General features: G+C 44.0%; 3 protein-coding genes across 11 annotated transcripts; all 3 read left to right on the top strand.

Annotated features, from left to right (window-relative positions):
• Positions 1-23,498: 23,498 nt before the first annotated feature.
• On the top strand, positions 23,499-68,659 carry INF2 (inverted formin 2). Of its 5 annotated transcripts, XM_074583835.1 has the most exons (24): positions 23,563-23,606; positions 35,337-35,747; positions 43,090-43,498; positions 44,875-44,990; positions 45,563-45,722; positions 46,538-46,571; positions 47,634-47,775; positions 47,879-48,020; positions 48,534-49,430; positions 50,721-50,866; positions 50,953-51,014; positions 51,633-51,735; positions 51,820-51,905; positions 52,452-52,552; positions 53,872-53,942; positions 54,053-54,160; positions 55,149-55,219; positions 55,854-55,974; positions 56,769-56,933; positions 57,642-57,744; positions 58,587-58,745; positions 60,163-60,924; positions 62,443-62,502; positions 66,002-68,659. In XM_074583835.1, the coding sequence occupies exons 3-23, from the start codon at positions 43,105-43,107 to the stop codon at positions 62,499-62,501; spliced, it is 4,002 nt and encodes a 1,333-aa protein (XP_074439936.1). In that variant the 5' UTR covers positions 23,563-23,606; positions 35,337-35,747; positions 43,090-43,104; the 3' UTR covers position 62,502; positions 66,002-68,659. The 5 variants fall into 5 exon arrangements, with proteins under 5 accessions (XP_074439937.1, XP_074439935.1, XP_074439938.1 ...); XM_074583836.1 differs by lacking the exon at positions 35,337-35,747 and having other exon boundaries at positions 23,499-23,606; positions 62,446-62,502; XM_074583834.1 differs by lacking the exon at positions 35,337-35,747 and having other exon boundaries at positions 23,499-23,606.
• Positions 68,660-72,731: 4,072 nt separating this feature from the next.
• Positions 72,732-90,975, top strand: LOC141742189 (inverted formin-2-like). Of its 5 annotated transcripts, none has more exons than XM_074583840.1 (13): positions 72,732-74,932; positions 75,233-75,740; positions 77,141-77,283; positions 77,758-77,819; positions 79,277-79,379; positions 79,996-80,081; positions 81,114-81,214; positions 82,489-82,559; positions 82,664-82,771; positions 83,367-83,437; positions 85,024-85,144; positions 85,862-86,026; positions 90,372-90,975. In XM_074583840.1, the coding sequence occupies exons 1-13, from the start codon at positions 74,900-74,902 to the stop codon at positions 90,492-90,494; spliced, it is 1,695 nt and encodes a 564-aa protein (XP_074439941.1). In that variant the 5' UTR covers positions 72,732-74,899; the 3' UTR covers positions 90,495-90,975. The 5 variants fall into 5 exon arrangements, with proteins under 5 accessions (XP_074439941.1, XP_074439940.1, XP_074439942.1 ...); XM_074583839.1 differs by lacking the exon at positions 90,372-90,975 and adding an exon at positions 86,725-86,935; XM_074583841.1 differs by lacking the exon at positions 85,024-85,144 and having other exon boundaries at positions 90,372-90,501.
• Positions 90,976-101,536: 10,561 nt separating this feature from the next.
• Positions 101,537-132,525, top strand: ADSS1 (adenylosuccinate synthase 1). Its single transcript, XM_074583831.1, has 13 exons — positions 101,537-101,851; positions 115,912-116,014; positions 117,438-117,500; positions 118,277-118,327; positions 118,670-118,736; positions 120,142-120,249; positions 120,605-120,686; positions 121,678-121,804; positions 123,015-123,169; positions 124,354-124,478; positions 126,461-126,558; positions 127,696-127,845; positions 129,193-132,525. The coding sequence occupies exons 1-13, from the start codon at positions 101,666-101,668 to the stop codon at positions 129,243-129,245; spliced, it is 1,368 nt and encodes a 455-aa protein (XP_074439932.1). The 5' UTR covers positions 101,537-101,665; the 3' UTR covers positions 129,246-132,525.
• The last annotated feature ends 10,260 nt before the right edge of the window (positions 132,526-142,785 follow it).

Raw genomic sequence — 142,785 nt, 5'->3', positions numbered from 1 at the left:
ACCTATAAATCAGGTATCTACCACGGGGGTGTTGAAAAATACTCCAGAAGTCAGGCCCTACATTTTTTCTCTTTGCCTATCTGCATTTACATGCCATCAGCCAGGTCTGATGGACCCTTCTAGACACCTCTGGCTGCAGGGGCTCAGCACCACCCAGCATCATGCTCATTTGGCTCTTTGAATATATTCCTCAGCTATGAAAATGCTCTTTCCTGGTGTCAGATACACACTGTATGGCATTTGGAGTAAACACCTGCAGCTCCCTTTTTTATTTTTTTTTTTCTCCTCTCCTTTCCCTGGTAACATTATGTTCTCCTAGGGAGGAAAAACATTAGCTTAGTGCTTGGGATGATTCAATTACTCAGCAGCAGGTCAGAGAAAAAACAAACATTGGATGCTGCTTCCTGCATCCTCTAAGCAAAAGCCTTGCTGGAGCACAGATGAACTGGCATTTCAGACAGCATCTTAGCACCAGTAGTCCTAAACTACTGAAATAGTTTCTACTCTTCTCTTGGACCCTTTGTTAAAAAAGGGGGATTGATTTACAACCTGTGCTATGCATTTGTCTTCTTTAAACCCAGCTGGATTCATTACCCTTATTATCAGGCGTAATTATTTTTCCCCCACTACTTGGAGGGAGGTGTGAAATTCAGCTAACACATAGAAATCCCGACTTTCATTAATAATGACGTCTGCTTTTGGAGAGTCCCATTCTCCTAGCAGATGTTTGGAAAAACTAGAGGCATATACAGACGTCTCCCACAGCCTTCTTCACGAGATTTTGTTCAAAGGAAGCCCATGTGGCAGCACTTGCTACCTCAGCTTTACACTTTCCCTGGATGTTGGCACACATGAAGCATTGCAAAAGCTGATGAGAATTCGTTTTCGCAGAAAGATTCATGCCGGACATATTCATGCTGTCACCACACTATAATAGGAGAGGAGAAAGGGGGAGGTCCCAAACAAGGAACAGAAATAATGCCTGGGGAATTAGACTAGATAAATAATGAAGGAAAAATAATGCACCTCTAAGAAGCGTGAAAACATTAACGTGTAGCAAGGACAAAGAGCTGAGCTGTGACCAAGAATGAGGCATTGATGCAACAAAGAATTTAAGCTGAATTTTGGTGCAAAGCCAAGGCTTCAGCTCGGCAAAGCCTTCATTCACTTATTACCTGACCACAGAAACACCCAAGCTTTCTACTTTCGCACTTCTAAGGCACCAGCGCCTCAGTGCCCGGGCTTGCCAGTATTGAGCAACCCAGCGTTTCACTCAGCTCTGCCAGAGCAGGATCAGCAGCACAGCCCTTGGCTCATGTGCCCAACCAGGCACAGCACCCATCGTCCCAGCCTGCGGGCACAGCTGCCCGAGCGTGGCCACGGAGGAGGTTTGGGTATTTACATCAGCCTAACACTCACAGCGTGCAGCTGAGGAAGCAAAGGGAACCTCCTCCTCACATCTTTTTGCCAGCATGGCCGGCCACTGCCCTGGTCCAGTCCAGCTCCCTGCCCTGAAATGCTTCTCTGCTGGAGAAGCCAAGAAGGAGGTCCACTCGACAAGACATGGCAAGTGGAGACATAAAAGCAGGGCACTGCTCTGCTGCTTCTGGCAGGGCATCCCCCTGCCACGTTCCCCTGAGAGTCTCTCTCCCCCTTGTATTAGCTCCTCGGCTCCTGGCAGCTGTGACACAGCCAGGCTTGGGTCTTGGTTGAGGCATGAGCACATCACAGGGAAGGATGCAGTCCCCAAAAAATCCTTTTGCTCAGCTGTGCCTCCAAAATGCGCTTTGGTAACAGTCTGAACACCACCATGCCTGCCTGAAGTTCCTTCAGAGAAGATGAGTTAATTATTGTAATAAACTTCTGGACTGTTACAAATAGCATCACCTCAAAATATCTCTCGCTGCTGTCTGAGCTGTAGCAGGTCTTCCCCAAAATGCTCTTCCCATGGTTTAAGGAGCCCAAGGGATGGTGAATCTGCCACAGCTCCAAGTTAAGATTTTCTCCTGTTTTGGCAGTATCAAGTGTAAGAACCTGTCCCTTTCCAGAGCTACTGCAAGGCAGGTTTCTGGTTGAGTTCTCTGTTTGCGTTCCCTGTTTTTTAAGGTGCACAAATCAGCATGGCTGCATTGGCTTACTTCCCGGGCAGGAGCAATAGTGCAGTCCCCTAACTGACTTGCATATGTACTTTAATGATAAATCTAAGCTGAGATATCTGGGAGCTCCCAAATTGCTGCCACTTCCCAGTTTTCTATCTGGGCATGTGCCAACTCTTCCCTCCCTTTACCAACATGCTCTGCTTCCACAAGAAAAATACACCAGTGCGTAGGCCAGAACAAGAGGGGGAAAGTGTGGACAAGCGGACCAAGACCCTGGAGCAAGGAAACAGTCACAGTATGTGCAGCCTTAGACGCCTTAGCCACAAAATACTGTGTGACAAACTGACTCTTGGGACTATTTTGCTTGATTTTCTGTGTGGGGCCTGGCTCAAATCCCCCTCAGGTCAACAGAAATCTTTTTGGAGATTTCAGTGGGAACTGAATCAACTTCAGTAAACTCTGTCAACAACAGAAATACTGAGATCATCAGAGAGATGGTATATTTTATGAAAATCCTAATTTCTACTTCCCTAGTTTTAATTTTTAAGGAAGCATTTTCTTGGGCACATACCCATCTTTTCCAGTTTCCTCTACTCAAGAATCACAACAGAGAAGTGCTACTTAACATTTAAATTTAATGACTCTGGTGGCTTACTTTCCTGCTGTCACATCTTAAAACGAAGAGGATAAGAACCCAGAGAAAGAGGTTGCCTGAGAACTGAGATAGAGCTCCTCCTCTTAAGATACATGCTGTTTCACTGTGTGCTTAGTAGGATTTGCAGATACAGACTATCTAATCACATAAGAGGAGTGGTGCCTACCCGCAAGAACACCGGACAGAAGAACATTGAGCAATGCTTCGCTGTGGACTGACCAGCTTGGTAGGACTGGTTCGAGGAAGATTACTCTATGCTTACCTTGGTTTTGTTCCTTCTAACTGTTCAAATGTCTGTTGTTTGGGCTGAAGTTTTACCCACTGTGTACACATTGCAGGCTGAACATCTGGAGAGTCAGTCTGGCTTTCAGAAACGCCTCTGAAAGGAATTTATCTCTTTCCAACAACAAGGCTAAGGTGGAGGAAATGTTGCTTTACCCATGCAAAAAACCCCAAAATTTCCTTTCTCACCTGCTTTTGGGACAGGATGTGGAACTAAGCAATGAGGTAACTTCTGGGTCATGGACATGGGTTTTCCTAGGGCCATGAAAACCTGTCCAGATTAGCCAGTTCACAAGTTACCTCCTGACTTTGCTGCTGCTTGCAGAGGGACAAACAGACTGAGGGAGGAGAGAGGACCTTCTCTCATTAGGCATTTGAACACTGTCCCCAGGAACTAGCTTTTCTCCCTGCCTCAGCCATACTGGACCATTTAAGCAAAGCTTTCAATGAGTAGTCGCTTCTTCTCCAGGTGCACCTGGAGAAGTCACTTCTTCTCCAGAAGCACATCCCTTCTTCTCCAGGTGCTGCCCAGGGACCCTGGAGCCCGATGGGCAGAAGAGCTGAACGCTCCCAGTGGTGCCAAACAGCCCGGCCAGCAGCTGGGCACAGACACGGAGCACAGACACGCTTTCAACAGCAGATGCCTCGCAAACAGCTGCCTCTGAGCATCTTATACTGGAAACCCCAAAGTGACAGGCTTTAATCTCCAAGCCTCCCAACCCGCACAGCCTTTTTTTTTACTCATCATTGCACTCCCTCACTCTAAGCAACCTGCTTCCCAGGTGGAATTTCAGCCTAAATTAAGTTTCCAGGCTCACAAGTTGACCACAGAGTGGCCTAGGTTATTAAGGGAAAAACCAGCAAGAAAAGGAGCGCTAGGCTGACCTTGCAGTGTAATGCCGGTGAAGTCTTGCCCTGCCTCTCAATGGGTTTCTTGCTTCCCTGGGGAAAGCCTCAAGGTCACTGGCCTTATCCCAGCACTGTTCTTTGCTTACCCTTAGAGCTTCTTAAACACTAATTGAAGCTGCAGACACTGCTGGTTGGATGAAACCTAAGTATCTGGCAAAAAAAGACACAAATTGGCAGGAGGCTCTGCGGGCATCTGGAAGAAAGGAAGGAGATTAAAGACCTGAAACTTCTGCAAGCTCCGTACATTTAGGAGGTATTTCTGTTCAAAGAGGAGACATGGCAGAAAGCTGGGGAAATGTTATTACTGCAGGCGGAGGGGAGAATCTGAATTGATCGCCCAAACGTTTGTGGCGAGCTGTCACCCTCACCTAATGCAGCTCTGGGAGGTTTGGGGTGCCAAAGAAGCAGAGACAGGGAAGTCTGCGAAGTGGGGGCCATCAGCAAGAACAGATTTTTTTCTTTTCTCCCTTCAGCAAAATACAGTTTATTTACCCAACCAACCCACATTTCTGAGTAGAAAAATATCTCCCCGAGCAACTGAAAGCTTAGTTTTCCCAAGCTGGCACCCAATGTTTGTTTTATTAGGAGTCTAACCTAAGCGTAACAGGAATCTAATCTAATCGAAGCATAAAGAGATAGACACGTATAAAATACCTCCTTACTAAGTATATATATTTGTTGCACTAAGGGTACATGCACCTAAAAGGGGGAGAGGACTGCATTTCTCTGCCTGACTCACCAGCAGTAGCCATGGTAAGCAGCATATGCCGAGGTGCCAGAAGTTTGGAGGATGTGTGTGGGTAACGTAGGGAGGACTGAGCCATCTCAGATGGCTTTGCTTCCTCTTTCTAAGTTCACAGGAGTGCAGAGCAGATCTGATTCATACCTATTTCAAGTTAATACCCATCGTCCCCAGTGCTGCCTGCACAGGAAGAACATTCAACTTGAAGGTATCACTTCTCTAAAAACCACAGAACTAGATAAGTGATTCTCAAAAAAATAAACAAAACCAAACCCGTGAAACCAGAACCATGCAATAGGAAGGTGGCATGTTGTCACCAGGCTGACTCACAGCAAAGGCTGGCCACCAGACCCACCCATGCATGGCCCAGAGCAGACACCGACACAGATCTACAGGCTTTTTGTTCACCCTCGTCAAAGACATTTGCACCATCAATGCCCAAACACAAAAAAGTCTGAAGCTTGAGCAGTGACAAGTGAGGACTGTTTAAAAATAAACTGGAATACGCCCATCCTCATATTCCAGGAGGGAAACACTATTTTGCAAAGGCCCAGGTTTCAGTGCATGTTCATTTAGTATTTCTGGATAAATGCAAAATGACAAATGTGTTACTCACAGCTCCTGCTCTGGTTGTCTGCAAAAGGCACATCCCTTGCGTCCGATAGACACTGCCTGTTCTGTAGACCTCCCTTGGAAGGCTCTTACAAAGCATCCTCCACTGAAACCTTGGTCTTCTGCCAGGGCAAACATTCTTCAGCGTAGCCTGATTTGTCTCCCTTCAGGTCTGGTGAAATCAAGCAACAGGATGAAGTGAAGAAAAGGTAAACACAGGCAGCAGTGGCTGGACAAAGTAGTGTAAAGGAGCACTGCCCTGGTCATTATAAGGAGTCTACAGTGTTGCATGGTCATGGTGAATTCATTGGCACCCAAACAGCCTGACGAGAGGCAGAATAAGAGTTACAAGCCTCGCTTAAAAGGGATCTCAGTCTCAGCTGGGCATGCAGGCACTGAGCCTTGCAGACCACCTGACGGAATGCAACACAGGCAGGCAAAGCTCATCCAAAACTAACAAATCAACCCCTGCAAACCAGGCTAGCAAGGACTAGAGCCTCATAGCTGCACCTCCTTGGGATTCAAAGGAAGCCACAAAGATGTTGTCACAGCAGGACAATGCAGGGTCCCATGGGGACATTTCACAGGCAGGGTGATCTGGGATGGAGCTGTGCCCTCATGGCTTCACTGGGTCATTTCCCTGTGAAGCGCAAAGAGCACATGGCAACTAGGAAATGCAAGTCAATTATAAAGCAGAAAATCAAACAGCAGTGCCATCTGGTGTGACCAGTGTCATTCACTCGCCGTGCACGATCTAAGTGCAAAGGATATAGATAGTAAAGAGTTGTTACAAGATATCCCCATTTTGAAACTGTCAAGTTATGATTTTGGAAGGGAAGAGATCATCCTCACGTGCTCTCCAGTACCCTGGGAAAGGCAGGGGGTTTAGAGATGGGGGACACACTTGGTTCTTCTTTCTTTTTTTTTCTGCAGTGGCTTGAACGCTCAGCCCACCAAATGTGGGAAGTTTTAGGATGTTAATACAGCCCAAAAACCTAAGAAAGCACTTTGTTGTCTAAAATCAGAGCTCTTGCTCCTTCTAAGAGCAGCCTGGCTAACTACCTAGACCTCCATTCATCGCTTTAACAGAGCTGATTTTAATAGAGCTGTGCCAATTCTGGGGGGCTCCACCCTTCCACGGAGCAAGTACATTGCAAGCAAAACCTGAATGAGCCTCTATCTATTTGACAGATCACGCACTTACTGTTTAATTATACAGATGAGTAACACCAATGAACGGGTGCTTATTCTTTGCGAGTTTGCTACGGGGGAATGAATGCGAATTAGGCTGTAAAACAAAACAGCTATGGTGTAAATAGTGTAATTGCTGTCTTCTCATCTGTGGCACTCAATGATCTGTAAGCCATTTTACATGGTTGCCCCGAGCCGCTTCACCGTTTTGCAGTCTGGGGGGCAATAAATAACTCCTTTGCAAATGAGAGAGAGGAAGATGCACTCCAGTGTGGTACCCAGAGAGCTGCACCACATCAACAGGGATACCCGCAGCGAGGAAAATGATGTGGGCGCTCACTTGTTGACACAGAGAAGGGATGGACAAGTTGAGGCACACTTAATATAGGCAGGTCCTCATTTGACAGCTCTCCTTAGTGAAGCCCCTGAAGGGGGTGTTTACCAGAGGTCACAACTGGTGCCAAACTGCCATATTTTAGAAGGCGGCTTAACCAGTTGCCACTTATCTTCAGCAAAACACTCCAACTCGCGGCTATGTCAATTAGGCATGAGGTTGAAGTTAAGCTGTTGTATTGACTCGGGGGCCAGAATGGGACTTAGGTGATTGGCAGGATTGGGATGAATATTTTGGAAGTGGGGCTGTTTCTTGATGACAGAAAATCAGCTGAAGGTGCAACCCTGAACCCCCCCCCCCCCAAGTGCCGTATCTCTCCACGCAGCACACAATGTCCTGGCCCCGGCTTCCTCATGGAGCCCTATATGTGCCCTAAATGGAAAGTGGAAGGATTTAGATAGTGATTTCATGACCCTTTTAGTCCAGCATTCACCCTGACCGCTGCCATCGCCCTCCTCCCTCGGTGCAGGCAGCTCGATGGTGAGTGGGGTTGGGGGTCCCATCCTTCTGGGCACTGCTCCCATCTCCCCACACCTGCGCAGCCAAATCACTACAGACATTAGGGAAGACAGTCAAACTGAAACCCAGCCTGCCCCAGAGAGGGCTGCCCCAGCAAGCCAGAGGCAGAGAAAAGGAGTGCTTTTTTCGGCTGTTGCCCCAGGGTTAGGGACCTCGCTCGGTCCTTTCTCAGAAAATGGAGAAATGAAATAGGGCTGTGGCTGGTTTGTCCCGTATTGCTCCGGGGTGACAGTGCTGACCCAGGGCACAGAGCAGCACTGAGGGCTCCACGGGCCCAAGTTTTATTCTTACTCAGCTGAATGTCTGAGCCTCTCCCTCTCCATCCAATTTAATTGCCCCATGCAATGTAAATTTGATGAGAAAGCCAATGCACAGTTCTACCCAGGCCAAGGAGAAGCGGCTGTCACGCTGCTAGCATCACAGCCAAATAATTCCCATTCATAAACCGTCCTTCATCCCCATCCTCGGGGGAGGAAGAGCTTTCACCCAAGCATGAGAGACAGGGCTCAAACCCCTTCTCGCCAACTACATAAACACGGCCTCCTCCTGCAGCTCTGGCTCCAGGTCCCCTTCCTAAACATCAGCTGAAGCTTGTCATGGTGGCTGTAGCCCCCAGCAAGGTCAGCCCTGCATGAAAAATTAAACCACAGTTGCAAAAATGGGAAGTAGAAAGAAAGCGCTCGGTCTGTGGTCACTACAGTGCAGATGGGTATGAGAGTGGGGAAAGAGCACCTGCATGTCTCTGCCTGGAGGTTTCTGAGCCTGAAACTGGGTTTACTTGTGCTGAACAAGAACGCTGACTGCACCGTGCCGGCCTACACACGTCCTGCGGGGACCTCACCTCCAGCTCAGCCCCACACGCACTGGATCTGGCCTCAGGAGAGCCATAACCCCGAACCGTGCGCACAGTTTGGTGTGAACCACTCAGCCATGGTCCCTTCCAGCAAAGCACCCAAGCCTGCACATGAATAGTGTGCCTCAAAGTAAAGTTGCTCCGCCTCTGCCATCACTGGTTGCACACACACACACACACACACACACAAGGTAGGTGTGGACAGGAGCTACTTGGCTTCACGGTATGAGTCAGTAGCTGAGGCAGGTTACTGATCCCCGGGTCTCTCCTTTAGCCTCTTTGCTCTGGCACAGCAACGTCCTGCAGGGTTTGACTAAACCTGTTCCTTGCACACATGGACACACTCACCGCAGACCAGGTCTCACCACGTCAATGCCCATTTGCAGCATGACGGGCTCCTGCACCGCGACCACAATGAGTAGGAAGGAGCCTGGCGGCCAGTCACGCCGCTCTCCTGACAAGCCTGGCACAAGCGTTCTCTCCCAATTTTAGGGCTATTGATTTTCCTCCTGCCTGCCTCTCCAGCAGGCACGATGCTGGGCTCCGTTCCCCAGCCCCTGAGGCTGCCCTGTGGTCCCCCTGGCTCCCCAGCTGCCCGCGGTACACACAGGGCTTCACAGATCAGCATTGAGACCTGGAAGCAGAGGGGACACAGCTGCCTGCTCACCTCCAACCCCATGCAAGAGCTAAATCAGCTGGCAAGACATGTTTTCATCTTGTTCATCAAGATCAGCTAGGAGAGGAGCTTTTTTTCCTCTAAATCAAGACAAATTCAACACCGGAGTTCACATCCAGTTACAGGCACAATAACTGTGTGTGCTTACATCTTGGCTAGAAATGATGGCCCACCTCTTCCCAAGCTCACTTTTCCATCCGTGGCAAGAAATTCCCGCCTGGCCCGCAGCTAACCAGCATGGCTGGAGTTACTGTTGCTTTCAGATCGATCCTCAGAGAGGAATTTAGTGGATTCCCTGCTGATTCCACCAACCCCATATCTGACCTGCACAGCGCAGAGGCTGAAGGTGTTGCTTAAGCTCTCCCTAGCTAGTATTTACTAAACATGAGCAGGGGGAAAAAAAAAGAAAGAGAGAAAAAAATTGTGCAGGCATCCTGTCAGGCCTCCTGATACCACAATTCATAGCTGTTTATGCCAGCAACCCTTGTATATCTTCCTGGAAACAACAGTAAGTGATTTGTTCAGACAAAGTGCATTACCCTCCGTGATCTTTACATCAGTGCCTGGTGCCTGATTTGGCAGGTACAGATGCCCCGACCCTCCCAGGGCTGGTAATGGCTTGAGCAGAGATCACACAGTCTGTGAACAAGCCCCTTTCACATCCCACAGAGAAGCTGGCAGGGATCGTAACCCAGAGCTTAACAGCCCAGCAGATCTCAAAGCACTTAATGCAAGCAAATAGGATGTCTCTGTTTAATGGAAGGGCATGGGGGCAAAGATACATATCTCCAAAGGCCTTCAGGCACCTAACGGGCTCTGAAACCAGAGTCACACCACCATCCAGGTACAGAAACATGGCCAGATATTGGCTCTCCTGGTTATCTGCTGGCTGTCCCCATCGTTTCCCCAGTGGCTGTACCACACTAATACCTACTACAGGAGGGAGCGTGATAGCGCTTCCTCCATGCAAGGTGAACACACTGAAAACCTTCTTAGACTTCTCTTCTTTTGATCACTATCAGCATCTTCCTGCATCCTCTCGGAAAGCACCGCAGCTTGCTGGTAGTGCTCCCATTTCAACAGCATCCTGTCATATCCACAGCACATTGTGTAGCTCGGTGTTGCGTTGCACGAGTCCCCGCTCCCAAAGGTTCTGTGATGTTCTCTTTTAAATTGGAGCCCAAATTTCCTCCCCTCTATACCAACTTGTGATTCTAAAAGTGGCCAAGATTCACAGCTTCCTTTTTGGCTTCTCGGGGGTGTAATCGCATCCACAGCAGAGAAATCTAATAAACCTCATCAACCTCAGTGCAATGACACTGCCTTAACCAGCTGTAACTCCAAACAGCAACTGGCTGTTCCTTTCATACCATGTTTCAGACACTTCAGCATACATCTTTGCTTCTGCTTCCTTTTTTTTCATTTGACACAAATTAATCTTTTCCCTATGTCCTGTTCAAACTAAAATGTGGGTTCCAGAAAAAAAAAAATAAATAAAAAGAAACTTTTTTGGGGTTGAAGAAGGCAAAAAGCTTGAGGTTCGCAATCCCACCTCCAAGCCGAAAACTGTAATCCTCCACAATTCCCCCACCCCTGACATGGCAGTGAAGCCTCCCACGCTGCCTCCCGCTCCTCCTGGGCAGTCCCGCAGGCTTTATCTGTCCCCTCCCATTCCAAGTGCCTGACTCCTCCGGCATTTCTGACTACCTCCCACATTACAGGCAACCCAGATCTTTCCACGCTGTCCTCATCTGCTCCCAAGGGGAAGGCGAGACTGTCTTTTTCCCTTCAGAAAGCACAGCCTCCACCTCTGGTCCAGAGGCTTTGCAAATGTCCAAGCTGTGGAGCTCCGGGTCACACATAATGCCCCATCCCTGGAAGTGTTCAAGGCCAGGCTGGATGGGGCTTTGAGCAGCCTGGTCTAGTGGGAGGTGTCCCTGCCCATGGCAGTGGGGTTGGAACTAGATGATCTTTAAGGTCCCTTCCAACCCAAACCATTCTACGATTCCATAACACTGCCGGGTTGAAAGCCCACTGCCCCCGCACTGGGTACTCAGAGCAGCCAGAGCACACACAGCCCCACTGAGCTCCTCTAATTGAAAAGCATTTGCCTTACCTCCCTTCTTCCTCCTCTGAGCATCAGAAGATCCCAAAAAAACCCCTCCAAGACCAACCAAGGGTCCCAATTTGGATATCATCCTTGTAAAATAGAGGTGAGACATCAATCCAGGGACCTGCACCAGCTTTAATTCAGCTATCTGAGGAAGCAGCTCTCCCCACACTTCACACACTTCATCCTGGCTTGTGCTCTGTGGACGGTGCCTCACTGTGTCTTCACAACTCACTTGACCACTGCTAAATGATAAAAGCTGGCCGGTGTTGACAGGCCCATTAGCACACTGCTGCACGTGTGTGGTGGCTCTCCAAGGGTCCAAGGTCCCCACCTTGCTGGGGGAAGGCTCCCGCTGCCTCGTTTGAGCAGGGCATCAGGCTACGCCCCCAGTGAACTGCAAACCTGCCCAGCTGCAAAGGGCTTCTCCGCGCTCAAACCCAGAGGTTTGTGCACGGAGCGTCTTTGCAAACCTGCAGAACAAAAGCCAGCACCCCATTAATGAGCTTTGCGTGGGTGTCTCCAGCAGTGGCTATCCGGGAAATATCAGCTACTTCCAGCCAGAGGACTGAAGGCAGCTATCCCTGTCCTGCTTGTTATCAAGCTCCTTCAGTGCAAAGAGACTGGAGTAGCTGCATGTTCCTAATGGGTTTAATTTTGATGAGGTAAAAGAAAATTGATCTTTCTCTTCCTTCTCGCAGGCCCACAGGAAGCTGAGCTCAGTGCAGGAGCAGCTTTTGCTTCTTTACTTATGAGTAACGCCAGTTTGAACTCCATTCGCAGAACACTTCTCACCAGCTAGGAGCTGCTAGACTCTAGTTATTCTTAGCCCCTAAGTCACTGTGATAAAAAGCTAAATGAAAGTGATTTCCAACAAAAAGAAACCCTACTGAAATGAAAATATTTATCATACTGCTTCTGGAAATGAGAAAAGGCTCTTCATTTTCAGGACAAACAACATGCTGTTTCTATAAGAAACCACTTCAAAGCTGCTGTTTACTCATCTGGGCTTTCTGGAGTGAAAGATGAGTGTGAAGTTTTTATAAGGGACCCTGCCTCCATCCTCCCATCTGGGAGCTCCTCTACACATTTGATGGGAAATTCAGACCAAGCTGCACCAGACACGTGTGATCCCAACGCAGAGGAGCTCCCGTGGTACAATACTGCTGTCCTGGGCTGAGCAACACCGGACTACCTTCTCTTCTTATGCTGGGGAAAACTCCACTTTTGGAAGACTCTAGTGTCTGAATTTATGAAAACATTTACTTTATAGCCAGCTAGGCTATGTGGGCTTCAAGGTCTCAGTGTTTTCAAGCCTTGCCAGGCGCAGGGATGAGGAGGAGCAAGGCCTGGGCATTTGACCCAGGCTGGCCAACAGGATTATTTCATACCATGAACGCCACATTCTATATAAATTAGAAAGTTTGCTGCGTAGTTTCTCTTTCCCTGAGCCCTTCCCTTCCTCCCGAAGTGGTTACGCTCACAGTGTCCAGCATTTACTGTCCACTGCTGGGAGTGCACACCTTCCTACTGACAGAATTGGCTGAGTATAATTCTGGTATATCTTATATTAATATCAGGATTAATACTGGTTCTTTAGCGTTATTGTTAATTATTTAGTATTATCCTATTAAATCTATTTATATTTCAACCCTTGTGTTTCCTTGCTTTCCCTGATCCCCCTTTCCGGGTGGGGAGGGGTCATCGGGTGATAGAATAATTGTCTAAACGACAATAAATTGTTACGGGTTTTCTCAAACCATAACAACTGCCCATGAACACACTGCACCTGCAGGGGGAGAATGCAAAGAAGTCGTCAAATGAGTAAATCCAGTGCCCAGCACGTGACACGGGACAAATCTGCTGTTCTGACTTGGTAGTGTCTTACACCGGCATAACTACCGGTGTAGTTACGCAGTCATGTAGTTATGTAGGGGGAGCTCAGTGGAGAAACAGGCCCTTTTCTGGCAGAGCTGTTGATGTGGGCAGGAGATGTGAGCCACACATTCCCCATTCATTTACAGCTCCATTCATGGCGTTGAAAAATAGAGCTCAGCACCTACACAACTCCCCAGCTTTTGTCTTACAAATTTGTCAGATAATGCCAAGCTGAAGCTTTCGGGCTCGTCTTTTAAAAAGCTGATGACAGATTTAAAGACCAGTTTTCCTAAGCCCTGCGCAGATTTCTTAATAAATAACAGAAAACTGAAGTGAGTATAACAAAAGATCTGTCTCCCTGCGTGTCTCACACTGCTTACATCCTTAGAGCATCACAGCTACATCAATACTCGGCTACATGAATATTCAGGGACTCCACGGCAGCTTTCAGCAGCATGGGCAGGATCTGGTCTGACTTCCTACAGGATGGCCCTTGGGATTCAGGTCTTCCTCTGCTCTGGGGAAGAGTCATGGGTCTGCAGCCAAGAACAGCCAGCACTGCTGTGGTTTGTAGGATCTGTGCTCTGCCACTTGGGAGACATTCCAGCTTTCCCTCTCGGGCCAGCTCCTGCTGCCGATGAGGCAAAGGGCAAAGCTCCCCCGACCTCTGCAGCCACACTTCTCCCTCCTGTTTTCACCAGCTTCGGGTCCCCCCTGTCCTTGTCTGCTGGACACTCGGGAGACAGAGAGCACTTAAAATTTTACGAAGAGGCGATCAGGAAGGCCAGACCCATGGATCTTCATTGCATCTGCGATGAGTTTCTCTGGGCACACGGGCGCCAGCGCTGCTTTGGCTTTGCCAGTGCTGACAAAAGCCCCCCGCGATGACCCACCCTTCATTCCGAGCCTGGCCTTGCGGGGAGAGGACTGATTTGTCCGGCGTGAAGCAATTCACTGCACAACACCAAGGCCATGAACGTGATGTTCACTCTTTATCAAAACAGTCGGGTGAAGGGCAAAGCGATGTACTATGAATGAAACAAGCACAAGGCAGCACAGACTGATAATAGCAGGGAAACAAGAGCTAGGGAGAGACTCGAAGGCCTGCCATCAAGCAAGGGGTAGGGTATATCCTGCCCTACCCTAATACAACCCTTGCAAGCCTTATGACTCACAGGCTCACCCTGAACCACCACTCCCTTTCTGGTTTCCTCCTGCAACAGAAAGAAGCATTTACTGCTGGCCCACGGCAACGTTAAATAACAGCCTTTCTCATGCCTGGTCCCATAAACACGGGGCGGAGACGTGGCATATTCCCCACGCAGCCCATCTTGCTGCAGGGGGGGACATGCCGGTCCACACACGGCCGAGAACACAGGCAGGCAGCTCCCTTGAGCAGGCTCCAGGGCTAAATATGCTGCTTTCTCAGGTTAACGCAAACCCCTGGGGCTCAGCGCAGCTGTTGTGCTGCTGGAAGAAGGGAAGGGTTTATTATGAAAGCAGACACTCACATCAGTGAGAAGCGGAAAGCTGTCGGTCCTCCTTACCCCATCCTACCGCTAACCCCAGCTCCGAGCCTCTGCCCCAGCTCCACCGTTCAGATCTTTATCAAATTCAACTCAAAATTAGTCTTTTCTTCAAGCAGTTTTCTGATGAGTAACCAAGTCACATCAGTGGCTGAGTCATAAGGAGCAAACCTTTATGTGGCGAGAGCAAGCTATGGAAACTCCCTGTCACATCAGCTTTGTGACTGCTGTCTTCAGATGTTTCCAAAAAAGCAGCTTCTCTGTACCACAATTAGCTCAAAACCTGTCAGCGGCAGGGGATAAATGTTTTGAAAATGTTAGCAAATGATTAAATGGAACCTTAATTGCAAAGAACAGAGGCAGAACTGCACATGGGGAGGTGGACTGGTTTGCCTCGTCCCATGGTACCTAATCCCATGGGGAAGGAGGAGATCTGAGCACTCTGGCAGACTCTGTTGCCATCTTCCTCCATAACCTTGGAAAAGTTAGAGTTTCAAGGTCTAGCACCAATCTGAAGGTCAGTTTTTAAAAGAAGCTTGGCACCCAGTTTACTGAGCTCTTTACAGCTGAGAGGGAAAAGGCAAGAACGCTTACTGTGGGACCACGCATGCCCCACGTACGGCATGGGACCATATCTTGACTTTGATAGCAGTGAACACTTAGGCAATAAGGACATTGCATTCTAATCCCAATACTTCACTAATCCACGTGCAGCTTATGTGCTTTCTGATCCACAGTTTGTATTGGATCTTTATGATTAATAGCCTCAATGGACTTTTCTCCCTTGTATTTCTCTAAGCACTTTTTGAAGCCCTTTATTCTTCAGCACCAACACCAGAACTTTGAGCTCTAGAGTTCAATGCCAGACTGTAAAGCAGTACTATCCCTTTTTGTTTAAAAACTATGTTACTGAAAAGATTAGTTCATTTTATGACCCCAGGTTCTCATTTGGAGAAAAAAAAAATTTAATAATTTTGTTCTCTATTCACCTTCTCCATTGCACTCATGACATTGCAGCCTCAACCACAGACTCCTTCAAGCATCCCTCTTCCGAGTCAGTAAGAAGTCTTCTCATGAGAAGTGGTCCTATTCCTTTTACCTTTCCTGTTGCCTCTCTCCACATCCTTTCTACTTCAGCTTATTTTTGTTTTCAGCAAGGGAGTTAAGAACTGCATGCACTGCTCTGGGCGTGCAGCATCCCACCTGTGAGTGCAAAACATTTCTGGAGTAGCTTGTTATGTTTTCGCTTTTGTCCTCTTTTCCTGTTTGAACAATACCTAACATCTGATATGCCATTTTCTCTCTGCTGAGCATTGAGTTGACATTTTCAGAGGGTTATACATGATGAGTCTAAGCTCTTCTTTCTGAGTGGCAATAGCTAATTTTAGACCTCATCACTGTGCACGGTTAGGATTGTTTTGTTTTCCTTAAGTACATGAATTGCATCTGCTATTCTACCATTCAGCCAATAACCATTATGAGATCCTTCTGTTAATCTTTACAGTCAGTTTTAATTTTTATTATTCTCAGTAAACTCTGTATCATCAGGAACTGCTGTCACCTCCTTATTCACTCCTTTCCCAGATCACTTACAATACACAGAAAAGCAACCCCAGATAAACCACCATAGCAGTCTATTAGTCCATTCCTTCTCAGTTGTGAAAACTTTTTGCTTCATATGCTTTAATCAGTCATTAACCCATGGAAGCGGCTTCCTTTTACAGGCTGATTGGTCATTCCTTTTATATTCACCCCTTTGACCACTAATTTAATCCTCTGTTATTCTTTTCTACCAGTTTTCCAAGGACACTCTGAAGTTTCCCATATATTTTTCCTGTACTTTTCTAGACCATGCATCCTACAGGACCTGGCTGTTGAGGTCTCAAAAACATCTGCCCCTTCAACACCTTCTCAATATTTGAAGAATGCAAATAGTAAATACTGAAAAAAAAAAAAAGGTTGATTTATAGGAATATGACAAAGCCTCAGAGTAAATGCTGATAGTAGTCAAGTGTTTATGTACTTAGCGGCAATGCCATTTACTGAGTCATACATGTCATCAGCTCTTCTGCCGGAACAGATCCCCGTGTTCTTGTCCTGAATACTGAAACATACACAAAGATTTTGACGTTATTAGAAAATGTGTATGCATTGTTATGCCATGTGACTTCATGTCATGGGAGACAAGTCATTCATGCCAAGCTCTGTCAACTGTCACTGCAAAAACTCTTGCCTAGTGCTAATCAATGAACTGAATGTGATCAAAATGTCCAAGTAAAAATTGTTTCACTCAGTAAAACTGATGATTTTGCAAGAGTCTCACTCTGGTCGCTTTGTTCTCCAGTTACAGCCAATTATATTAACAAAGGCTCAAGTGTTTACATTGCAAACACACTGTGTCTTAAGCCAGTGATTTTCTATGTTTCCATTAGAGCAACCCAAATTTTCCTTGCGTTATGAACATAACCACAAAATGAACTGAGCAAATATGTTACAGCCCCATGGAACTTTGCGGACAACTTATAAAAACTATCACTAATCTGCATACCACCACTGCTTTACATACTTGAGCAAGCGCCACTATTCTATTTTGGACTATCTCAGGCATCTAAGGAGCAGGTTTTAGAAGTTGTATCTTTCTCCTTTTACACACAAGGAACAGAAGTGAAGAGAGTTACTCTCTATATTTACCACAGCATGGGCCTCGAGTTACCTGTAAGGCTCAAGTTCTCTTGGGCTACTTGTTTGTTGTCCATGAATCCAGCCAAGAAAAGGTCCTTAAGGGAAACAGAAGTTACAGGGATAGGAGAGAGAGAGGTGATGAACCAGTTTGGTATCAATAAAGATTTTTTCTCTAAATGGTGGCAAAATCTTGTGTGCCTTTCCTATTGGGCTTGAAATTGAGACCCTTTTTGCCTCAGTGGCAAGATGGACTTAGCTTGGCCAGAAGAAGGCAGAGACACAAAAATAAATGTTTCCTTGAAACCAGAATGGTAATGGGAAACAGGCAGACTATATCTTCACAGTGGATCCAACCACAGCCCAATTTATTTACAGCCAAGCATGATGTATGCATGTACAATAGCCAAACTGTCAAATATTCCAAGCTATTGTTGAGTACAGATTACGGGGTCAGCCTTTGTTCTGCTGCATGCACCAGCTTTGAAAGAGAGCCTTTGTAAAGGAAAATGGCCTGCTGTTTGTATCAGTTTCCCTCCCCAAAATGAATTCTGCATTTCTCCCAGAGACACACACTAGGTCTAAGTCTCCTCTCACAAAGGGGCTCTGTCTGGGTGCCTTCGCTTAGAACACAGATTTTATTTATCAAAACTGCACATGAAATTTGGTGCCATGTTGATGCTTAACATGCAGAACATGCTGCTTCTCTGGAAGCTAGGGCAGAGGAAACTGTGATCCTAAAGGAGAAGGAACCATGCCTTGCCCTGCTGTGGTACTTCCATCCTTCCACCAGCTCAGGCAACCTGGCTAAGTCAGTGCCAGCTTAGCACCAAGCTGTCTCTGGAAACAAAAAAAATCACATGCCTTGCTCAAAACCAGAACAAAGACCTTTTTGGGAAGAAGTGAGACAGCCTTTTGCAGACATTGCAGACACTAAAAAGATTATCTTTTTAATCAGTCTTTTGCTAAGTCACTTAGCTAAGACTTTTGCAAATGTTGTTTCAAAGAATAGATGGTGAACCAGGCTCTGCAGATGGTAGAGGGCTACCTCCACATATGAGGAGCACACTGGAAAAAAGGCCAAAAACATAAGACCAGCTGCACTGGGCCACACCAAAGTCTCCATCCAACTAGCCCTACATGTAGGCTCTGTAAGTAGCCAAACCAGATGCCTCGCAGATGACTCCCATAACACCTCCTCAGCCTCCAGCATTTTGCACCTTAGGGACTTCCAGAGTCAGCAGTATTCTCTTAATAGCCCTTCAGTCTATTTTTCTTCCATGAATTGGTCTTCAATGATTTTTAACATCCACAACATCCTGCAGCAGGAAGTTTCACAACTTATGCCATGCTGTCTGAGGAACCATCTCTTGTCATTTGCCTTGAACTTTTCTTCTACTAGTAAAAAACTGAGGTTCTAATTCTTTTGCTAAATAGCTGTATTGTGTTGTGCTGGATCCAATCACAGTGCCCAACAATTTGTAGAGCCCAAGCTTTTGTAAAAATCCTTTCCTAGAAATGTAACATTATTTTTGCCATATCTGACCTCCAGTGTTCTGGGAAGGGCAAAGAGGTTGGAGTTGTGTCATTAATGTAGTAATTTGGCTGTTAAAACTGTAACACACATCTTAAGCTGGTTGGTCTTTCTTTCTGTGGTCGTGATTGGTCATACAAAGGTTAATGGAGGGAGTTTCCATTACAAGAGACAAACCTACAATGCCCGCTGACCTTCACCTTCTGTCTCAAAGTGTATGAAACATACCAGGCCTATAGGATGTAAAGGAAGAAAGGAAGCCACCAGCGAACCACAACCAAGCCATGAGATGTAGGCTGAGCCTGACATGAGTATCTGAGGAACAAGGAGAGAACCAAAGGGGGGGAGATCTATGCAAAAGCACCCCATCCCACGTTGCAAGAGCAGCTGTCCATGTTCACTACCCAAACTGGGAGGCCAAAACTGTATATCACAGCCTTTCTTCGTTCCTTCAGGTTACAGAAAGATTTTTAAGTAAAAGGAAAGGAGAATTTAAGACCAAACCCTTTTGTAGCCGCTGAAACTGGCTTCTGCTATTGCAGACAAACCCCTCCTCAATCGCTTTTCATAAAGCAATGAAGCTCCCTTTTAACTCAGCCTAGGATTTTCGGCCTTTCATCTCCTGACAGAGATATCACTTTTCTGACCATTAAAAAGCCCGTTCTCATCGCCAGTGTAAACGTGTTCATTTCTCATTAACACCCATTTGTCCTTGTGCCAGTACAGTTCACACACTAGAACAGCTGGGGGGATTTTGGCCCTGCGTGGCACTGACACCTTTCCTGAATTACTCAGAGATGATCACATCCCCTCTCAACCCTCATTTTGCTACGCTACATCAGCCAAAGTCTTTTAATCTCACGCTGTAAACCACCACTAGCATTCCCCTTCTCAGCATCTGTTCCACTTTAAATTCACCATTCTGGGAATTAGCGAGAATTACACACAGCTTTTCAAAGGATGCTCCTAGCTGAGTTATTAACAGTGGGGACCTGAACTCCAGCAAGCCGGACATAAAAGCAGACAGCTTTCCTGCCAGAGCTGGAAACATTTCCAAGCTCTGGCAGACTGAGAAATCTTTATGCTGTCTGGATAAGAGACAAGGGCAGGGAGCCACGCATCACCTGTACCCCCAGTTCGGCTGACAGATGCGAATCCTACCAGTGAATGGGATACCTGGATGGACATTCTCTCTCCAGTTTGTAACCGGTTCACTTATCCATGGCAAGCGACAGCAAGCGTGGCTTTGCTGTGTACCTGGAAGCGCACCAGGCAGACCCAGGAGGAAGAGATTTATAGGAAAGCCAGAGCACTGAATCGGTACAAAATTATGTCCCGTTAGCCCATGCTTTGAGTGTGCCTGCATACATCAGCGCCAGAACTACAGTGCTTTAAAAATCCGTTACAAGGGAAACACAGCCATTAATCCTAAATTGCGACCAGGTAGAAATCTGGGGGTGAGGGGAAGGAGACTTTAGCCTCTTCTTTAACTGCAGTGGACGTTTGTTCTGGAAGCTTTTAACCTCTTTGAAATGACGTTTGAGACACAGTCGCTGTTGGTGGGGAAATAAACATGATGGCACACAAAGAAAAAAACTGCTCTCAAGTGGGGAGTAGGCAAGAGGAGCAGATGAGCCCTTATGAAACAAAGGGCTCTCTCCCTCTCCGAGTGTCATCTCTAACAAAACAAAATAAGAGGCAGAGTGACTGAAAACACCTTAGAAAAATTGACTGTGCTTAGCTGCATTATATAATAGGACATCAGCGAGTCTTTATCTAAATTACGCAATCTGAGGCATTTCACCCATTCTGTGTCTCTAGGCTTCAGAAGTGTTTGGTTTTTTTTTTATCTTCCTCCCATTACAACAATTGAAAATGTGTGTCTAAATCCTCGTGTACGTACACACCATTATTGACTTACAAATACTAGATTGCTTCCCAGTCTTCTTACTTAATCTCCCGCGGTTCAGGGAACACTAAAACACGAAGATTATTGCGCGCTTGATATTGCAGATAATATCTTTGTCTTTGAGGCTTTTAACTCTCCTGGGGCCCCTCCCTCAGGAAAATTCAACCGCTGCCATCGCTTTGTGACTCCAAACCAAAAAGCACTTTTCTTCTGTGTTCTGACCTTCGCTGTAAGCATTGCAAAGGGCTGAAGCGAAGAAACAAAAGATCAGGAATCTTTCTGTGCGGTACATGCTCTTAACCTCCACCACTGCTGGCAACGAGTCCCGCTCTAATCCGAGCAGGGACAAACACAAAACCAGCTCTCGTCATCAGACCTTGGGACAACAATTCCTGCAGCTGTGCGGTAATGACATTCTCGGCATGGCAGATCTCTATCTAAAACTCAGCTAATTGGTAGGAATAGGAATGTCTGCACAAACATTTGTGTGTCTCAGACATTCCTGAGCTCTGCTGCAGCCCTGCCTTCATGTCATGAGCCCCAGATAAACGTTTCGGTCCTCCTGAGGGGCAGGGCACAACTGCAGGTAAAATATCAGGAACCCGACATGGAGCTCAGGGCAGCAAGAAAAAGAGAGATCATCAGAAAAAAAAAATTTGATCCAAATATTTGGCATTTGGACTAGACGATCATTGCAGGTCCCTTCCAACTGAAATATCCTATCATATCCTACCCTATCCTATCCTACCCTATCCTATCCTACCCTAGGTAGTGAGAACACAGAGCAATACACGCTAAGAGTGATTTGGAAGTAGCTTTTTCCACTGGAAAAGTTGCCTTTTAAGAGCTCAATCCAGCCAGGACAACAATGTCCCCCAGCTTCAAAGCTCCATCTTCCAGCCGCAGTGGTGTCTCTTTCAATACCTTTTACTGTGGGACCGAACAACCAAGGACCAGCAGGAGGGTGCTGTTGAACAAAAGTAGACTTGACATCAGCTCTTTTGCCTGAACCAAAGCAAAAATGTGGCCAGCTGGGGATCAGAAGGGAAAAAGTGGCTCATGGTGTAACCAAAGAAGAATTTGGTCCACGTGGTGGACTTTTATTTACACATTTCTGATATAATTGCCAGTGACGGCACGAAACAGACATGGCAATGCAGATAGACATTCAACAGCAGCTTCAGTGATCCCCTCCAGGCAGGCAGATGAAGAACCCAGGGAGAGTTCATCCTGCTTTTCGAGGATGCGAGGTTTCAAGGCACAAAGCATACAGGTCTGGAAAGGCAAATCAGCTCCTACATCCCCTCGGCCACATCACGTGTGCATCCAGCTCTGGACACGCATGCACAATGTGTCTTTATCCCAACAAAGGAGCATTTGTGTGTTCACTGTTCACCCCCACGCTCATATCTGCTTCGGTCAAAAGGGATTTTGGTGAAAATGAGGGGCATTTACACAGAATTTCATTTTCTGACCTTACTTTGTTGCTGCTGAGGTTTGCTCCTCACTCCTACATGATGGTGAGAGCCCTCATAGCCCAGCAGTTGTAATTTATCTTCCATAAGCCAACCCTGCCCATGTGTCAGTGCTGCCCCAGGATGAAAAGGGAACAGACAAATGTAAAGGAGAAGAAAAGTGGACTTGAGTAAGGAAGATTTCAGTTCCCTGTTCCTCTTCAAGCACCAAAGTAGCAAAAACACGCAGAAAAGGGAAAAAGGCTACAGCAAAACCACCAGCAGCAGCAAGAGATGATTACTATTTCCTAAATAACAAATAACTCTTTCAAAATCAGGTTTGTACCCTCAGGGAAAGATTCCAGGGGACACAGGCATTTTTCCTGCTGTGTAGATTTGTAAAACAAATTATGTACCCACATGAGTATTGCATAAGATACCAATTAAAAACATTTATTTTGAGTAAAGGAATAACTGATGAGCCACACTGCTTAACTGCCACCCCTGAGAGATGCAGTTGTCTTCCATTTCTCTCCTCTTCCACTAAAAATAGAGGAGTGTTCTGTGAGCAAACAGTAAAAGCTCAGATCTCATTTTCCAATTGGAAGTCTCAGAGACGCTCGGCACGGCGTTCTTACCCTGTAACTATCCTCCAGTCTCCAGTAATCACACCGAGTGGTCTAAGCTCGGCTCTCACCGCCTTGCAGCAGCCCTTTGCAAAACACTTCCATCATGATTTTTATGTCAGCTATGCCCCTCTCCCCCACCCATGATTTTCCCTGCCAGCTTCGCTCTCTGGATGACAAAGCTGAGTGGCTTGGCCTGAAACCAGAACCAGTCCAGCCCCTAATACCTACAGGAGACAGCACTCCTCACCCACGAAGGGAAACACACTTTTCCACCAAAGTCTCCCCACTCGGCTGATAATATTTAGCTTAACTCGACTGTCTCAGTGCTCATCTATAGAGCTGACTTGCTTTCCTAAAGGTGAAGGCATCCCTCCTCTCTATTCATAGATGCTGAAAGCAAACCATTTAAATTGCAGGGGCCGGGGCGCGGGGTCCATCGGGTCTCTGACCGCCCGGGTCGCCTGTCCCCGGCTTTCGAGATTCCCCGCTCATCCCCCAGCCGCGGATTCACGCCCCCTCCCGGGATGCCCACGGGCGACAGGAGAAAGGGGGGACCCCTCCCGGGGCGGGCGGGGATGGGGGCCAGGACCCCCCTGCGGCGAGGGGGAAGCAGCACCTTGGCTGAGGGAGGACGCTACCTCCGGGGAGGCTCTGCCAGGGCGAGCCCGCGGGAGGGGCCCGGGGCTGCCGTCGGGAATACCCCCGCGGTGGGGCGCCGGGGAGGCGGCGGCGGCAGGACCCCTTGCTGGACGGGGAGAAACTTCCTCGGCGGGGCCGGTCCGCACCCCCCCTTTCCCACCCCCGCCGCCCCCCGCCCCGCCCGCGCTCCGCCCCGGAACCGGGCGCGGCTGCGGCGGGCGGGCAGAGCCCGGCGGCTGCGGGCGGCGGCGGAGGGTCGCTGCCCGCCGATCCGCGCCGCGCCTGGCCGCCCCCCCGCCCGCAGGAACCCGCCGCGGTAAGGCCGAGCCCCGCCGGGGGCGATCGCGGGAAGGCGGAGGGGGGCTCGTCTCGGTCGGGAGAAGTTGGGTTGAATCCTCCCTCTCCCGGGGCTGCAGCGCGGCTGGGCATCCTCTCCCCGGTCCCGACCGGTGAGACGGGGTTGGTGTCAAGGGAGGAAAGACACCCCCCGCCCCCCCCCCGCCGCCGGACCCCAGCCCGCAGCTCCGCAGGCTGCTGGGAGGTGGTGCTCGGCGCTGCAGAGACGCGCTGGCGGAGCGGCAAGGGGGGGATTGCAGGTGCGTCGGTAGGGAGGCGTAGGTGGGACCTGGGCTGGGCTGCAGGTGTGACAGTAGATCGCATCGCTGGGACGTGGGGTGCCCCGCTGCCAGTTGGAAGTCAGTTCCCCATCAAATAGGTGGGGAGTCGGTCTGGGTGGCAGGTGCAACAGCGCGGTGTATAGGTGGGACGAGGTCCAGATTGCGAGCGCGGCGCTGCGAGGTACAGGTGGGAGCTGGTCCGGGTTGCGGGTGCGAAGATGCCGCGTACGGGCTGGATGTGGTTTGGATCGCAGGCGCAACTGCGCGGTGTATGGGTGCAACGTGGTCCGGGTTGCAGTGCAACAGTACGACATGTAGGTGCAATGTGGTCCAGATTGCAGGTGTGACAGTGTGATGTGCGGGCGGCATGTGGTCCTGCTGTGCCCTGGATGTGACAGGGCATCTGCTAGCATATAGCGTGCGGCTGCTCTGTCTGCTCCCGGGGCTGGGCCCGTTTCAGGCTTTTATTTTGAAAGATATCTGTTTTCGGACAAGTTCTCCCAAGTCCTGCCAGGGTTTACTTAAATATTTCTCTCATGCCTAATCCTCCCTTTTGCTCAATAGCTCTGCAGTGATGAAGTGGCTTCTTGCAACATCAGCACCCGGAGCTGAATTCCAGACCTTGGGGGCGGGGAAGTAGTGCTCGGATTCACTGATCTTAGGAGAAATACCCCAAAACGGTGTTCATGGTCTGCTGTCCCTGTATCAGATCAGCATTGTGAACTGTACATGGTTTTTCTCAGATTCCTAAGACTGGGGAATTTCTCTAAATAAACGAGCTGCAGGCTGCGAAACCCATCAGGCGCTCTGGTAGACTGCGAGGAAACTTCTGGCCTAAGTCAGTTTAAAAGAAAAGTTGGAGTCAGCAGAGTTACAGAAAGGTTGCAATCGTCCTACTGAACTTGCTTAGAATTTGAGCTGTCTGGCTCCTCATCTCATTTCTCTTCCATCCTCTTAAGCCAGTTTTTCACACAGAGGAGCAGTGGCTTCCAAAATTGTAGGCAGGGGGGCAGGGGGGGATTGCAGGAACCTATGATCATACGTGATTTTTTTTGTTCTGTTATAAGTTAATAATACCATTCTAGGCTGTTGTCCAAGAATTTTGCTTCAAAAAATGCAAGCAGTGTACAAGACCCATTGTGTAAAAGATAATCTAAATGTAGGACAGGAAAGGACCTAGCAGGTCAGCAAATCTAAGCACCGAATGATAGTACGCCTTATTGCACACCACTGTAATTCATTTTGTTCCCCGTCTTCTGGGAAGGGGAAGTTTCAGAACTTTGCTGAACTGATACTATAATTCTTTTTCCCAATGTACAGCTTTCTCTTACTTTGTATTTGCACAATGATCGTTTTGTTCTCCCAGTCTGATGCTTTTCTCTCTTATCAGTGTAGAAATAGGAGTTGCGTGCTTTTCGCTGTGCAATGCCAAACAAGCTAGAACTTGCCATCTGCTTTGGTGAAGCAGACTCCGGCTTCTGCTGATCCCCGGCAGTCCTGCGCTGGGCTTCTGGCTCGCCGACTTCCCCGTGGATGAGCAGAGCTGCGAGGCTCAGAGGTCCGTCCGATGCCTCTCGTGCTTTTGACACCTCACCTAGAAATAAATACCTCACCTGGTAGGTACTGCTCTTAACCTCCTCCTCGGCCTCCTCCTGCCCTGTGGTGGGGGTGGGAAGCTGGGATTTTCATCTCCAGGTGTCAGACGTCTGACTTTCATTTTCTGCTGTCGGATCTGATCTTATTCCAGCCCTCTTATCAATCCCGGTTTTATCGCACATCCCCATGCTCTGTGCTGGTGCAGCATTCTCCCAGCTTTCTCCCACTCACTCCGTCATGAAGGGAGATGTGATGGTCTCCCTGGCTTTCAGTAGTGACCCCTGCCAAACTCAGACTGACCCCTTCTGTGGGACTGGCTGTCCGATCCTTTTAGGTCTGTACCCTATTTATTACAAATTTTCGTCTTTTGTACCTTAACTCCCAGGTTCAGCCAGCTGCCCAGCAAGTGGCTGCGCTTCTAATGTGTTAGAAGCTGAACTCTACCCCTTTCTTGTGCGCCAGGTATGCCGGATAGGTTTCCCAGAGCAGCTGAGTAGAAAATTGTTCTTATCAAAGCAAACTAAGTTGCATTTTGTCCCTCTTTCCCCCCCATTTACTTCCATGTCTTCAATTATTATTTTTTTTTCTGCAACGATTATTCTGTTGACGAGGGATTTTTAATCCCGCCATTGTACCGTAACCAGCCATGAGTAGAAGATGGGAGTAATTCGGTGGCGGGCAGCAACACAATGCCATAGATTAGGCAGTGAACAATATTCGTGGAGCTGAAACAGTTGGGGGAACTTCAGACAAACTCAGTGCTTGTACCTCAGCTCAGGTTTAACTCCCAGTTCAATATCCTTGCTCTTAATATTTGCAATTTTATATCAATAATGATTCAGAGGAAATACCACCCGCTGAATCAACAAAGTCAACTCATAGGATCACACAGTGGCGCTGAACAAATCCAGCTCTTCTCAGTGCAGAAGGCTGCGGTCGGTAGGTGCAAACACACCACAAGGAGTTATCCCTGTTCCATTCGTTAACATTGTACGTGGCTTTTTATCTAACTAGGTGAAAAATAGCTATGTATTTTGCAGAAGCTCGATGCGGCCCTGCAGCGTGGTGCCCCTGGCGCTCAGCGCAGGAGGGAGGCTCGAGAATGACTACGTGCTTCTGACCTAATATTTTATAATCCCTTTGGCGTTATCCGCCAAACCCAAGTTTATTCCAGTGTTTCTCAGCCCTGCATGTGCAGCAGTTTATCACAGAGTGCTTGTGAGCGCTGTGCTGCAGAGGCCGCCTTCATCTCCCTGCGGGCAGAAAAAGCTCTGAGAGCACCAAGTGCTGCAACAGAGCGGGCAAACAATCTGTATTTTAATTATACAGAGGGCTCTTGGGTCCCATGCTGTCAACCGAGATGCTAAGACCCATTTGGGAGAAGTAAAAAAAGTTACATCCAATTCTGAGCCTCGGCTTTCTCTTACTGACGGAGATTGGAGGACGGAATTTGCTGGTAGGTCTGGTGTGGGGTTGTCACAGCATTCCAGTTGTTCCAGTTCTGCAGGCATGCAGTCCAAACTGGAACGAAGCACAAGATGGGAATGCTTCAAAAAAGGGTTGGCTATGTTTCTGCAGCTTCTCAGTGCCGCTCAGGATCCTCGTCAAGGGCAAGTATCGTCTGGTTCCTTTTTCCTATGAAAAAATATCTAGTGAGCAATGACCAAGCCTTATAATTGCTACCAGATGTCGTCAGTGGTAGACGAGGAGCTGATTTTGTGGAACTGAGTGTGGAAACAAATAGGAAGAGTGGAGCTCATGAGCCCCTGAGTCATAGCCTGGCGCCTACGAGAGCGGCTGCAGTTAAAAGTAAGTGGTTGTACAACGTGCCAGCTGAACATTCGTTGCCGTTTTGTCAACCTAGCCTTTCACATCTGCGGAAGGCATCAGGAGAGGGTCTGACAGCGTGATAGTTTTTCTATCGTGATGTAATGGACAGGTATTGTTCACGGATTCAGCTGTTTCTACTGGTTTAATACCTGAGCTGACCTTTCAAAGTGCTGGGAATGCTGAAGGCACAGATCAGTGAAAATCTTAAGCCAGCAAAAGTGTTTGCAAAAAGCTCTGTAGCATTTGGTGGTGTACTTCGAGGTGCTCTGGGAAACCGACTGAGCTGATAAAGGAGGCTGGGCAGAGGCAGGAGGAGGACTGAGAGCCAGTGCATGAAGCCCTCATCCCGGCGTTGGAGTCACTCAGCCAATTCCAAAATGTTGTAGCATCCTAAAAGTAACAGCTCACTTCAGAAGAGCCGTTGCTCCAGCACCGTGTCCCATAAAATAAAAAAGTAAAGGGAAATGAAGAGTTGCCAAATTTTGTAGTTGGTAGGGCGCAGTGGTGCATGATAGTAGGTGTCACCAGGTGGTGCTATTTTGCATTGACTTCCCATCTGTTTTTCTTACCATGACCATTATTTTGCCTCAGCTGAGGTTTATATGTTATTAATCTGGGGGAATGTTTAAGTGCAGAGGAGGAATTTTCTCTTTGCATTGCTGCTCCATTAGACTTTGTTGTGCAGGTGTCCTTGGTCACCCACTGGTGCTAGGAGGACTTCCCCAAAAGAGACATGAGAGAAACTCCAGTTGGTGGGTTGCGTAGCTGCTCACAGAGTACCCACAGGTTCAGTAACACTGATTTCTGCCTAAATCCGACTTGCAAAACCTCCTGTTGCCTCTGCTGCTCCCCAGCTGATGGTTAATGCCGAAGCAGGACATCACTAATGGCAGCAGGCCACCTCGGGACTGTGTTGGTCCCCACATTTCCAGCTGGGAGAGCTGAGTCACATTTTAACGAGCAAGGATGGCAGAGGAATTTGGAGATCGCTCCAGGGAAGTGTGGGAAAGGAGGCACCCTGCAGCCATAAAACCTCTAAATTTAGTTCTAGTTTAAAATGGAAAATGTTGGTGATTTTTGCTCCTTGCGGTGGTCAGATGAATTTGGAGACCCGTGGATCTGCTCCGCCGCCGTCTGCTCCGCAGCGAGCCTCTCCACGGGGAGTCGGGGCTGGCGGAGCCCCTTCCCTCTCTCCGAGTCGCTGAGTGAGAATGGCATCATTTCCATTTATTTATTTATAACTTCGGTGAGCCGCTCTGTTTGTGCCGGTGTAGCTAAGGAATAACTTTGTTACCCTCTGCTCGTTCGGCTAAATTGCATTATTTTTAATAAGGCGGCAGCTATCTCCGTGCTGCTTCTGTTGTGCTGGTTTCCTCTATCTGGAAACTGTCTATTTCTCGTCCATCCTTCTTTTCTGTTAAGTCATTGTGCGGTGTTCGCTGAGAGCAGCCAGCTGGGCCTTAGCATTTATTTCCTGAACAGAGGCCCCAGGTGGAGACACAAGTTCCCATAGTACAAGGTAGCAGCTTTTTGTGAGGGATGGTTTTCTCCCCACAGCCCACCGGGAAACGAAGCCGTGGCAAATCAGCTCTTTCCATCAGTTTTGGCCGACCCCGGGCGGCTGCCTCCGTCGCCTTGGTTGTGTGAGTAAGCCTCCCGCCCGCCCCAGAAACAGCCACAATCTCCTCCTTTGTGTGTTTCTAGCTCAGAAAAGGCCGATTCATTCTCTGAAGCGGATTAATTACTTTTGCTATTTAAAAAAAAAAAGAAAAAAAGAAAAAAAGAAGTCCTTTGGAGTTGGTCAGCTTAACTTTCAGCTGCGCGTACAATGCAGTAAAGCAAAAGCGCTCTGAGCCAGGGCAAAAAAAGTTTGCACAGAAAAAGAAACTGTGGGTTGTGATATTTACCTGGCGCTTCAGCAGTGGGCTCTGCAATTGAGGAACTATTTGTGAGCATGTCTTGCTCTTGACTTACATGACAAGTGGTACAACGTTGAGCCTGCCATGAAGGTGAACTGAGGAATAAATATTTTTTTTTATTCCCTGACAGGTTTTATAACTTGTTTCCCTTCTGGTTTACATCATGCTGCTGTGGCACCCGGCTCCCTGAGTAGTTTGCATCCGAAGCCTGGCTGAGCTGCTCCATTTCTTCCTCGGAAGGCTGCTTTCCAGCCCGCTTGGCTCTGCTTGCTTGTTTATGCGCTGATGGGCTGTAGTTCCACATTTCAGAACAAGCTGTCCAATATTCATGAGTTATTTTGTATTTACCCAGTCCCGAGGCTTCTTTTACAAGCCCGGGGATAAATTCTGGGTTTTGTTATTTCCATTACTGGAAATGCACTGGACCTCCACAACCATTACCAAGGCCTAAATATGGCCTCTGTCTATCTAGAAGAAAGGTAGGGGAAAGGACTATCACAAAGCTAAATTGATTTACAAGCCTGTAATTCCCAAACCCCTGTTCTGATAACACTTGTAAGCAGGTGTTACAGCAAGCCATATGTGTAGAGATTAATCATTTATAAAAAGATATCCTAATATTAGTTGTGTATTTATTTATCAGATAAATATAGTGGTTTTCCTCTCGAGGATCAATGACAGCCGCATGCTCAGCTGGCGTATAACAGTGCAGCTCTTTGGACTATGCAAACCTGAGGATATGACTGAACAACTGATTTCTTTAGAAAGTTAAAAACAGTATCAACTACCGGTTTCTAAAGTGATTTAAATTATCATGCAGGAAAAACTGAAAGAGATCAAAGCGTTGGTGTAAGATATCCTGCATGTAAGTTAGACCTATGTGTAGTAAGGCCATTTTGCCCCAGCATGAGAATTTCCCATCATAAACCTCCAGCTGGTTGGACCATATTGAAATCCCTTCACGTTAATTCCAAGCTAGAACTGGAAAGTTAATATCTAGGAGGACAACTTTAGGTCCTCTTGAAACAGCTGGACCAAGTGCTGTAGCAAAGGAAGGGTTAAGCCAGTCCGTGTTCTAGGATTACTGCGTTATAAAATAGGGACTTCAAACTTTTTCACCCAGCAGTAGAGAAAATAGTCTGAAGGCACCTTTGGAGTGGATTAGTTTTGAAACCATGCTAAGCCACTCTATTGCAAGAATTTATTTTAAACGGCTCAAATGCGTAACTTCTTGAATTAGTAGCTGAGCATGTTCTCTGGTTACTCTTAGTAACGTCGTCCTTATTCAGACCAGCTCGCAGGAAAGTACCTGGCAGTATCTGGGTCTGTTCTCCTTACTGTGTGCAATATGTATTTTGCCTGTGCCATTAGGAATCCTGGCTATCCTCAGCCTTATCTGAACAAAAACGTTCAGGATGTTTGCTCTGGGGCTGTTCACCAGGTGAGATACCAGCCGCCATGATTCATCAGCGGTTGAATGGAAAAGCTGATCTCAATAGGAGGGAGTCGCGTTTCCAGCCTGGTTGGAGAGCAGCTGGAAAAACGCTGCTTCCTTGTGTACCGTTCTGGTGTCTTGGTAGCTTTTTTCAGCAGGGACATCTGTAAACGTTAATATGGATCTGGGTAGCTCTTTGGCTTAGTGGTGCCTACAACCCTTTCCCCTATGGACCTCCTGCATCATTCTGTTTTTCAGGGAAGAGCTATGGAGCTATAGGGAAGAGCATTGGAACAGGCTGCCCAGGGAAGTGGTTGAGTCGCCATCCCTGAAGGTATTTAAAAGACGGGTAGACATAGTGCCTAGCGACATGTTTTAGTGATGGCTTTTGTCAGTGTTAGGTTGATGGTTGGACTCGATGATCTGAAAGGTCCCTTCCAACCAAGGCGATTCTATGATTCTATTCCCTGCCCAAAGATCTTCATCCTTGTGCAAGTGAGGAGGGTTTGTGCCTGTGCCAGAGAAGTACAGCTAAAACCCGCACAGGACTCACCTGCTTCTCTCGCCCTGGGCCAGGGCTAAAAGGTCTTTTTTTCTGTAATTACATCTTCTTGGTGCTGCAGCACCAGTGTTTGTGCAAGGGAGCAGAGTTCAGCTGCCCCAGAAGCCTTCATCCTGGCAATTCCTAAGCGGTTTTCCTGCAGCCTTAGCACGAGTGTAAGATGTGTATGCAGGATAAATAAACTGAATAAATATCAGGCTCTTTACCCAGCCTGTGCTTAGGAGCACATACGTGCATGGGTCTCTGCCCTTTGCTCTGGGTAGAGCTGCTGGTGCCGTTTGGGGTTGCGGCAGAAAACTTTGTTGTCGCCTGTCCAAAGCAAGCACCAAGTTCCCCATGCTTAACAGTTAAATCTCCCCAGCTGGAAGCTCCCTCCCCAAAACAGGATGTTCTTTTGTTGCAGAAGCTTCCTACCAAAAGAGCTGCGGAACGAATGTTTTGGATGTGTAAAGCAGATCAACCCCATTAAATACAAAGGTACTGGAAGTATGCATGTGCTGGCAGTAGCAGAGTCTTTTATTTTCATTATCTGAAGTATCCATCAGATAAAGACTACTTCAGAAGGCTTTTTTTTTTTTCCTCCCCTGCTTATAGCATCATCCAAAGGGAATGCATTGAGCAGAAAGCCGTCAGAGAGCTGGTCTGTGACAAGAGGGCTGGAGGGGTGTCAGTCTCCAAGGAGAGTAGAGAAATTCAGTAGGCAGAAGAGCCAGCAGTCAGCTTTGCAGCTCCCATCTTGCTCCCTGAGTATGCTCGGATGTCTCTGCTCCCCAAGGAGGGAGCGAATCGGCTGCTTTCACTGTGCTTCACCGATGCCTGGGAAGGTCCTCGCTGGCCTACCCCATCTGCTCCCCAGCAGCTCTTCTCGTGTTGCCTGCTGTCCCCACGGCACAGGGTCACGCTGCAAAAGCCAGGCACCTTCCCTTCCTTGTGGGCAAGGGGAGGATTGGGCTCTCCCCCTAAATTTGTATGTCTTCACCTGGCCAAACCCCCTTTCAGTGCCCTTTCAGCACTTTCTTTGACATTGGTCCTTCTGGTTGCTTAACGCAGAGTTCAGTTCTCGCAAGAATGAAGGAGTGTTGTTGAATTTGGGGCCTACAAGAAGGATGGGGAGGGACTCTTCATCAGGGAGTGTAATGATAGGACAAGGGGTAATGGTTTCAGACTGAAAGAGGGTAGATTTAGATTGGATATTAGGAAGGAATTCTTTACTGTGAGGGTGGTGAGGCAGCGGAACAGGTTGCCCAGGGAAGCTGTGGATGCCCCATCCCTGGAGGTGTTCAAGGCCAGGCTGGATGGGGCTTTGAGCAGCCTGGTCTAGTGGGAGATGTCTCTGCCCATGGCAGGGGGGTTGGAACTAGATGATCTTTAAGGTCGCTTCCAACCCGAACCATTCTGTGATTCTATGAATTAACCAGATTTCTTCCCAGTACCTTAATTTTTCTCCTATAAAGACATGGGTGTCTTCACTGGCTCCATAGAAGCCACAGTACCCACTAAGCCAGCCACCGAGATGCGGAGGCGAATATTCTAACCTGTAATTCTTGAATACTGGCTGTGCTGATGTTTAGTAATTTAGTAGCAGATGATACTAGGCGTTTTAGGCAGGATCACCTAAAAAGAGCCATTGCAGCAGACTTCTGGCTGGCACCTCTCCCTGCCAGCCAGAACCGAGCTGGGTGTCTCCTTTCCAAAATCCTTGACACAATGTAGGAAAAAAGCCACTGGCATGGGAGCTGATTTGTCACATAAACATGGACCAGTGAGAAGACACTGATTGCTGTAATTAGGAGTAATCTAATTCCTAAGGGCAAATGAGATGTATTTATTTCTATTTAATTAGGTGCTTGCATTTCATGGACCCGCCGTGTGGGCAGGGGAGCCACCGCGCTGCAATCCAGAGGCAGTGGAGCAATGCTGGAGCTGTAGAGGATCTCGGCTCTTCTTTACCAAATATGGGACTAAACTTTCAGTTCTTGATTTAATCTGTCTGATTTTGATACTATTACTGTTCAGAGGACCACCAGATCATCTGCTAGAAAACTGGGGTAAAATTGGGCTGATTTGCTGGGGGAAAACCATTAGCCCTCTCTGAGCAACCTGAAAGCAAAGCTACTGGGACAGAAGCTCAGACGTGAGGGGATGGGTCCACAGAAGGATTTACGCCCTTAACACCCCACATCCTTGTGGTTTGGGGACAAATCTTTGCTCCTCAGGACAGCACTCATCTCTCTTGGGTGATACGCCTTCAGACTCCTCACCATCACCCCTCTCCAAACACATCGGCGTGGGCCTGCCGTGGCTTCCTCCAGAGGAAGAGGAGGCCAGGGGTGCCAAGGAAACCCTCTCTCCCCGGGCAGCACCCAAAGCATTCAGTCAGAGACACAGCCGCATGCGTGGAGTCTTTCTGGTGACGCCATGAAGAGCAAACACCTTTGCTAGGGATGAGTTAAGGGACAGTTGGGTTGACGGACCTCGGCTGGGGGCTGAGCTCGGCAGGGTGCAGAAGCACCGGTCTGTCCAGGAGCTGCTCCGGTGCGGGATGACATTAGACCACGGCGAGGACGCAGGCAGCTGCCTGCAGCAGCCAGGCAGGGCTGCAAACATCTGGCAGCAGCACAAGCGAGGCACGAGCTGGGATCCGGAGCTGGCATCCGAACCCCCTCATTTTTCTCAGCTGCTGCCCATTGCTCTTGCCGTTCATGTGCCGTGGGGCCCACAGAGGGACACTGCAGTCCTAGAGCTGGCTTTTTTAGACCAGTTTCTCTGCTTCTGCTTATTTTTATGTCGGAGACGATGCAGCCTTTCTAAGAACACAAACATTTCTGGTATATCTCACATGTCCAGGCTTCAGATGAAACCTGATGGGAGCTGATAGCCCTTTTAAATTTCTTCCGTGGTTGCGAGGACAGGAATTTGCAATATCAACAATGCTTTCTTTGCAGGAATTTTTTTTTCTCTTAACTTTTTTTTTTTTTTTCCCTAAAACCTGCTGTGAGCCCCATCCTGCTCCCAAGAACCAGATTAGCAGCTGATCTTTTGAGGGCTTGGGGATTACACTTCAGGAGCGCACGTAACGTAAAGTGAAACTCGTTTGCCGTTGTAAAACCCCTCATGAATTAATGTTTGCCTTGGATTGTGTAAACGCGCTCTCAGAATGCTTCCTCCAGCAGGATGGGGAGCTGTGCAGAGTCATTTCCCTGGACATCAAATTGTCATGGTGAAACTGCCTTAATTAGAAAGCACGTGTCTTAAAGGCAAGCTGAATTTGGATGGAAGGGCAAACAGATGGGTGTATTTCTAATATTGGTGGAGCTGTGCTCATGTACACATGGGTTGAAATTCCCCACCAAGGCAGGGAAACTCTTGCCGTGGGCTCCAACTTTTTATCTAGGGCGTTCAATTCAGGGTAGAGGCCTCACGGAGTAAGAAAAAAAAAAACTATTTGATGTCTGACTGCTACCCTGAGCCAGGCAGGAGGCCTCTGCTAAAATGGGCCATGTTGAAATATTCACAATTTAATAATAACTGGCTTTCGGTTGACACCTCCCAAGAGGCTGAATGGATGCATTTTACAGCTGCGGCTCACAAGCTAGTTTCCACATGAGATCTCGACCAGAAAGTTACAGAGATGTTTTATGTTAAAAAGAGCTTTTAAAGTCTTTAGAGCCTGCTCAGCCCATAAAAGCCAGACTGGATCGAAGCTTAGCAGGACCTTAGGGGTGCCCTGGTGGGTTCCCGTCATTGAGCCCCTGCCCATGGGGACACTCCTGAGCCTCCAACCTTTGCTGGCCTGCCATCTCCTAGCTGCTGATCCCAGGGTGAGCAGACTTGGGTCTGACAACCTCGTTATTTTAAGCTGTCCTGGCTCTCCGAGCATTTCAAAGACCCCTGAGATCTTGCCGTGTTCAAATCCCCAATGCCACAAAGACAGAAAACCCCACGTGGCTGATGCAAGGTGCAAGGGGCTGTCCCCACCATCTGCCACCCCCACACTCTCCATCCCACCCACCCCTGCCAGCCTTCTTCCTCTTTTTTTCTTTTCTTTATTGTTTTTTCTTTTTTTTTTTTTCCTTCCCTTCGCCAGATCATTTCCCTGCTTTGATCATTTCCGTGCTCTGAGTCACCCGATGCCAGGACCGCTTTCCCATGCTGGCGGATGGATGTGCGGTGCCCGTGGGGAAGTGTCACCCTCCCAGCGGCCAGCGCGGAGTGAATGAGAGGGGTCACAAATGACATGCAAATGCCTTCCCTGGAGGCTACAGAAAAGTCACTTCCTTGCACCTTTCTGAAGACTGGTATTTACATGCTATTAGACGCTGACATCCTGTTGAACTTTCTTAGAGGTGCGGTTCACAGACACGCTCGTTCAGGGATTTAGACTTTATTGACTGCAGGTCACTTGGCAGAGAAGGAGAAAATGAGCTGGCTGGGGAGCCGGTCGAGAAGGATCCTTCATGCGAGAGAGACAAGAGAATAATTTGGCTTCAGCTCCGAGGTAGGAATTCTTTCCTCTGTCCGTTTTCCCTGTCCTCGTGGCATCCTGTGGAGGTGTTTAAAAAACAAACAAAACAGTAATAAAAGGGTTTTGGTCCTCATAATAACTGTTTGTGTGACAGCTTCCCGTTGAGCAGGAACTGGGAGAGTCTTAGAAAGTTACCACCACGCTGTTGGTGTTGCTGAGTAACAGTTTCTGCTTCTCACATGACCCCCAAATCATAATAATAAATTGCATCCCAAAATGCCAAATGATGCTGGAATCGCTACTGTGGGCTGGATGCCGGAGCAGGCGGGCGCTGGAGCTGGGAGTGGGGGAGCCTCCAGGCCAGCCTTATGTCCCATCAGGATTTTCGTGGGATCCAGACCTGAGTCCCATTCCTTTCTGGCTGGGGTCAGGACACCTCGCTCGCTTCTGTGGGTCTGCTAACGACAGCAGGGAGGAAGCCCCGGTGAGACCGGGGTGAAGCTTTTATAGCCCCATTTGTAGCTGGGAGCTGGCACCCTCTACCTGCGTGGGGCAAGTGCTGGCTACCACCTGGCATCCCCCCAACCCAAAATCTGCCATGCCTCTGAAGGCCTGTGGCAGCCTGTGGGGATGCTGCAGGGCTCGTATCCACCCTGGAAAGCCTTTTAAATTGGTTTGGCGGACTTGGCGCCCAGAGAGATAGGGAAGGCTCACACGTTGCTTCTGGCCAGGTCTCCCCAGTGGCAGTGGCCGTTTCTGAAGCAAAGGTCTGACAGCGGGACCAGCTTGATTTAAACCTGGCTTACTGGGTTAAGGTGCATTGGTTATTGAGCATCTTCAGACAGCGTTACTGTTGTAACAAAGAGTGCTTTTAAACGCATTTAAAGCTAAGCTAGTGCAGCCTTTAAGTATAAATAAGGCTTTAGACGCCACTGAAGATCTTAACATAAACATCCTTGAGCATCTCACTTGAGCTTGATTTGTATGTGGTACCTGTAGCAGCCTGATGATTTATTTACTTGTTTATTTACCGGTGAGGAAGAAGGCACTGGTGATTATTTTTACCGGTGTAGTTAATCCTGGTGTAACCCCACCACAACCAATACATACTGAATGGACACATTTACAACTTGTGTAAGGCATCACTGGATATCATAACTTCTGTTTGCCCGGGAGAGGGAAGCTGTGCTGGCACACAGCATCCTAATAGTGGTGGATGGGACTGAATCAGGGCAATGTGGTTTTCCTTTCTTTGTAAAAGAATAAGCTGGCGTAATATTTATATCAGTAGGGGCATGGTCCTTTTTGTCTATGCACTGAAGTCCTTTTCTGGGAGTTTGCTGCCTCTGATACAGCTGAGGATCAAGAATAACTAGATCTGAAGGCAACTGAAGCTACTGGCTATGGCAGAAAAAGGATGAAGCAGCAGTTGATTTGCCTGCTGAGCCTGGGTCGCAGCTAATCCTGCTGTAATCTGTGAGGCAAAACATGCCTTGGTTTCCACACCTTGATTTCCCACTGTACCTGTACTCTCGGCTCCCCTGCGAGACTGAGTATGCCGCTGGTTCCTACCGATGCTAATGGGCCCACACCAAGAGGTCAGATTGGTTTCTGAAATAGAGATTTGTGGTCCCTCACCCCACCACCACTTCTTTTGGTGTGTGGGAGGATGATTTCGTTAGCCTGTATGTACGTGAGCTCTTCAGACGCTGCACGGGAAAATACAGTAGTAGAAAAGAAAGCAAGAGGAGAGGAGGAACAAACCCATCACGCTCCTTGAAGTGTTTTTTGGAAAGCACAAAGCCAGAATGTTGTTTCTTTTTAGTGACTGAGTAGTCTGACGTTGCAAAATACAAAGGCTCGGCATATTCCCAGCGGCAGAGTGAAAACTGGAACTACCCAGAAGCAAAACCTATCATTAGCAGTCAGCCAGGCAGAACGGGCTCCTGAGTGCCAGGAACGGGCTCGGAAGGGAGGAGGAGCTGAGCGAAAAAGAGCTTTTATAAAAAAGATGGGCGGCGTGCCCCTGCAGCGTTGCAGAGGGAAGCGGGGGGCTGCGAGGGCAGCACGTGGGGCCAAGGATGCGTTCAGACTTCTTCAAAGGGCAGCAAGGAGCTGCTGTTCCCCCTCGCGCCCTTCCCCCCATCCTGCAGCATGGGCAGCGGGTCTGCTCCCAAAAAAATCAGGATGGTTTTGACCTGTAATTTTTCTTCCCTTTTGTTTTCACTCAATTATACTTAGCTGCCCTGAGAAATCCGTCTTTACGTGTCCTCCCAGGTCCTTGCTGTGATCCATGTCATCCTGGAGGCATGGAATAATTCAGACTGAAAGCTGTGCTGTGCAGCTCTGTTCTCCACAGCTTCATAGGGTGGAGAAAGTACTGACGTGCCCTGATTTATCTCCCACAGATGTCATCTCCCTAGGAGCTGACTTGAAGGACAGAGGGGCACAGAAAACTGAATCTGGGAAGCACCTGATTCAAAAAGAAAGGAGGAGGAAATTTTATGAACTGGGTTGGATGGGTGCAGGGAACATCACAGCTTTGGAAACCCAATGATCCAAAAAGTTAGCACCGTGAACTGCAATGTTGCTGTGGCTGGGTGCAAGAAAATGAGCGTTTATGATTTCTTTATGCTTCCCAAGGGAATCTTTTCAAATTAAGAGTATTTTTACATTGATGCTTCTTTACCTGTCATAGAGTCATAGAATCTTCATGGTTGGAAAGGACCTTTGAGATCGAGTCCAACCATACACACACACAAAAAAAAAAAAAAAAAAACACCCCAAAAAAACCAAACCCTACAATCTCTGCCACTAGAGCATGCCCTGAAGTGCCAAATCTAGATGTTTCTTAAATAACTCTAGGGATGGTGACTCAACCACCCCCCTGGGCAAGCTGTTCCAGTGCCTGACCACTCTTTCAGTAAAGTAATTCTTCCTAATATCTAATCTAAACCTCCCCTGCCGCAGCTTCAGACCATTTCCTCTGGTCCTGTCATTATTCACCTGGGAGAAGAGGTCATTCCCCATCAGGCCTAATCAACCTCTGAGGGTGAGAAGCAAGATGAGGAGAGGGCTGCATTTATCACAGTGCATGTTGTGGGCTGTGGGTGTCCCCACAGCAGCAAGCAGAGATGCACCATCAGGGGCAAGACAGGCTGAGAGAGTTGGGGTTGTTCAGCCTGGAGAAGAGAAGGCTCTGGGGAGACCTTATAGCCCCTTCCAGTACCTGAAGGGGGCCTTCAGGAGGGATGGGGAGGGGTTGTTTGCAAGGGCATGTAGCAATCAGACGAGGGGCAATGGTTTTAAACTAGAGCAGGGTAGGTTTAGATGAAGGCGTTAGGAAGAAGTTCTTCGCAATGAGGGTGGTGAAACACTGGCCCAGGTTGCCCAGAGAAGTGGCGGAGGCCCCATCCCTGGAAATGTTCAAGGCCAGGCTTGATGAAGTTCTGAGCAGCCTGATCTAGTTAAAGATGTCCCTGCTTACTGCAGGGCAGCTGGACTAGATGGCCTTTAAAGGTCCCTTCCAACCCAACACATTCTATGATTCTATGATGTGCCCTAGGGAGCAGCACTCAGCAACGATGCTGAGCACATCACTGGCGAGGGCAGACCATGGGTGCTGCAGGCATGGTGGGGCACAGAGGCTGGGGACATCGCTTCCACCATCACATCCTCTTCTATGGCCTGGGCAGCAAAAAGCAAAGCCCCCATGCCCTTCCGCTGGTGGGAGGTGAGGTGTATTCAGCCTTTTAAGTCTGAAGCGCCTTGTCTGTTTTTGTCAGGGGACTTTCCTTCCCTCAGCCTCTCTGAGACGGCCAGATAGAAGCGTTCCATTTTAATCCCTTATCTCTCTCTGCTGAGATCATTTACCTGCTAATAAGCTCCTGTGGTCAGAGATAAAAGGCGAAACTACCAGCCCTTTAAGGATGTATCCGAGTGGCTTCGCAACACTGTGCTTCATGGAAAATATGGAAGGATGTTGCATCCATAATATGTCGCTCATATCTGTGTTTGTAAACAGATTTATCACACCATCTGCAGAATCGTGCTGCGGTCTCCTCCATATTTATTTCCTTTCCGTTTATATAGTACAGCTCCTATTTACTTTATTCCCTTTTTACGATTAGATACATTAGCTGTCTTTTTTCTTCCCCACAAAAAGAGTGCAGTCTCTGTGGGAGGGAATATTTAATCAATGCAATTTGTTCAGCTTAGTGCATAAAAACACAAGCCAGTGCTGTTTAGAGAGGTACCTGCCTGGGTTTGTTTCTCATCTCTTCACATCTGTGCGGAGCAGGTGGGGAGGAAAGCGTAATTCAGAACAAATCCGCCGGTAAACAGGATGCTCTGTCGGTATTTCCTCTCTCCTCTTGCACCGGTTAAGCTTAGTTTTCAGAAAGTGGCTAAGCCTGAGGTCAATAACGCTATTGTAATCTCTCTGATTTTCTGTAGCTGATACGATACGTAATGAAGTATTTGTACAACTAGGAGCAAAAAGCCAGCCCGCTCTGTTATCTGGTTCGATAAGAAACGTTTAGTCATATGCTAATAAAAGAAGTGATTTGCTGAGTATAAAAAGGTGGCACGCTGAGAGAGAGGGAGCTTGCAGTTGGCAGCCACTTCTGTAGCCCCTCGGCTGAACGGCACAAGCTGCCGGCACAGCTCCGGGCAGGGCAGAGCCCAGCTGTGAGCCGAGAGGACCACCCACCTCCGACAGCCTTTCTCTCCAGGTGGGACCACAACGCTCTTCTGCGCACACATAGGGCCCAAAACCAGATTCTCTTCTTGGTGCACACTTTCACTTTGGGAGAGGAAAGAGCCTGAGTTACCAGCAGAGCCAAAAGGAGGGACGAGTCCCACCCAGTGAGCCAGGGCTTGGCACCACCGCCAGCCCTTGGGTTGGCAATGCCCATCCCCTGGGCAGAAGTAAAAAATCCAGGACAGTCGATTCCCAGTTCCCCAGATCAGCAGGAGACAGAGTGATCTTGGGCCTTCGGGGAAACCACTGGAGAACGGGGCTGGGCAGGATGAGCTGTGCTCCACCTTGGTCGGATGGTCCTCATCACTGCCCTGCGCTGAAGGTCTTCACCCACAGGCACTGGAAGAGGACCACCTTGGCTCGATGCACAGCGCGGGGCAGGATCTGGCTGCAGCTCCTTGGGAGCGCCTCTGCAGCCCTGTGACTGTAAATTGGCTGTGTCGAGAGGTGCAGGATGTTGCCCCATCACCAGGGCTGTGGCCCTGAGGCAGGGCACTTTTGCTTCTCTGCCTCTGGGGAGGGAGGATTTCTCTTCTCCTTCACATTGAGCCTAACCCGGATTCCTGGGCTTGGTTGCAGAGGAGCGACTGGGGGTGACTAACTCCAACAAGAATTTTACCAAGAGTGAGTAAGGGCTCTGGGCCGCAGACAGTGATGACAAATCTTAGAAACTCAAGCCCATGTTTTGGCAGGAGGGTTTGTTGTTTGGGTTTGGGTTTTTTTTTTTTATAGGGTCCTTTTTATTACTTCTCAGCTGTACAGTGTGTTCTCAGATGGTATATTTCCAACTTCATGTTCTTCGATCGTGCCCATCATTTTTTTCAGATAACAGAACAGGGAACAACTGGGCACTTGGCCAGCTCTTTAGCCTTTGAAGCAAAGGGAAGCTCTGCAAGAGGGTTTCACCAGAGCTCTCTAAAAGTATTTTCTGTGACCGTATCCCGCTAACTCCACCACCCGTCTGACCCTTACTCAGCACAGCCTTCGCTGCTGGGAGCCGTGAGGGGAGTGACCCTGCCAGAGAGTCCCACCATCACCTTGCCCCAGGGGAATTGTTCGAGCTCTCTCAAATATCCCATCCCACCGCACTTCCCGTCTTTCCAAGAGGCATGTTTAGGCCTATAATATCATGCCCCAAATGCCTAAGGCAAATTACTGAGCGGACTTTTTGGCTGTGTGTTCCCCGAGGTGTGACTTTCAGGTAAAGAAGCAGCCAGTAGCACGGGCCACGGGGCTGAGCTGCGCCGAAGCAGCTGGGACCTTTCTCAACAGTGCAGTCCCCAGGAAAAATCACAAGGCAGGCTTTAAAATAACGAGATTATTTCTAACGGTTGTAAATGGTCCATTCTTTACCTTGGCTTCCTGGCAAATAAAACCTTTCAGAGATCTTTCAGTTCTGATTTTTCGAGCTTTTTCCCTACACACTGCAGGGCTAGAAGGCCTTGTGCTGGTAAGGGAAGGCGAGATTGTCCTATAATCCCTTCAGTCCTTCAAGTGCTGGGTTTTGGGGACCAGCTGTCCCCTGGGCTTTTTTGAGCTCCATGTGGGCTCACCAGCCCAGGGAAGCAGAGCTCTTGGTGGCACGGCAGGGAGGGGAGGTAGCGTTGGCGGCTGGCTTTGGTTCCAGCAGGTTTATCCCCTTTCTGTGGGACAAACTGTCCTGTCTGGGAGCAATTCAGCTGTAAAACGATTGCGTTCAGCCTTGAAAAGGACTTGCATTGTATAATTTGATCGCTGCACATCTGAAAAATAAGGATCCTGCCTAAAAACATAAAATTTGGCACCAAGGGTTAATGAGACTTGGCTTTGCTATTTCTCTGTGCTGGATCAGCTCCTCGCCCTCCTTGCTGTTACCTGCACGGCTGAGACAGGCCATGTCCTCCAGGGAGACAGGCCTTGAGGAGACGCCTCCCATCTCCGAAAAGATGCAGTTTTTATAGTTTCATAGTTTTATGTTTTCATAGTCTCCCACTGCTGTCCCCCGACTTGCAACCTGTTGGGCTTTCACATTATCACAGGCGAGCACCACATTTTGCAAACGTATTTGCTGTTACAGCAGACAGGAAGAGATTAAGTGAGCACTATAAAACTAACCTCCGCATCAGTCAAAAGAAACCGAAGCAAAAAATAACAGGGTAATCGGATGCTCTTGTGAGCAGGATATGCTCAAAATGACTTCTCCATCCCATTACAAATGCTTAGAAACTGCACAGCCTCTCCAGCACAGTGAGGTTTTAAAGTGGTTTAATGGGAAGAAAGAGTTCAGAGCTGATAATGCCGCTTCCAACCTTATCCTTTCACTGCATGAAAATAGCGGCTATTGACTGGTGTAATTTGGCTACTTTTAAAGCTGTATTTGCTGGCTTAGATGTGTTAAGAGTCTCTCTACAGAGTTTTAAGGGCCTGAATGTAATGTGTGTGGTTAAGGAGGGGATATATTGAGTTTCTGCAACAGAGGACTGGTCCAGTGTGTGCCCTACGTGCTGGAGACCTGGGACCTGCTGCAGTTGAGCTTTACATCCCAATCACTAGGAGAAAAACCAGGTCTGCCGGAGGGTTGTTTGTCAGTCCAAACAAATTTCTTACTTTGTCTTTTTTTGTTTTTTCTTTCAGGACAAACTGTTCACGATGTCAATCAAAAAGGAAGGTGCCCACAAGAAGTGGGCTGCCCTGAAGGAAAAACTTGGACCCCAGGAGACCGACCAGTCAGAGGCCAACCTGGAAAATGCAGAGCCGGAGCTATGCATCCGTCTCCTGCAAATGCCATCGGTAGTGAACTACTCTGGGCTGAAGAAGCGGCTGGAGAACAGCGATGATGCATGGATGGTCCAATTCCTGGAGCTGTGTGGGCTGGACCTCCTCCTGGAGGCCCTGGACAGGTTGTCTGGGCGAGGAGTGGCCAGGATTTCTGACGCCTTGCTTCAGCTCACCTGCATTAACTGTGTGCGAGCCGTCATGAACTCCCACAAAGGCATTGAATACATTGTGAGCAACGAGGGCTACGTCAGAAAACTCTTCCAAGGTGAGAAGACATCTTCCTGTTTCACCCATCGCATGCGGCATGTGGCATGGGGTGGACTTTTCTATTGCTTATCCTGCTGCCCTGCACCAGGCTTCTTGCAAGTTGTTGATTGCAACACGTTAATGAGAGAGATGATTGTTTTATTCTTTAAAATGGTATTGCTTGGAAGTGGCATTGCCTTTGCCACTCAATGCTATTTAGATGGGCACGTTTCCACACAAATGTCTTCATGGTTCACTGAGAAACCAGGGATAAACCCACCCTCAGCCGTACACGGGCATGAGAAGTCCTCGACCCTTCAGTTGTCAGCAGACATTTGCTGTTTAGTCTTTGTGAGCCCCGAGGGCAGAGGGAGAGGAATTAAAAGGGCTTGCAGGCTTGTACCCTGTAAAGCGGAAGGAGGGTGGCACGGTTTAGACTCAGGAGAGCCTGTTCTCTGTGCTGCTCAGTCTGTTCCTTCTAGAAGATGGTAGGTAATACCACTCATTTTCTCCTGCCCTTCGCTTGGGTCGTCATTAGGTGTGAAACTCGTCAGGGCATCTCCTAGGACTTATTGTACAGCGCTTAATGATGGTGGTGCTGGGAGGATAACTCCTGTGCTGCTCCACAGAGCTGAGATCACAGCTGTGCCCAGAAGCCTTTATTGGTAGCTCTTTAAAATGCATTTAGTCTGAAAGCTATCTTGCTCCCCTCTTCAGTTTTGAAGTCCTCTTCCTTCCTCTCCACCCTGCGTTTTCTTAATTAGCGCGAAATACAGAGCTGGCGTTTTTGTGCTGTGAAAAACAGGGGGCACCCTGGGCTTTCCAGCAGTTGAGCTTCTTTGTGCACTAATAAAGGAAAAATAAGATGGTCTATTCCATTCCCTCTCAGCTCCCAGAGCTCACAGAGAAAGAGTAGTGGAAAAAAGGAATACACGAGGACTGGTTAGAACAATTGTCCTACTTGATATGCATATTGTGTGTTTCTGCACTAAAAATAAGACTCATTAATTGAGGAAAATGGTTCATCTGCTGTTCTAGAAAATACCCATATGTGAAAATGGGAAATAAAATGTGTGATTGTGAGTGCTGAGATCTTGGCTGCTGTTGCAGCATGCCAGTGGTACATGGAAGAGATGAACAACTACAAGCAGCACCAAAATGCCAATGGGGTACCTGTAGCATTTACCGTTCCCACTAGAAGTTACTATCACATAATGCTATCGGGATGGGATATTTATACATTGGGATATTTCTCTTCCCATCTTCCGGGTAGTGGCTCCACTTCTTCAGTCTTTTTTCTACCACTGGTCATAAGCCATGTAGTGGAAGATGTTGAGGTTCAGAACATTAATGTCATTATAAATTCTTTATTGTTTTGTTTTGTTTTTCTTCCAGCACTTGACACAACTAATGTCATGGTCAAAAAGCAAGTCTTTGAGCTCCTGGCTGCACTGTGCATTTACTCATCAGATGGCCACGCTTTGGCTTTGGATGCTCTGGACCATTACAAGGCAAGTGTTGGGCTGCAGCAGGAGGTACAGCTCTGCTCTGATCCATGCAGGTAGATCTGTGTATCACAGAAAAGGTCTGGGAATGAAGGTCATTTTGCATCATTTTGTTAAGAGAGGCAGGAATATATAAGGTGAAAACTGTAGGAAATTTGGCCTGGTCAGCGTAAGTCCACGGTGCTGCTCTGTGACTTGCCTGGACAGATGACTGCTCACCACAAGGTTCTTTCTGGCAGGAAAAGCACTACCAGGTGAGCAAAATAGGTAGTGCCACATCCATGGGTTTCACTGGCCACAAGCTCAGGTAGGTGCATCAGTTATCAGAAAGCATAAAGGGATCCAGGAGGAGTTTCACTGACTTTGCAGACCAGGCCCTGCTCCATGATGGAGGAGCGCTGCTTTTACCTGCATCATCTTTAAGGTCCCTTCCAACCCGAACCATTTTATGATCTTCCTGTCTTGTGCACAGTGGGATAAACTGACTTTTAAGATGCTAATTCCATCTGAGAAGCTGCATCAAAGTGGTAGACGTTTCTGATCTGTCTGAACAGAAAAATCATTTGTGTTATTAACAGAGTGTGAAGAACCAGCAGTATCGATTCAGCGTCATAATGAATGAGCTCTCCAATACAGATAATGTGCCATACATGGTGACACTGCTGAGTGCTATCAATGCCATCATACTGGGGAAAGAAGAGCTAAGAACAAGGACACAGATCAGGAATGAGTTCATAGGTAAGGATGCTTGTTGCACCTAACTTTCTCTGAAGAAAATCAGTTGCCAAGCACAGGGCAGTTTTATTTTCAGATGTATCCATAAGTTGACTAAAGACGGATGGGGAGCAAAACTGCAAAAATATTAAAGGCAGAGTCCTTTTTTTTTTTGTCTCTGTTCTCTTCAACAACCTTTCTTTAACCAGATTTATTTAACTTTGCTGCTTTTGCATAGCTTTGATCTTTTCTGGCATCTAAGCAGCACTGTATCCCTTGAGCTTCTTCAATACGTTTCTATAACCAGCCATCTTCTGTGGCCACATTTCTATATTTTAAAACTCCTTATAAGAAGAGATAAGGTCTGTTCACCTTATGTCTACTCATCTGATCCATAAAAGCTGCCCTGGAATTCATAAATGCTTTCTAACTACTTGAATACTGGGATCCTAGGTACCATTGTTAGTGTTCACCTCACCTAAGGTGAGGTGGTGAGCCTGGGCTCCATTTCTGTCTGTGGAGAGCAAGGGACATCTGATCACACCGTTCATCTGACTGATTTCAGATGCCTAGTTCGGACTGAGGTGAATCATGGCCCAGAAATGCCTCTGTCCCTCAGTACCTCCAGGCAGATGCTGCAGTGGTTCACACAGCTGCAGACGGGTCCCGTGGGTCTCCTCATCTACCAGAGGACCCTGCCCACTTTGACAGAGCCATCTGAATATATTTTGAGTTGTTCTCTCTGCAAAGTGTTTAGGAGCATAACTTTATATAAAGATCATAATAGATCAGTTCAAGTAGGTCATAATGCCAATATATCCATTTTTTTGTTCTCCCAGGGCTTCAGCTGTTGGATGTTTTAGACAAGCTAAGGTAAGGATCACTGTCTCAATTTTCTTTTATAAAGGAGATTCACAGTAACATAGCTGTGGAAACTTAATACTTACCAGCCTTCAGTTGTGTGAAGTGTACCTGGGTGAAGTGGACCGTGCTTGTGTGCACCCCTTACACAGGAATCAGAGGCATTAGGCCAGCTTTAAGATGCTCTCGCCAGCCAGTGTCATGGGGACAGCTTTTGGCACAGAGGGCATTGACAGAGGCTCCGGGCACAGATGGAGCGAGGCTCAGTGACGTCCTTGTTGAGGCTGCATTTCAGACTGAACCTGAAGTGCTGCTGTGGGCTCACTGAGCAGCTTGCTGTATCCAAACCCCTTCACTGGTGGTGTTGGTCCCAGCTAAGACACTTTACTAATGCATATCTGGACATAACCTGTCTTCGCAGTTTCTTAATTTAAAAATGATGTTCTGCCAGAAACACTCAAGATAAATTCTAGAATGCATTATATGTGAGTTGCAGTTTTATCCTTGTAACTGGAATTGCTCCATTCAACCCCATAAAAATTAAGGAAGAGACAGTCTTTCAGTACTGACAACTAGCAAGGGTAGAGTTCCTGCACTGTGTGGTCTCTCGAGTGCTGAAATAGTTGGCTTTAGAGTGTTTGGGGTCTTTTTAATCCAATTTTGAGTAACAGAGAAGGAAGTTTTTCAAACAGAAACATCACTGGAATATTTTCAATTTGTCTTGACTTTAAAAAAAAAAAAAAGAAGGTGGCCCAGTTTCAAAAAGGTGGGAATGGCACTCTGTTGTTACAGCTCCATGGAGAAGTCCATACAAAGCATATACTTGGACCAGGTTATGCCATGAAAAGTCCCATTCATTTGTATGTATGTGTCGACTGTAGAATGAAGTACATTCAGTACAAGAAAGGATGCGCTGATGGCATTTGATCCTTTATAAATAAGGTAGAGTTGGGTACTTTCAATACTGACTGGCTGAGTCTGAGAGGGAAAGAGATAAAAGCCATTTAAACAAAAGCAATAATCTGAAAATCAGTGAAGGGCTCTCCAGTGAAAATGAATGCTGTAATATTGCAGAGACATAGAGGAGGAGGATCTTCTTATCCAGTGTGATACATTTGAGGAGTTCAAGATAGAAGATGATGAGGAATTGTTAAAGATATGTGATGGCATAAACATGAATGATCATCATGAGGTCTTTTCATCTCTCTTCAATAAAGTAAGTAGGCCCTCACATGGGGCGCCAAGTCATGCAATGGCAAAGTTAACACACTTTACTTGGAATCAGCCTTGCCGTGATGGAAAGCTGCCCTTTCTTCCAGGTGAGCCGCTCTCCGGTCTCCATCCAGCTGCTGTCCATCCTTCAGAGCCTGCTGCACTTGGAACCATCTCATCAGTCCAGCCTCCTGCTGTGGGAGTCCTTGGACGCGGTAGTGAACAGAGCCCTTTTGCTCGCAAATGACAGTAAGAATGACATATATATCCAGCCTTGCACTCTCCTCTTGTTTTCCCCCATCCTACTCACTGCCACAGAAGTCCTTCCCCAATGCGCATGAAATAGTCTGTGGGACTTGCTAAAAGCTGAACAGAAGCTGGGACAAAGCTACACCTCCTGCGTAGGGTCAAGTCTTGATGCAAAGCCCCAGCCACGCGGATACCAGGGAGAGCTGGTCACATTTAGCTGTGGGCTCGGGATTCATGGTTGTGCTTGGATGGTTAAGCCCTGAGCTTTACGTTGTGGGAGTCAGTGGAAATCTGTCCTTGTTGGCATTCTGCTGCTGGTGCTGACTAGTCTTGCTGGCAGGCATGCTCAAAACAGTGGTTTTGGACCAGGACCATGGGAAGGAAATTGCCGGGAAGCTAGAAGTGCAGGTGTGTGGGCTCTGTGGCTCCAGATCTGCTGCTTGGCAATGGTTGAATAGCATAAACCAACCTTTGGGCCCCATCCCCTTCTCTGACCCCGACTCGTTTCTTTAGTCCAAGGAAACACAGTTGAAGAAGTCATTGAGAGGCTGCTATCTATCAAGAAACATCCAAACAAGCAAAAGCGAGCTGAAAACCGGCTCTCCGGGAGTGCGAATGAAGGCGTGCAGGCTGAGCGAGAACCATGTGCACGTGCAGCTCGGAGCCCAGCGGGATCATCAAACCCCTCCAACACACCAGCACCTCCCTCAGGGCCACCCGCCAATGAAAAGAAGATCTCATCCTCCCAGCTTACAGCCTGCTCTGCTTCGCCAGAGACATCTAACCCTCCACCCAACACTGCTCCTGCCCCAGCACCCCCGCCTCCACCACCTCCACCCCCACCCTCTGGCACAGCAGCGGTGACCCCCACGTCCACATCCCCCATGATGAATGCACCTCCAGCCCCTCCACTCCTTGGCGTCCCTCCACCCCCACCCCCATTGCCTGGCATGGGGGGCATCCCTCCCCCTCCACCCCTGTTGCCCAGCATGGTGGGTATCCCTCCCCCTCCCCCCCCATTGCCTGGCATGGGTGGCATCCCACCCCCTCCACCACCATTGCCTGGCATGGGTGGCATCCCTCCACCCCCACCCCCATTGCCTGGCATGGGGGGCATCCCACCCCCTCCACCCCCATTGCCTGGCATGGGTGGCATCCCTCCACCCCCACCCCCATTGCCTGGCATGGGGGGCATCCCTCCCCCTCCACCCCCATTGCCTGGCATGGGTGGCATCCCTCCCCCTCCCCCTCTAATGCCTGGCACGGCAGGAGATCATATAGAAGCCGTGGTGGCCTCCCAGTTCAGCTGCCCTCTTGGCTTGGGCAGGCCTCCCCCCAAGACAGTGAAGACGCCAACACTGAGAATGAAGAAGCTGAACTGGCAGAAGCTGCCCTCCAACGTGGTGAGAGGTGGGTGCTTCTGTCATAGAGTCACCGCTGCTTTAGGGGTGACACGATCTTTGAGTTTATCAAATGCGGTCGATTGCCTTTAGATACAGAACTTCCCTGATTTCCATTACCTCTGACCTTCAGAGCTTAAATAAATAAAAGTGGCATGAAACTACTAATTAATATAATATAATATAATATAATATAATATAATATAATATAATATAATATAATATAATATTTAATTACAGCTAAATCAGTAGTTTGGAATAGCTTGTTTATAACTAAAATACTTTGAAATTAAAAGAAGGGGGAGGGATGGGAATATTTCCCTAATCCACCATGACATGCCTTAGACTTGAGTTCTCAACAGGTTCTGATCTGGGTGCCCCAGACTTTAATTCCCCAGTTCATCTATACTTGCATCTGGGTATATTGAAGTCATATTAAAGTATATTAAAGAGTGCAGGTAAGGATCACATCACAGTTCAAGGAGGACATTGAAAGAATTGGAAACCCATGAGAATAATTGACTTGTCTCTTGATTTTTGGGTTCCATTTCCCTGTCCTAGTGGATCCAGAGAGATGCATGATATGTGAGAAGCGGCCAGGACAGGCAACGTCAGCTTTGTCCTAGACAAGCAAGGCATCCACTGCATGGAGGCCGGCATAGGTGAAGTCTAAATAAGGCGTGTTTTCAATCACAGGAGCAGTTAATTTTTGGGATTATTTCTGTAGAGACTTCTACAGGCGTGTTTGGGTGATGGCTTTTTTTAAGAAAAAGATGTTTAAGAAAGCGCAGTGGGAACTCATTCAAGCACTCCTGTAGCCAGCATTATACAAGGAGGCTTGATTATAAAATGAAAAAGAGAGGAAGGTCACAGTCAGAAGATAGCCAGGTTGTGGCCGATCCCTCAGCTAGCATGCAAGGAAGCGAAAATAACATCAGCCGTGGGACTAGGAAAGAAATGGCTGAGCCCCTTCTCATGCTGACCGGCTTTGCCTACCGTGGAGGAGAATGCAGTTGTATAGGGAGGGATGGGGCTGGACAGCCTCTCTGTGCCCAGTGCTGCATCCCCTTACCAGCTCATCTTGGGGTAAAGCACCAGGTTTAATTACCTTTCAGGCTCTTTGGATCCTGCCTGTGGGACTTGTCCCTCCCAAATAATTAGCATTTGTTCAGGACACATATGCCTCTTCTTATTTCATTCATCTTCTGAGAAGTTTCCCTTCTAGCAGCTCACCTTGCCCCAAAAGCCAGGAGCTTTCAGCTGTCCCTGTAGCCAGGCTGAACACCTTGTCTTTTTTCAGAAAGTCACTCAATGTGGGCTTCAGTGAGCAGCAGCAGCGAGGAAACTATAGAGCCCAATTACACAAGCATAGAGCAGCTGTTTTGCTTTCCACAACCAACCCCCAAGGAGAAAACGGCCGCACCAGTGAAGGCAGAACCAAAGGAGGTGAGGAGGTCCCTCTCATTCTTTCGAATAAAGATCACTGCAGACAGCTCATCTAATACGAGATATCTTCTTTTTCTTTAATGAAGATCACATTTTTGGACTCCAAGAAAAGTCTCAATTTGAACATATTTTTGAAGCAATTTAAATGGTAAGATATGGCCAATTTTCGTGACAGTTGACAAAACTTTGAGCAGGTTTTGTGTAGTGTCTGGAAGGTCCTCATGAAATCTATTCTAGCTAATCTGCTTTGGTGGTCTGTGTAACCGAAACATCTGAACGTTTCCCAGTTTGTCCTATGCTGTCTTTAAAATACTGAGTTTAGGTGTTTAATTGTATTTTTACCTACAACATCCCTGTAAGATGGAAAAGGCGTTACATCTCCATGTTACAGATGAAGTTGTGGCACAGACTCTTAGGGTGACTTAGGCCGTGAGACACCTCTGGAGGTCGAACCCCTCCTCAGAACAGGGCCAATGGAAAATTTAAGAATTAAATATTTTTTTTAAGGTAATCAAATGCCCAGAGACAGTCATCTGAGTTGCAAGATTGATCTTTGGCCTTGAGTCATTTGTCCAGGGCCAGAAACTAAATTTGAGGCATAGCAGGGACCCAGGTCCCAGTTCCGGGGACATATCTTTCCTTTTGGATTATCGTTGCTCTCACTAGGGAAAGCACGGAGCGCTTGCACAGGTACATGTCTCAGTAGCATGTGATTGTGGAAGAGGGGGCTTTGGGTGATGGCTGACTCTGCTCCTCCTCCCTGCAGCTCCAACGAAGAGGTGGCTGCCATGGTCCAGAATGGGGACCGGGCCAAGTTCGACGTTGAGGTTCTGAAGCAGTTGCTGAAGCTGCTGCCTGAAAAGCATGAGGTCAGGAGGAAAAATGGTACCCTTAGTTCACAGAGTTGAACACACAGTGTAGTCCTGCAGTCTTGATTCTTTATTTCTCTTTAGATAGAAAACCTGAAGGCCTTCAAAGAAGAGAAATCAAAGCTAGCAAATGCAGATCAGTTTTATCTTCTCCTCCTTCAGATTCCCAGGTACGGGTGTTGTTCATGAACTTCAGCCCAATCTCTTTCCGGGTTTACCTCTGAGAAGTTCAAGTTCCTTATAGAAGCCTCACAGACAGATACCGATGGATATAGCTAGTGCATCTCCCCTTCCACCTTAAAGCCTTCCCGTTGCCTGTTACCCTTAGGTGAAGGGCTGTTGTGGCTCCTGCTGCTCCAGAACCTCCGCTCCCTCTGAAGTGGCAGAAGCTGGCCCAGACCCTGGGTCAGACCTGCCCAAGGAGGCCCCGTAACTCACTGAAAGGCAGTGCTAAATGCAGTGCCAAGAAGATGGAACCCATATCTCACACAGTGGTCAGTCTTGTTTTTCCTAATCACACCGTGTCAGCAGAAGCTACATCCCTCCTGGTCCCCAAGGCAAGTGGCAGCCCCTCATCTCCCTCCACAAGCCACAGACGTTGGTTTGATGTGGATGGGGTTGACAGCTGTGTTGTGGGGTTGCCAGACTTACCGGTGATGTGGGAAGAGGGCCAAGATCGCAGTGCCTTTAAGCTTTGAATCAATCTCTGTCCTTAGCTACCAGCTGCGCATTGAATGTATGCTGATCTGTGAAGAGACCACCGTTGTGCTGGACATGATTCAGCCGAAAGCCGAAACCATCCAGAGAGCCTGCGAAGGTAAATGACCTGACCTTATTTCTGGATCTTATTTATGTCAGGAAGCTGTAAACCCCAAACAACTCCCCTGGAGCTCTACAATGAGTCTATCCAGTCCCCCGAAAAAACTCCCCTGCGGTTCGTTCACTGGTTCACTGCAGAATACGGGATGCAGCTCTAGGTATCTCCACTGATGGTCGGAGCCCATAATAGGACCAGAGATCATTTTCCCTCACCCTCGTGCCTCTTTTTCTGCAGCAGCTGTATTCCTCTGAAACACTTTGAACAGTGAAGCACCGGAAGCTTGTCAGCCCTTTGAAAGGAGCTGAATAAAGACAGCAGAGCTGGCCCTGTGTACAGCTAATTCATCCAGCAGTATTTGCCACGTTAAGACCTTTGCAAAGCAGTTTTCTCTGCTGCCAGAAAAGCACACCCCAAACTTTGCCCAGAAAGTAGTGAAGCTTTAGTTTTTCCCTGCCTACAAATGGAACCAGGAGAAAAAGTTTCTTATTTTGGGCTATAAATTTTGTGATGCTCCAATTTTGTGAGTACATGGAGAGATCATGCAGTAGGTTTTGGCTTCCTGTGGCAGAAACCTCAGGTCCCACTCCGCTGAGAGCAGGATGCTCTTCTTGGCACTGTCAAGTGCCGCCTGTCCTAAAGAGCCCCAACTCCTGCTGGGGGGTTCTCCATCTGGAATTACAGCTGCCCGCTGGGACAAACTGAAGCTTCCCCCCCAGAAGTGTCTTCCCAGCAGCCCTCTTCTCCTTTTGGAGCTGTTCTTGCCTCAAAGCTGAGCACTTCAGAAAGCACACCACTGCAGCACCGTGTCATCAAAGCAAGGACAGGGACTGTACCCTTTATGCCCTGATAATCACCTCCACCATGCGAGACCAAGAACAGGGTGAACGTGTCTGGATTTAGCAGCTGGCAGATAATCGCAGGGCTGTCAGAACTGGCTTCACTACACAGCTGAACGGAGTCTGCAAGATTAAAATTACAGCCCCGTTACCCTCGCCCACACCAGGGTAATTCGAGGTACTTCCAAGGAAGGCAGCAAGCTGATGGCTGTTAGTGAGAAGGGTGCAACTCCAGGTTATTTTCCATTAGGAATGAGAGACCAGATGTAAAGAAAGAAACGTAAGTCAAAAAAACTTCTATTAAGCCCAACGTAAGGAATTGGATCTATACAGAATCAGTTTCTCTGCAGGTTGGGCCATTGGGCTGCAAAGCTGAAAAATCAGATTTGGTTTGGTGGAATGCATAAGCCCAATTTCAATGCAGTTTAAGAAATGTGGTGTAACAGAGGCTTTTGTTTAAAAGTCCTTTCTGTTTTTCAGATCTTCTGAACAGTCATCGCCTGCCGCTCTTTTGTCAACTGATTCTCAAAGTTGGAAACTTTCTGAACTATGTAAGGACTTCTGCCTTGTCCTCCCACCATTACAGTATGTGGATGATCTTCTTTAGGGCTGTAATTTGGGTGGACATGGGAGTTACATCTGCTTTTTTTCTGTCTTGTAGGGAAGTCACACGGGCAACGCCGATGGGTTTAAAATCAGCACTTTACTCAAACTAACAGAAACCAAAGCAAACCAAACCCGCATTACGCTGCTTCACCATATTCTGGAGGTACCACTGCCAAGTCCTGGGAGATAGGGAAGGAGGAGGACTTTATCACAGATGAACCATTTCTCCTACTCTACTTACAGCTAATGGCACACACTCTTATCCGTATCCTCCCTGTCTAACTGCAGAGTGTCACAAGTTGGGAGCGCTTGATTCACTTAGGCTGGTGGAGGCTGTTTGTGGGGACTACTCAGGGAGCTCTTTATTCTAAGACCTGTTCTGCTTTGCTCCAGCATCTTTCCCTGCAATGGCTGAACTTCCTTCTTCATATTGGTGCAATCTGCACATCGTCATCTGCGGCCCACACAGCACATGGCTACCAAATCTATCCTGGCTGGCCTGTACCCATTCAGCCCTTCTGCCTTTCCATGGTCTCTTACTTTTCCACCAGACTATGCTTGAGCTTTTCATGCTCCCCTCCAACCCCCATGGCTTTCTAATTCCCTGCATTGCTGTGTTTTTTTCTCTTTTCTCCCTTCTCTGCTCTGCCACCGTCATTCACCAAGGTCCCTCCATTCCAGTTATGCGTGTTCAAGCCCTGATTTAGCTGGCAGTAGCTTCTGCCATAAAAGTAAATCATGCAAATAAGACTCAAGCCCTTTTGATACCCTCCTGGGACCGTAGGAAGTACCAGACTGCATCAAACCACAGTCTTGGCCTCCTCCCATAGTCAAGAGTATGTGTCTCAGAAGAGGGTAGAAGAAGAGCTCAGCAGCAGGTCAGCTTTGCTTTGAACTATGAGTATTTCTCAACATTCAGCCCCCTTGTATGTTTTTGTAGCCCAGAAGCAATGCCTTTCCTCTCTGAATGTGCTGTCCTGTTTTGAATGTGGCTCGGCTCTGCAAGGCAAAGCAAACTGCAGAGTGGGAGCAGCAGCAGGACACAGCGTAGTTGTCCTTCCCCGGGCATGTCTGCCCATATCTCTTCCCCTCAACTTCCTCTCAGGTCCTGCCACACAGAAAATAACACTTCTTTCTCTCTTCTGCTTTAGGAAGTAGAAAACAGCCACACGGACCTACTGGAACTGCCAAAGGATCTTGAATATGTTTCAAAAGCAGCAGGGTAAAATCGTGTGTCACTTCCTTCAGATTACAAACAAAAATAAATCCTATACACATCAACAATGTACCAGAAATTAGGACACACACAGCTGGTAGAGCACATCAACAAGATGTTTTAGTTTTAACTGAAAGATTTGGTTGATGAATGTTGAAACCCCTTTAATATATAATAGTTCCACTACAGCTGGCAACACTTAGGGCTGAAATTTGCAGAGTGTTCAGTTAATGCTGCCTCCCAAGATATTTCAAAATCTGCACTGCCTTTGTGGTAGCAAAAGCTTATGAAGGCCAGCTACCCAGAAGCGTTTCTGAGGTGCCTTCAACCAGGGGAAGTGAGCTAATGCTGAGCTCTGAGGGTGGAGAACTGCCTTTTGAATGGGTGGACTTTTGTGGGGGCATTCATCTACTCAGTAGACAAAGTTGTAGGTAGACCTGTCAGCTTTTTCATAAGTGCTGTGGAGAGAGGCTGTTTTTCATGAGCTCGGACTGTATAGAGAGCTCAGAGTTCAAGTTTCAGTTCAGTGAAGTGGTGGGAAGCAGAGGGACAGTGACACTGCCAGCTCAGACTTGTCCTCTCTTTGGTCAGCGCAGGATGCTGGAGTATCAACTAATGGGGGGGTTCTTTGTGATTTCAGAATTAATCTTGATATTATACGCACGGAGTCCAGTACCAATTTAAAGAAGTTGCTGGAGCTTCAGAAAAAAGTCTTATCATCAAATGACAATGTGAAACAACAATACGAGAAACCTATCCAGGTCAGTAATCAAGCTCCCTTATATCTTCCACATTACACACACAAAGGCAGTCCTCAGTGCGGACTCATGAGAGGGTGGAAAATACTGCCGCAGGACATGCTCTCAGATTTGCAAATAGGCTGTGATGCCATACAACCCATTGGTGTTTATTTGCCAGCTCCACCCCAAACCTAGATGCCTTTGGTGAGGCCATTTCTTAAGGCCCCTGCCCCAGCTGCTCTCTTCACTCTGTTGTGTGGACTCACTTTGAGTGAAGATGTTCAGCCTCTGTGTGGATCACCAGAGTAAAGCCCATTGCTTGGGATTAAGCTTTGCATTGAGCTTTCCACTGGAGCTCCACTCCATTCCGTCCCATGTAGTTGAACCGGCCCCACAGCGCCATGCCCAAACCCGCCAAATCGGCACCCACCCCCAAGAAGGGTTCCAAAAAAGTAGCCCCACCTCTGGAGGTGTTCAAGGCCAGGCTGGATGGGGCTCTGAGCAACCCGGTCTAGTGGGAGTTGTCCCTGCCCAGGGCAGGGGGGTTGGAACTAGATGATCTTTAAGATCCCTTCCAACCCGAACCATTCTGTGATTCTATGTTTTGCTCAAGCTACTGGTAAACTGGCACAGCACAGTCACCAGGAGCAAAGGTCATCTGCAGATCTTAGTTTCTTGCCACCTTGTAAGCTCTGCTGCAGTTAAAAGCCAGGGCCCAGAATCCTGCTCCAAGCTCTTACATTGACATCCTTTTTTCTTTAAGTGCACTTCACTCATTGTCCTCTGTTTAACCGTGTATATTAAATGCATTTCAGGATAGCATTGATGCCTCCAGAAAGCTGGAAGAAGAATTTGAAAACATTGAAAGGAAGAGAGAAGAACTTGCAAATTATCTCTGTGAAGACCCAAGCAAGTTGTCCTTAGAGGACATATTTAGCACCATGAAGACCTTCAGAGATCTCTTCATCCGAGCCCTGAAGGTTGGCATCTGTGCACATGATGCTGAGCAGCCCTAGTACTGGTGCATGCTTCTGCTCTGACAGCCAGGGGTGGGACAGGCACCCAAATCTGGTGGGGGGAAGGTGCTGGTTACCACCTCCTCCTCTGAGCACTTGGGATGAGGTCACCTGGGGAAGGAGTGTCTGATCCCAGCTCCACTGCATCCTCATACAGTGCTGGTGCTCCCGGCCTGGTCCAGACCCTGGTGATGTGTGATTTTGGTGCAGCTTCAGCTGCAGAGTCACAAAGATGCTTTGGAGTCAAGTATGTAAGCTTCAGAGGAACGGGCTTATAAAACTTAACCCTTTGCTCCAACCTGAGCAAACAGACTCAGAAAGGGGATGTGCTTGGAGGAACCAGTTTGGAGGAAATTGTGGCTTCAGTACCTTCTACTTTTACCTCAGCTAAAAGTCAGTCAGAAGATCTGCACACTGGTAGGTAACGGTGTTAGGCAGATCACCACCGCCACCTCCTACTGGGATGTGGCAGAACCCTGGCCAAGCCAGCGGTCTCCCTCTCACCCTCTTGGCGACACAGCCCTTATTCCCCTTTCCCATTTTATTTACTGCACAGGATAAGGCCAGAATTTCTCTTCTCCTTTGCAACCACTTGCAGGTCTTCTTTCTCTTCATCGGCTTTTCTGGCAGACTCCTGTCCAACTTTCTCATATCCCTGTTACCTCACTGCAGGAAAACAAGGACAGAAAGGAGCAAGCTGCCAAAGCAGAGAAGAGGAAGAAACAGCTGGAAGAGGAAGAGGGGAAGAGACAGAAGGGAGAAAATGGAAAAGTCAGTGAGTATCTGAAAGGGCTTCAAAAAAGAGACGGAGCTGGTAGGAGCTCTTTGCTGGTCCTGCTTTAATGGACCATAATGGTAATTTATTTTGTGGGTTTCCAGGTGCTGGCTGACTAAAGGCTTTTAGGTGTCTTACAGCCATAGCTTAGAACTGACTTTTCACAGTTGCAGCTGGGCAGAGAAGTTAATTTTAGGTTTTCTGACTGAACAGCAGAGGGAAAAAAAAAATCAAACTGAAACATTTCAGCTAACTTTTTCAGTTTCTAAACATAACTTTTGAATCCCAAATCTAACAAGAAACATTTGACTTCTCCCCCCCTCCAAAATCCCCGTATACATTTGAATAGTCTTTCTTTGACACAGACTACTGACATCCCAAAAATTTTGCAGATAATTTAAATCTGCCTTTCTCTGGATGAAAATGAAAGGCACAACTGAAAAGTACAATTGGAAGAAACTGAGAGGAAAAAAAAAATTATTATTTCCCCTCTTTCCCTGCCCTCCACCCCCCAATAAAAAAGCCCCCACTAACACGCACAGCAAACAGGAGGCGTTTCAAGGTCATAGTGCAACCAGGCACAAGTCTAGGGAGAGCTGGTGCCACTGGTGCCAGCCTGTAGCACCCAAGCATTAGGGTAAACCCTTTGACTTCAGCCAGGACACGCTGCTGCGGGGGCACGGAGCATGGGCTGCTCCCAGGCCTGGCATCGGTGCCTTGCTTTTGCCCAGCGGTTGCTTGTACTGGGACAGCGGTACCCACCCCAAGCACCAGCACCACCACAAAGTCTCCTTCTGCCCCATCTCATGGGCAGATTTAACACCCATCTCTCTCTATCCCAGTTAAGAAGGGGGTGGTGAAGCAGGAGGAGGTGTGCGTCATCGATGCGCTGCTGGCCGACATAAGGAAAGGGTTCACGCTGAGAAAGACAAAGAACAGACACGAGTCGGATGCAATTCCTAAAACCTTGCCTGCGGAGAATCCAGAGGACAGCCAGTCTGGTAAGGACACAGACCTGACTCTACCTGCAGCTGTTCATTCCCATCTGCCTCTCAGCCTGAGCCAAGCACACAAGCAAGAAGCCTCAGCGTTTGCATTTGGGGCATTTTATTTAAGCGGGCTTTGCAGCCAGTGCCCCGGAGAAGAGGAGCAGAGAGCCCTGTTGCCAGCCAGGTCTGTCCCAGAATTACCAGCAGTTTGGAGCAGCATGGCCTTGCACCCATGCTTATCATTTAGAATCATAGAATTGTTAGGGTTGGAAGGGACCTTAAAGATCATCTAGTTCCAACCCCCCTGCCATGGGCAGGGACAACTCCCACTAGATCAGGTTGCCCAGAGACCCATCCAGCCTGGCCTTAAAAACTTCCAGGGATGGGGCTTCCACCACCTCTCTGGGCAACCTGTTTCAGTGTCTCACCACCCTCATGGTGAAGAACTTCTTCCTAACGTCCAGTCTGAATCGACCCATCCCTAGTTTTAATCCATTCCCTCTGGTCCTACCATTACCCGACATCCTAAAAAGTCCCTCACCAGCTTTCTTGTAGGCCCCCTTAAGATACTGGTAGGCCACTATAAGGTCTCCTTGGACCCTTCTTTTCTCCAGACTGAACAACCCCAACTCTCGGAGAGGCATCAACCCTCTGAGAGGCATGGCCCACGGGTCAGCCACAGAACCATGCCGATAGGGCGCTGGTGTCATCTCCACGAGTCCTCTCTGTGCTATCAAGTCTCAGCAACACAGCTTGTCACTGCCTTGAAGACCACTGCACCCTGTCTTAGTCTACTTTTGGGAGTCTAAAGAAGCCCTTAAAAAAAGATCAGAAAACTCTTATTTGCAGAAGGACCCAAGTCCTTTAGGTGTTTGTTGGGAGACAGCCCATGGGTTTAGCTTTTCTTTGGTCTCTCGACCTTGGTGTCAGTGCGCATTGAATGAGGCCAAGGACATTGGCCTACCATAGAGCCTGACTTGGGCACTGTGGGTCTCCTAAACCTGCTCTGCAAGGGCAGGATTAGGCTGGCTGATGGGCAGTTTTGAAGTCCTCGTGCAGACCAAGACAGCAGTCCCAGCTGGTTCAGGACCTCACAGGACCCTCTTCCTGCTGTAGGCTTTCAGGCACCCTTGTGAGTCCGGGGATTTCCATGGAAATCAGCCGGTTGGCAGCAAAGACACACAAACACCTGCTGAAAACAGAGCAGGGGCTTTGCTGAGCTGGGGTCTGACTGGGATGACCACAGTGGGTATAAGGAGGGGAGGTATAGAGAGGATAAAATGGTGCTGCCTCTGCATAGCTGCTGTAGGGTCAGTGCACCCTCCACAGGCAGCTGCTTGCTTGTAACCTCTTCCAGTGGCAGAAACGCCTTGGTTGATCCCAGGTGCAACTCTGCAGCTATGGCTGACTGTGTGTTTTTTGTTTAAAGGAAAAATCTTTAAGGATCCACAAGCAGCAGGAAAGCAGATCAATGATAAGACCAAGCAAAATGACGACGGACGTCCCTCAGAAAGCATTCCCCTCTCAACCACCGCCCCAGTGGAGACAGGTGGAGATGTTACAAATGCCTCGGCTTCAAACCAGGCATTATCTAAAAACAATGCTGGAGGAAATTTGCCACCAGAGTCACGGACGGAAAGCCCCTTGGTAAGCTTGGTGGAGGCTGACGGGGCCAGTCAGCCCATGCCAGGTGCCGGGATGAAGCAGGCAGACAGCTGGGTGAGCCTCCAGCCAAGCACAAAGAGCGGCTCCATTGCCTTCTCTACTGCTAACTTAGGCTCGGGGATAAGGTTTGTGAGCAGCAGTTCAGGCACTGCTCCAATAGACCAAGTCAATGGGTCCATCTTGGAAGGCCAGGAGAAGGAATGCCCAGATGTCTCAGAGAGCTACAGTCTGATGCAGGAGCCAGAAACCCGTCTGAGCGAGACCAGAATCGACCCTGGCAGTGTTCAGTCCGCTCCCTGCGATGAGGCTCATCGGGCAGAGTCGAAAGAGATGGTGAAGGAAAATGAAGACCCTGGTACAGACTCACTGTTGGACACCTCTCAAGAGAAGTCCTTCTCGGAGGAGCCAGCCACCGACTCTTCTTGTTCGGCAACCCTCCCCCCAGGACAAACTCACACCGACAGGGAAAAGCAGAGGCCATCTGGGAAACGGAGGAAGAAGAAGAGACACAGCAAAAGCTACTCAGGTAGCCCATTTCATATATAGCCCTCGGGGACTGAGTTAAACTGGGGAGGCTTCCCCGTATATTTGTGTAAATCTGGTCCTCCTCACTGTGAGGTCCAATGCCCCCTGCCCCTAGAGCCACGCTGTTTCATGAAGCTGTTTTTTTTTTTTTTTTTAAACCTGAAAGAGATTTGAAAAGAAAAACAAAAGCATTGTTCATTCTCTTGACATTTATAAGTAATTCATAAAGGGGTGATGATGAATCAATAATTAAAAAGCCCATTACACATGCAGTAAAGATGGCAATAAGCACATCTGTCAAGTGTGCTAAAGACAGCTACAAGGCACGGTTATGTGCAAACAAGAGCTCCATTAGACTCCAGAGCAGTGATTAAGAGCAGTTAATACTGGGTACTTAATCAGGGATCACCCCCTCTCAACTACTTATAAACACATAAAGGCAGCACCATTAGCGCTGCCCAGGGGTTGTTTGGTTTTTCCTCTCCTAAGTGTTGTTGCAAAAGCGCTTTGCCTGCAGTGACTTGACAGCCTGCCCCAGGGGTACTTTAGGTGGCTCCTGAACATCAGGCCCTGAAGCCATCGCTGCAGGGTGAGGGGAGAAAGCCAACAATGAAAAAAAAGAGCATCTTGATGGTGCTCGTGCAAAGGCTCGTGTTTGGCCAGATGAACCCGTCCCTTGCACTGTGCTGCCCAGCTCGTGCCGGGAGAGAGCTCAGATGCCAAAGGCATGGAGCCACCCAGGTCTCTGCCTCACGGCAAAAGTCCACAGCTTGTCCCAAACCTGGGAAGTGCGTCCAAGTCCCTCAGACTCTACCGAGCTGATGCCACCCTTAGGTGGGTACTTCAATCCCAAATTAGAGGTGCCACATAGGGAAGACGTGTGTCTGTCGGCCTTTAGAAAGACTCAATATACTGTCGGCCTTCAGAAAGATGCAATATACTGTCCAAAGCCTGTTTTCTTCAAGATCCTGGGGTCAAACAAATGGGCGGGAAAGTGGCGGAAGTCTCTTTTTATCAATGTTTAATGCTTTTCCTTACAAGCAAGGTGAAGGAGAAAGGAAAAGAGGGTTTGAATATCCACTGCTGAGAAAGCCAGCATGGGTTGAGCATCTACCAGAGAGGGACTTATCCTTATAATGCCGGCATACCCTTGGGGTTGTAGTTATTTCTGTTTCTAAACATGCCACTTTCCCCTAGTTAAAAAACAAGCCACAAAACAGAAGTGGTTTTCTGGAGCAGTGGTTCCCAAACTTGCTTCCCAGGAGACAGCAGGAGGAGCTGCAGCAACGGCAGCACCCCACACTCCCAGCCGTGGCGATGCTTTCCTCACATCTGAAATGAGTATTTCTGGCTTAAGGAACTGATCCCTGCAAAAGCCACAGGGCTCCCTCGGCATCCAGGGATGGCAGCTTAGGAACCTCTCTGCTACTAGACAATGTTTTCATCCTAAAAAGTTCCCTGTTGTTACATCTGCCTTGCCATGATCAGATACATTTAGTGTCTCTCTTTTGTTTAAAAGCAGAGGTTGAGACTGATACTGGAGATAATAAAACAAAAAAAGTTTGTGTGACACAATGAGGTATGTAAACTTGCAAAAGTATTTTTATGTGAACTAACCACAGTATTGGGACTTCACAGACCTAATCAGTATTCAGCATATCAGCTAAGCTTTTTGTCGTTGTGTCTAATCACAAATACATGTAAAATAAATTTGTTACTCTGATTTTTACTCTCCAGGGTGTTGATCTTGTGTTGAGTGGAGTCAGTGCTGATCTCCGCTCAACACAGGGTCGCAGCCCACGTGTCTGTCCTCTGTGTCAGCAGCAGCCAAACCGCCTTTCCCTGCAGATAATTAGAAGTCATTTTTCTAACCAAGTGAATCCAGCTTCGTGTGATAAACAAAGTCCTTGCTTTGATCCCATTATTTTCTCAAAAACTGTAAAAATGCAATTTCAGTTCCTACCTCCTGCGAAGAACAATGTTTGGTTTGCTTGTGGGTAGCCACCTGCTATAGCACCATTTAAATGTAGGTATCTGGAAAAGGGAATAAAACACTGGACCCAAGGAGAACTACTAGTTGAAGCAAGATACCAGCTCCAACTCAAAGCCAAATTCAATTCCAGAGTTGCACACAAACTAGTCCATTGGAGCAAACAGACCGTGCAAACTTCTTATGTGCATTCATGCAGCTTTCTGGGATGGGGCAGGGAGGGGGGGGTGAGGTAGGTCATTTGGCTTTTGTCGCCAAAAAAAATAATACAGTCAAACCCGATTTCTAGTGAAATTGTGTACCAAGTTCCCTGCATCCTTCACTGATGCTGGCAACATACAGTTGCCCCTCAAAAGAAACCTTAAGGAGTTTCAGGATGAGACTTTCATTTGCAAAACTTTCCCTGTTTTTACAGCAAGTGGAAAGAAAAGCAAGAAAAAGAAACTATTGGGATACCCACTGTACTGAAATTGCATAGTTACACATTGTCCTTTCCATGCTGGTGAGCATCTCTTATGAACTGAATCAATAACGTCAAATCTCTCTCTGCCGCATTTCCTGAAAGGAATGTATTTATTCTCCAGCATCCCCAGTGCCCAGGGCCGGGAGCCCAGCTGGGAGCCCTGGCCCCTTCCTGGCCCCCGGGGAGGTATAACAGAGGAATTTCTGCGGGATTTCCATGCGGGAAATGCTAGCATCACTGCTAGCAGGAGAAAATGAGATATAAATTGGGTAGTTACAGTCCTGACTGCTCCTGCCCTCCTCTTGGCCCTTCCCATGCTGTACCGCAGGGTTACATTAAGTGGAAAAGGGAAGTAGCTCTGTTGGTTTAAAAATCCAAAGGAAGATTTACAGCAAGTGCAGAAAACAGTAGCAGCAATGCACAGGTAAGGAATATGTCAGGACCAGTGGTCATGCTGCACAGGGAGGGCAGCTGAAACCATGAGGTAAGCATTAACTCAGGTTATGTATGCTTTCAGCACAGGGATTCCAGCATGCGGGCTTCAAAAAAGTCGTATTGGAAAAAAATAGAGACACAGACCACTTTGAATTCTCCTTAGAAGATGTAGGAAAGCAACACAGAGGAACGCATGGAAAACCAGTACCTTTACGAAGTGACCAAGTCAGGCAGCTGCTTCAGCGCATCCTTGCAGTGCAGCGCCTGGCACGGCTGCCCGCATGTGCTTCGGTGCTGGGAGCGCAGAGACGAGCTGCACCTTGAAACCTGCAGTTCCCATTTTCCTCTGCTCCCATCGTTACGTCACTTGGCAAGATTAGCGGAAACAAAACCCCCTTTCCTTCTCTTAGTTCCCAGCCACAGTGGTTCCTCACCCAAATGCAGCTGAAGGCTGTCCCTCTTGATGTGACAGCCTCAGCAGGCCGAGTGCTCCCCATCAAAGAATGGGACAGCCCCACGAAACAAATTCAATATTTTTTCCCAGGATGTTCCACCTGATTATTTTTTTCTTTGTTCGGAGAGATTACCTTTTATTTTTTGGCCCAAGCGCATGCGGTCTGTTCAGGTCACAGCACCAGTTCTTTTTTGGTATGGAATATTCCTCTCTCTGGCTGATTTGCTGGATCTGGAAGTTGCTGGGTCTCAGTGAAGCCGCAGGAATCTTACTTCTTGTGCAGATCCAGCTGCAGGTATCAAGACTCGATCCCCTTATCAGTTTTTAGAGCTTCTGTAGCAGCAGCAGAGTCAGGGCAGGATCTGGCCTCCCAGGAACAGCCTGTGACTCTGAAATAATATTTCAGAGCAGTAAAAGGACTGCTGTAATCAGCTACTTGACTCTTGCCTCACCTTGACTGTAACTTGCTGTGCAACAGTTTCTGTATTCCTGTCAATATTCCTTATGTCAGCTTTTACACCCAAAGAATGGTATCCCCCGTTATCTCCGTATTCCCAAAATAAATGGTTTAGCTGGTTTTCCTGTGGAAGCAAGGCACTGGCGGTCACACTGTTTGTGTGCACCCTGGTAACATCTGAACTCATTCCCAGCCAAATCCAAAAAGAGCTTGAAGAAGGACCATTTAACAAAAGCTGACAGTCGAACAGAGGAGGGACTGTAGAAACACCTGGACTCAGGGGAGGTGCTTTTGGATTTCCCTTGTCTTAGACCCTAGAGAATCACTGCAGACAAATGTTCACATCTGTTTGTGCGGCTCCCTTTTTCCTCTCCTCCCGTCTTTATGTCACTTGGAAAGGTTAGGGGAAACAAAAGTCTTGAAAGCACAAGTCCATACGCAGCCAGGCTTTGGCAATTTCCCTGCTCGCAAATCTGCTTGATTTATTCCCTAGAAAATAAAAGAACAAACCAAACCGGGAGCATAGGTCAGCGCTCAAAGACAGCAGCCTGGTGAGGAGGCAGGGAAGGGGCAGGAGGGGGACACAGCGCTGCCTGCCAGCAGCTATGACATATACGTGGCACAGTGAGACAGCAGCCTTCCCCTGCAAAGAGACAGCCGGGTTTGAGAGTCAAGGTTTTCCTTCTTTTTTTAGTTATTTATTTTATTTTATTTTATTGTTTTCCTTTAATTCTAGAGAACCAGATGCTTCACCTCCCTTTCTGCAGGCTAAGTATTGTCTGTGGGCAGTTTGCTAATGGACCATGAGGAGATCATCAGGCTAATGCTTGTCTTCCTATATGGCCTTTGCCTTCATGTCTGTCATTAGAAATGGCATTAGCTTTGGTTATGGAGTGGGCTAGGCTTTTAAAAACAATGGGGTGCTGCCCCATCTTTCTGACAGTCCCATGAAATCCACTAGATTTAGTAAGTTCAGCAAGTTAATATCTAGAAGCATATTCCAATATTCTGCTTGGAAGATGCAAGACTTGTGTTGTTGGACTGAACTAACACCCAGCTTAAAAGCAATGTTGCCCAAACTCTTGAACATCAGGCTCAGTTCTGGAAACATGAGGTTTTTATTAAGTATGTAAAGATTTAGCTCTACCTGGTTTTAGGTTGTCTGAGGAACGTGAAACTCGTTTCCCTAGTAGCACCCCAACCATTAGATATACATGCAAAAACATGCGGCTTTCATTTTATAGTTGCAAATAGTTTGCATTTCCCCCTCCTGCTGCAGGTGTCATGGCAAGGCAGAAGAAATAATAGAGACCCAGCGAACCGCTCACATGTCCCTGGAGTGCTGCCAGCTTCCCAGGAGCCAGGTTCTGCATCGCTGAAACGCCACTGTGGTCACCTCTGCCCCACCAGGACACACCGCTTCCCATCGAACAGCCTTTCACTTCTCTCCGCAAGACCCAAAGAGCCCCCCCGAGACTTTGGCACCCTCGGCCTGTGCCGGGTGCCTGTGGGGACGGGGGACGATTCTGTGCATGGCAGCGTGAAAGGGTCAGATCCCTCGCCCCCTATCCTGGAAGCCAAGTCTTTCAACCTGCTCTTAGGCCAAACTCCTCTTGAAATGACAGCTGAGTGTGGCCCAAGAAAGGACTGCAGCGTTTAGCCCTCAGAGAAATTTTTAAAATATCAGTGCCTAAGTAAATTAAGGGTATAAATTAAGCAGTGGCTGGACCATCACCTGTGGAAGCGTGTTACTCCCTCTTCTCGTTGCCCACTGATGATTTATATTGGACCAGGTCCACGACCCAGATCAGACAAATGTATTTTTACTCTCAATCATTTTAAGCAAGGGAAATCGATTACAGGGGAAAAAAAAAAAAGTTTTTTTTTTTAAAAAAAGTATGCATTTTAGCAAACATACGGCCATATAAACAGTGTCTGGTTCCTATGTGACGCTTACGTGCAATAAAGTTGAAGCTCATCAGTAGTGTTGCAGTAGTCTTCTCACATGCACAGATGCGTCCATCAAGTTTTGGAGAACCAGGGCCCCAGTTTCTGTTATTAAAGCACCAGAAAGAGGTTTTCCAGAGTGCTCTATTGGACACATTTTCAGCTCATCCTTCAGTACATCTCTGGGTCTGGATGCCTTTGTCAGCCGCTTGCACTCAGAAGTCTTTGTGTTCAAAGCTGCAGAAGGTGTAGATTGATGTTACTTTTGCTTTAAAACTGGGAATGTGCAGTATTGTGTTTTAAAAATTCAGAGCTTTATTTCTCAAGTTTTGTAATAACACTGTATCATAGTTTTGTACATAGCTGTCTGTTTAAAATGATCTATGTTTGTTGAATCTACGGTGTGATACTGTGCTGAAACGTGAATCAAGTGGAAGAGCTGGGTACGTTCAAGAACTATGCCTTTATATGGTAACTCACTGTGGCTGGACTAATGTTCAGGCTAAAGCTTATTCTGCTTTGCTTAATAGGATTTGTAATGTCCTTGTAATACTGAAAACTTTGCTGGACTAAGTTAGAAGTTACACCAAGAATTAAACCACTGGTTTATTTTAACCAAAGCATTGCTATGAGCATACTGAGAATCGGTTACCAAAAGCAAAGATCAGCTGAGAGCAGCCGCATGGGCAGCTTCAGTCAGGACACCCCGCAGAGCAGCACAGCCCCGTTTCCTGCAGAACCACCTAACCCATCCCAGGTTTGACTTGCAGATCTGTCCCTATCACATTTACAGGTTTCCTCCTTTTTTCCCCGCCTCTTTTTCCAGTCTCGGAGCACATCACCTGAGCATCAGTCCTTTTTCTCTTGAGTTCAGCTTCTCTGCTTGCAGCTTAGACCCCAAGCTACAAAAATCTGAGTATCAAAACACGTTTTCCCAGCAGCTTTGCAACCTCCATGCTTCCAGCAAGAGCCTGCAGCCCGGGCTTGCAGTGAGCAGCCAGCCTTTTCCTCCCCACCCCAGCGTTTTATCAATAGAAACAACATCGTTCGGAGATTCAGGATGCGGGAACAAACAGGCTTTCTGGATGTTACCTAGGGAACTTTACCTGCTGATGCTCCGTAGGCTGCTCTCTTCAGATGCTGCAGCAGGCGTCCACTTCTCCGTCTGGGTCTTTCAGCTACCCCCATTTCCACCTAGAGAGAGCAGCTCTTTTCACACAGCCGTAGGTTTTATTGCCTTTGCCTTGACCTTCAAAAGGAGAGCCTTTCGCATTTTCTTTCCGCTGCCCTCAAGAGTTTACGGAGAAAAGGGTTATTTTGAACCACTGCTGGTTCTTTGTTCCATAGTCATCTGTGGAAACTATATTAAATTATCCATACAATCGTGTCTCAATAAGCAAGCTGAAGCGGACCATTTATAATTTATTACTCTAGAGCAGCTCTGCTTCCATTACTGTGATTATTTAAGAAGAACCAAGGGGACAGAATCAGAGCAGGTCAAAGAAGGATATTCAACTGGGATTTGCAGTTTTGCTCCATTTGTGATCTTGAAACAAAGCTCGTGATATTGAAGATTTTTCAGCGGTTGCAAGGCCAAATTAATTGCTGGTAAAAACGACGTCACTTGCAGCTACTTCAACAGGTTTGTGATCATTTAAGCCAACAGTGATTTTGGACCTCAAAAAAAAAATTCTTGTGATCTATTACAGCAACTGCACATGGAGTCCAGTATGTAAACCGGGCTGTGAACACCACAAGTTTCTAACTGCCAAATAATTGCATATTCCTTAAGTAATCATTGGCTATATGATAAAATGAAGCTTTGGAAGAAATCAGCAGCAGTCTTTTCCAAGTATTTCGCATCAGAATTCAGATATGTTTAATGGGATGAATTTTCAGTGTTTGTCTTTTGGGGTTTTTTTGTTTGTTTTTTTTTTTATTTCAATACTGAAAATATTTCAAAGTTTAGAATAAAATAAGTACTTGACAAGTTTCCTTTCTCTTGTGGGGATGGGGAAGACTTACGATTCACCAGAATTTGTCCATCAAAGTCCTATATTTTCCACATAGTTTATAAAGCACATAAGCATATAATTGTTGGATATGCTTAGTAATAATTACCCATTGTTTTCTCTCAAAGAAACAGAGAAGTATAAAGGGAGCTATATCTAGTACATGAGGACCACCACAGTGTTGTACTGTACTTAGAGCATGGCTGAAATTCCTGTGTCCAAAGTTATGCCAATATCTTTCAGTTTGAGTGTACTGTTTAGTCCCTTCCTACACTCAGCAGAGCACAGGGGGCCGAGAAATACCTTCTGGTTAGAAAGAGAGAGGATAAATTGAAATAAAAGAAAAACGCATGAGCCCGCTTCAGCAAAATTAACCAGCTTTCATTCTGTCGAAACATAAAGCCTGGATCTAAAGCTTTGTATTTCTGGTTTTCTGTGCACAGTGGTCAACTGAGTCCAACATAAAAGCTAACCAATACTAAAAGTCAGCACTGTACCAATCCTAGCTCACTCTACCTATGTGGTTAACAGTCCCGGCCATGAAAAATGGGTGAACGTGTTAGTCATGGTGTTATGTTCACCTAATGTATCTGGAAGCAAATAGTCATCAGCCAACTCCATCACGAACCATGTTTTCTTTGGTCACCTCACAACCAAGCTGTGGGCAGGATGTAGACAGCTTTGCCATGTCTAGGAGTGTGACTACAGAGGGTTAAAAATGGGACAGTGACGGTGACTGGACCTCTCCAGGTGTTTGCAATTACTACACAGTGACAATGTTGCAGAATAACTGCATTGTTTGCAGGATTTGCAATGGAAATGTAGGTCCAGAGTACAGAAAAAGATTTCCAACTCCTTAGCATACAGCAGGTACCAGACCTTAAATACCGGTGAGAATTTGATCGTTGCAAGTTAATCAGCATATTCAACACTGTAAATGTAACTCGCTCCTTCATCCCTGCTGTGCTGGCACGTAATTCACATTAGGGACTCTCTAATGCTCTCTTTCTGCGGCACGAACAACTCTTGCAAGTGACAATTCATACAGAGCCAGGTGTCAGTAGGAATTAGCAGGAGCTCTGCTCTTCCCTAATGGAGACTTTAAGCAGACTCAGCTCACATTACTCAAATCAGAAGACAAGAATCACTCTGTGACAGTCAACTCCTATCAAGTCAGTTTAGATACACTCCCAGCCTGTCAAAGTAGGTTGTTTTCTAGGATCATCAGTCTGATGATGACATCTACGCTAAGTTTACAGTTGGTTTGCCCTGCTCTGGGCATGCAGAACCTGATGTGTTTATTTAGTACTTATGCAAATTCATACAACATAATATGCAACGAGTTTAGTCATGAATTGGTGACAATTAATTACCAAATCCAGCAGTCAGAATAGATGGAGAAAGTCAGAGCTACCACAGAGAGACAGGGTTTGCCCAAAGAAGAAGAGGCAGCACAGGCAAAAAGGGTAACAGATCTACGATGTCTGCTGCTGTGATCCTTCAAAACCCACAAGTCCATTTTGTAATCTAAATGAAACCCCCAATAGCACACAATTTCCAGGAGCGATCCTTCAAGGCCTACAGACTTTTTCTATACACTTTGCCATGTTTTGTATTCTCCACTCTTCAAGGTTTTCACAGATCAACTAGACAAAACCATAGCTGATCTGATCTATAGTGGTGGTGATAGTCCTCTGAATGGGAGCTTGGACAAGACCATTTCTAGGGTCCCCCCCAACCAACATTTCTGTGATTGTCTGTTCAGCGAGAAGCAGAGTAGTTCAGAAAAGACAGGAGTAGCAGGAGTTCAGGTCTATACATTAATCCTCTTTGGTGAACCAATATCATACACTCAGAAGAATATGCCCCAGTAGTGACTACATTCACCAGAGCAGCAGTCTACAGACCCATCCTGAATCACAGACAAATGGTTTGCTTTTCGAAAATACCTCCTTAATTGGAGAGACACCAGGGAGAACAGGAGGACAGAAGCGTTTTTCTCCCTCCAGGTACTTTGAACTGTTGTACTTCCCTTGCAGAGCTCTTGAGGACAGAGGAGACATCCTGACCACCACAAGGCATGTTCTGTGACATGTACGGCTGCCTGCAGAGGTCTGGGTGCAGACCACAGCGTAACCGCATGTAGATCAAATGACAGCCAACATGATAACCTCTTCCAAACCATGACCTATCTCAAACCTAACATCCCAAGATTAAAGCTGTTATATCCTGTCACTAATCCCTTCAGCTATGTAAGCCCCAAATAAAGTAACTGCTGAAATTCCATTTTGAAGAGTTCATCCTTACTCTCTACAGAGCCCCCAGTTAGTCCTACAACCCACCTTCTCCCAGCCCATCCCTGTACCCTACATACACCTTGGCATGGTTCCTTGGTTGAACAGCCTCACCGCTCTGCTGCAGCGCACAAAGACCAGCGAAGGGATCTTAGCTGCAGTCTCCCCCAGCATCTGCCACCCACGGCTGCTGCTGGGCCAGGCTCCATCTGCAGCAGATCCCAAGGCTCCTGCATTCCCAGCAACTGCCAAAAAGTGCAGCCAGTTCCCTTAGCGGGTGTTTTCATTAACTCCATCACTAGGATGGAGCCCACAGGTATTAATTAAGCACATTGACTTCACAGTCACACTCCAGCCAGCAGCATATGTAGTACAGAGTGACAAGTGAGGACTTTTGCTTTGTTTCCAGCTGCTTCCAGCTTTTTGATATGAGAAAATGGAGGCACAGCAGTAGCTGAATCTTAATAAGGGAGAGGTGGGTAACTTGCTAGATTGCAAAAACTAAGCAGGTTTTTGACTTCTGGAGCACTGAAATGAAATGCCAGGGACTTGAGCGACGGGGATCGCTCATTTTCTGCCACTGGCTTCTTGAGTGGCTGTGGACAAACTATTTCTCTGTCCCTCAGTTTCCCCATCTGTAAAATGGGGGCAATAGCATCCTTTGAAACACTTTGACAACTGTTGATGAAAAATACCGCAACAGAAATATTGTTAGTAATCAGAAAAAAATACATCACTCTTCTCTTTTTCTCTTTTCTGACATTAGAACACATGTTTGTAGCCACATTAGAGTCAAAAGAAAAGGAAGAGGGTAACTTTCAAAGAACTACTGTTTGCCTAAGACCTCTTTAAACCCAGATTGCAGACTCTTGGAAACCCATAGGAATGTATCTGAAAGGAAGAGGGGCGCCCTTATATCAACAAGATTGCTGTGCAAGAAAGGATTAAGATCTCTAATTTCTTCTACTTCTTTTTATCCTTGTAAGACTCATAAACATCAAGAATAAATTACACCTGGGAGCCTCTTAATGCAAGCAGGTCCCTGAATCCAAACATAGCAAGTGTAGCCCATTGGGAGGTAACGAACAATAGCTTTGTCCTAGTTAGGGACCATCTATCTGCATAACCAAGTGACTAACCCTCTCCCTGGTTGGGTTATACATACTGTAGCTCACTTCCAGCCATTTGGTAAGTGGTACATGTTCTTACTCTCAAAAATATCTCATATTGCGTGTGTTGACTCTTGTGCTTACACTTTTGATGGTTACCTTGGAAGCGTATGGGGCACAGTTTTAAACAATTTCCCCTCTCCAAAAAACCCTTTAGGAATAGCACACAAGGGAAAATACCAGGTTTTCTAAAGCATTCACTGAAATACCTGTTTCCAGCATAATAATGACCAATAAATGAACTTCTAGCTACAAAGAAAATCAAGTTTTACAAAGTAACATAGCCCCTTATCAGCCCATGGGCAACCCTAGAAATGAAAAAATGAGAGTGTTTACGTGGTCCAAGACACAGAAGATAGAGGTTTTTTGGATCTAACTTAAAAATATAAACCCTATGCCATCAAAATACAACTTCTCTTTCTAGGCTGATGAGAAGTGTACCTACTTCTAGCGTGTCAGTAAGCAGATGGAAATGAAAGCCTGTATTGTGGCAGTCCTATCACATCATCAGCTTTCCCAATAAAACAAAAGGTAGAGTAGCAGAGCACTGAAAACAGCTTCACAGTTAACTGCAAATTAATTGATTTCAACTGGATCATCAGAGTTGGGCTGCTCTATTGAGTTGATCTCTGGTCCCTGCCCTGCCTAAATGGTGCCAGCCAATTACTGAGCTTTCTGCAGCCTGATGTGCCTCGTCTGGTTGCATTGAGAGATGTGTGTAAATACGTATACATTAACCAGAGGTGGATTTTTGTACTTTCTAATGAGAAATTTCACATGGAGATTTACTTTTTTTTTTTTTTAAATATACCCACAAGCTCATTTGAACGGTATCAGCAGTGTAAGTTAGAGCTGCCTTGAAGTTATACAAAAGCTTTAATCTTCCTAAGAGCATGCATTCCTCTACACAGTCTCAAAAGTATAATCTTTGGAGGTACATTATTGTAAGCCTACTTACCATTCAAAACATATTTGCTCTTTCTTGTGTAGTATTCCTTGTTTATTAGGATTTTTAAAATCAAGACTTTCTTTTACAACACAAACCCTGTAGCAATTTAGATGAGCACTCTGATTAAAAAAAGATGAGCTTCCTAATTAATAGTCTTTTACTGATTCCTCCAATAGCTTAATTAAAATAAACCAGCAGCAGAATTTTAACATGAATATTTCTAATAAGATTTTTTTTTAAATCAGCTCATTTTACTTCTAATATTTCTAGTAGAAAGGGGCTTATTACTCAATAGGCGTTTTCATAGTGCTGAATCCCTCACTTGTCCTGCTTAGGGTAATTACAGACATCCGTACAAGTTTAGCACAAAGATTGTGAAGTCCTAAAGGGGATACATTAAGTTGTTTACATAAATGAAATGTAAGCCTGCTTTACCTTTGGGAAAGTGTTAGTGCCTATTTGTGCAAAAAAAAATATTTATGGAAAGCAGCAACAAATTAATTCAAGTAAACAGCAAATACAGTTAATACTCATTTTCTATTATAGGCCTTTGGATTAGCTATTTTAACTGCTTCCATTTTATATGTAAATCAAGTGTTATTTTCTGGTTGATTTAGCATTTAGTGTTTTTAATGTAAGTAACTCTTACTAAATTAAGATTAAAATAAGATTAAAACCACAAATAAAAGTTCTATTGCTTTCTTTTGCCTTGAATCCACTGGTTCACGATTTTACAGAGGCTGCTCTAAGAGCTGGATGCTGTCATCAGCATGACCTGCTAGGTTTCAAAGACGAACTGTTTCAAATTATAGGAGACACATTAGAGGTGTGCTATGGATTAGAGATGCAACTGTTAGAGGTTTTAATGCAGCTCCTCTAAAGAGTGTTGTCTGTGTGTCAAGAGGAAAATGGTCATTCATAAACATTACTCTCGTCCTTTGGGAACATAAACACGGTGTATGTACCAAATAAGCCTCTGATCCTGCACTAAACATAAAAATGAAAGTACCCATCCACTTAACTCCATTAGAGCTGCTGATGCTACTAAGGTATGCTTTGTTAAAGACTTGTGTAAGGGCTGGGATGACGGGGGTCTTTGTTTCTGCCTACATGCAGTCCCTAAAAAGGCTGCACCTCTTCTGTCATTTCTGGAGCATTGATAGTTTGCACATCTCTCCTTGCTCAACACGTGGCGTTTCTACCCTTGTTGATGAGCACTGCTATAGAAGTTAGCTAGAGATAAATCACAAAACAATCACAGCTACTGAGGTTAGTGTCCCAGGATGCTGTGGCTGCAAGTGGCTGCAAAAGAAAGCTTCACTCAGTCCAACAAACAAAACCAAGTGCTGAGCCAGCAAGTACTTCTGCTGACTTTGGCAGGTCCACTTCCATGTTTAAATATGGGCATGAGTACAAAATGGGGACTTCTGCATAGTCTCTTGCATGAGGCTCTGAGTCAAACTGTATAGCCTCAGGACAAATGTAGAGATTTTCCCTAGATGACAGGCAAAGTAAGACCGTCTTACTCATTTTAATGCTAACCAGCCATTTCCTTCTGTGATCACAGGTCCCTAAGCACCTCAGCCTGATTCCTCCTCAGCTGTAGCTTGTTTAATTTATTGGGCTATTCTGAGAGTTTCTCTCAAAATCCCCGCCCTTCTCCACTCAAGGTAAGTTGTGGTAACATGGTTTCTCAGGAACAAGTGACTGTGCCCCTACTGTCTCAGAAGTTCCCCTCTGTAGAGCATCTGTAGCAACTTTTATAGAAGGCATCTATTTATCCCTTCAAAAGAAAAATCTCACTGAATGGCTGAGCAACAAGGGGAAAAAAGCAACCAGGTAGAGATTTACTATGCTGATGGCATTTTCTCTTCCTTTCTTTATGTGTCACAACTAGAAGTGGGAAGGATCAAGAGGAGTCAAAAAGGAGCCTTATGGCCATCAGTACTGCTTTGCTCCTGACTCACATAGCTAAAACTACCATGAAATGTCACTTGTAAAGCAGATAGATAGAAATATTTCTGTCATTTACCTTAATGGGAAGGTCATTGTTACCTCTCTGTTTCTCTGTGGGAGCTGGCAGTAACTAGTAGTTGTGAGGAACTTTCCTAATCCATGCACCTCCTTGTTGTCTTATAGAACAGAAAAATGGGAGTGGGACAAGCCACGGAGAACCTGCTATCAAGCATGCAGTGCCCAAATCGCCACAAAGCAGTGTCCAGAAGATCTGTTCAAAAGGTGAACAAATGCATTCAAGTTGATATGGACTTGGAAGAGGAGAACCCCAGTGCAGACCTGAGCCTTTCTCCAACAACTGGCCTTTCCAGGAAGCCGCAGCAACCTCCAGGGAACACGTCACCTTCCCAGCAAGGTGTTTCCTCATCCTCCCAAGGACAGTCTGCTATGCCGGCTCTGCTACCACTGATGCCAGCCCCTCCACCCCTACCCCCTGGGTGTAAAATGCCTCCTCCACCCCTTCCCATGCCTGGCATAAACACCCCGTCGCTCCCACCTCCCCAGCCAGGCAGTAATCCCAAATGCAGTCATCTTATTTGTGGATATGGAGGGCAGCCTCGTCCTAAGAAGACACCGACCTTGAGGATGAAGGTGTTTCACTGGCAGAAGCTCCCCTCTGACGTGGTGAGACGTACGTGCTTGTTTGTAACACTGGGCTGATCGGTTCATTTATTTCATGTCCAAACAAAAATGTTTACGTTGAGATTACACAGGTGGTCCCATTGCTCAGTCTTAGTCCTACAAAAAATTAGCAATCGCAAATAAATATGGAAAGCCAGGCCTCTGCCAATAAATGGAGGAAATAGTAGTTTGGGAAAAGCACTGAACATAGACTCTGTGGCTGCTAAAATTATCTTCTCTTAACCTCTCACTTTCTATTTGTTACTTGTTGAAGTGATGTGAGTCTGCACTAATTAAGGTTTGCAAAACGCTCTGAGTGTGTTGAGTGGAAAGATCTGTTAAACAGCCATGCTCTGTGGTTTTTCCTAATGAGCTCCTGGCACATCACCCCTGAGTGTCTTCTCAGCTGAAACTTTTACTTTTTTTTTAATCTTGCATAGCCAGAAGATGCATTAGCCAAGATCTGAGGCTGAAAACTCTTGTCAATAAGGCTGGGGAACACGTACCCTCAGGGTAGGTTGTAGCCTCTGACTTAATTTCATACTGACCACGGCCATGTGGTTTGTGTGGGTTTTTTCCTTCATACAAAGTAACACTAACATCTGTGATTACTAACATGTGGTCTGCCAAAGGAATTTGCAAGTCCTGATCAACCTTCAGCAAGGAGACCATCAACATGTTTCCATTTTTGCCTCAGCTTTGAATACTCGGTTCATACAACACAGATCTCATACTTGTTGGCTGTTGTGCTTATCACCAAGAAAGGGGGACATCAGGGGATAAGAACTTGCATCTATGATAACATACACAAACATGCACGTAAAAAAACAGCTTGAGCCACAGTCTGCTTTCTTGGGCAGAGCTACAAATTCAGATTCACCCCCAACGTCTTCAGTGCCATCAATCTCCTAAAAAAAAAAAAAAAAGGAGGTGAGATCCTTTGTTAAAGATTCCAGCGTTGTAGACAAGTTCATGTTTTGATGTGCCTTGTATTATTCAGACGGCTCCTGATGATTCTGGTAATAACGCTGGGTGTGGGAGTTCTCATCTCTTGCAAAGTCAAACCTTTACGTAATTGGATGCAACATTCCCTGTTTGGGTACCACAATTTTGTGATGTGTAGCCGGTCAGCAGTAGCAAGAAGAATCTGGAGCAGCCCACTAAGTTCATCTGCTGCCTTCAGTTCAGTGAATTGAATGTGGCAGTAGTTTTCCAGGTTTAATTAGCCTTCAAATCTTTGGGATGCTGTCTGTGGGAGAGCAGCCACTCTTAAATAATTAACATTTGTCCAGGACTAATGAGCGTTGTATTTCATCCATCCTCTAAAGTGTTTCCCCTTCCACAAATCACACTGCCTTGAAAGTACTCCTCTGCCTCTGTGGTCCATCTTGAAGTGTTATTCTCTTCCAGAAAGCCGCTCCATGTGGGCTGTGATGCCAAGCAGCAGCAAGGAGCTTGTAGAGCCTGACTATACAAGCTTGGAGCTTCTTTTCTCTGTCCCACCAACAGCACCTAAGGAGAAAACAGGGCCAAAAATGAAGAAAACAAAAGAGGTACTTGGACTGCTTGCTTGTTGTAGAGCCTGGCAAAATTCTTGGAAGTTAAAAGCTTATTCACTCCTTATTGTTGTCAATCATTTATAATAAGAAAGTTTGAAATATTTTTATACTCAGTGCCTAAGATTATCTAAAAAAAGCACAGGAAAGGTTTAGAATGAAATATGTTGAAGTAACTGTGCTGAGGGACAGGTCTTCATCTGAGAGAGCAAGGACATGGGAATTTCAGTATTAATTCTTATGAAGTGGAATATTCTAGACAAATCAATTCCCTTTCTATGCCTGTGCCTCTTTCTCTTCCTAAAATAGATCTAATGACCCGTACTGTTGTGAATTGCTCTGAGTTTGATCAATGAAGATTGTTGATAATGTTATTACCAGGGAAGGATGAATCTCACTCAACAAGCAAACAAAAGCTCTTAAAATCAAAGTAAATGTATTTCTAGCTGACTGCTTTTTTTCTTTTCACAGATCACATTCATAGGTCCAAGGAAAAGCTTCCTTTTAAGTATATTTCTGAAGCAATTTAAGTGGTAAGATTTTGAGAGTACCATCTGAATTACTTATGTGATGTGTCTATGTGTTTATTCAGGCTTAGATTAAATAAATTTAGCAGAAATACTTCACAACCACTATCTGTCTCTAGCAAGGAGTCAACTATTTTTTTCCTTTTTTTTTTTTTTAAACTAATTAGATGTGGCATTCTCTTTCCAGATGACTAATATCATATCTCAAATTGCTATTAAACCTAAAATGGACCACTAATTCCTAAGTAGACAATATTCACAAATAACAGCAAAATCATGTGGAAATGTATTTTTCTTTGTATTATTGACATAAATATCAACTGCTGGCAGCAACCACTAGTGAAAATTCCTGATTGGAAGTTTCAAGTTACCTAATTGATTTTAAAGAGATGTTCCCAGGTGTTCAAATCCAAAATTGTATATAGTTCTTATTCGCAATATTTTCTATAAATAGGAAACAATTTCTACAACTAAAGAACTGGAAATTTACCAAGTGACAGTTCTCACTGGAGGGGGGGAAAAACAAAAGGAAAAGAAAGGAATCTGTACTAGTTTTTTGGCAAAACATCTTGACTTTTTGATTCCTTGAAACTACTGCAGGATGAAGACGGATTTTCTGCTCTCTCCCTGCCCTTTGTGAAATGGCCCACATTACAAGGCCTTCAAAAAGAATCTCAGCCTACAAGTTCCTTTGCGTTAAGAATAAATCAGAATCAGTCAGAGGGATATCTTTTTTAATTTTATTCTTTTTCCATTGCAAACTGTGTCTCGGTGGGGAAGAATTGTGCATAGCCTAATCCAGTTGCTATTTCCTCTCTCTGCATGATTCCCTGGGCAGCAGTTAAGCTCTCCTGAGAGCAGCTAGTGACCGTGGGATCAAAGAGTTGAGTCCCGCTTGCACTGGTGAGGGATGGGGCTGCTCTGCAGCTGGGTGCTGCCTCAATTAGCGCTGCTGGCTGCAGGGAGCCGAGCTCTCCAGGGCCCAAACCAGAACCGTCTGGACTCATTTCAAAGACGTGTTGTCTGCCAAAGTTTCAGGCAAAGATGTGGGGTAAAATCTCCTGGGATCTTTATAAATACTTCTCGGCAGGAGGAGAGCCACTGGTTTTAGCCTTGGCTTTGCTGCGAGCAGTGGAGAAATTCAAAGTAAATCTCTTCTCAGTGACACTTGGACACCCACAGTAAAAGGAGAGCCTTCAGGGTTTGTTGTGTAAAGATGAACAAAGCCCAGAAAGCACATCTAAATTATGAAGAATATTGCTTTAGGCTTAAAAAAATCCTTTGCTTTTTCATATCCTCACTGTACTTCTGAGAACTAAGATCCAAAATGTAATGGGAAGCAAGTATAGGAAGAATTACTTCATTTACTCCTACAGTGCTAGCTGAGAGATTGGGGCCTCTTCTGTTTGTCGTGTTGCTCCTCCCTATGCCGTTGCTCCACAGCACCCTTCTCTTCCCTGCAGCTCCAATGAAGAGATTGCTGACATGATTCAGAAAGGGGATAAATCCAAGTTGGATGCTGAGATACTGAAGCAGCTATTTAAACTGCTGCCTGAAGACCATGAGGTATCTACTAACTGTGTTATTCTGATGGGGTTCAGTGTGTTTTGTGCTCAGCTTGAAAGACCTGCACTGCTAAAGCAGGAAACTATGACCAGATCCCACGTTCTCCTCCACCATCTCAGCCAATGACCTGGCAAGGTAGAGCGGTGGGAAGTCCACTCCAATAACAGTCTGGCCTCTTCACACAAAGGTTTGGCAGCAGCATGCTGGGAGACTCAATGCCGGTGTAGACCAACTGCTGTTCCCGTTATGTTAATTAGATGGATGAGGTACATTACCATTTATGGACTTAAGTGAGTAAAAAGCCTTTCTTTGATGAGGAGAGCATCAGAGCAGGTTTTGATGAGGAGAAAGGACCCATTTTTTTAAAGGGCTTGCTAGACTTGGATGCATTGTAGCTTGCTAAAGTCCTGCCTGTGGATCAGGGATTCATCATACAAGATGCTGAACAAATGCAGGTGACCTCCCAGTCAAAACAAGGCTTAAGCGTTTGCCCTTGCAAACCAGTTCACATACAGAGTCCCATTGCCTGTGCACACAGCAAGTTCAGAAAAACCAGTGAAGTGATTGGAAACCAGAAATATTTGTGTGGGTGTTTTACTGTTATATTCCCCATTAGATAAAAGACCTCAAATCTTGCAAAGAAGAAAAATCAAAACTAGCAAATGCAGATCAGTTTTATCTCCGTCTCTTGGAAGTTCCTAGGTAAGCAAAATTTTCCTTGTCTTCAACCCATGAATGTGGTTCTTATAATATTTCTCCATAAGAATTAAGGCCTCTTTCCTGTGCTAAAGGGATGTTCCTGACATTCAGCCTTCAGGATAAATCATTTGACTGCTATTTGTAGAGCCATTTTGAGAAACTTTTCCTTTCTGAAGGCCAAATAGGCTTTCAGACACCTTTATCAAACTATGGTGAAATTAACTTTGGTATGAAGGAGTGAGTGAGAAAACTCTTGACTGTTGTAACAGCTACTATCTGTATAGCATGAAGCTGCAGACCGAATCCTGCTGATTTGCTCCACCCCTGGTTTAGAGGTTCCAGCCTAACAAAGAGAGCCCACAAACCCATGAGTGAATCACGCCGCTGCCAGGGCTTTCACCACCTCCCTGATTTTTACCAAGTCAGATGAGGTGTGCACAGAGAAATCTTTATGCTGTTCATAAGAACATGGTGATATGGCGTAATTCATAGGAATAGCCCCTCCATAAATCTGATCAGTTGCCATGCCACAGCCGGAGACACTATTTTGAAAATGTCGTGGTGAAAATTTGGCTTTTCATTTTCTCAAACTTACAGCTAGCTTTAAAAGTACTTTAGAAAATGTTTTCATGGCTCTTCCACAACATTAATCCATGGTGACAAAGGACATCACTGCAAAAGTATTTCAAATTTCTGTTTGGGAAGTTAAAAGGAAGAACAAAAATCCTGGCAAGTGCTGCCCAGGAATTGTCAAAAATTATGGCCTCATTATGCAAGGAAGTCACTGCCAGATGTCAGTGCAACATTGCTTTCTGAAAGAGATGATAATTGTTTCTAGGACATCTTTGGAAATATCTCTTTGATTTATTTATAATCCAGTTCTCGTGTCAGAGCATTAAAGAGAACAGAACAATGCTGGTATTGCACTTTGCCTAAAATGGGTGATGCACTTACTGAGCGCAAGTCAATTAATCATGCCTGTGGGTTTTGTTTTTATGGTGTTCATTGGGGTTTTTTTCCACTGATCTCTTTTAGCTACCAGTTGCGGATTGAATGCATGCTGATTTGCGAGGAAACAAAATTTCTGCTGGATTGTTTGTGGCCAAAAGCAGAAGCCATCAGGACAGCCTGTGAAAGTAAGTACATCAGTGCTGTGTCTATGCCCAGGCTCACTCATAGGAAGATCCTCTTCTACTTGAATGGCATCAGTGGCAGCATATGCTAGATTCTATTTTGCTAATCAAAATTAACCTCTTCATCACTGAATATGTAGCGAACATCAAAATGACTCTGCAGATTCCTGCTTCTAGAATTCATTCTGCGGAATTGCAAATGGTGCTGCCCTGCTCTGAAGTGGAGCTTCCATCGACATGGATAACACCAACCTCTCTTCTATCAGTGGTTCTCTAGAGAAGAAGGAAATTTCCTTTATGTCAGTGCCAGATTCTGTTTGAATATAGGTTAAATTTTTTGTGTGCAGCAGAGATTTTTGTCCATAACAATGAATCGGTTCCAGTTTTTCCTCTAGTGCACACTGGTTGCAGTCCAGTCTAGCTCTGAGGTGGAGCAGGCCACAGTGACATACCAGAATCTGGTTTGGCTTCCAAAACAGATGTCCCAGATTATGTTCACTGGTGTTTCAGGAACCCCATCCACACAAAATTAGCCTTGGTTTTAGTTTTAAGTTCGCTTTTTCTTGGATTTAAGTTGCTCTTGGATTCTAGCTTCAGTTCAATAGTTTTAGAGGCGTTGACCTCCCGTTGAACAGTTAAACTGCGAAACTTCTATTTATGGTTGCACATAAAACTTGGCGATACCTGGCCATCTGATGTCAGTGCTATAGTTACTATTTACTGTGTTGAAATCAACAGCTCTCTGGAGTCTCACCCTGTCATCACCGTCCCCCCCTCCATCCCATTGCGTGGATCAGGGTTTCTGCTCTAGTTCTGCCAAAAAAATTTATTCTTATTCTAGATTCTCTTGCAAAAATGCACAGCTTCTGGTTGTCACTCTCACTAACGATGATACCAAGGCAAAAAGCCCTTTGCTTTTCTTAACCTAGAATAACATGTGCTGGAAATGGGGGTTATCAACTTTCACAAGTTTATACACTTTCTCATATGCAGTTCTCCCTCATAAGTGGATGCAGGGATGACACATCTATACTCCAAACTTGATGGAAAAACTAATTTTTCATCTATTTGTAGAAAAGAGACCTCAATAGAAACTTATTCATTCCACTTCCATTTAGCTGATTTATTTCTGTACTGGTATACTTCCAAATCCGTAACAATGGCTTGACATAATCTTGGATGAGAATTTTGTTACCCCCACTGTCAAACCTAAGGAAATTCCTATTTCACATCATTTAATGTAATTTATTGAAAATGTGTCTCTCTCTATTTTCCAGCACTTCTTACCAGTCATCGACTGCCAGTTTTCTGCCAATTGATCCTTAAAGTTGGAAACTTTCTGAACTATGTAAGTAAACCAATTTCTTTAATTGCTGTATTTCTAAAGATAACAGAAAATACAAATGCAAGACCTGGAAACTGAAGGAAGGAACTTTTTTCTGTATCTTCTAGGGGCATCACACTGGAGATGCTGGAGGTTTTAAAATTAGCACCTTGCTCAGACTAACAGAAACAAAAGCAAACCAAAGGCACATTACTCTGCTTCACCATATTTTGGAGGTACAACAATACCGTGAAATTATTCCTGTATGCATTATCCTCAAATATTCATTCTTCAGGAACTAAGGGGCTTTAACCTCAGTAGGACCCCACTGTAGGTATACGGAGGATGAGCGTCTGCGCCTGAAATATGATGAAAACTTTTCCACCACTCTCTGCACCGACAGGATCAAAGCCCTGTGCAGTAATGTTTAGAGAGTTAACACTAGGTTTCCTTTCTCAAGTTTGCTTAACGTGTCTGCTTGCCGTTTTCTTTCTCTTCTTCTCCAACCGCTCTCTCGTGTTGACATGTCTCCCAAACACATCTGTCAAATGAAATTAATTTTAGCGGTATGAAGACAAATTCTCAGGTCAGCTTGTGCATTGTGGCAGCACGTGGGATGTAAGCCTGGGCAGTTAAAAGAGCCTTTTGCTTTCTTTTTAACTCCCTATGGGTGTCAACATGAGAAAAAGAATGAAAGAGGCTAAATTTACCCCTATGCTTATAAGAATGAAAACTGAAGTGTGAATTTTTCAGTCCCGATTTTGTCCAGCTGAAAAACTTTCATACTCTTTGACTGACTGCAAGGTAAACATTTTTTCACTTCAATTTTAGGAGGTTGAAAAAAACCACACAGATCTGCTGCAGCTTCCCAGGGATCTTGACTTTGTTTCCAAGGCAGCAGGGTAGGACTTTATTGTTTGTTTTTGTCATGTATGAATTGCCAACCTCTTTAAAGCCAACAAGGAGCTGAGTCATTTTATGGTGTTGTAGTAAGGTCACAGGACTTCTCTGCTAACACCAAACGGTGTTGAGATTTTTAAATCAACTTGGTTAAGACTTTTTATGTGGAGTGTGATTTTTTTTTTTTTTTTTTTTTTTCCTTCGGATGTTTCAGTACTACCTTAGAAGCAAAACTGTGCAAATAGTGAACTCCCTTGTTTTCAAGGACTGGATTCTTCTTCCGCATATTGCAATAGAAACATATCTTCCCTGAAATTTCTCTGTCATATTCATGTGCAAGCCCATCAGGAGGTACATACACACAGCTGGTGTAAGGAGGGAATGGCTGGGGTGATTTACTAGCAACTGGGGGACCTTAGGGGGCCCTGAGTTGAGTATCAACACAACTTTCTGCTATACGTGGGTAGAAAGAAAAAAACTTTCTGCCCTCTTTCCCCCATGTGCCTGAAAGCCTCATGACTCCAACCCCAGCTCTTTCTGTTTAGCTCAGAAGAATCACATGGAGATACGTTAAATTGCATTAACCGGAATCCAGATTTATAGCACCAGGATTAACATTTTTTGATCCTGTTATGAATTCATAGGAACCTTGCAGTGTTTGATATTACCTTGTAACTAGAAGCAGGGGTAAATTTTAAATCTGGAGATGGACTGACATTTGTTAAATAGCTGCTAAATAACTTTTTTAAAGTATTTTTATTCAGTAGTGCAACAGAAAATATTATGGCTTTGGGGAGTTACCTGTGCAGAATTTAAGATGGATGCTGTTTTGAAACATGAATTTCTTTTTGAGTTGTGTCATAATAGAAATACTTTTGTTACCTGAAACTAATTTTGCTGGTCAACGATGTAAGTGTGCTCTTTTTTATAAAGTCATTGCCCTCCAGTTTAGTCAAACTTTCAAACTTAAAAAATCGGTTTCCTAATCAACCTGTGGCTATCAACCTGTTTATAATGCAAATCCTGCAAGGGACTCTTCCGATGCTGCTCACATCTGGATGCACCATGAACACCACATCAGGCTTTGCTGATTCAGTAGTTTTTGTCTGGCACAAAGAATCACAGAAAATGTCGGTTCGGTAGTGTAACGTGTTTGGGTCTCCACGTGAGCTAAATGAACTCTGAGAAGAGATATAATTTTGGACTATAAATAGATTAGGGAGAAAAGGCAAGGAGGGAAAAGAACCAGCTAAGTAAGGACAGTATTGGCACAAGGCAGATGAGCGTGTGTTGCCTTTGAATAAAAATAGGCTGGAAATTTTGGAGGAGTTTTTTGAATAGTAGAACAGTGAGGCTCTTCCACAGTCTCTCCAGGGAGGTAGTGAGGGCAAAAGCACAGATTCTTTCTTAGATGAGGGTTTGAGCACATAGAAAAGGATTTATATAAAGGAGAACTACCTGCAAAAGCAGGGTCCGGGTTGGACAATTTCATTCATTTGCAGAGATGTTACTGTTTATAATAATATTTTAACTTAATGAAAACAAGACTCACCCCTTCAGTGTACTGCCCCTTTTATGGACCTTTCAGAATCCACTTTGATGTCATCCAGGCTGAGGCAGGTGCCAATTTGAAGAAACTGTTGGAAATAGAGAAGCGTTTATTTTTGTCAACAGAAGATTTAAAAATACAGCATGCAAAATCTGTTCAAGTAGGTAATGCGGGTGTGACACACTTCCCATCCTTCTTCCTAAACCCTTTAAATCTCTTCTCAAAGGCACTGTAATTCAGGTTGCAAATGGACATAGAGCTCTATGGGAAATGGGTCATAACTGCACTCTTTCTGTGCCCTGGTGGAGGGAGCATCCCAGATTTTCCTCCACTTCTGTAACGTGATAAGGAAACAGCTGAGGACCAGCCAGGTGTGTGGGGGCAAAAGAAAGCAAGGACCTAAAAATGCAATGTAGGACGCAACTATAAATGTACAATTCAGTACAGAAACATGTTTTGTCTCACTGTTGTTTGGGGAAGAAAAAGTGAACAGAGTTGCAGTATGCTTTTTTTTTTTTGCACATATTTCCAAACATCCTAGCTTTTCATGTTCTCAAAACAAAGTCATTTAGCTAAAGCTAAAAGGTGGAAATCCTGGTGCTATATCTTCCTTGATCAGTCATCCCAGGTTGTGCCAAATTTCCATGTGATCGTATGATGAAAGTGGCAATATACAATGAGCTGCTTTGGGCCAAATGAAACCAGGGGAAATGCAGATGGTTCAATTAAGAAGAAAACATCACACATTGTGAACCAATCTCAATTGTCAGTTTTTTAAAAACTGACTGCTCTCTTGTTAACTGGCTTGAGTCTTCTGGGCAGCTCAGAATATGCTACTTCTTAACATGCATAAATTGTGTTGCAAACTGTGTCTCAGGGTAGTCTCGATGCTTCAAAGGACCTTCAGAAGGAGTTTGCCACCATTGAAAAGAAGAAGGAAGAACTTGCTGATTATCTTTGTGAAGATCGAAAAAAACTGTCTTTGGAAGATGTATTTAGCACAATGAAAACCTTCAGAGAGCTCTTCCTCAAGGCCTTACAGGTGGTTTGCATTTGTGACTGTTTAGAAATAGATTGAGACATTTTTAAATTTTTTTTTAAGCAAGCAAGATTTTCTTTTTACTTCTATGCCAAGCTGAGCTATCTAAAACCTGGCTGCAGAAGTAAATGAAAGTAACTGACTGTTTGCCTCCCATCTGCAGCAAGAAATGAGCAAATATAAAATGTGATTTTTTTTTTTTTTTTTTTTTTGCTATGGAGATCTAAGAAGCCTCCAAGTTGTTCCCACTGTAAAATTATTAATCAGGCCTCAGTGTAATAGCAGCTTAGTGGCGTGGGAAGGAATGAGCAACCTGACATGCGTTATAGGCTTTGCCAATAGGCAAAAGGTAAATTTTCCGACAGGCAAAGCCTAATTGGAAGGGATGTTTACATATAGGTATTTCATTGTACCAGTTCATTCAAAACAGTAAGTTTTGTGTCCCCTAAAAAACTACTTAACTCCCGCGAAATTATATTTGGCGCTTTTTTAGTTTATAAGACTTTACTCCTTGCAGTAAGGAGTAAGAAAATAGCAGCTTCACCACAAAAGCTGTGTAGAGCACCTTCCAATTAGTAAGCTTCCAGTGAACATCCATTTTGCATCCCCCACTGCACACTTCACGCCTGAACTAATGTAACTTCCTCTAGGGTTTTCCTAATGCCAGGTGACAGTGGCTTCACATTTATATATTTTAACAGCAACAACCACCTGCTCCTGTGTTGACTCCAGCAGAGCCCCAGACTGGATTTACTATCTGTAGAGGGAATCATCCACGTTTCAAGAAGTGCAAAAATACAGACAACTATGCTGGGCAACGTCACGGCAAGAGAGGGTGAAGGATTGCTTTAGGCCAGATCCTAGATCAAAACAAAGGAGCTTCTGAGGAAATGTTGGAAGATGAAAGATGAAAAAAATATCCTGTAATGTTCCTAGTACCTGCTCCTCCTGTGAGGCATTTGACTTCAATTTTGCAAGCAATACAGCTACCCAGGCTCCAAAACAATCCGATAGCACCACAGACTGTCTGGAAAATAAACCCCACAAACCACAGATGATACTTTGGCAATACACTTGACCCTTAGAGTTCCTAAAATGCTAGGCAGGAAGGAAAGAACTAAGAGAGTCAAGAACATCATGGCTCAGCATCTGTGGAGCACTGCACTGGAAAATTGCTGTGAAGGGTAAATCCAGCAACTGCAGTTCTTTTAAGAAACAGTCCAAATAAAGGTTATGTAGTGTCCTAGAATAGCTGCAGAAGATTAAACTACTTTTTTTGGGTGCTGCTTGTTCACAGCCAGGCTGGAGCAACTAGAAAAAAAGCTTCTTTTTATCTACCCAACATGTAAACTCCCTTTCATCCTATTTTTGGTTCCATTTCTCAGCAGCACCTCACCCCAAAGGTAGCACAGCTGTTAGCCATGCCGTATGTGTCTCTCTTAACTCCACTGCAGACCTGGAGTGTAATCTCCTCTCCCTTCTTGCCTTGCTTTATCCCTATCGCTGTAGTAAAGATACCGTCTGTGCTTAAAACAGCAATGTGCTGAAAAGCTGAAGGTTTTAAAGCATCTTCTTGTTCTGTGATTTTGATTTTTACACCAGAATCAGCCATGTGCATCATCTCTTGCCAGTGCCATTTGACGTAAGCTTTAAGGCTAGGGTGTAACTTTTATTTTGAGATGAGTCTTCTGTGTAAAGTGGGTCTCTTAGCACTACCACAGTCGTTAGTGCTATCTTTCCATTCTCACATCAAATAAGCAGGGAAATAAGTTTGACAAATAGCGATCCTTCACAGCTTGTAAGCTTACTTAGAGAGATTTTGGTTTTGTTACTTCTTTGTTTGAACAAAATCCTTTTCCCTTCCCTGAGGTTTCTTTGTCGTCTCTTATCCTTCAGGTAACAAAAACTGAGCTACACAAATGAAATTACTATAATAAGAATCTGCCCTCTTCTTCTCCATGTATTTGAAGAGGTGGGGAAAAAAAAAAAAGCCTTTCAAAATGGTCTCCAAAACTGACACAGTGAAAAGGAGCTGCTTCGTCACCCAGGGCTGATGACTCTTTCACCAATCCTCAAAAAATAAAAGGAGCAGATGGCAGAAGGAAGGAGACGGGGAGAAAATAACTTCCCAGCTCAAAGATAAAAAACCAGAATTGGAGATATACTGAAAACTGAGTTGTAAAATTGCGGGGAAAAGAAACACTGTGTGATTAGAGGGGACTGAGAGAAACATTTGATTTCCCTCAGCACTTGCAGCTGTTCAAAGAGGGGAGCTCCCAAAAAGGAGGCTGTGTAATCTCAGGAAAAGGGAAAAAATGTTAAACAAAATCTGCTCTAGGAAGTACTCGGTCAATGACAGAGGTTTTACAGACAGCTCTGCGCAGGGATAGCTCCTCTGAGTGCTCCCCTAGGATAACTGAGCTGGAGCAGCTGCTCCTCAGTAGGGTGCATATGTGTTGGAACAGGATGTGCTTTAGACAGTGTGGGGATGAACAGTTGTCATGGAGCATCTTTTAATTCAAAGATCAAGCAAGTATCGAAAGTCCCACAAAGTGCAAATCCAAATTGACACACCTCTTCCATTTAATCTCATCCATACAGCTGCCTTCAGTAACCCAGGAGATGGAGAAGGGATTGTGAATGCTCATTCCTCTGCCTTGCAACCACTTTACCTTGTTGGGCTTTCTTGTTTTGAAGAAACTATGTTAACAGTCTGTTTGCATCAAATTGTTATGTTTCGGGTTTGTTTTTTTAATTTCTTCGAACAATTCATTTCAGGCTTGCTCAATCCATAAATTTATTCCTAATGTGTTTCGGTTTGCTTTCAGTACAGCGTGTGCTGCTCGAGCAGCAGAACAATGTATCCCTGAATTCGCCTCCTTTATTTCTTGTGGTGCGTTACATAGAGACGTTCTCCCAGGGCCCATAGATCTGCAAGTCTCTCAGCAGCCATAATATCTCAAAGACATTATGCTAAGGCACAGCAGGAATTTATCAGGCAAGCACGAAGGAGACATACAGTGATGACAGGCTTTTAGCCGCTCGCTAAGACTTCACCACCGGTACCTCATTCTTTCGGAAGCACCGTCCATCCAAGGCAAATATATCCTTTTCTATTTTTGTCAAGAGTACACCATTTTTCTCTCCTTTTGTAGGCATCCAGTGAAGGTCCCCATAACCTTCAGCCTATAATGCTCCTATATTTCAGAGACACTAACTCAATGTTCACAAGTTTTCTTTATTTGTCTGAAAATTTCTTTCGACCAAAGGATCCTAGGCTCTTACTTTCTTTAAAGGCTGTAAGAAACTTGTGTGTGTTTCCTGAGACTTCTTCAGCCCATCTAATGGAAATAGTGGCAGTTGATCCATAGCAATCAACCAAATCTATTGCTATAACGGGAAAATGTCTTTTCTGCTGCCAAACTCTCTGCAGAGGAGACCAGACATGTCTCATCAAGAATCCTATCTGCACCAAATCAACATCTTCCTGGACATTATTAAATTTTGTAATATGACACAGCAGCACCCTCCTCTTAACATCACAAATCTCTATGACCTCAGGCCCAATAACTACTGATCTACCTACAACATGCAGATGTTCTGCTACAGTTATCCCAGTTGTTCAGAACTACCTTCTCCTACGACTGTGCTACTTATCAACACAGAAATACTCCTCTATTGAGTAAAAGTCTTCCTTTGCTAGGAGTAATCATTCGATTTTTTTCTCTTCCTCCATTAATCACACCATCCCGCTACCAGCAGCTCTGTGGAAACCAGAGTCCTGCCTGTCTGTGTAAATCCCACCAGGACGCGTGCCATCCTGGCAGTTGCATGACTGTTACCAACAGACACCCAGCTTGGACTCTGCCACTGAACGCTAGTGCAGAAATACAGCTGGCAAATGTAGCGGGTGCCTGAAGAGAAACTGTGAGCTGCTGTTGAACACAGTTGAGTTCCTGAATTCTCTGGTAGGAACCCCTGAATACAAGCAATATAAAATCAAGGTTGCTATGGGATAAATCTCTAGAATGCTAATTAAGTTAACCTAGTGTTCTGTTTTGTGGACAAAGGGACTAATTAAGAAGAATGCATTTCAGTCTAGAGTTGAACCTTGCACTTAAAGCTAATGAAATAATTTCATGGTAACATCATCATATGGAGAAGATCAAAGGGACTGACCAGGAAGCTCTGTTCTGCTATTAACCCTCAAACCCCAGCAGCTGAGCCTTCTAAATGTGTACAGGGCATATTCAGAATAGCTATTCATTGCAAATTGAGAGTTTCTTAACCAGGTTTTCCTCCAGTAACTCTTATTTATGTTTTTATTTGTCATTCTGTCTGAATGCAGGAAAATCAAGAAAGGAAGGAGCAAGCTGCAAAGTCTGAGAAAAGGAAGAAACACCTTAAAGTAGAAGACGTGAAGAGGCTGAAAGGAGAGTATGGAAAGAGCAGTACATTTAACAAAAAGTAATTCTGGTGGTGTTCGCCAGCCTTTGTTAATTAGGAGGAAATTATCTGTTTAGCTGTGGCTGATCCAATACAACGACAGTGATTTAGCCACGGATGATGTAGTTGTCAAGCACATAGTATAGTAAGGCATCAATTTGCAAGTTCATGTGAATGATCAAAGAAATCATGATAGTGATGTTAGAAAAAATAGCACTCCCAATAAGCAAGTTCCTACTGTTTTGGTTAGAGGTGGGTGACATCCTGCTGTTGCTCTGAATAGTTGTTGGAAGACTTTTAGGGGTACAGAAAGTTGCACGTACTTCAAGCCCCGCTGTGTCACTGCGGTAGGCAGGTTATGTCGTGTGTTACTGTTACCACAGCATTTGCTTTTCTCTGATTAGAGGTCCGGTTCCTTAAAGCAGTTATGTGTGTGCTTAAAGGAGCATCTGTGCTTTGCTGATGAATGGCTGATTGACATAACTGCAGAAAAGCGTTCGCCGTGCTGGCCCTACCTAAGTGTGAAGCATTTCTAGTGCTAACATTGGCAGGTGTATATTTTAAAATTTAATTTTGGCAAACACCTGGCATCCACTTTTCTTGCAGATTTCTGCCAATAACATTTGGTTACGATTCTTCAGAGAACCACTGCAAAAATGGCATTAGTAAATATGAGTGGAGTTCGTGTAAATATTACACTGGACGCTCACCCCTTGGAGGACTGTTTTTCCTTGTATCTGGTGCCTAAATTAATGGCTTTCTTTTAGCTCCTCTTTCACAGTTACCCATCTTTAGAAATACATTTTAAAAATATATACAATTCATTGAAAAGTGACCAACCCAAATTTTTCAATATTGCCTTGATAAGCTGTACTGCAAACATGTTTTACGTAATTTGCAATCGTAACATGCTTAATGTAAAGCTGCTGATTAAAACAATAAACCTTTTTGCTGTAAATACAGAAAAGTAATTAGTGTACGGTAAAATAAAATTATGAAGTGACATTCAGCGGCTGTAAGGATTAAAGGTGTTTTCCAACCCTCTGAAAAGAAGGAGCACCAGAGCAGAAGAACCTTCTGCACTTCCAACATGCAGTTTAGATGGAACTGTCGTTATTTTTGGCCCTTTGTGAGAAGGTGGATTTAATTCTTGGGGTATAAACTTGAACTTGAGAGAGCATTTAGACTCTGAATTATTTTTTAGCACTTATTTTAGAAAACTGTGCATAGCACTGGCGACAATGAGAATCAGGCATTTTGTAAAATCTATTTTAATCTCCATCAGGACGTGGTGACATAAATTGTAGAGGATATCAGATCTGGCATGGCAGGATGTTGGGGCTCATCTTAACGTGCTTCAGTCTATGTAAAACCTATGTAAGGCAAGTTAAGTAATTAATTTCTGTATTTATTTTCTGAAGGAGGGAATGAAAAGGCAGTAAATCTGGTGAAACCCTGTTAGCATGTGCTTACAGGATCATCAAGGCCTGGTTCCACAAAGATTTAAGTAGGCCGTTAACTTTGTAGGTATCTCTCCCTTGAAGGCAGCGATACCCAACGCACGGGGTAATCCCGTGTGCCCCAACCCCTTGAATCTCTGACCTTAACTCCAGTCACATGCTCTGTCAGTGTTGCTCTCTGGTTTATCCAGTTGTCTGAGGATCATTTGTCTGCAGATGACAGATCTGCCCCGGAGAGCACACAGCAGCAAAGTCTCTTAGGGCAGGCAGTAATCTCGCTCTCCCGAGTTCAAACAGAAGAGGTGAGGGCAGAAGCACCCATCACGGATTTGTTATTAACTAATTACAAGGGAGGACTTGCAGCTACTGAAAATTGCTGAGAACCAAGCTGAGTCAGAAATTGTTACCAAAATTCAAATGTATGGCATGATTAAGAGAACAGAGCAATATCCTATTTGATTCCATGTATTAAAAACAGCTGTTCTGTGAATAAAATTTAAGATACGATTTCCTAAAAGAGTTTGGTGGCAGGCTGCTGCTGATTCCAGAGACTCAGATACCTAGGGTTTGGTTTTTTTAACTCTCTGAACATGTTTACGTATGTATTTACATTAAGATTTTTTTTCCCCATGCTTGATAATGGATTAAGCAACTATCGTGCTTTATTTTCTTCAGCTTCTCTTGCAGCAGCTTCTGTTACTAAGCATTTAAATTCTTCAGGAGAACTGTATCGGATACTTGCAAAGACCAAGACTGTATGTCATCTCAAGAGAAATATAATATAACATATATGTGTTATTTCAAGAGAAATAACATATAGAGGTTTCTTCAGCTAACCAAGTGGAAAAATGAGCTGCTTCTAACACAAATTTGGGGACACAGCTAATGACCAGAGTAAGCAACAGAACAAAACCACTTAAGAACAAAAAGTGAAAATGTGCTGTTAAATATCGGGTGCGAATTTATGTATGTCACGCTAATACTGTAACTGCAGAGAATGAAATGCTATTCAAGGATGAAGAGCAAGTAAATTTTGACAAACAGTACAGGAACATAACTACCATCCTTACATACAGAAACTAACTGCAAAAGCAGACCCCCAGTCTAATTTCTTATGTTGATATATTCAGGGTCAAACACAAGAGCTTTTCTCTGGCAAAATTCTTATTGTCTATACTTACACAGGACTTATTCATTTGGCTGTAAGTAACAAACTGACATATGATAAAATGTCATCAGCATAAATTGGTCTTGCAATAGTAAAAGCATCTAGTCTTCAAGAGCTGGGGAAATAACCAAATGTTCTGCTGCTAAAAGCTTACTGCTGACTGGGTTACTCTTTTATTGCTTGGATTTGCTTTTTTAAAGCATGTAATAATGGTTAAAAACTGTATTAAGGACAAGTACAACTTTCAATGCAGAGTTTACTTACAACTGCATTGTACTCTAGTACGTATTTGTAATTCAGGATGTATTTCACTTTGGTATATGTTCATTTTAGTAAACAGAGCTAAACAAATGTACCTGAATGTATGAGGATTATTAGTTGTGGTTTTAAATCACGTATTAGCAAATAAGATCCTGAGCAACTGCTTTTCCTGTGCTGATTGTGAATACTGTCCTGGTATTTTTATTTTATTTATTTTTAAAGGCAACTGAAAGGACAGACTCTCTGGCTCTTAATCCCCTAAAGGAGATGGTGAATAAGTAAGAAAAAGTTTCTTAATTGCATCTGGCAATATAAAACTGTTAAGCAGTTAAATTAATTCCACATGAATGCTAGGAAACTGCAAAGATTATTTTTTTTAAAAAAGCTTGACCCTGCGCCCTGGAGTTCAACGAGTTTGACACAGTTCTTTTACTGGGAGCCTGGCAGACTTCAGGCCATGCTCTCACAGGCATAAAGGAGCATAATCATATTGCAATGCTCCTTTCATCTCTTTTTAAAACATACATCCCCCTGTAGAATCTCCAACTCATGATATTGGCTGGAGACGTGATTCAAATTTAATTCAAGCTTATTTCATTTAAATTTGTTTTGAAATCTTTCCAAAGCCTTTATGCGATCTTATTTCAGTGCATATTATTTCCTCAAACAGCTAAAATAATGTAAAGAAGCCTCTGGTTTTGGTATTAGCTTGATTTTTTTGGGGAGCGCAGAGAAAGATGCTACATAATTCGGCTATTAGAGAGCTCACCCTAAGATGCCAGAGACTAAATAAAGTTCCTGTTCGCGTTTCTAGGCAGGAAAAACAGACCTGAAGCAGTGTCTGTCACATCACATCTGAGACCCTTAACGTTCCAGCCAGCCCGTGGTGACAATCCAAATATAATTTGGCAGGGCGTTTGCTCTAGTTTATATGCTCACTGTTCTTGAGGGAGGGACCTGATAGCAAAGCAGAATACCCCATGTGAGACCTCTCTCAGAGCTTCACACAAGCTGAACTGGGGGATAAATTGATGTGTGTCCCATACCCCTCCCCCCCCGACAGGTAAGTGATTACAGAATTCGGTGGCAGCCTAACATCTTTTTAAGTGTCGCTTAAGCATTCGACCTGGGCATCTAAAGGGGTGGATATGCACTTTTTGAGGGTTTGGGCCAAAGTCTTCAGAAAAGACCTATGGCACTGGGACTTACACAGTAAATTTGGTCTAACTCAAAGCAGTTAATGTTGAACCCCTTTTGCCTAATCTCTTCTTAAAAATGCCCAAGGACACAGGAATCCTGCAGCCTGGACAAACTGCTGCTGTGCTAAGATGGTGCTAAAATGCTGGTGTGCTAAAATGCTATCCTTAGGAGCAGCGTTGGAGCAAAGCTGGTCTCATTCACAGCTTCTGTTTAAAGGTTAATAAAGCTTTATATGCCTTCAAGTTTGTCCATACTTATCACATCAGGTGTTTAGTCTAATAAAAGATGCAAACACTTTTCATTTCATACTATCCGCCACAGAGAAAACACGTTACCACTCCGTTTTAATTTGCAGCAGCCTTTTACATATTTGGAGGCCGTTATCGTGTCACCTCTGGTCTTTTTGTTTCCCAGACTAAACAACCCCAGCCCTTTCCGTTTTTCATCCTGGTGCTTTAATAGTTTTTCCACCCTAGGGTTTTCCAAATCTGTGTCTCTCTTCTAGATTTTCTTCAACTGGATCTCATCTTCCTCACAGCGCAGTGCTGGATCTCCAGCTGGGCAGTTCAGCAAGGCTGAGGAGAGCAAAAGGACATCTTCCTCCACTTTACAGGTTGTTCTTCCATCTCAGCATGATGTTTGACTTCTTTTGCAACCACACAACATTTTGACTCCTATTCAGAGAAATATCCTGGTCTCTAGCACGATACTTGTCGCTTCCAGCTTCATGCCACCTGCACATTTCAACAAGTGCGTGCTTATTGCATGCTCCAAGTCTTTCATGGAAACTGAAAAAAAATCTGAACCACAAACAGAGCCTTTATGATTTGATGTCAAAACAAACCATTCTTTACTACTCTCCGAGTATAGTTTTTCACAGAATGGTCACAGAACGGTAGGGGCTGGAAGGGACCTTCGGAGATCATCTAGTCCAACTCCCCTGCCAAAGCAGGGTCACCCAGAGCAGGCTGGACCCACATACAGGCGGGCTTTGAGTATCTCCAGAGTAGGAGACTCCACAACCTCTCTAACCTATTCTTCATGTGCTTTTGCATCAATTTACTATTTTTATCGTGGCTGTGAACAAACAAGTGTTCGGTAAAAATGTAGTTCTGAAAAGAAGCAGTATAGTTTTGCTTAATTTATTCTGCAGTAAATCTAAAGTGCACTGCTTTAATCACGTGGACATATTTTGCTACTATTAGTTGCCCTAAAGGAAAAAGTACTGCTTTTTTTTTTTTTTTTTTATATGAGAAGGTAAAGGCATGAAAGTTTTTCTGTGAAATTGCAAAGGTCTAGTGTTGTCAGGTGAATTGGTTTTAATGGAAGACCTCTGAGGAACAGGGAGCTCCTCTGAGACGCTGACACTGCTTACTGAGCTAATGGCTCATTCCCTTCTTTTCCCTTCATTCCCTTCTTTTTGGTGTACTCAGCACTAGGTGACTCACAGGGGACAGGGACACTGCATATCTGCAGCCCTTACAAGTCTCATGGCACTCTGCATGACCTCACTGATTAATTTAATGTATTACTCAATTTAAAAGTCAAACATTTGCTTTTACCTGAGCAAAATCGACCTTGAAGATTTGATATTTTTTTTCCATCTCACACATCAAAATGGATTGAAATCCATTGACTTCGGCGGACTGGAGTTTGTTTTTAAATTGGTGTAAGAAGAAGAATAAATCACTTTATCGATTGCTTCATATTATTTCTATGCTGAGATACACGTTTTGAACTTTTATAAAGAGGAGTGTTCCCCTGGTGAACTAGGTTTTTTTACCTTTCTTTGCACACAAAAAACCAAACAAAAAAACGCAGAAATTCCCACCAAGCCAGTCACTTTGAAGACATAGGAAAGTTATTAATGTATAACTGGCCGAGAGCAGCTGAAAACACTGTCATCTCCTGTTTAAAAGGCTAGATTCTGTCCTTAAGCAGGGCAATTTTCCTATAGTCATGCCAGGATGATTTACTTTTTAAAAAAAACGATTATAACCAAACCCCAACCAACCAACCAAAACAACAGCAATAACATTACTCTGGCAAAAGATCTGAGTTCCTACACTAATAGGTGTAGAGTATTGTAAAGAGAGAAAAAAGCCCCATGCAGGAATGCAACGCTAAATGCCATAAAAGTAATAATAAATATAACTCTGCGATCCTCTCTGACTTCAAAATGTAGCTGTACACAGCTTCTCCTGCCGAGGAGCAGCACCAGGAATACGTATTTCTTGCAGCAAAGGTTATTTTTATGTTCTTTCTGTGTTGAGCTGACTTGCAAGCCATCAGTTTTGAAGAGAATTAGTGAAGAGAACGGCGTGTGACGGCAATGAGGGACAGCACTGCTACATTTTGCTGTCCTTGGTGCTCGTGTTTTCAAACCGTCGAAACGAGTGTAAACGTAACACCTGATAAATACTTATTCCACAATGAGACGCCACAATTTTTTATTATTTAAAATGATTTTGTTATTAAGCAGCAAAAAATTCTGAAGGATTTGATGTAACAAGTAAGGAACGCTTCAGAGGAAATGTTGAAAGGAAACAAAAGCCTGGAGGGGATTGAAACCAGGATAAAGTACAAAAGGGATGAGCAAAAGTAGAAACAGATCACCCTGGCACCAGCTTCCTTTGCCAACTATCAAGACAGACCAAACGCAGTGGATGTGGATTTCATTAAGACACCGAATGTGGTGCTGAGTAGGAGGTGAGCACAATTACAAAGGGGGCTAAAGTATCAGGTAAAGAGAAGTTTAAGCCATTAACAAGAACTTCTGTTGCGTAGCAGGACCAGGCTGGCTGCAAATGGTTGAGGAGATGACAGACCAGTGCAGAAGCTTTTCAGATGAGGTCCATGAGCTGTCAGTGCGTGGCTGTGAAGAGAAACATGGCCCATGCTGGCTGCTCGCATGTCAGGTGGAACAAGTTCAAGCTCAACTGGTCTGGGATGCTGGCTGGTACCAAGGCAAGAAGCCCAAACAATCTGGTGTAAAGCCCACGCTTGAGGAGTTGTGGACAGACATTTGGTGCGTCTTAGACCACAGGAACTAAATGTCTTAAAAGATTTCACAGTAACCTGCCATCCTTACAACTGAAATAATGGTGAAAATCAAAGTAAAATAAAAGTAAAGGTTAAAATTCTACAATGCAAAATTCTGAAACCTGAGCTTGTCTTCCAGGCCATGTTAGACCGCACGTAGAATCTGGCTGTGAATATATACATGAAATGCCAAGTAGCTGTATCGTGCATATGAAGTGCCAATGGCAGAAAGAGGGAGCAGCATTTAAGTGTGTGAGACACTGGCAGAAGTAGTGTGGGAGAGGAGTTGACTTTTGTCACGTATGTGACAAACTTGACAAGTCCAGGAATGTCTTAGGTGAGGTATTTCCAGCTGAAATAAAAAGACATTCATTCCCGTGTACAAGGTACCAGGGAACTTGACGTGGACCATAGTGTACAATTCTAGCTGCCCATATTCAAGAAACATGAACCAAATTCAGAACAGGTGCAGGGCAGGCAGACGAGAATGACCAGTGAATTGAGAGCCTGTCTTTAGAGGAGAAGAGTAAAAAATCTTGTCTTTTTCTGTTGAGCAAAACCAAGCCAGGGACTGGATGTAATTCCTTCTATAAATACAAACACAGGGAAGGGAGAGGAAGAAGTATTTAAACTAAATGGCAACATCAGCACAGAACATATGGATATAAATTGGCCAGAAGGATGGAAATTAGCAGAGGTTTCTAACTAGAACTGCTCTGGAACAGTTACTCAGTAGGAAAAGTGAGGTCTTGTGAAGAATCATAGCATCATAGAATGGTTAGAGTTGGAAGCGACCTTAAAGATCATCTAGTTCTCTGCCGGGGGCAGGGACACCTCCCACTAGACCAGGCTGCTCAAAGCCCCATCCAGCCTGGCCTTGAACACTTCCAGGGATGGGGCAGCCACAACTTCCCTGGGAAACCTGTTCCAGTGCCTCACCACCCTCACAGTAAAGAATTTCTTCCTAATATCTAATCTAAATCTCCCCTCTTTCAGTTTAAAACTGTTATGCCTCATCCTATCACTCCAATCCCTGATAAAGAGTCCCTCCCCATCTTTCCTGTAGGCCCCCCTTAGGTACTGGAAGGCTGCTATAAGGTCTGCCCAGAGCTTTCTCTTCTCCAGACTGAATAACCCCAACTCTCTCAGCCTGTCCTCATAGGAGATGTGCTCCATCCCTCCGATCATCTCCGTGGCCTCCTCTGGACTCGCTCCAACAGATCCATGTCCTTCTTATGTTTCATCCTTTTCACCCACCAGTACCCCCAAGTCCTTCTCGGCAGGGCTGCTCGCAATCGCTTCATCCCCCAGCCTGTATTGATACTGGAGAGTCTCCCAACCCAAGTGCAGGACCCTGCACTTGGCCTTGTTGAACCTCATTGAGGTTCACACGGACCCAATTCTCAAGCTAGTTGACCGTAGCAGCGGGAGAAACTACACTGAAACATCAGGAACTCCCTTCCAGTCTTCTCTTCCATATTTATCACCTCCACTGATCGATGCTAAGTACTCGGAGCATGCAGAGTGTTAAATCTTCCCTAGCTCCTTCTCCTAGAGGAAATATTGCAAATGCTAGCAATGAAGTAGAGCAAATGCCTGCTGTTTGCCACCATGAACACTTACAAGGTGCTGTAGTCTGGAATAAGTTCTATTCTATTTCTATACACGCACATACATAAACTCGTCTATGTATGTGTATACGCATGCGTAGATGCTTGTGTATATCCACATACACACACATACAGAGCCCACATATCCACATATCCATAGACACACATACAGAGCCCACATATCCATACAGCCCAGTTCGAAATGGGCTGTACACGCTGCTATATTTTTATTTCTCAGGAGTTCATTCAACTATTCTGGTACTTTCTTTTCACCCTTATACCAGAGTAACGGATTGTAGGAGTAGCTTTCTGCATTTTGACCAGTGCATACACAACATGGTGTAATCTCATCTATATCACGGCATCTCATCGGAGCCACAGAGTAAGAGAAGGAATGTGTCACTTGAAAATGCTGAATTTCTGTCACTTGCTCTCTCCGTAGGAATTGCACGTATGGATTTGCCAGGAGGAGCACACAAGACGTGCAGTTCCTCCTGCCTGAAGCTGCACCCTGGTATGTTCTGCTGGTGTTTTGCTTCTGTGCATGCGTGTGTGCGCAGGCACATACGTGCATACATGTGCCTCGTACCAACACAGCTGCGTGGGCCTCGGACTAGTCTGTGAGCTTACGCTTTTCAAGTTGCTCTTTTTAAGGACATGGTGCCACATGCCTGGAGATAGAGGACGCGTGTTACAGAAGTCACGCCTAGGGCATGGCTTGCGCATGGGCAAGGTGTTATGGGTGCCAGGCACAGTCAGTTCGCCTGTCACAGCAGGGAAGAGGGCACGTAAATCCATCCCTGTGACACAGCTCCAGGCGCCTCGCTTGTTTATTTGTCTCGCAGTGACAGTGCTGTGTTCTTTCAGGTCAGTATGTGAGTGTATGTGTGGGTGTGCATGTGTGCCTCGCCGAAACGGTCTCCGATATCTCAGGCCACCAGGACAGGGTATGTATGTGCCTGTCAGTGGGGTATGTGCCAGTTCAGGAACAACGGTCATGTGTATTTTTGGCACACGCTAGTGTGTCTGTCAGACCCCAAGTGCGCCTGCCCACGTCTCTCAGGCCAGCGGGTGGATGTTTGTGTCTCATGACCCGTGTGTGCTGGAGGAGCTTGTGTGCCTGTCCTTCTCCCACGGTTACATGCCACGGAGTGCTCTGAGTGTATCTATCTGGGCACATGTCAGGCTGCTCTGCCTGTGCCATTCTCTGTGTGTCTGACAGCGACAGTCCCAAATGCCTCAGCGCAACGTCTGTCTTCCAATGACAGCAGCCTGTGTTCCTCAAGCCAGTCCATCTATCTGTCTGTCTGGCAGCAACACAGGACCCTGTGTGTGTCTCACAGTGACACAGCCCCTGTATGCCAGACCAGCTCATGGGTTTGTTTCGTTGTGCCACTGTCACACACACCTCTGCACTGCTTGTGTGTCTCACAGTGACAGTCACGCACCTCAGGACAGCACGTGTCCGTATATCCCCATGACATGGCTTCAAACCGCCGTGACAGCCCCACACCTCGGACTGGTATGTGGTGTCTCTCTGTCACACAGTGACGCACCTCAGACCCCTGACAGTGACACAGCCACACGACTCACACCCTTGCCTGAGTGTGCCACAGGCCAGGCTGCCTCAGACGAGCATGTGACACAGGCCCATGTCCCTCCGAGCCGCCCCTGTCACACGCGCGCCTCAGGACTGTGTGTGCCTCAGAGTGCCGTTGACTCTGTGCCTCAGAGTCTGGGGGTGTGTGGGGACTGTGGGTGTGAGGAGATTGTGGGTGTCTGTGTGGAGTCTGCGGGTGTGTGTGGAGACTGTGGGTGTGGGGACTCTTGTGTGTGTGTGAGGAGACGTGTGTGTGTGGAGGCTGTTTGTGGAGACTATGGGCGTGTGTGGAGATTCCGTGTGTGTGAGACTCCGTGTGTGGGAGGAGACGGCGTGTCTGTGGAGACTGTGGAGGTGGTGTGTGGAGACTTGTGTGTGTGTGGACTGTTCGTGTGTGTGTGGACACTGATTGTAGAGACTGTGGGTGTGTGTGAGGCGACTCCGTGTGTGAGGAGACCGCGGGTGTCTGCGGAGATTCCGTGTGTGCGGGGAGACTGTGTGTCTGTGGAGACCGTGTGGGTGCGCGTGGAGACTTGTGTGTGTGGGGACTGTGCGTGTGTGTGAGGAGACGTGTGTGTGGATATCGACTGCGGGTGTGTGTGAGGCGACTCCGTCTGTGAAGAGACCGCGGGCGCCTGCAGAGACCGTGGCTGTGTGAGCCGGACCCGCCGAGGCGGCCGCGGGGGCAGCCGGACCCGCACGTCAGCGCGCCGCGCGGGGCGGGCGGGAGGGCGGTGGCGCCGTTAAAGGCCGGCGGCGGCGGCACGGCGCAGGCAGCGCGCAGGGGCTGGGCTCGGCGCCGGCAGGGGAGCGAGGCACAGCGAGGCGGCGGCCACAGCCACCCTCCCACCCACCATGTCAGGCACCCGGGCGTCCAACGACCGCAGCAGCCACCCCAGCGGCGGCGGGCTGAAGCGGGCGCGCAGCGAGCCGGGCGGTAACAAAGTGACGGTGGTGCTGGGGGCGCAGTGGGGGGACGAAGGCAAGGGCAAGGTGGTCGACCTGCTGGCCACCGAGTCGGACGTTGTGTGCCGGTGCCAGGTGGGTGCCGGGCTGGGCCGGCTCTGCCCGCCGCTCCCCGCTTTACGCCCCCGCTCCCCTCAGCCTGGCGCCCTCCTTCCCTTGCGAGTCCCTGCTTTCTCCCCCGTGCTGCTCTTCCTCTTCTCCACCCTCCAGCCCTGTTTCCCTCCGCCTGCCTGCCTTGATCTTCTGCTCCTGGTGATTTTCTTCCTCCCCTCCCCGCTCCCCCTCTCCCGCAGCGAACGGTGGGTCGCGAACGCGCCCCGGTGGGCAGCCATGTGCTGTCGTCCGTCCCCTCTTCCCCTCCACCCCTCCCCGGCTGCGCTTCGAAATGCCACTCGGAAAGAAAAAGCCTTGAACTATAAATATAAATAGCTGACCCTTCACGATAAGCGACACAGGATCCCGAGGTGCCGGCCGGAGGGCGGGGGAGGGGGGTCCGTGGCCCGTCTGCCTGGGGCGGGGCGGGCGGTGCGGCGCTGCCCGGGGTGGGTGGCCCGGCCCGGCCAAGGGCCGCGCTCCGGGCGCTTCCCGGCGCTCGGTTGTTTTGGGAAGCAAAGCCCCAAGAGGCCTGGGGTGGGGTCTGTTGCTCGCAAGGCTGTAACGCTGCTTGCTGGAGGGGTTGGTGTCTCCGGGCGTGTTGCTCCTTCGGGAAAAAAGATAGTGTTATGAGGCGGCGTGAAGACCAGCTGCTAATAAACGTCGTGAGTTTTCCTAAGTTTTGCTGCAGGGGGCCTCTTGGATAGGCAGGTTGTGTTCCCTGCAAAGCACCTGGAAGTTTTTTCTAAAAATAGTTTTAAGTAAGTAGAGCGTGAGTAAAACGGAAAAAAAACCCCAAGTTATATAAAAGTACAAGACTTAAACAGTTTGGTGAAAAGGGGAACATTTTATAAGGCTTTGCTTGTGTGTATTTTTGAATTGAATATAATACAAGGATTCTTAAAATTATCTGTTTGCCTAGTATAAACCGAATTGGACACAAAGGTGACCCCAATAATAGTAATAACTTTTAAAAGAACTGTTTTCAAACGTTAATTGTGAACATAGTAGATGAATACAGCTAATAATCTGTTCAATTGTCCCTGTAAACTATGCAGCCACATTAAGAAGCAGTCAGCTCAGTCCAGCTCAGTTGGTATGTACCATGAAATTTATTCTGCTTTAAAATGCATGATAGCTACTGCAAAGCTACAGATATCCTTGAATCTGAGATGATAAATCCAAGGACGTTTGTATAATTAAGTATATTACGTAAATAAATGTTGTCATGTGAGTTAAATACTTAGAAGGTGGAGGAAGTATTTTCAATTGGGACATTAAACTCCCAAGATCTTCAGTCACCTTGGGGAGAACTTTCAGTGCAAAAGTTAGCTAATGAATATGTATTATCAGGACTATAGCTACTTTCACATTTTTATTTCCCCCTTTCCCATTCCCACACCCCCCCTTCCCCCACCAATAAACTGTTGCTAGGAATTTAAACACAGGTCTCATAATTGCTTTGCTGAGGAAACAAAACTTACAAGTTTTAGCTGAGGAGAAGTATTTCATATGGGCCACAGTCAAGCAGTGCTTCCTCAGGGGTTTACCGTTATTACTGCAAGAAGTTATATTGGTTCTTCCTAAACCAGCTTTTAAGGACTGCCTTCAGGACGGATTTGTTGTCCATCCAGAGAACTAATTTGCAAGCACGACCCCCAGGTGCAGCCTGAGAATACCCCTTGAAGGGTACAGGCCTCTGCATGCATGAACGTGCCGGAAGGGTTAGTGTGTTAACAACAGGCTAGACGGCTTAGATGGTTTAATATTCTTCTGGGCGTATCTAGATCATCTTTCTGTAGCCTGATGATGAGACTGGGATGGATGGAAGGCAGGTGGATCTAGAGGAGCTCTGCACTCTACAGAGTAGCGTTCACTGATACATGTGTGCACATGGTGTGCGTGAGGCTACAATAGGATTAGAAACGCACCGATTCAATGGAAGCGTCTTCAGGATTACAGTTTAGGAAAGAAGGTAAAACATTGCATGAAATAAGGAAAACATGAGTAATAATTTACTTCTGAGTAGAAAAATTATGCAATGTAAGTGAAAAGTGATTTAAAAAAATATTTAAGTGGGGTTTTTGCAAGTCTAAGAATTTGATGATGCTTTTTTAAAAAAGCTATCATTTTAATAGACTAATACTTTGTACTTTCAAAAGCAATTGTGCAAGTAGGTAACAGTGTATGATTTTTGTGTCTCTTAAAACTCATATGTGACTGCTTAGTAAAGATATGCATGTGTGTAAGCATGTGAACAGTACTAACTAGAGGTCTCTCAGTGTGATAATGGTATGTGATTAATTTAGGGGCCTAATCAGTTTGAGTGGGACTTTAATGGCACGTACTGCCATAAAAAACCTCAGCATTTGGACCAGAATCTTGCTTGCTTCACATTCCTCCTAGAAACTAAGAAAAACTTTAGTGCAATTGCACTTGCGTACTAGAATAGATTGCTTAAACAAGAAACACTGAAGGTCTCCCTTACTAGAGACTTCAGAAAAAATGTCAGGAAAAAGTTCCATCAGGATTTTTCCTGATATCCTGTCCACTCCGTTTTCTGAGACATTGATGGAAACAGTGTTCAACAGCTTGTTTTAGTCCTCAGCGAAATGAAAGTAGGGAAAGGCAGCAAATGAATGAGGGAAAGGGGGATGTTTATGTCTTCTAAAATAATGTCTCAACTAGATTAATTCTTTGTCACAGTAGGATACTCTTTGACCTAACGTTTCTTTAAAGCTGCTTTTCTTCGCCCTCAAGTAGAATTTAAATTCAGGGTCAAATTTGAAGAGCTTTCTCAAAATAGTGGTTCCCTAATATTTCTATGGAAGGAAATAATTTTCATTAAATGTTTCTTGAGTATATTTAGCGTGTTGATTTCGTGAGAAAAATCTGTGACAGCTAGATTGCTGCAGAGGAAATGAAATGGTATTTCCTGGGATGCTGGAAAGAAAAGCAAGCAAGCAAATGGGAATAAGGAGTCCTTTACAGCAATAAGGGAAGCTTCAAAATAAGTTAATTAAAGAAAATTCTGCATTAAAATTCTGGCCTCTCTAATTTTCCTGAGTTTTCAGGATTTAATTTCACATGACTTGAAGAGTCTCAGTTTGTTGATCGTGTTGTTTCTGTTTTTTCAGTACTTGGTTTATACAGTCTGCGTACAAATGAGTTATGGTATGCACTTAATTTTTCACATTAGTGGCAATGAAATATGTGGCATAATTTAAATACGAAATCTTAGTTCAACTGGAGTAATTGATTTCATTTCACCTGTATACTTAAAGCATACTTTGTGAAAGAGGATGCTTCAGTAAGAGTAAAAGATCTGTGCATATTCTTGTAGATGATGCTGAACAAAACTTTTCCCAGGCTGCTTTCATTAAAATACCAGACACAGCCACCCATCCCCGTATAAATAAGCAGAAAAGGTATTTCTAAATAAATAAATAACAACAGGCAGCTTAGGGCTGTTACAGAACTGAGTAGGTTTGTCTATGTTTGGGTTATTAATGGAGATAACTTTTCCTCTAAATTGCTCTTTCAGCAAGCAAAGGCGTTCAGAAGCGTAATGATAGAGGCTATTATTTCTTATTGTGGCCTCCTGGGTCATAGAACTGTCACATTATACTCTGCAATACTTTTAATCCCTGGTATGTTATCAGGGAAGTGTACAATCAAAGAGTTCAACTGCAAATGTTTAATTTTGATGTTTCCTTTAAAACAGGTTTTGTGCGTTTGTTTAGAGCTTCTAACTGATAGAATACCAGATGTGAAGAGGGAAGTTCACTTTTTACCTAGCCTCTTAGCATGTTGTCATAGAAAAATGTAATCTTAAGTAATATGGATACATATAATCGTATTAATGAAGACAGTTTTGGCATTGTTCAAAACTTTTCTTCAGATGGTGATTTCTTCAGTGGCAGTTCTCATTCCAGCTGTATGTTTCTCACATCGCCTCATACATTGTTGTGTGGCTGCCTTCAAAACTGGAGCTTGTGGCTGGTTTTGCCTACCTGGGTTTTAATTAGGTAATTTCTCAGACCTGGTTTGGAGCATGATCAAACAAATAGTCAACTGTCACAACTGCCAAGGTGACGTGCCTCCAGAGGCACCACTTAAACTAGCTCTGTTCCCAGAAAGTCGTGTATAGAACTGCTGTAGTAAGTTCACAGTTAACTGAGGACAGCTGGTGTCATACAAGTCTGCCTGTTTCCTTAAGCTGAGACTATGTAAGGTACACTTGTAATAATAACTTTTCACTGAAGATGTTTACTGTACGGTGTAAATGGAAAAGGAAATAGCATGCATTGGCAAAAATGGCAGGTTAAGTACTGTGCATCTTTGCCAGTAACGGTAAATTACTCATGAGACACTTTCTCTTTTATAGTGCAGGTGTGTGCCAAGAATGTCTAAGAATTCCTGTCGTAGTGGAGAGTAAACAATTCTGCCCTTCCTGATGAAGTTTTGTTGTGCAATAAGTTGTTTTTCAACAGAACATCCAAAAGCATTGGAGGAAAAAGCCTGTAAACAATTTGATAAAAAATTTGAAGGAAAGGAAAGAGAAAAAGATTTTTCCAACGCTCAATGCGAGAGATACAAAAGATGTTACTAGTAAATTAGTAGAGCCCCTGTGGTAATAATCCTTACCTGCATTGGGCTTGATCTTGGTTACTGAATAGATTGATAACAGTTGCTGCACAAATGTGTATCTTTCCTTCAATTCATACCAAAACCAGTGACAATGATTCAGCAGCAGGGGCTAGTCCAAGGCGGTCTTAAAGTTTCTTTTCAAGCCTTCATTTGGCACTGCTGTTCCAGAGCTGCCCATGCCGATGCTGGATGTGTCAGACCTGTGACACTTCTGACATCTACAAGTCTGGAAACAATCTGCCTGATATTATCAGTATTCCCTTAAGAACTGGGATTGAAGAAACTGCCAAATTTTAAGAATGTGATTGCAATAAGAAGAGCTGTTGCTAAATTCGTTAAGCTTCTCATATTAATGTAGTTTTATTTTTCACTAAATATGTAGTCACTCTTTAAAACACCTCCTCTGTCTGAGTCAGTATGCTTTCAAGTTAAGAATTGCCTTGGTTTTGAAAAGGAATCATCTGATCTTTTGAGACAGCTGGACAAAAATTATAGTTGATGTTAATACTGAAGAAAAGCTGAGGAGGTTGAAAAAGGTAACAGAAAAACTTGCTGTTAAGGTCTTTTGTGGTTGAGTAGTTTGCAGTGACTTGGACCAAAGAGATTTAACCAAGTCACGCACCAAGGACACCGAGTGCCTAGTTTTCTTGATGTAGTGGATGTTAACAAATAAGATTCAGAGGGGCTAACCAGTAAGAAAAGCCTAGTGATGTTTTGGGTTTGAGATACCATTACAACATTAGAGAACAGCTTAGGAAAGGGTGAAGGGATGTGCCTGACACTTATGATATAATATACAATACAAATAACTGTAGCATATTATTGCAAATTTCCTTATTTGTTCTGGTGTTTTTATGAATGCAAAGTAAATACCATATATATTAGGATTGGTACTTTGAGGAATGAAAAGGAATATACTGTGTGCAAGTGATCAAATAATAAAAACCAGAAATGTCACATGAGAAGTTTTTCTCAGGGGTTTATATGCAAGACAGTGGTTTTCTTTATTCCTGTGTTGTACTGCTGACATGGCAGGGCAAAGCAGCCACACGTTGTCGTGACTGTCCCTATTGATCGTGGGCTGCTGGAACTGTTTGCAACAGGGATTAAATTAGGGCAGTTCTGTCTGGTGGTTATGTGGAGTTACAGGGGCTTGTTGGCGACTGTTTTTCTCTGTGTGTATGTATCATGTGTTGCTCTCCTTTCAGTGAGATTTAACCCTGATATTTAGTATAATTTCTCCCTACAGGATAAAGTAGCATGTAAAGACTTTAATCTCCTAATGATTTAGTGCTTGATGATCTCCAGTGAAAAGATTGATGACCTTGGAATCATGAGCATGCAGTGACTGCAGGACTCAAGCTTTTGATTTCTCTAATGTTTGGGAAGGTTGATAATCCCATTTGCACGTACATGTACGTTCATACAGGCATATTTCTTCCTAAGTAATTTTTTGCAAGATTCCTTGCAAAAAAGCAAGTAGGTTTTATTTTGCTATTCAACACAGGAGAGGGTTCATCAAGTGTGAGTGGTTTCCTTAGCTACAATAAAGAAGTCCACCCTCTCAAAATTAAAACTTCTTTTTGTAGCAATCTGTCACTTAGAAGGTATTTTGCCCAAATCTTATTTTTCATTTTGTTTATACATGCTACACTATATCATTTTAGGCTTTAGAGCAACACGGTAACATTGCTATTTTAAACTAGCCTCTCCTTTGGGCATCAGTGAGATCATCTCAGGACCACCAGGATTATAAATACTGTATGAGAAGGTCAGGTTTAAAGTTTCCAAATCTCCATAAGAAAGCAAGCTTAACTTTCAATCCCCTTTATAAAGCCTCATAAATTTATTATCCCCTACAAGCATCAAAAGAAAGCAACTGGAAATTAAGCTGAAATGACATCTGTTCTGTTTCATTCCTGTTGTAACTCACTAGCTGTTGTTAACTTGTTTACAGATATAAGAAAAGTTATGTTCATATCTTTGGATCATATTACTTGCCACAGGGGTATGACTGCACCTCTTCAGAAGAGAGGACTAAAGATGAGCAGACACATCTAGGTTTTTCATGTGTGATTTCCTTTATTTTAGGATTCTGCTAATATTAGTCAGAATGCTTTTTCCACTATAGCATTTTCTATCATTATACCTTGAATTCGTTACTTTCTTTACATCTTCTACTGGAGTTTAGCGTATGTTTTGTTGTAGTGGTCTGTCACAGTAGATTGTTTTTATGTGATTCAACAAAACTTTAAATTCCGTTTGAGAGAAAATAACTAGAGTTTAAGAGTGTCTAGTTTGCCTATGCTGACTGCTGTTTAAAACCTGAATTGAATTAGACCTGGCTTTTCCAGTTGCACTTTTCAGATACTTAGGAACACCAAGGTATCCATCCATATAAGTTAGGGTCACTTTTCATTTGTAGTAAAGGGAAAAACACTACATTATTAGTGTAAAATATGATATAAGCTTCAGTTTTTGATACTTGTGCTATAAATAATTTTATATAGTTCTTAAGGTCAAAAGTTTTGCTCAGTTCTTCTCAAGGGTGTTTGTGTTTATAACCATACTAATTGTCTCACTAGGCTTTAGAAGGTCTCCTTCCACGGGAATTCAGGAGTTTTTGAAGAGATCACTGTTTTAATTGGGAAGATGGGATCCTGTGGATTTTGTTCGTTCTATGAGATAGTGAGAAGGGCCGTGGCAGGGACACACTTGACCAGATGCAGGAATCGGACATAGCAGTTCTGTGCGAAGTTGCTCTTCCCCAAAACACTTATTGCAAACATTCTTTGGGAAGAAGAGCAAGGCTAACTAGGTTTGGCTGATGATGATTGGTGTCAGGAGATAAATACTTGCAACTTACTCCAGCTCTTTGTCACGACTGTAGCTTTAAAAAGAGCTGCTCCCTCAGCTTTTCTGGTCTAAGTACATTTCTGATTATTCCCTAACCCAATTCTTTCCAATGGCTGGGGCTTAAAAAAAAAAAAGTTATGATTGCCTTCTTGGAACTGAGTTGGGTGCTATTAGGCAATAGTTAAACTGGAAAAATTAGCAAAAAACCCCCTACTTCCATTAAAGGAAACTAACAAGCACGTGTGGCAGCAACCTCCCAACCGGAATGTACAGCACTCCAAGTCATCAGACAAAAGCTTTCACACACAGGTGATTTTTGTGATGTGGTGTCTAAGTGTTCAAAATCGTTGCATTTCTCTGGGTGTTGGATTTTTTTTTTTTTAAACCAATGATGTTCTAAACTCACTTGCAATGGTGTAAATAAAGAGAAATGCCATGAAAGGCAATGGATTTATACTATTATAAAGTTCATGTCAAAGCCATCTATGCTGGTAGCACTTACTAGCTACATTTATTCAAGTTAGTTCCAGGCAGTTGCTACTGTCAGCTAGAAATAGCCATCATTAATTAAATTGTAAAGAGAAAGAAGAAACAATTTATGTAACAATGCTGCTGCTTATTTATTCAGAATCACATGTGAAATGCTATAAATGGAAGAAAATCACTCAGTCCAGATAAGAAATATTTTACAATCTGTTTCATAGTATGGTGAGAGCTATTTGTCCTGCAGATGCAGTTGAATTTCAGAAAATGTTTTGCTTCATCAATGGATCTAATTAGTAGAGCTGGGACACTTGCAGTGAAAAGAGATAGGAATCATATAATTTATTTTCAGATGCAGACTTCCCGAACCATTGGTTTGTAGCTGGTATTCCAATTCATAGATTATAAATTCATAGATTATAATGACAGAGGGGATCATTTTTGTAATCTTGTCTGAGTACCAAGGACACCGTATTCTAATAGCAGTTGCACCACTGCCAGAAGGAGAGGTAATACAATCTCTCTACTCCTACTTGATATTCCCATTTATACACGCGAGGTTTGCCTTAGGCCTATCAACCGGTACTGAAACTGTATTCAGACACCTCCACATGCTTCCTAGCATAGATATCTTCCATCCAAAGTTTGGCCTACCTTTTTCTTTCGAATTCATTTATTCTAAACCTAGTCATGACATTTTGTACATTTACTGCATGTGCCAGTTGTCTGGGGAGCTCAGACTGCTGCGTACTGCAGGTACACCACTTGAATGGTAGTTGTGTCATCTGCGCATCTTCAATACTGAGTTTCTATTCTTTTCCCCCATTGCATTGATTAGCATTGCTAACTGGAAGAGGGTGGGACCCATCAGAGACATACCTGTTTTGTGTTCATTCTCTAGTTATAGTTTGAAATTATCACCAGGTTTTAAGGCATTTTACATGTGCTGTGCTGATATTTTTTATATCGGTCTAGTTAATCAAGTTATGAATGGGCATTGTGAGGAGCACTGAGCAAATGAAAGATGTGCTAACCAGTGGACACCAGCAGAGCACCTGGAAGCACTCCTCCAACATATGCAGAACGCAGTCTCCTGCACACTACTGGGCTGGCAGGAGCAGGCAAAACACAGCTGAGCGTCAGTACAGATTTCATTCTTATTCAAACATGTATCGTAAGGCCAACTGGGAGGAAAGCGTTCCTGCTGAAGGTACTGAACAGCCTCACTGCTGCTCTGAGTAGCAATTCTGTTTCTACCTTGGGATGTTACCACTGCAGAGGACAAAAGATGATTTTAAAAACAATACAGAACAAAACACCAGCCTTACAATGTCTGAGCACTTTGGAAGGTGGATTTGTTTCTTCTTTTTTTTGTAAATTCTACTGAAAAGACAAAGACTATGTGTTCTCCTCTGCCAACCTGTTCATGATAATTATTAATTCCCTGAAAGATGATGTTTATACCAGCATACAGTTGTTAATGCTGGTAAGATGTAATAAATTCTCAGTTTAGTGTATTGATGCAGTTCTTGTATTCATGTACTATGGAATAATAATCAAAGTACTTCACTTCAGTGCAAGAATCCAATATCACAAGTAGATCAGCACATAAAAAGCTTGAAAATGTATTTTCTTTTTAAATAAACTAATGTACTGAAAAAAATATTAGGATGTTTTATGAGGTAGCTTAAGTTCCTCTAGTTCCTTCTTGTACTGGGACAATATGTAACTTTACACTTTTATTATTAAAAGTCTGAAAATATAGATTAAAGTCTTCCACAAAAAAATCCAATTTTTATCTGAGCCCAACTTAAATGTTCTTTAAAAATAATTAAAAAACAAAACAAAACAAACCTCACCATCTAGGATTACTCTGCTCTGAAAATAATGCCTAGTATGTTTCCTGTTGTTTAACTCTTGAAAACAACATGTTGCAGCTCTTTCTATTAACTTAAAGTCTGTTTTCCAACCTAGAACGATAGGCATTTTGGGTTGTTGAATTTAAACCATGTTGCTGGTGGTCTGCTGGATTTTAGAAGAAAGAGGCGTAGCTTGCAGCTCCACAAAGTAATAGAGCATTCCTTAGGCAAAATATATTGAAATAATATATGTTTAATGCTGCTAATAGAGCCACAACTTGTAGTGCTTTCAAAGTTGTTAAAAACTGATTTGTTAAGCAACGTAGGTACTTTCAAAAGGCTGAGTACTAATTTTCCACTGTGGGCTATGAACGACTTGAGTGAAAGTTATTTTTTCTTAGGTGCCTGATTTAAATGTGAAAAACTTTTAACAGCTACTAAATACTGCTAGAAACAAGCATTTATCTGCTCTGAAACTTTAATATAGCTGATACGGAGAACAGCAGCTGTGGCTGCACAGTCAAAAAGTATTGCTGCGTACTTAAGGCTTTTTATTACTATAGATACCTGTCCTGTTGTCTTTGTCGTATGTAATGTTCTCTAGTTCTCAAGTCTCACTTCATTGCTGAAGTTTTCTGTAATTGATAGGCCCAGTCACCTGCACCTGGTAGATCTCCTGCATTCGGTAGTCTTAACAGAGTCATTAGAGATTAAAGTGGTTTAACAGAAGGGCCACAAGTGCTGCTGAACATGTTGGAATTGCTGCAGGAGCAGTAAGAAAGGTTTCACGTTAAAGTGGATGCGAATGTTCAAGCCTTTTGGAGCTTCAGCAGCTCACCTAATCGTTCCTTCTTGGGAACCGAACTTGCCACACAAGAGTAGTTTAATGGGAATGCCAAGGCTTCCCAGGTTTTGTAAGGGAATGCTAATTGTTATTTCTGGTCATACCATCGTTTTGCAATACAGGTGATGCCGAAGTGGCACTGGTGATTAATCTGTCAGAAGTTGTTGCCTTAACATTCCCTTCATTAGAGGTTTTTGAAGAACCATGAGAGAAGGCAGATACCATTGTTAGAGACCTAGGAAAGTGCAAATGATGAAAGATAAGTAAAATTCGGGTGAGATCAGTGGTGCACAGCAGAGATTCTGTGAGTATTAAATGGGTCCTCATTGTGCAGAGCTGCATTTGAAGCAAGTGCCAAGCAGAGACACCAAAGGTCTCCTGGTCCAAGTGGGAAGCATCCTGAGGGTCCAGAGAATACTGTCAGTACGTGTGTTAATGTTGACACCACTTTAATGAAATATCATTTGAGGAAAAGAAGGGAGCTTACATGGTTATAGTGTACCAGGTAGTTCTCTGCACATTCAATCATGTAATCTTCAGATTAAGCCCATACAAACTTTCAGATTCTCCTTATACTTTGTCAGCAAAATAAATGGCTCATATAGACTGTACATTGACTCTCAGAACTCAAGTAAAATCAGGAAAGGAATAGCTATCTTTAATATATGAGCTATTAGATATGCTACTAGAATATCAATGAAAGTGAACATGAGGAATCTCTGAGATGTCCAGATAATAAACAGAAAGTATCTTATCAGACCCAGTGGTATGTTTTGCAAGTTTGGCCATGTCTGTTGGGCAATTCAGTGCTCTGCTACCACTTTAATTGTATTTGTAAAAATGTAATTAATTGAGCTCTAAAAATCTACTCAGAAGACACTTGTTTAGGAAACGCCGACCAACATGAGCAGTGCACAAAACCAGTTCTGGAGCTGTCAACACTAGTTTTCAGTTATAGAAGTGCTGTTTTATAAGGTCTGTCACTGAATTCTTGATTTATGTTACCTGTCCAGAGGGACTGAAAGTGGATCCAGAGATTTTTGGCAATTAAAGGATATATCATATCTGCTGATGCTTCTGTGCTTTGGTATTTTTTTAGGTATGCCAGTTTTCACAGTTGAATGATTAATGTCCCCTTTTAAGCATTTTCTAAAGAAAGAGACCATTTGTCCGGGTATCAGTTGTTCAGGAAGATCTCCAAAAGCATAAACTGTCTTTCATAAACATTCTCATACTGGTATATCCTACCTTCTAAAATTTTAGGATACAAGAAAACACTTCTGACTCTAATTTAGGAGTGCTGTTATCTCAGATTGTGAGCCCTCAAGCCTGATTTCATTTGTTCATGTTGATTAAGAAAAGCAGAATATAACTATAGTATTAGTGACAACAAATAACTTTTGAAGGAGCCTGGTTCCCTATTTTCTCAGGAAATGCAGAAGTGGTTTTTTGTAGTAGAGATTAAATCAGTGTTAAATTGAGTTTGTTCTTTTAAAGTTTCCATCTTGCTGTCGTCTGTAGGCAAGCAGAAAAGGAAAGCTGATTGTCTCAGAAGAAGTTACTAGCCTCTTTCTCAAGCCTGATATAGCTGCAATAAAATAAACTAGTGTTGCAACTATTGCAATCCATCCAGTCTCAGACCTCTTAAAGATCATGTAAAGGAGTTTCCTGCATGTTTTATTAACCTGATAGATACTTCAATACCTTTTAACTAGATCCAGGTTTCTACAGCTGGCTTCTTATATCGGGGAGGCAAGCTAAATACCCAGGATGGTCTGCGTTCTTCAGGATTCTCCAGACAAGTTATAACTCTGCATTAGCAAGACACCTGAGGGTCCTTCCCAGCCCAAGGATGAGCTACCCAGCAGTTTGCTATCAAATGGAATTTGTGTGTGCACCTGTTTTTCTGTGACAACTCTCACTTGGCTCTCCCTTGGCAGGTTATCTGTTTAAACTGTATTGTTGAGCTCACATCTTCCAAAACATGAGAATTACTTTTGTCATATTTAAAGGCATATTTCTTAATGTTTTCCTCCATCCCACTGCTTAAAAAAAGCTTGATTTTTTTTAAATTATTTTTTTTATACCCAGTAGCTTTTATTTTCTTATGTTGTGTTTCAGCATATATCCACATTTTGAAAGGAACGTCAGTTGCCATTTCCCTGTATATTACATGCAAACAAATGGGTAAATGAAGAGTAAACAAAACTCCAGAAGAACATGCGTTATGTTATTAATTTTTATAAATGACTGTCCTTTCTCAGTGTTTTCATATAACAACTCCACTCATTCAGGCAACACTCTTCATTATTTGCAAATTACCCGTGACTGTGTCAGTTCTCCTTCCAGTAGATGCCCTCATTCTAGGCACTTCTGCATCATTCAGACCTCATACTAAATCCTCCAAGATTTGTAATCAGTTTGGAAAATGGAAGGCCTGTAGCACCACAGCACAAAAGTAGTCAGATTTCCCAACCTTATCACTAGGAGAAAAAGTTACATCATGGCAGAACAGCAACAAACATTAAGCCTGTCAAAAAACCCCTTTATTTTTTAAAACTCTTTACTGTTCTGTTCAAATCAACTCATGACCTTGATTTACTCATCTCTTCCCAAGTTTTTGTGTTGTCTCATTATTCTGTTTTAAAGCCGTCTGCAAAAATGTGGTTTCTTGAGGAAAATACCAGTTCTCATTCTCAGGTCTGGTAGATGGTTGTGTAAGGTATGAACTGTAGTGGACTTCATAAAGTGGTAATGGTGTTAACTGGGAAGATCATCCCTTGACAGGGAGAGTCTGTGAAGCTGCAAAGACTACACGTGCTCACAACTTTATACAGACCTTCCATCTTGAACGCCCAGAGGAGCAGTAGCTGTTTGTGGGTGGGTGGGGAGGAAGAGCTTCCATTCAAAAGGAAATGTTGGACGTTGTAGGCTTAAACCCACAGAAAACACCCAAAAAGGATGGGTTTGTGTAGGCATTTCAGGGACAGGACTCTGTGGGTGGTAGGTCAATCCAGTTTTTTTCCCAGAAAGCTTCAGTTCTCTTCTAGCTTCTGCTACTGGACCTGCATTTACTCTTGCTCTGCCCCAGTCCTGCCTTGACTCCATGGTATCACTCTGCTTTGTAATTCTACACAGTCCTGCTGAAATCCTTCAGCCCCCTCATTGTCCTGTCTGAGCCCTTTTTACAGTACTACAGCATCTCAAGAACCTATAAGGTGGAGAAAGCAGTGACACAAAGCATGAATGTATAAATAAGAAAAAAAAAGATGAACTTGTCAAATCATCTGTGGAGAGTTCAGAGCAGTAGTATAAGCCCATTAATCTTCTGATGTTTCTTTCTGTTGCAGGGTGGGAATAACGCAGGCCATACTGTGGTTGTTGATGGGAAAGAATATGATTTTCACCTGTTTCCTAGCGGCATCATTAATCCAAAGGCAATTTCTTTTATTGGTAAGAGAATTTTGGAATTTGTTAAATAAAATAACATTACATAGTAGGTAGCTCCAACCATATTTTATAGTAGCAAACAAAGAAAAACATATAGGTGACTGTCAGTCAGATTTGCTTCAGCTGTTTGACTTTTATTTCACTGCTGCTTTAACATGAGGAGTTGTTTTATGTCCAGTGTCACTTTAGTGTCTGCTACTGAAAACTGAAAGTGAGAACCCCCTCTTTCCATTGTGGTGTTCGTTCTTACATTTATGATACAAATTTGGATCCCACCCTTTATTTGCACACTCCTTTTATACTTTCAGAAATACAAATGTTGTACTTTGAGGACACAAAACGCAGCACTTCGGCTAAATAAATAATACCATTTATCTCTGGCATCTCTTTACTGACTTTCCAGAAATAAGCCCCAGGATACAGGGCTCTGGGAGGTCATCATCCAGTCTCCTGTTTGTTCCCATTACCAGCTGTTTAAGGTGATGTTTGTATTTCACTGTAAAGCTGTTCAATGCAAATTGCATTGCAAAAAAGTTTGCATTGCTTACTGGACATGAAACTCCTATTTAAGTGATGGGCAAATTTAAGCCCTCTACTTGTCCAGAATTATAGTTCTTTCTGACAGAAAAAATACATATAGACTGTGCAAGAAATGAGTGTAAGTTTGAGTGAGTCATGGAACTGTAGTTGCAGTTTTGTTCCATTCGATAATTTCCAAATGGATGATTGAAATATATAAAATGCCTTTTTTCCTTCTGCTAAATCTGGTGTATTATCTTGCTTTTCACTTTCCTCCCTGTCAGTTAGTGAAGACTATAACTTAAGTTACCCTAAATTTAGGCTGAGACAGACTCTCTTGCAGATATTTCTGATGTTCCCGAGAAGGAAGCTGCAGCTGTTTCCAGCCCACTGCATCACTAATCCCCCGCGTCTCGTCAGTAACGCTCCATATTGCTTGTGGCTTCTGTATTGTAGGGAGAACGTATTACAGCATAGTTTGAGCTGACTTTAAAACAAATATGTGAATATTGAAGAAAATTTAAATATCATCACACAGGCTGTGCGTCAGCGTTGTAAGGCCACGGGCTTCTTTGAGCTTTTACCAGTGAACAATTGAGGCTGAAGTCGTGGTGCAAAGTCTACCACAAACAAAGACAAGAATCCGCTTACCTCAGCTGGCTTTGGAGCAGGCCCGACATTCACATCTGAAACAAGCAGGCTCTGTTTTTTTCTGTTTGTGGCTTGTAGCTGCTTACCCAAAATGAGGATTTATCCAAAAAGTTCTCAAGATCACTTTGTGAGAAATGTGAGAAACTTAATCTTACTTTTTAAATAACATTTCAGACAGCAAGTGTTTACATGCCTTACATCCTAAGAATGAGTGTTTTATTTCTTGCTTTAAAATAAATCATTTATGTTCCCAAAGGTAATGGAGTGGTTATACATTTACCAGGCCTGTTTGAAGAAGCTGAAAAGAATGAAAAGAAAGGTTTGTATCGAGTAATTTTTAACTTTTCTTTATATTGGCAGCCAGGTTGATGGGTTTTTTAAGCCTTTGTTTCTGACCAGAAATATTCAGTGCAATAACATTCTGGATTTTTAATGCGGAGAGCGGTATTTAAAATGCTGAATTGTGTTATAGTCTTCAGACAGATTTTCAAAAGCAATCTTTTAATGGGTTTTCATGGAGTTCTATGGCATTTGATACCACATTAGGTAGAAAATAAAATCCTAAAGTGTGTGGCAAAGCTCCCTTTGACCTCAAACTGAGATGATCTACCCAGAGTTTCTGCGTCCCCATTTCTGTGCCCAAGTATAAACGAAGTTGGTTCTGCTTTGAGCAAGGCTTTGGAGCAGGTGACCTTCTAAGGTCCCTGGCATCCTAAATTCTTTTATGATACTGTATATATAAATTCTCTATTTTCTGAGGCACAAATGGAGTTTAAGTGATTTGTCATATAGCGAGTTAAACAAGAATCTTTCCTTAAAATAAGAATTGCATGTAAGCCGCAGCATTCTGGCATGAAGAAGTGAGTATCTTTGTCCATACCAAAATGAGAAAGCTGAAAAAGTGAAAGATGAGAAAAGTTGTTAACAAAAACATTGCTGATATTTGGTATTTGCTTCTGGTGTATCCATTTTGCCTACAGACTTAACAAGAAGCTATATAAACTAGAAGAAAGACATGGAAAAACTAAAACCAAATCTCAAAGTTATACCAGTTGGCACAACTAAAATCCTGCTTTTCTTTATGTCTTTTGGCAGGTTTAAAAGATTGGGAGAAAAGACTGATTATATCAGATAGAGCACATATAGGTAAGTGATTACTGAAGGAGGAAAAAACTCACAAATGGTTGCTTAGCTCATGGTGCTAAACTACATTACTCCACAGAACAGTCATATATGTGATCTAATATGGCTTCTTTGTATGTTTTGTATCTGAAACATGATCATGGAATTTATATCTGCTAAAGAGCCATGTGTTACATGTTTTCACAAAGTTTAAGCAATACTAGCTCTGTTTTCACATGAGGAGGTCTGTGCACTATCAACGATAACAAAGGCACTTAATCTTGAAATTACAGATGTCTGGGATTTAAAAAAGAATGTTTTTTCTCCTTTGGTCTCCCACTATGTGCATTTGACTTTCCATTGCAGTGTTTGACTTTCATCAGGCAGTAGATGGGCTCCAGGAAGTGCAACGTCAAGCACAAGAAGGAAAAAAGTAAGTATTTTCATCACCTTCATTAATCATTAATAATTATACAAACTTGAAAAATGGGTGTAATTTTGGAAAACAGAAATGCAGTGTATTTCTAAAGAGCCTTGCTGATGTTACTAATTCTGTGACTGTTCTGCTCCTGCTTATGTTAGTGAACAAACTTTGAGGTATTACTGAAAAGGCAGGGTATGAATTCTTACGTATTTCCATTTCCAGTTCTCTGCAACATATAGAGACATTTTGAAATTCCTACTTATTTCCGTGAAAATGATGTTTCCAATCCACTTTGATATCAGTGTAGCAATGCTCTTTTTTAATCAGGTCCGAAGTGTTGGCGTGATTACGTTCCGCACTTGTAATTGTTTATTTTATATTCACTTATGGAGTGAATATACACTCCACTTCATGGAGATAATAGTTTCTATTTTAATTTTAATCTTCCACCTTAGCACAGTATTCATACTTCATTCATACTTCATTATTCTGGTTTCTGAAAAAACAAAGGTTTATGTGAACACACTGTGTTTTTCTCTCTGTACTCTATTAGTTTTTGATCCCATTGGACAATTTCAGCCAAACTTAACATACAAGTAAAGATCTCAAAATTACTGTATTTCTAAAATGCACATGAAAGTAGGCACATGGATGGGGAAACAGTTTCATTTTTATTCTAATCAAGATAAAGCAAGAAAGACATTTTTTACAGTGAGGGTAGCGAAACACTGGCCCAGGTTGCCTGGAGAGGTGGTAAATGCCCCATCCCTGGGAACATTCAGGGTCAGGTTGGACGGGGCTCTGGGCAACTTGATCTGGTTGAAGATGTCCCTGCTCGTTGCGGGGGGGTTGGACCAGGTGACCTTTAAAGGTCCCTTCCAACGCAAGCTATTCTATGATTCTACAGGCTGAAGCAAGAGCTCATAGGGACAGAAATGATATGAATAATGGCAAAGCCATAGGAAACCAGTCTAATCGCGCACAGAACTGGTTGTTATTTACAACTATAGGCAGTTCTGCAACTGTGAAAATGACATTTGTGCTAAGGGATGTAGTATTACCACAGAACAGTATAGTAACCATTATTACTGTATTATATATGTATATACACACAGAATATCAACTAAGCTCTTCTCAGCCAGACCCAAGGCTTAATGCTTTGCTGCATACCATGAATATTAGCGATATTTATGCGAATCCACTGAAGCATGAAAGTTGCAACATTTGTTATTATAGAACTTTAGCCATTTTTTTATTTCTCAGAACTCCTGCCTGGTATATGGTATATTAAAGAGCTGTAACAAAATTACTTAGCATAAAGCATATTTTTGCTTATCATGCTAAAAAAGGCATGCTACATTTATGCGAAAGCACATTATGCATATACACGTTTGGGGTGTTTCTTTTCAATTAGCATTGGCACAACAAAGAAGGGGATTGGACCAACATATTCTTCCAAAGCTGCACGAACAGGCCTTCGCATTTGTGACCTCCTTTCTGACTTCGATGAATTTTCTTCAAGGTACAACTATTTTCATTTCTAAATATTAGGTTAAAGAGTGATACCTTTTGGCTGACAGATTTGCTTTTAAGGAGGTTTTTTTAAATATGTGTCTGCATTTTGTACATAAATTGTCTAGAAGGAGAAGAAAGGAAAGAATGTGTTTGTGTATTTCCTGTACTTCACAGAGTTTCTCCTCATTTGAAATGTAATTTTGTACATTGTGAAATGGGCTGATTGAGGTATCGAAGTTCTGGGTATTTTCTCCTTATAGCACTCTGTATATACTGTATATAATTTAAGCTGAGTTCTTCTTGCCAAAGGTTCTATGAACTCAATGAATGTTCTTCATAGTTATGATTTCAATGTTTTACAGATTTAAAAATCTGGCACAACAATACAAGTCAATGTTTCCCACACTGGAAATAGATATAGAGGGACAATTGAAAAAGCTAAAGGTAAGGATTTAACACTTATAATATTTATTCAGTTTCAGGGAAAATATAGAAGAAAACAGTAATATTTATTTCAACTTTTTTTTTTAAGTGTACCAGAACTACTACTTATTAACTCATTAATTTGAATTAAAAATGCATATCTTCATTATTATAAAACCGTTTAATAAGCAGTAGCTATGTTTTGTAATAGAATGTTCTCTTACTGTGGGCATTAATATAAATTTTGTGGATGATTTAATTCTCCTATAATATTTTACTTTTTTAAATTATTTTTTAAACAGTTATTTTACAAAATAATCGGTGTATTAAAGTAGCCAAGAGAACGCAGGGTGACGCTTGCAATTAGCAGTGTCCAGCCATGACTGATGTAGGCTGTCTGAGACACTTCCATGCTTAGTGAAGAACTGTTTGTGGAAGCTGTATTTCGAGATCCTGCTATTACAAGAAAAATGTCTTTTTATAAATAAATTCAAAAGAGCCACTGGTAAAACATCTTCTTTCGTGAATACGTAAGAAGAGAGGATGCTAAAAAAATTTGTTATCTTTCCCAAGTTTTGTCTGGTGTTTGTTCAGAGCTGACACCCTTCCTTTGAAGATACTTTTTAATATTTGTCAGTAGGGATTTTTTTTTTCTTTTGGAGCTTGCACTATTTCTAAGTCCCACCGTCAGTGTGTCTAGACTATAGACACATTATATAGAGACTAAATCAACAAAATGAGGTAGGTATACAACATCTTTGTGAATAGAAATGATACAGATATTAGAGTATTCTAATGCAATAACAAGTCGTGTTTTCTTATGTGACTGGTTCAATGCATTGACCTGTTTTTCATGGAAGATAAGCTAATGGTTTTATCTTTCAAGTAAACCAGAGTTATTGAAGCTGGCATATTAGGGTTATCTGTATGTTTTGTGTTTCAAAAGTGAACACAGTGTACCCTGCTTCCTGCCGTTGTCTGGGGAAGCTGACAGTTCTACTCAAATCTGCAGGGATATGCTGAAAAAATAAGACCCATGGTTCGAGATGGTGTGTATTTTATGTATGAAGCTCTTCATGGCTCCCCAAAGAAGATTCTTGTTGAAGGAGCCAATGCAGCATTGCTTGATATTGACTTTGGTAAGTTAAATTCAAAACTCAGTTTAACTCCGAAGAGGTTAGCTTTATTTTGATTAATTTTATTTTGTTTTGTGTTTATATCAGCTTTATAAACAGAAGGAAAATAGAGAAACAAAATAGTCTTCCTTTAATAGGAAAAGATCTCTCAAAAGTAAAGCACAGTAAGCCAGAGATTGTATCGTTAACAGGATTGTGTTTAGGGTTTAAATATTGATTTTTACTGAAGTTTATTCCACTGGAGTTGAAATTCACTCCAGATATTCTTGTCTTTATTACTTCTAAATGTGTGTGTGCAGGGTCATACATTCCAGGCACCCACTGCAGTGCTGCTGAAATAATTCCTCTGCAGTGGAGGGAAGATTAACCCGGTGCCGATAACCTGTAAGTCTAGCTTCTTCAGATGATCTCTGCTCTGCTCTGTACCAAAAATCTAATTAAACTACTTAGGACTCTGTGAAGATGAAATAAAGAACGGGAGAGATGCTCCAATCCACAGCTGAAGTGTAGAGATCATGAATAAGCTCTGAAGGCTTAGAAAAATCGCTGCAGATACTCAGAACTACTTGTGTAGAGCACTGGGAATGTCGGACTGTGAACTTTACGCCAGCCTCTCCGTAGATGTTGCGGAAATACTTTCTGTGATACGTAGGACAGGGGAAAAAAAGCTTTAGACAGCAGGAGCAGCATCCTGTAATAGATCCAGTGCCTGATGAAGTAGTATTGAGATGCTTTGAAATTTCTCCCTTGTGGGCAATCCTCAGTGAAAGTTGCCAAGGATGAATGCAGAAAAGCTTACTCATTGGAACAGATGACAAATACTTGATACATCTTTAAGTATAAGAAAGTAGTATATTTTCTTATTTGTCTTGCACACTAATAATATGGTTATGCAAACTGACAGGGTAAGTCAGCTATTTGAGTGGAAAAAAATTGCTTGTTTTTGCGGGATTTCTGTGGAGCTTTAGAAATGTAAATACGTATTATTCACTACAGAAGGAAGCAGTTTTGGGAAGAACAGCTTAATTTGTTCTCTTAAAAGCAAAATGGGAACATGCAGTAAGAAGAATTTGCCCTTGTCTTTAGCTGCTGATTCAGTTTAGCTTTAAAGCCAAACATACAGGTGAGAATCTTATTTCTGCTGTAAAGGAAAATCAGTCTTTGTTTCTTATCGTTGCTGAAACAGGGTTGTGCTGTTGTGTTTTTCTGACAGGCACGTATCCTTTCGTGACTTCATCAAACTGCACCGTAGGTGGTGTCTGCACCGGACTTGGTGTTCCTCCCCAGCATGTCGGTGATGTGTATGGTGTGGTGAAGGCGTATACTACTCGGGTGGGAATTGGAGCCTTCCCCACTGAGCAGATTAACGTAGGTTTAATGTTACAAAATGCAATATATACAGTTGCCAAAAACTAAGGTCAATGGAATGGGGTAAGGGTATACCAACAATGATTAAGCACCGTAATAATGCCAAGCCGTCGCACTCACAGAGAGGGGAATTACATTATAAACTTACGGTATTTTCCTTCATAGGAGTGAAACAGGAGTATGATGATGTTGTGTTACAGTGACCACACTTCTGTTGCAAAGAATGATGTGAAAACAGGTTTCATCATTTTGTGTAATATCGTTAGGTGCATTTCAGTGACAAGAGTTTGTTGTAGGCTGGAACTGTCTGCACTGCAGGAAAGCTTAAATTACAAGATACAACTTCTGTGCTTAACAGCCTGTGTTCTGTGCGATTTTTAGAATAAATGTGGTGTGTGCGTCAGCCAGTCATGCACAAATTGATCAATAAAAAGAAGGGGAAAGATTTTGATTCTTTTAAACTGTCTATTGTATTTTCATTATCAAGAAACTAGAAAGCTCAGGGTATTGATTGGGCTTGTACACACAGCAGTCTCTAGGTCAGTGATCCGAATCTAATTTAAGGATTTAGTCGCTAAAATCCTTTCTCTAATGGCTCAAATGAATTGGTGATTTCCTTTAGTTTCATGAGTTGTGAGTGTAAAGTTTCTGTCTTCTTTGTTTTTAACACATTATAAACGCTGCCAGCCTGAAGGGAACAGCTGGCAGTCTCACTCTGTGGTAGAACCAAGGAGCCTTAGGCATGGCCAAGGAGCCTGTTGACCTACAGGTTGTACAAGCACTGATCTTCTTCCAAGCGTTTACAGTCTTGCCCCCCAAAACAATAGATGTCAAAAAGATCAGACAAAGAAAGTAAACACAACATTAAAAACAGGTCTGAATTGTCAAGGAAATCTTCCTGACAGATGAAGAAGGAAGAGAGGTGTCTCCTTATGACATGAAAGAGTCATATTAAAGAAGTATTTTGGAAATGTTAGTGATTGAAATACAAAAATCCTGTGCATGAGGGGCTTTACTCTCCGCCTAACTCCCCTCCTAATAAAACTTAATTACCTTTTCCCTACAAAAAAGCCTTGGAATTGAACAACTATATTTTTCCTGCTACTTGTCTGTATTTGTTTAGATTTTGTTTTCCTGCTATTTTTCAGTGAAATACCATCAGCATTCTTTCTGTCATCTTTTAGGAAATCGGAGATCTGTTACAGTCCCGTGGCCATGAATGGGGAGTAACTACAGGCAGAAAGAGACGCTGTGGCTGGTTAGATCTTGTCATTTTGAAATATGCTCATATGATCAACGGATTCACTGCGTAAGCATCACAGATTTTGCGCTACATTTGGAAGTGATAATTTTGTGCTTCGCAGAATAAATATGTAGGTAACATTAATATAAGTCCAGTAAAGTGTTACATTTTAAGCAATAAAATAATTCACAGTGGGCAGCTGAGAATTGTCTTAATGCTAATAATAATCTAATTCCTTTGCCTTTTTTTCAAATGAAGTGATTTTACAACATCATAGCCGTGATTTTTTTCATATGTGTTTTCACTTTGCTTACATCAGATGGCTGACGTAGATTGAATCAATACACCCGTTTTCTAAGAGTTTGCTCTAGTGTTCTTGATCCAGTGCTTTCATGCTGTCTTATGTTGTAGTCTAAAACTGGCTGGTTTTGAGCTTTGGTGGACTCTGGTGGATCACACTTGTAGCACCAAATCTGCATTGTTCAGAACCACTGCCTCTTTAAGTGAAATAAGTGGGATGACACAAAGTGTACAGCAACTGGCACGGCTCTCATTCCAGTCCCGACAGGTTCATTTGTTTACAAAGGTGTAGTCTAATATTGTATTATAAATGCTGCTTTTAATGGGTTGAGTTTTATTTTCATTGGGACTGAGGGATTTACTTGGTTAGTAAATTATTTTATAATTAAAAATATATCTTAAATTGACATTTTAAAGGACAGGTGGCTGTTTAAAGGAACTGTTTCAGAGCGTAATGCCATCAAGCTAGCTAAAATGCTAGTGACTATCAGAACTCGTTAATTTATAACTAGTTACCGATCTGTGTTTTCAGAAAAAGTTGCAAAAGTGTTATTACAATTTTGTTCATATAAAGTGTAGACTTACTCATGCATTGGGGCAAACTTGTTCATATATGCAAACACATGACCCTGGGAATTGTAATATCTTATAAACTGAGGCTTAATATTGTTTATGCTACTAATGCTACAAAGGAACAATGATCTTTGTTCATTAATTTATCAGAAGGGGTTTGAAAATATTTTTTACTGGGATTTATATTTTGCTTTAACTTAGACATTTGTATTTTATGTGAAAATAGTATTAGGAAGGTGTTAGGTTTCCTTCCATTTCGCTTCTGTAGAATTTCTGCATTTCCGTCATCAAAACTATGTCATCTCTGGTAACTGTGACGGTTAAAAAACATGGGGATACAAAAACTTCAAAAAAGTTGAAGGACTGGTGCTATGCTGATTCTTTCTCCAAGAGGTCTTTTCATTTAATCATTGCATTCATCGTATACTTACTGAGCACATGCAGCAGGGACTATTATGCACGTACCTGTCCAAATCCTTAGTTACTTATATTTTTACCAAGCAATGTCTGGCATATTGTTTCTAGAGAATTTGACTAGTTTTAAAATGCAGTTTTACTCTGATCAGTGAGTACTATGGTGTCTTCTTGAGGTTCCATTTTTGTGTTCCAGTGTGTTCTTTCACAAGATGAAAAAGGTTCATTAAACCGACAACGCTGGTAGCACAGCGCAGGCACTGAAGGGCAGGCTGGGATCTTTCGTACTGAACCGTATACGTGCTTTTAGTAGCCAGATTATGCTTGGGAAGTCTGTTTTAAAAGTATAATTTAGTAAATAAGTCTGTCTTACAGTTGGAGTCAGTAGGAATAACAGAAATAATCAGTAGTAGTGACGTAAAGTGACATGCCGTCATACGCACCCAAACCAAGTCCAGTAAGCACCACTTTACATAGTCCGCTTGCATTTTCATGCACTGAACCGAGCACTGTGCACCTCTATGAGCTGCCAAGCATTTGGAAATGTGTCTTGGTACCTTAGCCATGTATTCATCTCTGCGGCGTGAATCAAATTACCAATGCTCATAGTTTGATGTATTTGTGTATTTCTGCTTGCTGGGTTACCGGAGTTGGATTTGTGAATACAAAACTAGAAAGGGAAAAAAAAAAAAGGACAGGTGGAAATTATTAAAGAGAAGATTCATCATATGTGTAACTCTAACTGATGTTTTTCTGTACAGTTTGGCATTAACGAAATTGGATATTCTTGATGTCCTTGATGAGATTAAAATTGGTGTTGCTTACAAACTGGGTGGAAAAAGAATTCCATATTTTCCAGGTATGTTGTTAAATAGCTATGTTGATTTTTCTCTTCCCTGACTGTTAAGTCATACCAATGTTGGGAAAGGCTGCTTTTGAAAATCAAGCTTGGTTTCTTTTTTTTGCTAGAACTTCTGTAGAAATTTGCCCAACTATAGTATCAATATAAAGACTGCTGTATCAGTACGTTGGCATTTTCCATTCACCTTACGTCTTTATGTATGATGACAAGAAGCAAATTAAATCCTGTGTTAGGTCCCTCTATGTCTTGTCCCATTAGACTTTTTTTTATCAGCAACACCAGGGATCTGAAAGTCAGCAAGACTCAAGTCAGTGAGTGGGTATCATTGGCAATAGCCCTTAATGAAGTACAGTAAAAATTAAAAGCAGCACTTAAGCTGTGCAAAAATGAGGCAGATACAAGCAGAATAAAGCTGCTTATGGGCTACTCTCATACAACTGTAATTAACAGCAACATTATTGTTAATAAAAATATATGTTGCCTCTCAGTGTGACTGATATTAAAACTTTTAAGATGTAATAATCTGTAATTTTCTCAGATTAATGATGTTTTCGAGATACGTGTAACGGTCTGTGCCAAGATGAGGGGTTTGTTCTGTTGAGATGGGGGATTCTGGAGGCACGGGGAGGGCTGGCAGCAGCCAGCTTTCCCACCACTGATGGTAATTCCTGGCAGTGGACACAGTGGGGAAAAGCATGCGGATATCTTAAGTTCTTATCCAGCCTAATGTAACCCTGTTCCATAAAGATAAAAACATTGGAGATAGTGCCTTGAGCACAGGAGGATTTCTGTTTTTTTAATGTGCAAATCTGAACCAAAAAGTGGAACTACCGTAAACGCAAATAATTTGTTACCTCAAAAATAATACTGTAGTTTTCCGTCAACAGAGTGCATCCTACAGCTTTTAGAAGAGGAAAGTGGATTCCTGGATCCTCTTGAATCAGGGTTGTCTTCCAAAGTAACAGAACTTAATCTAAATTAAGGATGAATTAACCAACCAACCAGTAGAAATACTGCTTTTTCATGTATCAGATTTTAAATGTTGTCAAAAGACTTTTTCGGTTGAGAACCATAGGTGTGTTATTTAAGGTGTAGCAGCTAAAATCAACTGTGGTAAAAATTGTTCTCCCACAGCTAATCAGGAGATACTACAGAAGGTGGAAGTAGAGTATGAAACGATGCCTGGGTGGAAGGCTGACACAACTGGCGCACGAAAATGGGAGGACCTCCCACCCAAGGCCCAGAATTACATCCGATGTGTGGAGAACCATGTTGGAGTGCCAGGTAAATCTTTCTAGATACGTACGTGTCAGGATGCCACAGCAGATAGGTACATTTATGTAGAAGTGCTTGCCAAGAAGCAGCAGAGGGTGGTGTTCTGCGGGCAGGTCTGCAGTGTTGCAGAGAGCTCCAAGCTGCTGCTGACAAGGATTTAACCAGAGGAAAGATAAATGTTTATTTTTCTTGGCAAACTGCCGCCTTCTGTCATTGAAAACTTTGGGATCTCTGCACCATGTCCTCCCTTTACTAATCTCTTCCTTTCACTTCGCTTCCTGCACTGCATCCCTGTTTGAATATAACTGCTTCTTGTGTTTGGTTTTTTTCTTTTTCTCTGTTCCGCACTTACCCATAAGGAAATGTGTTCCGTAATGATAATGGATCCGAGATTGTTTAGGCCAGTTCTGCCACTTTGGAAAACTGAGAATCTTAACGCGATCAGTCTCCAAAGGTTAAGCATCCAGTTTTCTTCAAATCTAATTGCTAGAGCTCTGGAGGTGCTACAAGCTATGGTACGAGTGGTGGAGCTGGGAAGGGAATTTCCACAGCAGCAGACTTAGAAAGCTGGCATGTGTGATTTTGTTTTCCATAAAGCACCTCAAAGGTCACGTATGGGGTGTGTGAGCTAGTTTCAACTATAGGAATTCCAGTATTCTTCATGGATTAGGAGGCATCTGATAGCAGAGCCTGAAACTCAGTGAATGGCCTGTGTGTGGTCATGAACACGGATGTGTGTGACAGGATATGTAAATAAAGCTCCCCTTATTTTGTTTTTCTTCTGATTCTCAGTGTGAAGGCAGGGTGCCACGGTGGGTTTGATGGCGGAAGGAGACCTACCTACAGTCAGTTCTGTGGTACCCATGGGCAATAAAATTGTAGTGGAACAATTATAGTATGGTATTTCGGGTGGCTGCTCATGCTGGATAATGTTATTAATTGCAGCCTTACGTTTAACAATATTATAGCATGTGTGCCTCACTGTCTCCTGGTCCACATCAAGAAAACTTCACAGTCTGGCAGAGCTCTTTCTTCCTCTCTGCAGGGATTGAGCTAGGTATCCTAAACATGCAAGAAACATGCTTGACCTTCTGTTAGGCCTTCCATCTGCAGTGCTTTGTCTTTATGGTATAATTATTTCATGCTTTCAAACTTCAACATATCATGCTTCTAGACTGGTAATGCAGCAGGAGTACAGTGATGTATTTTTTTTTTACAGAAAAACTTCCTAGCTTTGTGTTTCAGCACAAAGTCGGCCTGTTTGTAGTGAAGCGTGATGAAAGCTCAAAATTATTGCAATTTATTGATTATAATATTTACCCTCACTTTGTCCTAATAGATGTGTTTCCTCCCTAGTTAAATGGGTCGGAGTTGGAAAATCAAGAGAGTCGATGATCCAGCTATTTTAAACAAATGAAGAACTTCAGTGATGAGAAGCACAATTTAGCGTTCATCTGTTCCTTACTGCTGCTTCTTTAAATGGAGATGGTATTTAACACCAACATGTTCTTCTAGGAATTGAATAGAAACAAAGCATATATTCTGTATTGTAACATTTTATTTAAGTTCTCAGTAAATTCAGTGTAAAATTTCTTTGGTGGCCATCATAAAAACAAATAAAATCTAAAAAGTATTCTTAATGAAATAAGGAAAAAAATATTTTTTTAAATTTGAGCCATGTTACTATTTGAAAGCATTTTACATCCACATAGAGTTATTTCTTCTTGCTGACATCAATATTACGCCTTTTCCAGTAGTTACTGGGTAACTTTAGAATTGTGAAGCTTGGATTTGTTCTTCAACTTTAAATGTTAAAATATCTATGTATCTGTGTTGGCAGCAATAAGATGGATACCGTGTACTTAAATTGGTTAGATTATACAGATTTTCGGTCTGTAAAAGGCAGTAAAGTTAGGTAGGTGTTTTTGACTGCACAAAGCAAAGCAAACACAATTATCTATAATTGTTATAGAATGACCCACTAAAATGGATGGAGAGCAGCTAAAATATTTTTATCATAGAGCCTATTCTAGTAACTGAGATAACATCTGTAGAGGGGCCAAACTGGAGAAAGCTGACCTGTGTAATAATTCTTTCAAATACCCTGTGTCCTAACAGACAACCCCTGTGGAGACTGTCAGATGTGCGGTCTTTATTTCATGCAGTAGGGAAGGAGCGAGTGAAGGTGGAAGGAAGAGAGTCCTCAAGGTACAAAACACAGAGGGAGAGCGGAGCTGAGACAGCACGCTGTGTTTTCTCAGCGAACCTAAGGCATTTCTTCCTGCTAATGCAGTGACTGTAATTTCCAAAGTTTCACTTTAGTTATCTGTTGAAGAACTTGGAACTTGCAGCTCCATAAGGCACGCTCACTTCCACAGCTCCTAGGTTTCCAAGAATAAATCAATGCATGACTTAACGATGACTGCTGCAGTATTACACCCCTCACGCATTTTGACCTTCCTCAGCAAAATGTAATGCCTATTTATAGAAGGGGATGACATGTGGCAGCTGGGGTTGGGACGTGTAGAAGCCATGGAGAGGTCCCCGAATCTTCAAGAATACACTTGGATTTCTTTGCGGATCTTCTCATTTATAATGGCTCTCAAAAAAAGGCCTACCTCTCGTAGTGTAAAAAGAATACACTGGAAAAGGAGTTAGTTCCTAACTGTGGAATTTTCCAAATAAATGTTCCTTTTCTAATATGTCTCAGAGAGCTATAACAGTACTTTTGTATCATTCCCAGGGGCTGTGGAAGTGGCATCACAACCCCAGTAATGCCATTATGTAGTGTGTGAAAATATCCCTTTCCTGAGGCGATAACTCCAAGGATACAAAACAGTGATATTCTGTACATCAGAGATGGGGAAAAAGAAAAACCTATCTGGAGTATCATGTGTCGTACTCATCCCCCTTGTCTTTTCTCACTCAGTATTAAATAACGGTTAATGTTCAAACCCGTTTGTGTCAAGAAGCAATTACAAAAGTACCGGTACATGCATATAGCAAGCACTAAATTTAATTGTTTATGGATGTATTGCTGCTTGTAGGGCAGAATTCTTACACCCTCCGGCTGCAGTGCAGTCTCTTCATACCCCAGATCATCGTAGACTGTGGCTTCATGCCACAAGCAAATACTCTTTATCTCTTAAAAAAATAAAAAGAGCTCAAAGCCATGAATCCTTAATCCAGCCACAATTCCTTTGTCAATTTTTAACAAGTTGTTTAATCTCCCCGCTGCTGTTTTTTGCATTCTGTATAATGGCAATTAGGAATACATCCTCACCTCTTTTACAGTTTTTTTGGAGATCCCTGGATTGAGCCGTGCAGTCCTTGCATTGATGAGGAAGCTCTCCCTGTCATATTTATGGGTGTTCTAATGAAAGAGCAATGAGATTTCTGACCTTAGTTAATGTTTGTGAAACACTTCTGAAAGGTGCTTGGTAAGTGCTAATTATTACAAGCACTGTGAAACGTGCCTCATTTATATGAGGTAATTTAAGCGTAAAGATCCTCGGAGATACAGTAATTAAGTTTTGTTTTCACATGGCTTAACCTTGTGACATTTGCCTACTGGATGATCTAGACCTGTTCCTTTTCTCGGCCCCATCTTCATCAGTGCATTTGTGTTAGGGGGTGGCCACTATATTTAAGCTTTCGTTAATTTATAGGCAAAGTCCACAATCAGTGACAAGCCACTTGGTGTGCTGAGTAACTGGATTAAATGGTCAACTCCAAATGAAGTACTTGGCATAGTGAAAAAATCAGGTTTTATAGCTTAATTTTCACAAGATTACTTTGTCTTGTTCACTTAATCTTTTTATTTTCCATGAAGTAATTTTTCCATTAAGTCTCCATTAGGTCCCCGTCGCCTGTCTCTGCATTCAAGGATTCGTCAAAAACCCAGTGATGTTGTCAATGGGCAGGATGTAATTGGCAATTATCCCATGACTTACTCTGTTACTGTAAAAATAATATCATGCATTTCATTTCATAGCATGGATTTTTTAAATGAAAACTCTACTCCTGTTGAATTTCATATACGTTATCATTTAGTTAAATGTGAATAAGTTCAGATTTTTATGGAAGAGATCTTTAATCTACTGAGTGACACAATGCTTAATAAGAACATCTTTATGTAAAAGTGCTTTCATTTTGGCTGTTGCCCATGTGTGTTATTTTGTATCGTTTGGAATTTAATTTTAATAACAAATCACTGTGATGAATTTAATTTCTTCTTTCTCCCCAGCCAAATGCAATAATAATGACTAAAACTGGTTGATGCATCATCCTGTTAGATATCTGGATGGAAGAATAAGGGGAAATATCTACCGAAATGGCATAATTTCTGGTAGAGATCATAGTTTTTTAAAAGTAGCAATTACTGATTCACTCGTGCACATTAATGTAGTTGACATATTTTCTCACCCTTACAACATGGCCTTCATAGTCAGGTGTATGCTTCCTAACACATGCAGTATAGGATTTTGAAGCTTTTGTAATTTTTAATTTGGCTATATATGGTCTTACAGTTCTGGCATAATGCACTTTATAAAAGGAAAGAAAATGAAGCATTTCCATAGTAATGTGCAAACTATATGCTTACACCTTATGCAGATTTTTTCAGATGAATTTTGAATTCACACCTGTTTATTTTGTCCTTAAAGACATATTAAAACCAGTTTAAAGTAACTGTGCTTGGTCTCGATCTCTCTTTTTCTTTTTAACAGAATACACCTCATACAAAAACCTGGTTCGATATTTCATGGATTCTAAAAAATAACATGCAGCATCACTGAATGAATGGATATTTTCTCTCAGTCAACAGATTCTCAGTGTGTGGCCTTTTTTATGCATTCTGTAAACTTTGTCACACTTTCCCATTTACAAACTGAGGAGGGATCCACCTTTACCATGGGGTTTCATGGTTAGTCACCTTTAGTTAGCTTGCCTGAGTGAACAATGATTTTATGGAGAGAAAAAACATTTTCTAATTGATGCAAAAATGTTCTTGCCGTACCAGCTGGCTCAGAACAACATGAACTCCATATAGTTCTTTATCAACAGCACTGTGCTAGAAAGGAAGTGTAGATACTGAGTCAGATAACATAATTATCACCTCTAAAATGTGTTAGGACTTTCAGAAGCCTTTCTAGAAATCACTCTCTCTCTCATCCATTTTAGAAGAAGTCTGGAGCAGCAGGTGAGTCACCTGTCCAGTAAATCACAGCAGGTTAGTACACAGTTCGGGGCAATGTCCGAGAGCTGCATGGCAACTGCTCTGCTAATTAACTTCTGTTTCTTCGTTTCCTTTGCAGTTATGAATTCGTGTAGAATGGTCTTTGGTAGCCGAAGCATTTGAAGCAGTTTCATCTAATTCCATGTGACGCTGGCAACGACAAAAAAAAAAAACCAACCAAACAACAACCCAAAACTAAGGGAGTCTTTCTTTGCTGAAGTTACTCACTGTGAAAACAGTGGGTTTTTTACTGGTCCACCTGTTGTCTGTCAGCTGGAGACCTGAGTCTTACGAGTGTCTATATTGTTTCCTTCCTCCTAACCTGGTAAAAGTGGGAACAATGTCACCATCTTGCCTGTGGAAAGCTGCAATTAATAGATGACTTTCCTGCCCCTACCCTCTTCTAGTAATACTTCACATGGTGTCAAGCTCTAGCCCGCTCCTTATTTCTCGTGGAAGTGGCCCAGCTTCCTTTATGGTAACGTTTGGTATCCAGCAGAGAGCTGGTTTCGAGTGCTGGGTGTCTGCAAAAAGGATGAGCTGACATCACCCTTTTAACTGGGCATCGGGCAAGAAAGAAAATCCAGCTCTGACCACCTTAACTTTAGAAGAAGTCCCTGTTTGTGGTATAGGCACTGTATCAAGGGAAGTAGCCTGTGGATTTGTTGACTACTAATTTAAGTGAGTTTGTTAGTGCTGGTTTCATACCTTTATTAGCTCCGTGTTGCCAGTGAAAAAGAGGGTGCCTGAGGCATGGAGCCTGCTCAACCGTCGCAGTACTGCGTGGGATTCATGGTGTGTGCGAACTGCTGTACAGCCTGCTTCGGGGAGGTAAGAAGATGGGTTCTTTCCTTCCCGAATCAATCACAGGTCCATCACAAAGGAGCTTTGGTAAGGAGCACCTTTTATTCTTGATTGTGGCTGGCTGGACCCTTACATATTGATCAAATTTAAAGGGAAAAATTATCCGTGTAGATAAGTCTAGTCTAAATAAGGATTTCAGGATTTTGCCTTTTAATCATATACTTACAGGAAATCAGTTTTTCTAAAACATCTTCATGTGTTACTAATATCTGTACATTTCTGGAGTAGAGACTGTGCACTAAATATTTGCCCATCAGCCCTATGAGACTGTAAGAAAAAAAAACACGAACAGAAAACTAGGAAAGATCTTCTGTAAGCACATAGGCTTTATGGCTTCCTTTAATGTAAAAAAATTGATCCAGTAGCTGCATTTTTCAGTGGTTGGAAACAGTACAAATTTTAACACTGTCTACAAAAATGGAAGGAAATGTCTTTTGTCAGGAAAAAAATAACACTGGTATTTGAATGTTTTCACAGTCTTGAGGTAACGTACCTGTCCTTTGACAAGCATTACCTTTCAGAGGTTGAGTACGTACACCAGAGTTTACATTACAGGCCTGTAAATAGTGCCTCAGACAACAGTGTTAGGTTTCAGGAGATACCTTTACAGGGCTTGATAGGTGCTGGAGCACTTCAGACAGTTTGTGTTGTTGCTGAAATCCTTAAAATACCTTGGGCAGAAGCACTGGAGACGTGTTTCTTGAGGACCGTGGAATACAGTCAGCTATACATGCCCTTCCAGCAGAGGTGGCAGTATCCATCTTCATCTTCCCCTTTATCAGACAGAACTTTTAATGCTAACCGGGCCTAATGCCTCAAATGAGTGGAAATGGCGTTCGGCGCTGAGGTTCGTGGAAGCCCGGCTGGCCCGTAAATGGAGATGGTCCCGTGCAACGGTTGCTGGAGTCAACCTTTGGTGAGCCTGAGAAAATCACAAACTTGGTAAGCAAAAGTTTATTACCAGTCACTATCATAAAAGGGTGTTTCGTGGTGTTCTTTGCTTCTGAAGAAGAACCTCCCAGTTACAAACCTATTGTATTTAGAGTTATGTTTCCATTGGGATCCTTAAAATAGTGCAGCGCTCTGCCATGAACGGAAACCTGTCCTTTGGTGAGTTTTGAATTCAGGAGTGGCTGACAACAAATGGCAAAGACCTTGATAAGCTTGAGGTCTGGGCAACGGGAAGCTCATGAAGCTCAGGAAGAAGCACAGCGTTACCCATGTCTCAGTACAGGCTGGGAAGCACCTGGCTGAGGAGCAGCTCTGCTAGAAAGAACCTGAGGTTTACAGCAGATGCCAGGATGCGTATGAGCCAATGATGCATTTGCATCTTGAATAAAGCTTACTGGGCTATAAGAGGGGGATTATGGCCAGGAGATGGAGGGAATGTATTTCCCATTACTCATGTTGGCGAGTAGTACCACCAATTCATGCTAAATGACCGCTGGCATCCATTGTAATGACATGTTTTGTGTCCTTAGTAAATGGGTGAAGTAGAAAAGGAGAATTGGAGAGGCAATGTGACATTCTTGTGCCTTGCTACAGATAAGGCTAGCTATGGTCCCAGTGCACAGTCACATGTATGTCAGTTCTATGATTACTGCTTAGTTCGCATCCTATAGCATCAAAAATAGGCAATGCAGTTCAAATTTTGAACTTTGCATTTTGTACTCCAGTTTTCTTCCACTTCAGTTGTTCCAGCCATTGAGGCTGTGCCCTTGTGGTGGCTTCATCCTGCTCTGCAATAGTTACCACTGTTCCACGCTTTGGTTTGCATTATGAAGCAATGCATCCAGCATGGAAACTGGGTTCCTTTTGGATGAAACTGTGCAAGAGTTGCTCTCCGGCAGTGCCCCTACTATGCTCCGGGTGCTGATCAGAGTTCAGTCCGTGGAGCCACGCAAGAACTGGTTAGAAGCAGCCCTCCACCTGCAATGTGGATGCTGAGTCCTCAGCACCAACTGCTTTGCATATTTGTTCCTGTAGGACTGCTCTGCTTGCTAATATGGACACAACTTTTGAACATTAGCCGTTCCATCTTCCTTTATCCAGCTCTTTGTTCACTTTATACTAATCACTAACTAATAACTAATTATTCTCTTTATGGTTTTATATCAAGTGCTTGTTGACATCTGAATAGATTAGAACCACTGCATTTCTTTTGTCCATAAAATCAGTTATTATCCAAGATACTTAGGGGCTATCTATTTTTAAGGCTATTTTGCATTTTATTCCATTTAACCTTTACCTCTTTGTTTTCAGTGAGCCTTTCCTTGAAAACATTGCCAAAGTCTTGCAAACTACTGAGTCTAGACTATTAAGGGTCTGGTTGTCAGCATAGTTTTTCCATTGCCACCTTTAAAGTTATTACATTTTCGATTCTCAGATAATACAATACCACTCTCAACTTGAAAGATTATTAGAAGCATTTCTTCGTGTCTTGCAATTGCATATCCATTCTTTCAGAATTCAGGAATGCAGTTTATATCCATACTATCGGGGTTATAACATGAGATAAAATATAGTTTGAAGACATTTACTGAGTAAGTTCACAAATGATTTGCCTTGCCATTCTGAAACAGCATTAAGTTTCTATCTACAGCTTCTAAAGAAGATTACTGGTAAAGGTAACTAAAATGGCAAACCCGTTTCCTGAGGATTTGGTCCACTGATTTTAAGTATACACATTCTGCAGACAAAATAAGAACATACCTTCGGTGATCTCTCTACTTGCTTATATTGTGTAGTGAAATAAATAGGGGGCTGGACAAAGGAAGTGTCTCCAACCTTGCCAGAAGAACTGAAGCTGGAATAAAACAGCAGCAAGTTCACATGCTGGGTGCTGAACTAGGCCAAAAGAATAACCGGTGTCTGGGACAAACACCAGAGGGCTGTGAATTTTGAAGAGCCAGGAGGAACATCAGGCTACTCTGCTCCCTTATTCAGTCAGTTATGCAATGCCAATATTACAGTTTTATATTTGCAGCAGTTTCAGTGGTGATATATTTGCATGTACAGGTAGTCCTGCCTAGGGTTAACGTACTGGTAAAGAATCGGTATTAGAAACAGAGACAATGCTGAACGCTTTCACCATCTGTCTGGAGATCTTCCAAATCTTGCAGGTAGGAAAGATACAATAGAAGAAAAGAAAATACGATTGTGTCACGCCAGTATCTTCTCGGAAATTCTCATGCAGAAAAAAAGAAAGAAAAAAAGAAAAAAAGATGAATGCATATACATGGCAGGAAAGTACTGAGCATAAATATATATAATAAGCTATAATGCATTTTAATATACATGAAAAAGAGGTCAAGTGGAAGAAATAAAAGACGTTTGCTAGTTAAGGCATTACAAATGGGATAAGACATTTTGTCTATTAGAGATTGATTTGCACCACACTGCATAATTAAAATACCAAAGCTGGTACTGATGGAAGTCTGAGCCCTACGCAAAATGTATTGATGATTTCCATCCTGGGGAAACATGCCAGCAGCACAGAAAAGTCTCATTCTATCAATTGGCACCCTGGATGGTAGGCCTAGGACTGAACGTTACTTTTTTAGCTTATATCGCACCACTCAAGGGAACTGCTCAGCAGAGAGCAAAGAGATAGAATGAGCGCCTTCAAGACTTCCCACTGTAAACAGATTTCAACCAAAAAGGCTGTACTAAGAAAATTTCCACATTAGTCCTAGCGACGGTCCCTGTAGGTGCGGCATGTTATCCTGGCAACGTTCAGGGGCTGGCTTTGACTGTGCAGCTTCTGTTTTCTGGACAGAGATCTTCTCTATCCAGCATCGACAATGCAGCCACACATATTTAAAATAAACACGCTTTGTGGGCTGCTGCTGGGGAACCGTTTGTTGGACATGGTGCGGACATAGTCCTGTCAAGCTGAAGTGATGTACTCTAGGTCATTCCAGCTGAACGGCTGCTTTAAGGAGTGCATAAAGGTGAGCGTGCAAGGCACAGCATACAAAGCTGTCTCAGAGCAAGGATTTATTTCCCCCACAAAATAACGAGACCTGGGCTGATGCAGCTGCAGTGTAGAGGGAGGAAGGGTTTTGCCCAGCCCTTCCCGTACCATGTGAAGGAGAGGGATGTTTTGTATTGTGTGGGATTAGTGAAAGGGTGGAGGTTCCTGTAGCCTCTTCCAGGTAAATCGACGCTGGATAATGGAATAGCACCATTTGAACAGAGATTTAAAGAATTCCTAGGACAACCACCTAGCGTTAAATGAAAAACATTGTTGCCTGCAGAGGAAGAAACCAGAACACTGTTGGCACCACGTTAAGAGTTCAAGTGTGGCTTACTGTCAGAGCTCAATTTCCATTTTTTCTTGGTAGATTGAAAGAATCTAGAAAGAGGCAAAATAAAAGGAAAGTGCGTGCAGCAGAAATTAAGGCACACAACTGGGAAGGCCAGGAACAACCATCACCAAAAAAAAAAAAACCCCACCTTGGAGAAAGCAGCCTCCTTGTAAGCCAGGCATATTGCTGCCAGCAGAACAATAACACCTTCTTTGCAATACCGATTTATAGTCTTGAGAGTGCCCTCTAGTGTAAGCGGGACCTTGGAGTATTTTGATTTACGGAGCAGCACTGGTGTATCTCATAGCTGGCAGAACAGTAACCTGCTATGAAATTCAACCACGCCACGCTAATTTAAGAGCGAGTACTGGCTGCCGTGCCAAGGTGGCAGAACCTTGGCTTGACAGCAGCATAGTTCAAGAGCCAGCCCTTAATCCTGCATAGCACTGGTTTATCAAAGGTTTTTTGATGTGCGAACCAACTCATCAAGATGAGGACACGAACTCTGTTGCTAATGAGTCATAGTAAAATGACGTGCACTTACGAACAGAGAACGTCTGAAGTGTGTGTAGCCCTTTGATCTGAGTTGTAAACGTGTTGGTTGTTAGCGCTGACGTACTACAATACCATACGGAAAGAAAAGGGAACAGAAACAAAGGAAAGAGCCCCCAGCTATTCTAGTAAAAGGAGGGCTGTTTTAACCTTCGAATCCGTATTGCAGAGCAGAGAAAGAAGAGTACCAGGGACCGAGTGCATGGGACTTGGTGCTTTACTTCACTCCTCACAGAGGATGTGTGCGCAGCCTGATACTCCGGCTGACTCCACACAGCTACGCTATATCAGCTACTGTAGTATATATTCCACTTAAAAGAATTTCCAGAACATTGCCTTCACCGTTTTACATTAAGACATTAGAAAAGAACCAACGAGTTGGACAAAATACACTCTTTTTACATCACTACAGAGAGGAATCATTAAGGAAACTCCTGAGTTTAAAGAGAAGGATAATGTATTTTTAAGGTCTTCTAATGCTTATGGGAACCTACTCTTAGGCATTTGGAACAGTTTAATGGCTAATATAATCTCCTGGATTGCTATTTATCTGCCACCTGTTCCTAAAATGGAACACTTGTTACAGTAAATGGATAAAGTTTGCTTGGAAAACAAGGCATAGACAGGAAGAAATAAGACTGACGAATAATTAGATTCACAAAGCCAAATCAGCCAATGTGGATATTTTGTCTGACCCTATGTAAAACAGAAGGCAGAATTTTCCTCAATTTGCTCTTTTCCAACTTTGTAAGCTCTTTTCATTTTAAGAAAGCTCTAGTCTCAATTTGCAATGTCTGCGATTTACACCGTCTGATTTTTGTTTCTGTCTACTTGTTTATTTCTAATTATATTTTGGAGTAGTTGGAAGCGTTGGCTGACAGGTAAACATTTATCATAACTGTCTTACAGACGGACCAGAAACAAAAATCTTAAAATCTGTCATTGCTTACTGGAGTATTTAAAATCTAAATCTACGCATTCTGTAGGCAAAGCCTATTTGTAGTTCAGGTCTGAATGTGATATATTTAATTAAATTGTTCTCAGTGCGAAAGGAATTTTATGCCAATTTTTACAAAGGGTGTGATCCTGAGGACTCTGTATCAGTAAACCTGAGGAAGGTTCTGGCAAGTCAATGTATTTATAAGTACTCCGAGGAAGGGACGTGCTACATTCTTGTTAAAAGTCAAATCTAAAAGCCAACTGGGAAGAGCTACAGCTGTGTATTTTCTAGGCTCTCACTCTACCAAACAGGTGCTAAATGGGCAGTGTCAGTCAGGCAGTAACACGTGGGGGAAAAATAACCTCAGTTACATCCATAGAGCGCTGGGTTCTGAACCACGGGATTAGCACGCAGGGGAGCGAAGCTGCGAGCCATTTATGAATAGTTCCCTGAAAGCACCGGTTTGGTGCCTCAGTAGTAATCAAAATGATAAATCGGACGTTAGGAATTAGTGGGGGAGGAACCCAGAAGAAAACTTCTTTAGATTTATGCTGTCCAGATGCGTAGCATGCCCGCAGCTGGCCCGCTGGCCACCCCGCTTTGGGAAGGACGTTAGAGGCTATGAGAGCTACGGAAAAGGACACCTGAGGCTGGCTGTACCCTGCGGCTCAGGTTTGCGGGGTGCAGTTGGCCACCTTGTGCCCTGCTGCCCAGAGCAGAGGTGCTTCGGGGCACCCGGGTCTTCCTTCCTCCCTCCCACGCAGCCCAACCCCTTTCAAGAGCAATGGTGCACGTGGGAGGCTTCCCGTGCTGCGCTCCGGGACGTGGCACGTGATGTGGATCGGGACACACTGCAAAGCAATGCTTCAGTGTGACAAAATATTTTGGCTGAAATCAAAAATGAAGGACGATGATGTGGCAGCCGCCTTTATAGTCCTGGATGTTACGCGGAGTCAATAGGGAATGGTTATTCACTATTTTTTTATAAAACCAGACATAGGAGACACCTAATGAAATTAACAAGTGGCAAACTTGTTAAAAAGTGGCAAACTTGTAGACCTTGCTAGGCAAAATAAGAAATTAAATGTTACCAGTTTTGAGAAGGAGACAGGACAAATCAATGAAGAGTGGGCCTACTGACAACTATTAAACGTTAAGATCCAGATGGAAATTTCGGCTCAGAAAATTTCTGAATGCTAAAATGCTAGAAGCAATGAAAGTGAACTATGGCCAGCGTCCTTCTGTGTCTGCCCTGACTTTCTTGAAGCACGGGTAGAAGTAGAATATTAGGAGACACGGACTTAGCAAGCATAGTCCAGTTCATTTTGTTCTAGAAGTTTGATTACTGGAAATGGAAACAATTGGGGAAAAAAATGAAATGCAATTTTTTCTTTGTTCTGTAAGCGACAAAGCTATCGGCCAGGCCATTTGTAATATTCACACAGGCACAGGAGAAGTAAAGTAGCAAGAAAAAGGCTGTCTTTTTATTCTCTGCTTTATTCCACAAACACGTTTTTAAGGATAAACCAAAATCATTGTATTTCACAAATACCGTTAGTGGTTTGGGATTTTGGTATTCAGAAGCTGCATAATGTAACACACAATCTCATTACCTAACCTGGGAAATGGTTAGCATTAGTTTTTATGAATGCTCAATGCCAGCAAGCTTTGCTGGGTCAGATCTCAGCCTTTCTTCCAATTCCAAATCACCAGTGGGTCTTCCTCAAGGCTTACTGCTATGAAACTAATAAAACACTCAGAATCATTCTGTTGGGTACCAAGTAACAGACTGGCAGATGAACGAGTTCCCTCCCAGTAGGATGCGGAGGTGTGTTGGTACAGAGCAAACAGAATTACTTTGCCTTTATAGCTTACAGATAGGAAATAACTGATCAGTAGGTGGTGTTAAGGTTGAGGGTTGAGAAGCAATTAAGAGATGTCACCACCTGAGGGCTGCAACAGAAGATTTCTACATCCGCCCTGCAGTGGGGTGGCAGTGGCATGTGTCCAATATAATCAGCCCTCAGGGAAAACACCCTTAAATTCACCCTTTAATGACAGCACCAGCAGCAGCGCTGCAGCACGTACTGCCGCTGTTCAAATCTACTTCGTGTTCCGAGATCAGCATTTCTGAGCACTCCTTCACAAGCAGAACAGCACTTTTAACTTTTTTTCTTCGTATCTCATCCAGTTCTCAGACAATTGAGTTCCGTTCACACTTAGCCTATGCCATCTTAATCAAAATGTGTGATCTGCTGCCCTCTATCCTGACAGGGCTCCATATTCCTCAGAGAGCTTCAGGGACATCAGAGTGTATATCTAATGAATATTTACAAAGAAATTTCCTTAAAGAGGATACCATGAGTTTTCAGTGTGTAGTGGAAAATTGTCTGCTGAACATCTTTAAGCATGCATTTCAAGTACATGCAGAAAAAGCCAAAGTAGAAATCTTCACAGCTAAAGAAAGTGTGGCAGGAATCAAACTTTGGAACTCAGAAGGGACTTCCGCGAATTACTGTGCATTACAACTGCAGGTTCTGCTCCACAGACCACAAGGCTGGGATGATCTGCTCTACAGAAAAGAAAAAAAAAAAAATCACATCAACTTGTATTAGATCAGCGTGGTTGTACCTGCAAACCAGTAGCAGTTCAGCAGCCAGTGGAAGCATGGTTTTGGTATTCATTGGTGGAAAAATTACTCCTGTACTTGGTCGTGATTTTGTCCAGAGTCCTAGCACCCGTAGGATTTCAATTCGGAAACCTCTCTGGAAGAAATACAACTGTCATGACTGATTACGTTCTTCAGATGACACAAAACATTGTGTCAGGAACAGCAACACCAGTTTTAAAGGTTGTTTGCCCTGGTGAAAACAAGGTATTTTCAAAATATACATAGTAACCAGACTGATTGCTACTTGGAATTGACCCTAGCTCTTTTAATCCATGAAAGGATACTTGGACTGCTATTGGCAGTTTAGGTATAAACCGGAAATTAATTGTAGTAATTTGCTGTCACGTAATGACAGCGGAAGGTCCCTGGGAGCTCC

Source organism: Larus michahellis, chromosome 4, assembly GCF_964199755.1.
Source record: "Larus michahellis chromosome 4, bLarMic1.1, whole genome shotgun sequence".
NCBI classification, from domain to species: domain Eukaryota; kingdom Metazoa; phylum Chordata; class Aves; order Charadriiformes; family Laridae; genus Larus; species Larus michahellis.
Note: the sequence above shows the minus strand (reverse complement) of the source record. Positions and strands in the feature narration are given on the sequence as shown.

Bases quoted from the DNA above. Each gene is read 5' to 3' on its own strand.
- INF2 (XM_074583834.1), top strand. From the start codon at position 43,105: ATGTCAATCAAAAAGGAAGGTGCCCACAAGAAGTGGGCTGCCCTGAAG. The intron at 46,572-47,633 runs GTAAGGATCACT...GTAATATTGCAG, and splicing joins GATGTTTTAGACAAGCTAAG to AGACATAGAGGAGGAGGATC. The intron at 55,220-55,853 runs GTAAAATCGTGT...TTGTGATTTCAG, and splicing joins TATGTTTCAAAAGCAGCAGG to AATTAATCTTGATATTATAC.
- LOC141742189 (XM_074583839.1), top strand. From the start codon at position 74,900: ATGGCTGAGCAACAAGGGGAAAAAAGCAACCAG. The intron at 77,820-79,276 runs GTAAGATTTTGA...TCTTCCCTGCAG, and splicing joins TTTCTGAAGCAATTTAAGTG to CTCCAATGAAGAGATTGCTG. The intron at 82,560-82,663 runs GTAAGTAAACCA...TGTATCTTCTAG, and splicing joins TTGGAAACTTTCTGAACTAT to GGGCATCACACTGGAGATGC.
- ADSS1 (XM_074583831.1), top strand. From the start codon at position 101,666: ATGTCAGGCACCCGGGCGTCCAACGACCGCAGCAGCCACCCCAGCGGC. The intron at 118,328-118,669 runs GTAAGTGATTAC...TTTCCATTGCAG, and splicing joins ATCAGATAGAGCACATATAG to TGTTTGACTTTCATCAGGCA. The intron at 120,250-120,604 runs GTACAACTATTT...AATGTTTTACAG, and splicing joins TTCGATGAATTTTCTTCAAG to ATTTAAAAATCTGGCACAAC.